This window comes from Lynx rufus, unplaced genomic scaffold, assembly GCF_022079265.1.
Source record: "Lynx rufus isolate CCGP_SWC_20201006 ecotype Redwood Valley unplaced genomic scaffold, mLynRuf1.p SCAF_1, whole genome shotgun sequence".
Classification (NCBI taxonomy): Eukaryota; Metazoa; Chordata; class Mammalia; order Carnivora; family Felidae; genus Lynx; species Lynx rufus.
This window is the reverse complement of record NW_025814823.1, coordinates 125393683-125537861: the sequence shown is the minus strand read 5'-3', so window position 1 is coordinate 125537861 and position 144179 is coordinate 125393683. Positions and strand designations below refer to the sequence as shown.

Below are 144179 nucleotides of genomic sequence, written 5' to 3'. Positions count from 1 at the left end.
CAAAAAGAATGAAATCTTGCCATTTGCAACTACGTGGATGGAACTAGAAGGTATTATGCTAAGCGAAATTAGACTAATTTTAAAAAGAAAATTTAAGGAAAAATTTAAAAAAAGAGGCTAACTGTAAGCCAGGAAGAGTGTTCTCAACAGAACCCACCCATGCTGGTACCCTGACCTTGGACATCTGGCCTCCAGAACTGTGAGACATAAATGCCTGTGATTTAAGCCACCTTGTCTGTGGTATTTTGTTATTGCAACTCTAGCTGACAAAGGCACCACCAAACCTCCTGGGAGAACAAAACCCAGGACACCTGGGTAGCTCAGTTGGCTCAGTCTGATGCTTGTTTCCAGCACAGGTCATGATCTCACAGTTCATGGGTTTGAGCTCCACGTCAGGCTCTGTGCTGACAGTGTGGAGTTTGCCTCGGATCTTCTGTCTCCCTCTCTCTCTGCCCCACCCTTGATCATATGCTCTCTCTCTCAAAATTAAATAAACATTAAAAAAAAAAAGGAACAAAACCCTTAACTCCAAAACAGGAAATGGAGATGAATATGCCTTTGATGACATTCTCCTAGGTGACAAAGATTAGTAAAATGTCTCCCCTTTAATAAACTAAGCTACATTATTTTTTTAATTTATTTTTTAATTTACATCCAAGTTAGCATATAATGCAACAATGATTTCAGGAGTAGATTCCTTAATGCCTTTTACCCATTTAGCCCATCCCCCCTCCCACAATCCCTCCAGTAACCCTCTATTTGTTCTCCATATTTAAGAATCTCTTATGTTTTGTCCCCCTCCCTGTTTTTTATATTATTTTTGCTTCCCTTCCCTTGTGTTCATCTGCTTTGTGTCTTAAAGTCCTCATATGAGTGAAGTCGTATGATTTTTGTCTTTCTCTAATTTCACTAAGCATGATACCTTCTAGTTCCATCCACATAGTTGCAAATGGCAAGATTTCATTCTTTTTGATTGCCAAGTAATACTCCATTGTATATATATATATACCACATCTTCTTTATCCATTCATCCATCCATGGACATTTGGGCTCTTTCCATACTTTGGCTATTGTTGATGGTGCTGTTATAAACATTGGGGTGCATGTGCCCCTTCGAAACAGCATACCTGCATCCCTTGGAAAAATACCTAGCAGTGCAACTGCTGGGTCATAGGGTAGTTCTAATTTTAATTTTTTGTGGAACCTCCATACTGTTTTCCAGAGTGGCTGCACCAGTTTGCATTCCCACCAGCAGTGCAAAAGAGATCCTCTTTCTCTGCATCCTCACCAACATCTGTTTTTGCCTGAGTTGTTAATAGCCATTCTGACAGGTGTGAGGTAGTATCTCATGTATTTCCCTGATGATGAGTAATGTTGAGCATTTTTTCATGTGTCGGTTGGCCATCTGCATGTCTTCCTTGGAGAAGTATCTATTCATGTCTTTCGCCCATTTCTTCACTGGATTATTTGGTTTTTGGGTGTTGAGTCTGATAACTTCTTTATAGATTTTGGATACTAACCCTTTATCTGATATGTCATTTGCAAATATTTTATCCCATACTCTCAGTTGCCTTTTAGTTTTCCTGATTGTTTCCTTCACTGTGCAGAAGCTTTTTATGTTGATGAGGTCCCAAGAGTTCATTTTTGCTTTTGTTTCCCTTGCCTCTGGAGACATGTTGAGTAAGAAGTTGCTGTAAGCTACGTTATTTAAAGAAATCTCAGAATGCCAGGATCTTACAGGCTTTTGACCCAGACAGTTGCCTTCAGAGATACCTGGTGCCAATATTACTCACAATGCAGCTCCTAGAACACCTTAATCAGAAATTAGCCAGAGTGCCTGTTATAAAACTCAAATGTCTGCCACCTGTTACATGAGACATGCTAGCTGGGATCTAGAAGTCTATATTTTAACAAGCTCTGCAAGGCATTCTTATGAACAGCAGCATGTAAGAACCACTGACAGATACACTCTGACCACCACCACATCATCTCTACCTAAAAACTCTACTACAGATTGAGACTTGGACGGCCATAGAGAACCTTCTTTAAATCCTCACACTGAAACCATGGTCTAGGCACCAGCAGCATGGCAGCACGTGGGAGCTTGTTGGACCTGCAGAATCCCAGGCCCCAGCCAGTCCTATTGCCTCTGCATTTTTCTATTAGAGCTTAGAAACGGTACTGTGCTCCAGGAAACCCAGGCTGACCCTAAGACCTTGTAAATGCCTTCAGGATTTGCCTTTTAAGTTCCTGCTGTCAAGATTTCAAAATCAAATTCAGCTACTCAGAAAAACCCAGAGAAGAATGAAGGGGAGTGTTGAGGGATTCCCATTTGAGAGTAGCCTACCATTGGTGGGAATCTAAGTGTGGACAATTAGAGGAAAAGATAATGTTTTGATGGCTGAGGTGACAAGCTTTGCATTAAACGTCCCTGATGCCCATTTTACCCCTATAGCAGAGACTACAAGTTGTCCCCTATTAACCATTCTCCTCTGGTTTCATTGAATAGAACCCCAGATATTTAGTTGGTATTTTAATGCCCAAGAACGAAACCACACTGGGGCGCCTGGGTGGCTCAGTGGGTTAAGCAATGGACTTTGGTTCAGGTCATGATCTCACAGTTCGTAGGTTTGAGCCTCGCGTTGGGCTCTGTGCTGACAGCTCAGAGCCTGGAGCCTGCTCAGTTTCTGTGTCTCTCTATCTACCCCCCCGCCCCCCACTTGCAGCCTGCCTCTCTCTCTCTCTCTCAAAAATAAATAAACATTAAAAAATTTAAAAAAAAGAAAGAAAGAAAGAAACCACATTACTCAGCCATTCTAAAGTTAGGGTATGTGCATGAAAGTTCCGACCAGTGAGATGTAAGCAAAAGTGTCTTTTGCAACTTCTGGGAAGTGTCCTCGTAGTGTCCTTCTGGGAAGTGAAAGGATCACGCCCTTATTCATCCTTCCTTTCCTCCTGGGTAGAATGTAGACATGATGGCAGAATAGTGGTTCCTGATGATGTCATGAACTGAAATTCTTAAATGTCTATTCTGTTTCTGCCATTTTATTCAGAGTTCTCTTTTACTCTCAGATGAACCAATTCTTAAGTGATATGAACCCCTTTTATACTATAACATGGTTCCAGCAATATGAGCTGAGTCACTCTTGTGTCCTCAAAAAAGACAGAGTATCTTGACTATAAGAAAAAAATCCCATCACTCAGGGGGATTTAGTACTTTTCTGGGCATGGCTGGGTCTCCTAGCAGAGAATAAATTGAGGGAGAAAGGGAAGTAAGGAACAGAGCATCAAGGTCCTACCCTTTCTTCTATAGGGGACTATGCTTGGCCTTTATGTTGCCATAAATACTTCCAGAAAGAACTTCATTAACCCCGCTAAGCTCTTACCAGTACTCTTTCTGCTTGCAGCTGGGAATTCTAAACTGTATTTCTCTTATTGCAATTCAGACAAGTCTCTCCTCTTCATTTGTAGTGAAAAAATACATACAGATACCGCCTGCTACAAACAACCCTTCAGTATAAAATCTTATATGCATCCATTAGACAAAAATCTTATTTGAGGGCATACTATGTGCAAGTAGCTGTGGTAGGCTTGGGACAGAATAAAATCTTCCTGAAAGCTGTTTTTAATTCATGTACTTGTCTTCAAAAGCCAAACCACTGACTCCAGGCAACAGGCCAATTATTTCAAAGAACAGCTTGGGCCTTGACCTTGAAAACATTATTCAAGGAATTCACCCTACCGAAAATCAGAAACATGGTTTGGTTTGGTTACTACATGATTACCTCCCTTATGCTTCCCCTCAGACTCTTTTTTTTTTTAATTTTTTTTAATGTTTATTCATTTTTAAGAGACAGAGAGAAGGAGAGCAAGAGCATGTGAGCATGAGTGGGGGAAGGCCAGAAAGAGGGAGACAGAATCTGAAGGAGGCTCCAGGCTCTGAGCTGTCAGCACAGAGCTTGACGCAGGGCTCAAACTCACAGACCTCGAGATCATGACTTAAACCTAAGTCAGACACTTAATGGACTGAGCCACTTAGGCACCCCTCCCCTCAGACTCTTAAATGACTTTTCACGACACTCATATAAATAACCCTTTCGATGATATGGGAGAAGTTCTCTAACTGCACCTAAGTTTTCTTTCTCCTTGCCTCTCTCTCTTTCCCTCCCTTCCTGCACCTCAGTCTCTTTTTTCTGTAAGGAGATGTGATAAAGAACCACATGCATTTCCTAGCACAAAACAAGTCTTCCCTAAATCTGACTTCTTCAGTTTTATGCTCTATATCCATTCTATAGTCTACCTCTCGCACCATACCATTTAGCAAATATTTGTATGAGCAGGAATCATGACTATTTTGTTACTTCTACATTTCTAATATTACTACCAATTACCAATTATACACATTGGTCTTCAGGAGGTTTGTCTAGAAGGCACCATAGTCAAAATACGAAGCAATCAGATAATGTATATTTATCATTACAATGTGTTCCTGTGGCTACATTTGAATGTGGAAGTGCCTCTTCTGAAACTGTTGTAAGAAACTGCTTGACTAAGTTGGGCCAAGAAGCCATGAGAATCTGCACCAGAAGCTACTGGAAGGCTGGCTGGCTTTCCCAAGGCTGTGGTTTGGGTTGAAAGGAAGAAATCAGACTGACACCCTGTTAATGGGGTGTGAAAATGGGATGCTTGGACTAACCAGAAGGCAACCTCCTTCCCAGACACAAGCAAATGCAACTGCCTTTTTCACAGCTCACCTCACTACTTCCCTGGCAGCTAATGAAATCGTGTAATTTAAAAGGGCTTTTCCAGAACCACTAGGTAAAGCTGCTTTGGAGCATTCACATGATGATAAGAAATAACACTCACTAAGTGGGGCATCATGCATTCAGGGAACAAGGAGTCCAAATCGTCCCAGGGCCAAGCCTTTTTTGGAGTGCCAGGGCTGGAGCAGAGCAACTTCTGTACCTTAAACTTGACCCACTCACCACACTATACAACCTGGGGCAGACACAAGCCAGTAGTATAAGAAGTCTCTGTGTGAAGCCTGAAGGCAGAACTTGAGGACACATCCCAGTATCTAAAAGGAAACAACCGGGGTTAATTTCTAAAGGCTGGCCTTTGTATAAATGCTTTAGACACACTTAATGGCATGTTCACTGAGAAGAAATTTTCTTACTCGTTTTTCACAATTCTGCAGTTACAGGCATAGAAAGAAACAGGGCTTTTTCCATTCATCTGGTTTGATGTACTATTTTTTCTTATCCATTTCTCTCAACATCCTGCTGGGCCTACGCTGCTAAGAAAGCCTCTTACATACTTGGGGTTTGTGGGGAAAGCAGGACACCGGGAAAGGAGGATGTAGGGAAGCTCTTGATGAATTTGAACAGGAAATGTCTTTAACAAATGAAGCCTCTCTTCCCTTGCCTAATTCTGAAATGCCTCTGGCTTGAAAGCTCCCCATATGCTCGTTATTTATGTATACCACGCAAATTCTAAACAAAGAGCTCCATTCTTGGTCCCCCCCCCCCCACACCCTCAAGCAGCAAGGAAATTTTCCACCAGAGAGATATAGGGGTATCCAGAACATAACGAAACCAAGAGTCACTGCACAAAACGTTATTGGCAAAAGCCACATCTAGGGTTGTGTGGACAACGCGGAGTCGATTATCCCTGCAGTGATGAATTTGTGTGTTTGCTTCTGGGAAGTCCAAACCTTCAAGTGGTCCCTGTATTAATTTTCCAGAGCTGCTGCAACAAAGTATCACAGACTGGGTGGCTTTAACAACCGGAATGTACTGTCTCACGGTTGTGGAGGCTGGAAATCTGAGATTAAGGTGCCAGCAGGTCTGGTTCCTTCTAAGGACCACAAGGGATTTCTATGCCCTCATCTAGTTCCTGGTGATTTGCTGGCAATCTTCTGTACTCCCTGCTTATAGAAACATCACACTGATCTCTGCCTTCTTTGTTCACAAAGCATTCTCCCTGTTGTCTTTGTTTGTCTCCAAATATCCCCTTTTTATAAGGACATGAGTCATACTGATGGGGCACCTGGGTGGCTCAGTCATTTAAGCTCAGGTCATCATCTCACAGTTCATGAATTCAAACCCCACATCGGGCTTTGTGCTGACAGCTCAGAGCCTGGAGCCTGCTTTGGATTCTGTGTCTTCCTCTCTCTCTGTCCCTCCCCCTGCTTGCACTCTCTCTCTCTCTCTCTCTCTCTTTCTCAAAAATAAATAAATATTTTTAAAACATTTTTTTAAATAATAAATAAGGACATGAGTCATACTGAATTAGGACTCACCCTAATGACCTTCTCCTAACTAATTATATTTACAAAGACCATTGTCCAAATAGGGTCATAGTCACAGGTACTGGGGACTTCAAGACACAAATTTGGGGGGACACAATTCAATCCATAACAAGGCCCAATATGAAGCATCCTGACAACGAAAGTGAAAAATCAGCCCTGGGAACAGTTAGTGGGATGATTATGTTGTTAACCTTTCGGAAAAACCATGGCCTTCCTGGGGCTTGGAGAGCACATTTATGGGCTCCAAAAGTCCTTCAGGGAGAGCTAACCTCTGAAAGGTTCTCTTTAAGAATAAGGAAGTGGACAATTCAAGAGGAGCAGTTAGGTCTGAGCCCTCTGCTCTCAGAGGGCCAGTCCTTTCTCTCCTCAAGGAGATGGATAAAAATCAAGCTAAATCTGAGGGAGCAGTGGATGTGCCAGGCACTAGGCTTCCCCTACTCAAAACCAGCCTATCTTCCCCCAAATTCAAGGCAGATGGGGAATAGTCACCCTTTGGTTACCAGTCTTAATTCCATTCTGCTCTCCTCCAAATAATTAATTCCTTCCTGCCTCCTTCCCTACTCTCTTCAACCTCAAATACCAAGAATATTGTCCATAGGAAATTCAAAGGAAAAACATAAAGTGGGAAGTAACAATTTTACAGGCAGCAACGTGTATGATATTTACCAATCTCTCTCTATAGAGCCCTGTCCATGCTAGCCCGCACACAGGCACTTGAGACTTGCAAATTTTTTCATGCTGTTTTGGCTGAACTTTCTCAGGATTCAAGAGAGTAGGCAAGCTATTTGTATACAATTGTTTTCCAAGTCATTTTGTTTGTTTGTTTCCTTCAAAGCCATCTGTGCCCTCCCTGTTACACAGGGGAATAGGAGGGCTCTAGAGAAAGAAGGTGTCAGAGAACCAGGCTGGGATGGAAGTGCCAACCTGCTCCTTGCTATGCTCAGCTGGCCTTGGTTCAAGCAGTCCCTGACCCGCCTTCACAACTAAGGAGAGAGCATTAAATCAGAAGCTCCAGTGCAACCGCACAGCCTACACTTGATGGGCTTCACTGTAGGGTAATCAAGCAGAACTTTACTGTTTCATTGAGAGACCCCCAAATGTCCATAATTGTAGACCACTGGTCTTCACCCCTCCTCCTAGGGGAAGTGAGCCCGAGATGAAGAACTCCAGGGGCCCAGAGGAGGAAGAAGCTAAAGCCCTCACTGTTTAGCAGGTTGTGATAGGAGAAGTGGGCATTAACACTCTTCCACGGGGGTGCCTGGGTGGCTCAGTTGGTTAAGCATCTGACTCTTGACTTCGCCTCAGGTCATGATCTTGCTGTTCTCGGAGTTTGAGCCCCACATCAGTGCGGACCCTGCTTGGGATTCTCTCTCTCTCCCTCTCTCTCTGCCCCTCCTCCACTCGCTCATATGCTTGCTCACTCTCTTCTCTCAAAGTAAATAAAGAAACTTTAGGGGGGGAGAAAAACTCTTCCATACAGGCTGCAAATACCCCTTCCCAATTCCCTTTTCTCCGCTGAATAAGTCACCTGTTGTAGTCTCTCTCATCACAGTTGACTGTGAGGACAGCCACATCCCACAGCTGGTGTGAGTTGCTGGTTCTGCCCCCTTGACCCAGGTCTTGTCACCTCCTGCCTGAATTGCCATAAACAGCTCCATGCCAGAGGTCCTACAGAGTTTGTCCTCTGATATTCAGCTCCCAGCTTCACCCAATTTGCAGTTAGTTCAACATCACACCTACCCGGTGGATGGAAAGGCAGATAACTGTCCCTTGCTGGTCTGATAAAAACCACCTCACACTTTTTCCAGGATGTCTGGCACTCTTAGCAGGGCAGGCCTAAGAGGGTGGAGGCTTCTACAATCAGTTAAAATCAGACCTGCAGAAGTGGGCTATGTGGTAAATTCAGGTTAACTTTTAGGATACCTGCACCCCATAACGATTTAACTCCAGACTCCAAGTCTGCTTATAGTCTAATGCCTGAATTTAGAGCTTCCAGTTTAAGACGTCAAATGTCATTTTATTTACTTAGTAAGTACAGTATTCACCATTCGTCTGGAGCTGTTCTGGGTGCTTTACAAATACTGTCATTTAAACCAGCATAACCACATGAAGTAGGTACAGGTATTTTCATACTTATTTTGCAAGGGAGGAAAATGATATGCAAAAGCACACTCAGCTAGTAGTAGCAGAGCCAAGATTCAAACCTGCAGATTCTAATCTACAGCCTGGACTCCTAACCACTGCACTGAGGACCAACTATAACTCTAGTATGTCAAATGGAGCAAAAGACAGGAGGAAATAATAGAAAAGGCGTAAGTGAAATGAGCCCCCGGAAGTGAACTCACTAGTGTTTCCCTGTGAGGCATTTACCTACCACACTTGAACTTGAGCTTTCTCTAGTTCAACCAGATTGGCCAGATTTAGACCAAAGCCTGTCCATTTTGGCATGGAAATATACTTACAACAAAAAGGGATGCCTCTGCTCTTAAGTAGGGTGGCACTGGACCTCTAAGGGATGCTGAGCTACATGGCTTTTCTTTTCAGTATTGAGAGTTTTTTCCCTGCTCTCCTCTAGGTGGGAATTCTAATGTGGCAAAGATGAAAAAGTCTTGTACGATTTTTATTACATGGTATTTTCTCCACCTATGGGGAGAAAAATAATATACAAAACTTTCCTATTTCATTTTCAACTCAATCACTGACTCACTGATTCCCAGCTGTAATGGGAAACACCAGGAGTCATTTCCATTCCCACCCCCAATCAGAGCAAAGCCATGAGACTTGATTCTTCCACTTTTAAATTGGCTCTTTGCTGTCAGGGAAGGAGGCTATTATCGATAAGTTCATCATTTGCTTGGGAAAAAAGCCCTCCAAAGTGCTGCTCAGAATTTGGCAAATCCAGATTACAGCATCTGTCAGATGTGCCCACACATTTGTTGCTTCTCAACAAATGGAAGAACCCCGGTGTTTACTGCTGCTGACTAAATTAAAGTTAACAACCTAGTTTATTCTAGCAGGTTCCGGGTAAACAGCACTGCAGCTGAAAAGACTTATCCTGTTTACGTTAGCATGAAATATTCTGGGTTGGGGCTCCCAGAGCAGGGCAGAGGCTGTGTTCCCTGAATGTCAGCTGTTTGAAGGGCTTTGTGTTTAGATAAATGGTGTTTAGGTAAGAAAGCCTCTGTTGATGTGATCTTTTGTATCAACTTTGAGCATTTGACGTAGATGGACGTTGTTCTATTTCAGTATATGCCAGATCTCAGAGAGGAGAATCATCAGTATGTGTAATGATTGGAAGTTCTCTGTTGACTGAACTTACATACACAGTGTGACCTTCTTGAATTTCTGCCTCTGTGGTAGGGTTTCTCAACCTCAGCCCTATTAACCTATGGACTAGATATTCTTTTTGGGAGGTGGTGGGGGGCTGTCCCGTGAATTGTAGGATGTTTAACAGCATCCCTGGCCTCTACCCGCTAGATGCTAACAGCACACCACCACACCCCAAGTTGTGACCATCAAAAATGCCTACAGGGGCACCTGGGTGGCTCAGTCAGTTGAGCGTCCGACTTCGGCTCAGATCATGATCTTGCAGTCCGTAAATTGGAGCCCCGGGTCGCACTCTGTGCTGGCAGCTCGGAGCCTGGAGCCTGCTTCAGATGCTGTGTCTCCCTCTCTCTGCCCCTTCCCAGCTCATGCTCTGCCTCTCTCTCTCAAAAACAAACATTTTAAAAAGTTTTTTTAATAAAAAAATTTTTTAATTAAAAAAAAAATGCCTACAGACGATGCCAAATATCCCATGGAGGAGGGCAGAATCATGACCCACCTAACTTGAGACCACCACTCAAAGTGAAAAAGGAAGGTCTTTTTTTTTTTGTTTTGTTTTGTTTTTGTTTTTGTTTTTGTTTTTTTTACAAAAGCAAGCAAGGGCAGAGACCATTTGTAGAACATTCAGCGACTCTCAGAGCATCCTCAGATAGGTCTCCTCCATCCATCATCCACACCCACAAGGCATTCTTACTGGTTCTGCTTATTGAAACTTGGAAACACAAATACTTATATCACTTTAAGAAACATGACCTGAAAAACAAAAATTATCCTATGGCTATTAAGTGCCCTCTATGTGCCTGGCCAATGTGGTCAACTCTCTAGATTCTTTAAAATTGTCTGTCCATTCAGCCTGAAAAAGGAAGGACATTCTGACACCTATGATAACATGGATGACCCTTGAGGACATTATGCTAAATGAAATAAGCCAGGAACAAAAGGACAAATACTGTATGAGTCCACTCATATAAAATATCTAAAATAGTCAAATTAACAGAGACAGAAAATAGAATGGTGGCTGCCAGGGGCTGAGGGAAGGGAGATGTGGGAGATTGTTGTTTAATTGGTACAGTGTTTCAATTTTGCAAGATGAACGTTTCTGGAGCTTGGCTGTATGACAGTGTGAATGTACTTAGTTCTACTAAAATATACATTTAGAAATGGTTAAGATGATAAATTTTGTATTATATGGATTTTACGACAATAAAAATTAAAATAATAATAATGAAAAGCAACAATAAACAAGGGGTGAAAAAACTTCTGTTGCTAACTATCAATTGTCTTCTAACAGGGCCAGAACAGCTGCACTAGAATTCTGTAGACACTCAGGCATGGCATCCTTCACACTCCTAAGTCTGAACCTGATAACTGGCTCAGGTCAGCCAACATCCTAACACAGGATCTGAAAACTTCTCTTTATCAATTTTAACCTACTTCTCCATTGAATCTTTTTGGGATACTTTAAAATATGTACCTTTGAAACCATGTCCTTTCTGTATTTTGGCCAAATTCTGGGGGAAGCGCTAATGAATGGAACAACTAAAAGCCTGGAGGTTGAGGGAGCCGGAATCGATAGTTGCAAATTCCTAATCTGGCCCCAAAGAATCAGCAGTTGAAGAAATGTGAAGCTATATTGACACACACACACACACACACACACACACACACACACACACACACCCTCCAGGCATATTCCATCCTGCACAGTAACAGGGCAGGATTGATATCTTGGGTTGGGAGGAATGGGGCTACAGAAAGAGAGAGAAAGGGCAATGACTGAATTCAAGGCCACGGGAGTCTGGCCCCTCCCAAAACTATCCGTAATGGCCAAGAAATCACTCTCAGCCTCAAAATTCATGACTGATGGCCATCTGCAGCTTTCTGTTCTCAGCTAAGCAAGAACAAATGTGGAAAACAACACAACATTCAGATGCTCTTTTGTGGTTTGCAAAACAATTGCCCAAATTTTACACTAATTTCTTTTTGTGGGGACATTCCCTGGGAACAGAGCGCAGTTTGCTGGCAATCTGTTTATGGGGTCCTGATTGCTGTCAGTGAATATTATTTATTTTATTGAGTCCTGAAATATTTCAGTGAATATCTGCTGCCTTTAGCTTGCCTTCCTTACCATTTCAGCTTCCTTTGGCTAGTACCACTTTTATGACAGTTTTCTTTTTTTTCTGTTCAATGACATTCTGTATCCCCTCTCAATTTACAGTAATATTTACAAACCATGCTCCAATAAATTATATGTATGATAGAGATATGTAGGAGGCAATATTTTTCTTCTAAATATACAAAAATTAGAAAAATGCTAGGCACATGTGTGTAGCTTTATTATTTCTCTGATTCTAAAATGAAAATTTTTTTCACATTTTAAAGTTTCTAGAATCAACGCAATCAGTAATTCATGTGGCACATTTTTTTCCTAAAAAGCAATTATTTTTCTTTAATGTTTATTTATTTATTTTGAGAGAGAGAGAATGCAAGCATGCAAGTGTGTGCGAGTGGGGAAGGGGCAGAGAGAGAAGGGGGTGGAGAGAGAGAATCCCAAGAAGTCTATGTAAGCATAGAGCCAGACTCAGGACTTGATGAGGGCTCGAACTCACCAACAGTGAGATCATGACCTGAGGCAAAATCAAGAGTCAGACACTAAACTGACTGAGCCACCCAGGTGCCCCCTAAAAAGCTATTATTAAATCAATGGTGCAACCACTGGTGTCTCAAAGCAATGAAATACTATATGAGAGATCACCTCACCTAACCCACAGACAGCTGGGACACTAGGTACCAGGCATTTTTCTAAATGGTGAGCTCACAGAGCACTTCTTGGTGATGTGAGCAGGGCAAACCATATCTCCAAGGCAGGTTGTCTACCAACAGTCATCTCATAAATGATGGCTGGTCTAGGATATGGATTGATATTTTTTATTTTATTGGGTACTGAACATCTATACCTCACACACATTCTCCCCACAATGTTATTTCTAAAAGAAAGATACTTTGCATAAAAAGTAGACAGGTTTGTAGCTCTCAAAGTATGTCCAAATAAAACATGCAAAAGTTTGGAATTCTCCAAAGTAAAAATGAAAAATTTCTGTCTTGAGTTTCTAAGAAATGGAGAAAGAGGTTGTCCAGTACAAAGCAATTAATGAGCACAGGTCATGAGCTCATAGTTCATGGGATCTAGCCCTGCATCAGGCTCTGCACTCAATGCACAGCCCGCTTGGGATTCTCTCTCTCCCTCTCTCTCTGCCCCTCCCCTGCTCACACTGTCGCTCTCTGTCTCTCAAAACAAATAAATAAATACACATTACAAATATAAATATATATATACACCCATATAAAATATATATCCATATATATATACACATATATATATACATAATATATATACATATATATGGATATATATTATATTATATATGGATATATGGATATATATATATATATATATATATATATATATATATATATATGGATGGGTTCTAAACTGCTTTTGATGTGGTCGTCTGACTCAGGAATATCATTGTAAAATTTAGCAGACATAGACAAATTATTTAAAACACTGCTTTCAGAGCACCTGGGTGGCTCAGTCGGTTAGTCGTCTGACTTTGGCTCAGGTCATGATCTCACAGCTGGTGAGTTCAAGCCCCACATCAGGCTCTGAGCTGTCAGCCTGCTTCGGATTCTGTGTCTCCCTCTCTCTCTGCCTTTCCCCCACTTGCATTCTGTCTCACTCTATCTCTCTCTCTTTCTCAAATATAATTAAACATTTTTTTAAAAAATTTTAAAACACTGCTTTCATATATATTCAGTGCAATCCCTATCAAAATTCCAATGGCATTTTTCATAGAAATAGAACAAATAATCCTAAAATTTGTATGGAACCACAAAGGATCCCAAATAGCCAAATCAATATTGAGAAACAAGAACTAAGCTAAAGGCATCACACTCCTTGATTTTCAACTATACTACAAAGCTATAGTCATTAAAACTGTATGGTATAGGTACAGACACGTAGATCAATAGAACAGAATAGAGACCCCAAAAATAAACTCACACTTACATGATCAATTGATTTACAACAAACGGCCAAGAATATACAATGGGGAAAGGACAGTCTTTTCAATAATTGGGAAAACTAGACTACCACATGAAAAAGAATGAAACTAGACCACTTTCTTACACCATACACAAAAATCAATTCAAATGGGTTAAAGACTTGAATGTAAGACCTAAAACCATAAAATTCCTAGAAGAAAATCCAGGATGTAAGCTCCTTAACATAGGTTTGGGCCAAGATTATTTTTTGGATTTGGTACCAAAAACAAAGGAACAAAATCAAAAGTAAACAAGGAACTACATCAAACTAAAAAGTTTCTGCCAGAAAAAGTAATCATTAACAAAATGAAAAATTCAACCTACTTTTATTTAGAGAGAGTGGGAATGAGAGAGCATGCCTATGGAGGGGGAGGGGCAGAGGGAGAGAGAGAATCCCAAGCAGGCTCCACGCTCAGCACGGCTCAATCTTATGAACCATGAGATCATGGCCAGAGCTGAAATCAAGAGTCAGATGCTTACCCAGATGCCCCTATTTTTTATTCTTAACAAAATTTTCACTTATCTAATTTTGTCCCATTAATATTATTTTAAAAATTTAATAAAATTTATTTCTTGCAGCAATTAATTCATAGTGATTCCATATTTGCTATATACTGTAATTTAAATGCAAATTTCATTTAATAAGTTCTTTTAGTGCTTTTTCAATTCACTATAATTTGTAGAGTATCATTTGTTCAAATGAGTTCAGACACCCTGCCCTAATGTGAATTCAAGAGTCTCCTACTGATAGTACCAACAACCTCAAAATTTACATTTATTTCCTAATACCAAGCATAGGAAAGGGTCATCCTGGTAGCAAGATGTTGGGAGCACCCAAATATACTTGAGGACTTCACTGTTGTAAACAGGTAGAAGCTATATGATACCAGATACCAAAATCCTGAAAAGGTAAGGTAAGTTAAAACCTTAACAAGAACATTTTTTAATAGAAGAGGAATATCGTATTAATATTCTGCCTTTAATCTATCATGGCAGGTCAGTGGTTTATGATAGGACATGAGGTGTTCTGATGATGTTGAGTAGTAGATTGAGGAGCATAATTGGAAAGGGGTTTGAGAAAGGTGTTATAATTCAGAAAGTAGATTCTCCCACATAAATTCTGGTCAAGCTTTAATCCTTTGAGCTGGTCCTATTGCCAGAATGTCAATAGCCACTGTGAATTCCACAGATTACGAGACTTTGAGTTATGTACATCATCTTCTTCAATATTTTCACCAGGACCTGAGAGAGGGATGTGTATGTGTACCTGAGTGCATGCACGTATGTGAAGGAAGTATTTGTGGTATAATAGCATCAACTTATGACATGTCAAAATCTCTTTTTAAGGAAAGGAAGCCAGATGGAGAAACCCAAGCTCAATGACTTTAAGAAAACATGTTTAAGAGCCTGACTCTTGATCTTGGATCAGGTCATGATCTCATCATTTGTGAGTTTGATCCCTGGGCCAAGCTCTACGCTGACAGCTTGGAGTTTGGAGCCTGCTTCAGATTCTGTGTCTCTCTGTGCCCCTCCCCTGCTTGTGCTCTATCTCTCCCTCTCTCAAAAATAAAAATTAAAATTAAAATTTAAAAAAAAAAAAAAGAAAACATGGTTACCAAACAGTGATCCACAAAACCCTAAAAGTTCCACAGAGGTCACCTTGTGGGGCAGGAGGGTCAGAGAAAAGGATGGGCAGGCAGTATCCTGGGTGAACCACAGGATACTTTCAACCTAAGATTTCACTTGAAGAAAGGATTCAGCTTCTAGAATTTGAAAACCATTACAGTACGAAAAACTCTAGATTCCTTTACTGCTTTAACATTTTGTGATCCCATTAGAGCTAGTTCATTACTCATTTGATCATGTAGCCAGTCAAGCTCCCTAAAAATGGGGGTCACAGATATAATCCAGGCACAGCACTAAGAAATAAAAATGAATAAGATGAAGCCTCTGTTCTCAAGAAACTCATGGTCTGTTGGGATCCAGCAACATACAAACCAAAAAAAAAAAAAAATTATTGACTGATACTCTAAGAGGATTTATAAGGTGTAATGGAAGTAAAAGAAAATAATTCTTTACCTGGAAAGAGGGAGAGGAAGAGGATTCAGGAAAGATTTGCAGGTGGGGCTGGATTGTTATAAATGACAAGAAGGAATTCTAACTAGTGCAAGTAGAAATGGAATGTAGTGGATCTTGTAGTTAGGAAGAATCTGACAGTAGGTCACAAAATGGAGGTCAGAAAGGCAAGATTGGCAGCCTGGAGATGAGACCAGGGAACTCAAAAACTCAGGACTTCTCAGTGGTTCACTCACTGCATACAGGCCTTCTCTACCTCAGGAAAAAAAAATACATATGGCTTCCTGTAGTCCCAGTTAGCATTCCAATGGGAAGGAAGCACTTACTTTCAATGCTTCTCTATCCACTACGGGGAAGGACATTATACCTTTTCTGGCTCTGAATTATGTGCCACTGTTGCCAAGGAATACATCATAATGATTGGTCTTGTCAGGACCATGAGCATCCTACCCATCATCCTACCCATTATCAAAGGGGCTGAAACCAAGAAGGAAGGAAATGGAAAAGCCACTGAGCAGAATAGGAGGCTTAAAACAATCCACACAAAGGAACCCCACAGTGTGAAGGATGGCTGTCCCACTTTCTGGAGTTCAAGCCCCACGTCGGACACTGCACTGACAGAGCAGAACCTGCTTGGGATTCTCTGTCTCACTCTCTCTCTGCCCCACTCACATTCTCTCTCTCAAAAATAAATAAATAAACTTTAAAAAAAATATTATGTGAATGCGGCCTCTGTCTCTCAAAATATCCGATTGTACTACATTCCCTTTCTTGTGATGATGTGAGATGATAAAAGACCTCTGTGATGAGAAGAAGCGAGGTGAATGACGCAGGCATTGTGACAAAATGTTAGGCTACTACCAACCTGACAATTTGTCAGAAGAATGACCACCTGCTTCTGACCACAGTTAACCACAGGTAAATGAAACCTCGTAAAGCAAAACTGTAGATAAGGGGGTATTAGCTGCTTACCACAAACTGGGCAGCTTAAAACAATGGAAATGTGTTGTCTCCGCATTGGAGGCCAAAAGTCCAAGATCAAGGTGTCCACAGGGCCATTTTCTGTTTCAATGTGGCATTCTCCATGAATGTCTGTGTCTTCAAATAGCCATCTTCTTATAAGGACACTTGTCATTTTGGATATGGAGCCCACCCTATTCTAGCATGACTTCATCTTAAGTAATTACATCTGTGATAACCCTATTTTCAAATAAGGTCACATTCTGGAGACTACAAGCCAAGACTTCAATGCATCTTTTTCAGGGAACACAATTCAACCCTTAACAACCATCTACCTAACCAGATGCTGGGCTCTTAGTTTTTTTCTGAAAGAAAAACGTTAAGCTTTTCATACTGTTAGCATATCCAGAAAAATCTCAAGGAAAGACAGTGGATTGAAGTATAATCCAACAAGGGAAATAAACAGAACTCAATCCTCATCGGAATAAAAAATGTTAAAAATACATAATGCAAAAGCCTCTATAAACATGAAACTCCAAGTTAGAATTCATGGTCTATGCCTATGAAATGCACAGATTTGACTGCTCCATAAACATCAGCATTCTGCAATTTTCCTTGTTATATAAAACCATACAGTACTATATGGAAACATAAAATTGGTACTCAGTCCTTAAACCATATGTTTTAATACGTAGCAGCTAATCAGGCAGAGCATTTGCATGTCTGCCATTTTGGGACTGTTTCAACATCTCCCAGGGATTGTAAATGTCCTTACTTGCAGCAAACTGTACCCAAAGTAGTAGCAAAATATAAGCCACAGCTATGCAATTATACTACTGTGAGAATGTGCTCTCAGCAGGTGAGAAAGCAAGCCCAGTCCAGGTGATTAGAAAAGAAACCTGGCAATGAAGGGAAGACATGGGGCAGAGGCCAGGTGAGGGAGTGACAAGCCCAGTAGATGCCATTTAGCTGTAATGCAAAGAACTTAGCTTTGTCTAAATGTTTAGAGCTATATGATGAGATATCTCCTAGCCTGGGACTGACCTTGTTACTTACCTTGGCTTACCTTGTTACTGACCTTGGCTTTACTTACTTTCGACTGAGTGGGAGAGAGACAGAGGTAAGTATGGGAAAGGTGGGGTAAGGGCTTCTCCCTGTTTTCAAGAGCTCTGAGTTAATCAGTTGGTCTCTTATTTTTCTGAAATGAGGAACAAGGAACTATCAAGTGACTTTTGCTGCCCCTACAAATGATAAATACTTGTTAAGTAAAGAAGGTCCTATCAGTGGTCACCTAGAGTAGTTTCATTTGAAAGCTTTCCTCCTGTGTACCCCCAGGAGTCAGGGCACCCTAAATTCCACCAGAAGAGTTATTTGAAGGAAAGAGCTGCTCCTCTTCCTCAGGGTCCTGCTTTAAAATGCAAAAGCTCAGGTGCCTGGCGGGGGGCGGGGGCTCAGTCAGATAAGTGGGCAACTTCTGCTCAGGTCATGATCTCACTGTTCAGAGATTCTAACCCCACATCAGGCTCTGAGCTGACAGCTCAGAACCTGGAGCCTGCTTCAGATCCTGTGTCTCCCACTCTCTCTTCCCTTCCCCTGCTCATGCTCTGTCTTCCTCTGCCTCTCGAAAATGAATAAACGTTTCAAAAACCTTTTTTTTTTTTCAACTTAGTATCTCCTTTCAGTTTCTAAAGTGCTCCAGTCAACTGAGCCCATTCTTGCCTACTGCCCACCCCTGCCACAAGGCCTTGGGTCTCCCACTAGAATGAAAGAAGAGGCTGGGCAACATTTCCTTCTTTACTTCCAGTAGCTAGAGATACCTGACATCTGGAAGGTAATCAATAATTTGTGGAACTTAACTAAACAACATGAAAATGCTCTTCAGTCATTAATACTCTAATGTATGGCCACCTACCAGTTCATCAGACAGGAGGGACCCCTAACATCAGGAAAACACTGGGCCACAGACGGTAGAAAGAGCCCTCAGAGAAGACCAGCAAGTGCCTGAGAAAAGGTGAGCTTCTCTCACTACCTACCTACTGGGCTGGCCTTCCCTACCCACCAGCTGGGGACAGTAAACACCAAGGCCAAACTGCCAAGGGCCAAACTGCCAGGATCCTTCTCCAGACACACTCAGACAGTGGTCAAACGCTGTATGTGAGCCACCTGTTTCAGACTGAAGGTTCTTTCTTCCTTTCTTTCTTGACTGTTTATCTTCATATTTATTTTGCTTCTCTTTCTGGGTACATGTTCTTTTGTCCTTGTGATTAGATTAAATTTAACCAGCCCTGATTTCTAGAAATTAGGGCCTGTCACTAGCAGCATTTGTTCATGAAACAGAGTATGCTCATTTCTCAAAGCAACAAGTGAAGAAATGCCCTTAAAAGGGAAAGTGCTTTAACAGCAGTTATTGGCCCAGAACACTTTTGTCTCTACAACCCAAGCAGGGGAAACATATAGATCAAGTGTCCGAGTGACTGTTACCACAGACAGCAGAGCTACCATGAAACCCAACACACACAACAACCCTTGAAGGTATTTGGTCAGTGAGTATTACATAAGCAGGTTCTGTGTGGGTCCTACTACTGAGCTAGGTGGAGAGAGACCAAGGAGGAGTTAAAGTCCCCATCGTTAAGAGATGTATAATCTAGTTAAAGGATAGAGTAAACTGGGGATTCTCAAAATGGGGTGCCAAAACCAGCAGCACCAGATGGAAACTTGTGAGAAATGCAAATTCTCAGGCTCTAGCCCTACTGAATCAGAAACTCTAGGACGGCGGGTGATGGCAACAACTTGTGTGTTATAAAAAGCTCTCCAATAATTCTCATGCATGCTGAAGTTCGAAAGCCAGTGAAGTAGACACATACAAGAAGTTACAGATGATCATATAAGCGCACTGTCCACGGTAGAAGGTGGTGTGGGAGTAGGTTCTTGCTTGGCCGCCCACTCCAGCTTGCGTCTGGAGACGCGGTTTTGTTGCCTTCTCTCAGACACCACGCCCTTTCCTCACATTTCACAGACTCAGGATTTTGCCACTACACTGAGAGCCTAAGAATATACTCTGTACTACTACTTGTGTTCTGAATTTGCCACCTGCTACATCCTCAAGCCAGCCCTGGGTATATGATACAGAATGACAAGACCGGAGGTCCCCAGGTGAGGTGCTTCCTTTGTTGCTGTAGGGGGCGCTGGTGAGCATACACCTGACTTCTGATGGCATAGAAGCCGAGAACAAGCAGCTGGGAGTTTCTCTCCTTGAAGCCACACACCAGCCAGCCTTTACAGAACTGTTCCCAAATTCTATTTCCATTAAAGACAAACCAGATCATTCAAATGAACTCTCCTGCTGAAGACAACTTTTAAAAGCTAGATGAATTATACAAAAATATTTTCATAAAGGCTAACAAGAGAGGGAAGAATTACATGGCCATAGTCTAGTTAAAAAATGTAAATTCAGAGAGATAGGCCCCACTTCTGGGGCTGCCTTTGCCCTAAAGAGGTAGTTAAAAAGCAAAGAAGTACTTTCAGTAGCTCATGAGAATAGAAGAGCAAAAGACAGAACCTGCCATAAAGGGGCTCCAGGGAGCTGCTCACTGGTTGGTACCCTGAGAGCAGTACTCTAGAAAAAAGTGTGAACCACGATTGAACCTGCTCTCAGTTGCAGCCAGATTGAAAGTTGTTTGAGTAGGGGTGCCTGGGTGGCTCAGTCAGTTGAGTGTCTGACTCTTGATTTCAGCTCAGGTTGTAATGTTGTGGTCATGAGATCGAGCCCTGCGACAGACTCCATGCTGAGTGTGGAACCTGCTTGAGATTCTCTCTCTGCCTCTCTCTCCCTCTCTCTCTCTCAAAATAAATTAATAAGAATTTTTTAAAAAAGTTTTTTGAGTGTCCCACAAAGTCTGAAACCCTGCAATTATATTACCTTAACCCTGGACTGCACCTCTAGTTACCTCCAGGCACCTAGCAGAAGCAAAAGAAAATTCTCTCTGGTGAGAGATACCATTGTAGGCCTCAAATTATTTCTACAAGTAATGTTTTCAAAGGTGGAGCCCAACACACAATCAAACATAACCAGGCCTCAAAGGGAGGACAATATGAACAATAACAGCACAATAACAATAGGAATGAACACACAGGTAATCCAAATAATAAAATCCTAGATAAAGACAATAAAACTACTATAATCAATGTGATCAAAAAGACAAAAAAGAAACCTGAGCAATTTTGGCATGAAATTGGAAAAGAGAGAAAGTAATGTTGTAGATTTGGAAAAGAAATCCATTGAAATTCAAAACTTAAGAATAAAATAACCAAACTTTAAAATAATGTACCAATTTACCAGCAGGTTAGAGAAAGCTGAATAAAAAATTAGTGAACTGGAAGTTATGTCACAAGAAACAATGAAACACAGAATAAAGGGAATGGAATATAGAAGGGAGTGGGGGAAAGATATAAAGGCCACAGTGAGAAAATCAAATATGTTCAATTAGAGACCCAGAGAAGAGGAGAGAGAATGGGCCAGAGCAGATAGGCTTCAGGTGACTATCCTATTCTATCAGGCAGAGAGGTCCCTCTCATGGGGCCCCTAGAAGTGATCTTACACTCTACCACTTAGTGACACTATGCCTTGGGGGTGGGGAGTGGGAATGGAGGGGCAGAGTGTTAACAGAGGGGTCATGATATTTATCCATTTCAAACAAATACTTTCTGTTTTTAATATTTGAGAGAGAGAGTACAAGCGTGAGTGTAAGCAGGGGAGGCCCACAAAGGCCGACAGAGAGAGAGAGAGAGAGAGAGAGAGAGAATCCCAAGAAGGCTCCACGCTGTCAGCACAGAGCCCGACGTAGGGCTCAGTCTCAGGAACCATGAGATCATGACCTAAGCCGAAATCAAGAGTCAGACGCTTAACCAACTGAGTCACCCAGGTGCCCCACAAATAAATACTTTTTCAACGAATACAGTGGAAACACCTCAAATATTTCTATCACTCCCTTGAGCAGGCTTACTTCAAAGAACAAATTCACCAGGGGACTGTTACATTCTCCAAAAAGAAATACTCTGATTTTAGAGAAAGGTTCTAAAGGTGTTAATGAAAATGGAGGGTGGCAGCTGAATAGGTACCGTCTAAGGCATTTAGGTAGTTGTGCCTCTACGGCAAGAGGCCAACAACACAGTCTGTCCACCAGTCCCAGAGGGAGATGCCCAGGACTCAGGGATAGACCCAGTCAGAGAGAGTCCTTCAGCTGGAGGTGCTCTGGTACACACAGGATGGCAGAGAGGTCAGAACTCCCAGTGTGACAGTCTCGAGCTCATCAAGGAACATAACTTGGCATTTGCTCAGTCAGGACTGCGGGGAATAGAGCAGCCAGTAGCTCAGGAACAGCAAAGAGCCCTTCTAGGGGTAGCAGGGTGGTGGCCATTGTAAATCAGGTGTCCTCCTGCATCTCATGCAACCCTGAGAACTGTGAATTGGTGCCATTTGCTTGGCTCCTTTATCACTTGTGAGCAGGCGAGGCTAGCAACACACAGGTGAAGTCCTCCAGAATCACCATCAAAAAAAAGATTAAAAAAGGAGCACCCTGTCAATTATCTTGGTGTAGTTTATTCACTGTGGTTTATTCCTCTGTAGGTGTACAGAGAGCCACACATCGATTGCTCATCTGACCAATTCTCCCCCTCAGATTGAATGGGACCTTTCAACACAGAAATACCATGCAGCCTTTATTTTGTGTGTTGCTCAAGTCACAAGACCTGCTGTGAAAAGGCAACTTCTAAACAAAACAGAAGCCAGTGGAGAAATAAGATTCACACTGTAAACAGAAATTTCTCACCCAGTTTTCTGTTGTATTTTAGGAAAACTACAGTGTAAACATGAGGTCAAGTTCTGATGGAATATAGTGAAATGGTCATTTTTAAAGTGTTTATGCTATAGGCATCAGCTTTAAGCTGATGACTTGGTAAGAATGATTCAGTTGGTTTAAAACATCTTACTGATATTTTCTGCTTTTAGAACATGTCAGAATGTAAAATGCCAACCAGAAATAAGATGATCTATACTAATTAAAAGGAATGGTGCTGTTCACCTAAGAGAAAAGTTGAAGATCTCTAAAGGAAAAGGTGAATGTATTAAATGAGTCCTTCCTCCTTGTTTCTTAGTCTTGACCAAAAAGTTTATTTTAGATCTAAACATCCCCCTGACGTACTGTGAGCTTAGAATTTTCTGTATATTTTAATTAGAAAGAGAAACTAACCAGAAATAAAGAAGATAAACACAATGACTCAATAGATTCTTATTTCCCAAGCAAAACTACAGACAAACTGTAAAAAAAAAAAGCAGAAAAAGCAAAAGGCATGAAATGTTTGCAGTTCCACCTCACCTGAATGAGTATGGGTGAGAAAGGAGGTCTTGCCATCTACTGTGATGAGCAGGGGCGGCTGGCTCAAAGTTCTGCCCTTATTACCAGCTTGGCTACCATCCCAGGGACACAAACACCTTCAACATCAACAGCTGATTGTCGATTGAGACTGACTGGCCTTTGGCTCACACTTTAATAATAGCAAAGTTGTGTTCAAAGAGGTCGGTGTGGATTAACGCACTTCATTTTCACAACAATTCCAGGAGGCAGGCCCTGTCATTCCCCTATTCTATCTGCAGGTGAAGGGCCTGAGGCATGGAAGTTGCACCCTGCCCAGCCCAGCAGTGGTGAGCCCTGGACTGGAGAGTGTGGCCTTTCACAGTCTTCCAGAGCAGTGCTTCCCAAAACACGGCCCATACAGCTGTCCCAGGATGAGAACTGTTACAGAATGGCTTCAGGTAGCAATTGAAAGCAAGTCTTCTGAAACATTTATAGAAATTTGACAGTTGTGTTATATCTGTCAAAATTGTGATGGACTAGGACCGTTTTTAAGCTGATCCTCCCCTACAGAGGGTATGAGAAGCACTGATCTGAAACTCAGAAACCATCCCAAGTTCAGCGCTGATAAAAAGGACCCTGACTCCCCATCTGTCTTCATCTGGGGATCACTGTTAAGTGGCAGAGCATGTGTCCTGGGAAGGAGCCAGCTGCCCACTGAGAGTGACTGAGAAGACATAGGGCCAGGGGAGTTGGGAGGGCAGAGGTACAGGGCTGGCCATCTCCTCAGTTCTCTTCGTGAGGCCAGAACTTTCCCCCAGTGATTTGTAAAATTAGAAAGAAAGTGCACAGCTTCTGCGCCTTGCAGAGACTTCATTACAAATTTAGCATTGCGAGTGATCTTGAATCAGGTCATCCAATGCCTCCTTTCCCTTCCTTCCTTTAGGAAGAAACTGTAAGGGGCCAGGGTACCATGTTCCCTAGGAACAACAGCAGTTGCTATGGCATCTCCACACCTGTTTCTTTGGTCCATTTGATCCCAGAATGCCTCTCCTGCTAAATACTATGTTCCTTCCCTCTTGTAAAATGAATGCACCAACCCCTCTCCTCACTCTAGAAATGAAGAAGCATAAAAAAAGACCCTCAATATCTGAAGCAAGAAAGGCTTACCTTGAAGCCCAAGACAAAGATATGAAAGTCCCCTGCCCCTCAAGGGAGAGATGAGGAGGACAATGCAGGACACATTGGTCAGCTTTTCTCAGGCTCACTCAGCTTTGTTTTCTCAGGAATCTTAACCCAAATAAACCAAAATGGAGCTATTGTATCTCCAAGGCCCCAGTTCACCACAAGCCTAACATTTACAGGGAAACTAAACAATAAAATGGAAAAGGCTTCAGCTGAGGTACTTTGGACCACAGGGCACAATTTTTGGTGGAGGAGATGGATGTTGTATGAAGGGAACTTCAGAGAGGAGTTGGCTGAGGCCGAGCACATGGAAATGTGCACTGCTGTGGTTCATGGAAAGTAAAAGAGAGAAAACACAGAGTGGCCACTCACCATGTGCATACTAAAAACCCACTCAGGGTTGATGGGGGGGTGGGAGGAAGGGGAGGGTGGGTGATGGATATTGAAGAGGGCATCTTTTGGGATGAGCACTGGCTGTTGTATGGAAACCAATTTGACAAATAAATTTCATATATTTAAAGAAAAAAAAAAACACTCAGTCTACTGCTGTCTTTAAGAGATGCAGGATGAGGGGAAAATTCTCACCACTCCTGCTTGATAGAAGACCAGATGGCAGGGAAGGCAATATTATTATTAAGGCCTGTGGCTTTTATAGTTTACAAAGTGTGTTTGCACACGTGATCTCACTTAATCCTAGTCTTCATCCCAGGCAATAAACAGAAGTTTTTATAATCCCCATTGGAAAGGAGTAATTAAGAAAGATGAAGAAATCCAAGACAATTTGCCTAGATCACACCATCGCTGTGCGGCATAGGGGTATCTGGCACAGAACTTCAGATTCTCTTTCCAAAACCTTCCATGGAGCAGCTACTTCATTCAGTGTCACTCACTTCTTGGTTCATATGTCCCAGGGGGTTTCGTTTCATCAGCTACTATCAGGTCACTGAGACTTAAAAAATAAATAATGATATTAATGTTACCTGACCAAGTACCCATTACTATATTTATTGGAACAGTTCATGTGTGTATTTGGCATGCTCTGTATAATCTTTGTGGCAACTTTTTAGTGGATCTGAATTCCAAATGGAATTATAAATACCTTTACATCGGCATATTTTTGCTGAATTTTTGGTCAATTAATGAATGAGTGAATGAATGTCTGTTAGAAGGAATATTTGCAATATCCTAACCTGAGTGTTCATCCCCTGGGGAGCTATCCAGAATCACTTGGAGTAGGCTAAGTTCCCAGTCTCCCTGCCCCCACCAGCCACTTACACATGCCAGGGGCCCACCTGTGGACACTGTGACTTTGTGGGAGAGTATGTAGCTTGGGGACCTACATGCTTCGAACCAGACCCACTGGTCTTCACTTCTGATTAAGAGCCACTTTCTAGGCTAACTCCCTCCTTCTACAAATGAGGAAATAGAGGTTCTGTGACATGTTCAAGGTCACACAGCTCATGGAAGAGAATACCATAACCCAACAAACACCCCACACTCTGGTGGAGTCTCCCCTAGGAGTACTTACCAGAAAACATCATATGGTACCAAGGCCCTATGAATACCAACTGAAAAACTCCTTCCTCTCAGCAAAAACAACCATATCAGTCCACTTAAACAGTAAAAATGCAGGACATCATTTTTGTTTTTGTTTTTGTTTTCCATGTTTGGATGGACTATGGGAAAGTTCTAGTTAAGAAGATAACCTGGTAATAACTTCCAGAGTTAGCAGAGGAAACAGACATAGGTGATGTAGAATAAAATACCTAGCCATACACCCCTTAGCCTTTGGCTATCCAGAATGTCCCTCAGTATATCGCAGGGCCTCGGGGTCATCCCTCAGCACACATACACACCTGATCGGGTCTGCCTGAGTGCTATCACCTGTGTGAGGGCTTTGGTCAACTCCATACTCAAAGACCTCCACTTCCTCATCCCTCAAGATACAGTCAGTGAACGACCCAAGCTGCTTCTTTCCAGAAGAGATGGAGTGTCCTTGGAGGATCAGTGTGAGGAGTCTCTGGGAAAGGAACGAGGAGGGTTCCCTATGAGGGCCCCAGTGTGTGGAAACACTCAAGTGTCAAGTATCACATTCAAATGTGCTTCATGAGAAGATATGGGATATCAGGATAATGTGGAAGGGAACATTGAAAAGACTGAAACTATCATTCAGGGAAGAGTGGTTCTGATATCAGGGCCACCTTTTTTAGAAGATATTTAACAAACACATGAAATTTTTAAGAAAACAATTTTTGCCCTACTGAATTTTGTGCAGACCCTCCTCTGAGCAGTGGTTTGCTGCCCCCTCGTGTTCATTTTATTTTATCAAAAAATTTTAACAAATCCTTATAATAATCCTTATTAACTTTTCATTTTCTTTTCCCTCCCAGTCTTTCTAAGGATAACTATCCCCCGAGTGTCACTGAAACAGCCAAATTAAAAGACAACTCGGTTAAATTAAAGACAAGCGTCTTCTGGGGAGCCTGGGTGGTTCAGTCAGTTAAGCATCCGACTTTGGCTCAGGTCATGATCTTGTGATTCATGGCTTCAAGCCCCACATCGGGCTCTGTGCTGACAGCTCAAAGCCTGGAGCCTGCTTCAGATTCTGTTTCCCTCTCTCTCTCCCCTGCTCATTCTCTCTCTCTCTCTCTCTCTCTCTCTCTCTCTCTCTCTCAAAACTAAACATTAAAAAAATTTTAAAAAAAGACAAGGGTCTTTTTACCACATACATGACAGTTGCTTACAGTAGAAACACAATTTCTGCTTCTCCTCCTAGTTGTCAGTCACCAATCAGTGCCATCAACATGGGAGCAGGAAGGACTCCAAAGGACCACATGACAAAGCCATAACCACAAAAGTCACCATCATGTCACTTCAACATGGTCTCTTTAAGGAGAGGGTAATTGTCTACCTAAGAAAAGCCATAAGTTACTCCAGCACTTCCCTATCAGGCCAAGCATCTGTGGAGCAGTGTCTAGACTACTGGGCCTCACCGCCAGACCTTGTGAATAAGTAGAGATGGGACAGTTGTATTTTTTAAAACTCCCCAACTAACTCCACTAAACATTCAGATTTGAGAACCACTGAACTACTACAGGAGCAAGGATTGATGTGTATACAACATCTAAAAGACAGAATTTTTAAAATACTTTTAATGTTTATTTATTTTTGAGTGACAGAGAGACAGAGCACAAGCAGGGGAGGGGCAGAGAGAGAGGGAAACACAGAATCCAAAGCAGGCTCCAGGCTCTGAGCTGTCAGCACAGAGCCCTACGCGGGGCTCAAACTCAAGGACCGCAAGATCATGACCTGAGCCGAAGTTGGACACTTAACCGACTGAGCCATCCAGGTACCCCAAGACATAATTTTAAAAAAAGAAATAAAAAGTCAATTTTTGATAGCAGAGAAGAGCAGGGAAGCACAATGGAGTCAAGGATTTTGTCTGGGGCCAAGAAGGGGCCCATCAGGGTGATACAGGGATCTGGGATCTGGCACCCAAGGTGAAAGAGCCCCATTATGGGAGGGGTGGAGGCAGTGGAGAAAGAAAGAAGCTTCTGTTGCTCATCTGCCCTAAGCAGGGCCAGGTGCAAAGCTCACACCATCACTGGTAGTCTATTGGATCCTCTTCTGCGTAGCCAGGCAGCCACCACATCCTGTTTATGTTTCCCTGTCAATTTCTCTAAAATGCAGCCTTTCCATGTCTACAGTGTCCACTTTAATTCTGGCATTGAGGATGGGACAAGGTCAAAAGAGAAGGGGGCCTTTTCTATAACGTTCCCCTTACAAAACCATTTACTTAAAGATATTCTGCTGGTTCTGCGTTTCGTGTTTTGAAGATGTTTTCCAAAGATTCCCAGGGGGCCCCTCTTTCAGGAATCCTCCGACAAATAAAGGGACACAAACACTTGGTTTGCTGTGGCCAACTGAGCACCCATGTTATGTCCTCAATCTTTCCAGGACTTTCACAGGGAAAAGATTACCAACCTAGACATATACACATCAGGCCAAAGTATGTATCAAGAAATGAGACATGTTCAGACTTGAAAGGAATTCAAAATATTAAATAGGCACTCTCTCTTAGGAAGGTCCTTGGGAAGTTCCCTCCAGCAAATAAGGGAATAAACACAGAAAATGAAATGTGTTAAAAGATAAACTGAACATTAAACATTAAAACTGTTAAGAGTTAAAGCCAAAATTGATTCAGGCAGTGTCAAACCAGAGGTGGGCAGGAGGGCTTCCCCAACAGGAGCAGGGGAAAAACTTATATGGAGAAGGTGTGGAGGCAAAGAAAGGAAATCATCTAACTGGTTATAACTTAAAGGCGAGTTGGCGGTCTGTGACTGGTTGTCTTTAGCATTTCAATTTTGTAACTTTGAGGTATTTATGGGCTTAGATTTTGGTTTGTTTGCATAGGCCATAATGCATTAGAACCTCTTCAGTCTAGTGGCCTCCTTGTTTAATTAATTTAACACATGGGACCCAGGCAAAAGGAGCTCCAACAGGGTTAAGGGATGAAGGCAAGTTGGAGGACAGGAGCTCTGTCCAGGCTCAGAGCACAAGCAGTTCAGCCTAAAGCAAGAAGACAGAGAAGGGGAAAAAAATACATTTGCTAATTTGGAAAATATCATTGGCATTTGGCAAATCGGATGATATGCATGCAAAATCAAGGCCAAGTGCATAAAAAAGTGAAGCCAATGAAAAAGTGAAGCAATTAACACCGGGTTAACTAAATATTATATAAGAAAAGAAAAATTATGGGGGCGCCTGGGTGGCTCAGTTGGTTAAGAGTCCGACTTCAGCTCAAGTCATGATCTCACAGTTCATGGGTTCAAGCGCTGCGTCGGGCTCTGTGCTGACAGCTCAGAGCCTGGAGCCTGCTTTGGATTCTGTGTCTCCCTCTCTCTCTGCCCCTCCCTGGCTTGCACTCTGTCTCTCTTTCTCTCTCAAAAATAAATAAACATTAAAATTTTTTTTTAAAAACGAAAGGAAAAATCACTCCCAATATTAAGCTCAGCAGTGAAAAAGTATGGTCTACAAAATGATGCCATCGTTATGTTTACATCAGGACATTGGAGAAGGGAATGAGGATGGGAACACCAGAGGCCAACCATCTACCTTAATATAAAGCCAGTAGCTAAAGTCTCAGATTGATAAATTCAGAAATATGAGTTAATATGTTACCTCTGAGAGGCAGAGGTGAGAGTGAGACTGTTCTCTGAATTCCTAATGGAAGCTTTTGAATTTTGAACCATATGCATGTATTGCATTTCTGCAATTATTTTGTCAAAGATGCATCAAATGGATTCCCTCTGGCAGGATAGTCAATGAACTGCTCACAATGGCTGCCACTAGCGAAGGGAAAAAGGAGGTTGGGGAAACAAGTGGGAGAGAAAAAATATTTTTCACCGAGCTTCCTTCTGTATTTTTTAAATCTGTGCTTTGATGTTGTATTATGAAAAAGATACATGATTTTTTTTTCCAAGGCTAAAGAAACAGGAGTTGAAAATGGTTGCCCCTGGACAGTAGAATTGAAGAGAATGAAGGAGTGGAGAGTGTAGGTATATCTTGTATCATTTTCTATTTTTATATACAAAAAGATTTTTTGCATTACTTTTTTAGCATTATATTTTAGTATTACATTTTTAAAAATAAGCATATGTTATTCTATGTATAAATTTTTAATAATGTTAATGAAAGCTATGACATTGTTTCTTGGACACCAAAGTTTTAAACACTGTATAGGCTGCACCATTAGGCTGGCAAAGGTGATCCTGACCCGAATTCTGTAGTCAGGGATTTTCCCAATCATGGAAAGCTCTTTGGCCCCCTCTGCTGGTAAGTGATGCACTTGTCAACAAGTATGAAAGTACTGCTTGGATGTCTTCCCTAAGAACATCCTGTAAGCTAACAAATTCATTAGCTGAGTAGTTTTATTTCTATTAAAACCGCCACTAAATTATCTGAGTATGTTCTACAACAACTGGTGGTGTCATAGAAGGAAACATTTCCATTTGACACTTTTCTATGAATTCTAAAGAACTTTTTTCCCTCAGCCATTATTTTCACATACTCAAAATCTTGGGGCAGCTGGCTGGCTCAGTTGGCAGAGCATGTGACTCTTGAGCACTCTTGATTGTGAGTTCCAGCCCCATGTTAGGGGTAGAATTAACTTTAAAAGAAAAATAAACAAAGTAAATAAATCAATAAAATCATCTGGTGCTCAAAGATGCTTTTCTCTCATGCCAAAACTGTGAAAGAATACCAAATGGTAAATTTAAAGATTTTTTTCATCCTTGCAGTTAAGTTCCAGATGCCATATGGTCAGAAATAAGTTCTCTGAAGATTCATTAGTCTTTGCTGTCTGAGGGGACTTTCTCTACCTCCTGCCTCAGATGGGAAGAATCCCTAGAGAAAGACTAGACAGGCAAAAATCCACCTAATCTCATTCACACGTCTAGAGAGAGTTAGCAAAGACTTTTAAGGATTTTCTTTTTTTTTTTTTTTTTCATTACCTGGAATACATGCTGGCTTTAAAACTTAGACTCATTTTTAAATTGTCATAGCATCCTTTCCACAAAATCCTTTTTGAAACTTTTTTTTTTTAGTATATTTATTTTGAGAGAGAGAATGAGAGAGAGAACAAATGGGGTAGAGGCAGAGAGAGAGGGAGACAGAGAATCCCAAGCAGGCTCCACACTGCACTGTCCCTGTGGAGCCCAGTTCAGGGCTCAAACCCACCAACAGTGAGATCATGACCTGAGCCACAATCAAGAGTTGGGCATTCACCCGACTGAGCCACCCAGGTGCCCTAAAACTGTGTTGTTGTTTTTTTTAATTGCATACCCTATGACCCAGCAATTTCACCACTTAGTGACTCTCCCAGAAAAACAGGAACACGTATACAAGGCTACAAGGGTGGGGACTGCAACATTGTTTGTAATATCTAAAAAATGAGAACAATCTAACTACCCATCAGCAAGGGAAGAGCCAAAAAGATGGTTGATTATCTATGCTATGATTGATTACTTAAGCTATTCAGCATTTCATAAGAATAAGGTAGTTTACATGTGCTAACATGGATATATATCCAAAAAAAACAGTAAAGGGAAAAAAGTATATTGTAGAAAGATCCATATGGCATGGTGTCATGTACTTTTTTTAATACTACAAATTCTCTCCATGTGCATAAATAACCATGTAAATATGCAGAAAATATCAGGAAGGCCACATACTAAACAGATAACAAGGGAGAGAGAAGGGAAGAGGGCCAGGAGTGGTATGCAAAGGCTCCAGGTTACAAATATATGGATTCATTAATTACATCAGTAATTAAAAATTAATGTAAAGATAATCTTGTCTCCATCCCCATCCAATCCCTACTCCACAGAAGTAATCAACCTTAGGAATCCTTCCCTAACTTCTGCATCTGCAATGTCCACCTCTCGGTGCAGTAGGATAGGGGAAGTAGGACTGGAGTCAGCCAAAGAGTTCTGCCCTTCTAATCCCAAACTAGTTTAGGAAATGGTAGAGAATGGCCTCTGGTTAATATATATATATACACATATATATATATGTATGTGTATATATATATATATTATATGTATAATATATATGTATATATGTGTATATACTATATATAACGTATATATATGTGTGTTATATATAATACACACATACAAAATGCATAGTTTTAAAAAATTTTTTTAAGAATCCTTCCATAACTTTCTCTATGTTCAAAGATACACAAATATAGATGCACATAGACTTCTTTCTCCTCTTTATTTCTCTAAAATAGGATTAAACTACACATAATATTCTACAATTTTCTTTTTTCACTTAATAATATTTCAAAGATACTTCCTCAGGTAACATATAGATATACTTCATTCTTTCTAATAGGTTCACAATAATCCATAGAATGGATGTATCATAATTTATTCAAAATTCCCTTATTTATGAACATTTCGGTTGTTTCTACTGACTTTTTGCTACTATATTATATAGGTATATGATACATACACATATCATTTATGTGTAATATGGTGGCAAAAATATAGGTATATGTGAGGAAATATACACTCATATGAAATAGCAAAAAGAAAGAACCAGAACTTTACATCCTGCCATTTTTTTCTGAGGAGTGCTGGATCAAAGGGCATACAGATTTATGGTTTTGTTATATAATGAAGGCTATTTGTTTGTTTCACATGAGGGATGGAATATATCCAAATAATTTGTTTGAATTATGCAAGATAATTTGGGGTGGAAGAAAAGATTTATTAACACATAGAAGTAGCAACCTAAACTCAAACTGGGTTTAAGGATTAAAAAATAATACGTGCAGTATTTTTCTAAATTGCCTTGCAATATTATGCCACCTGAGGGCACCGAAGACTTAAAAATATTTTCACCACGTTTTCTGAAATAAAAAGTTCCTCAAATTTCTTCAATGAACATTTATTAAGCATTGTTCATTTTTTATGAACAAGGAGGTGTAACAAGGATATAAGTAAAAATGAAGTATGATCAGTACCCTCAGTGAGTGAGTTCAAGGTCTGGTGGGAGTGGTCTTAGTGCTGCAGAGGAAAATGTCATGTTTTGAATTACTTACTGGCATTTGGTGTAAGTATATTCCATCTATCCTCGACACTGGTTCTCTAACTAGGGCCCAGGTTCCTGAGAATCTCTGAGACTCTTTGAGGGTTGGTTCAGTTCACACTATTTTTGTTATAATACCAACATGTTTTCACTTTTGTCACTTTCCTTTTCTCATGCATGTACAGTGTTTTCCAGAGACTTCAAGGCATACTAATGTTATTGCTCTGCTAATGAAATGCGTTTATATACTGTTTCTTAAGAAATTTATAAGGTACAAGGGAGCTTGGGTGGCTCAGTCAATTAAGCATCTGACTTCAGCTCAGGTCACGACCTTATGATTCATGGGTTCGAGCCCCACATCGAGCTCTGTGTTGACAGCTCAGAGCCTGGAGCCTGCTTCAGATTCTGTGTCTCCCTCTCTCTCTGCCCCTCCTCCGCCTCATGCTCTCTTTCTCTCTCAAAAATAAATAAACATTAAAACATTTAAAAAACAAGAAAAGAAATTTCTAAGGTAGCAAGGTGATTCAGTCCCTCCTTTGCCACAGGAGCCCCCTTTCTGGCCAGACAGCAAGCAAGATGACAGGGTGTGCAAGCATCTCTGACTACACAAGCAAGCAAGATCTGTGCCCCAAGGGACTCCGGCCCACCCCGTGCCAGATTCCAAGCCCCTGTCAGCCTCCAGCTGGTGGGCATCCTGTACCAACTTTTCATGAACGTGAAAGGGAATTCTCCTCTTTGCTGAGATTATATGGTACCTGGTGATTCTGATCTGCTTCAGTGCCTCCACACCAGGACACTCCTCCCTGGCAGTAATGGAGATGATCCTTGCTGCTATCTTCTTTGTCATCTACATGTGTGACCTGCACACCAAGATACAAATCATCACTGGCCTAGAAGTGACTTCTTCTGAACCCTCATAGCAGCCATCCTCTACCTGATCACCTCTATTTTTGTCCTTGTTGAAGAACCACTCCAAAATCATTGCAGGGGTACGGGCCTAATCAGTACGTGCCTCTGTGGCTATCATGCCCTTACATCACCTTCCAGTTGACGTAGCACAAACATAGAGCAGCCCCTACTGAACCTGAAGATGGTGCCATGTAGGTGAACTCCCTTCATTTCTCTCTGCAACCTGCAAATAACACTTCCATTTAAATAACTCCTCCCCAGCCCCACAACACTCCCAGCCAACTCCCAGCCCTTTAATTGAAGTAAAAGTGCCATCCTGGGTATGGCCGTCGTTATGCGTGTGCCTATGCCTCCCTTCCTTCTACAGTATCCAAAAGGAGGCCTTAACATTCAGGTAAGGGTGCATAGTCCAGGCAGAAAATAAACGGGTAAACTGCTGGTACTTCACTATGAATCAAGGTGGTAACACCAAACAGTATTAGTAATAATTCTATTTTTTAATTCTCAGACACTAATAGGAAGGTGAGGGGGGAAAATAGTCATTTAAGAATGTTCTGCTTGGGGCGCCTGGGTGGCTCAGTCAGTTAAGTGTCCAACTTTGGCTCAGGTCATGATCTCAAAGTTGATGAGTTGGAGCCCTGAGCCTGGAGCCTGATTTGGATTTTCTGTCTCCTCTCCCTCTCCCCTTCCCTGCTCACTCTCTCTCTCTCTCTCTCTCTCTCTCTCTCTCTCTCTCTCTCCCTTAAAAATAAACATTTAAACATTTTTATTTTTAATTGTTTTTATGTTTTACTTATTTTTGAGAGCAAGAGAGACAGAGCACAAGCAAGGGAGGGGCAGAGAGAGAAGGAGACACAGAATCCAAAACAGGCTCCAGGCTCTGAGCTGTCAGCACAGAGCCTGACATGGGGCTCGAACTCACAGTCCTTGAGATCATGACCTGAGCCAAAGTCGGACGCTTAACCAATTGAGCCACCCAGGAGCCCCCAAAAATTTTTTTTTAAGAATGTCTGCTAAAAGGGCACCTGGGTGGCTCAGTCGGTTAGGCGTCCAACTCTTGATTTTGTCTCAGGTCATGCATGATCTCACAGTTTGTGGGTTTGAGCCCCACATTTGACTCCACGCTGGCAGCACAGAGCCTGCTTGGGATTCTCTGTCTCCCTCTCATCTCTCTTTCACAAAACAAATAAATAAAGATTTAAAAAAGAGGAATGTTCTGCTAAAACAGTAAAAGTTATTAATTTTGCTAGATTTCAACACCTGAGTGCATGCCTTTTTAATATTCTGTGTGATGCACTGGGACAGACACATAAGGCTAAATATTCCAGGTCATGTTACTCACATTTTGCTATCAGAAAACATAAGGCAAATAAATTACATGAAACATCTAAGTGAAAGCAGCTTACATTTCTTACAACTTTGAAATGAATCACAATGAAAAATAATGTAAACTTTAAAAGTATGAGCTAACACATTTAATTTCCTTAAGACCAAACAATCTAAGTCAAAAGGACCATGACAGTGATCAGCACCAAGATTTTCCCAAATGCAAGAGGTCCTTCACAGTATCTATGAAAACCAGTCACCAAATTCTTGCTTGAATACCGCCACTGCTCACTCTCTCCTCACAAGCAAACCATTTTGCAAGAACTCTAGTAAAAGATTTTTCATTCAGTGACAGAACTCTGCAGCCATCCAATATCTTTGAATTGGCCCTAACTGCTTCATTAAGGTTGCCTGATATAGTAAAAAGCACAATGATTTAGGAAATTAGAAGCCCTCATTCAAGTTCCAGTGCACTCATATACTAGCAGGAAGACTTTGGGCAGTTTGCTAACCTCCTTGAGTTTCAGATTGTATGAATGGGGAGTACTAAGGCTATTCACTACACTCCAGCAATTGGTCTAAGGTTCAAAGAAGAACATGTTTAAGATGGCGGAACAGCATGGAAGGGGTTTTTTTTTCACGTCTTGCATCCATGAAATACAGCCAGGTCAACACTAAACCATCCTGCACATCTAGAAAACTCATTTGAGGATCAACACAACAATCTGCACAGGCTGAACCACAGAATTCAGCAGATATGTGGCACAGAGAGGTGAACTGGGGGAGAGAGAAGCCGTGGAGTGCAGGGAACTGCACTGTGCAGGGAACTGTTTTTACTTGTGGAGAGAGGACAAAGATGGGGGGAGAGTATGAGAGAAGCACCCCCCCCCAAAAGCAGCTGGAGAGAAAGTGGAAAAGTGGAAACTGTTGCTGAGACTGAACAAAAAAGGGAGAAAGGAGAAAGGAGAGTGTTTAAATTCCATTAAGAGTCTATAAACGGGGAGGGCAGAGTCTGAAACTCCACAGCTGGATACCTGGTGGTGCTGTGATGGGAAGGGCGAATCCCCAGGATCAGAGAGGGAGGTCCACTGGGTCCGTGGACCACATGAGGAGAGTTGGGTCCCCTCCTGGGAGGACATTTGGTAGAGGCTATGCGGCCTCCCCACAGGCAAACGTCCCAGCGGACCCCAGAGAACAGCCGCATTTGCTGGTGCCGGCACAAGGACGTTAAGGGTGAAGTCCAGTACCAAATGTGTGTTGTGATTTTCCATAATCCCTGAAGTACTGCTGCTACACAATCGTGTTAACTTTTTCTGGGGCTGGCTGGCACCCAGCTGCAGTCTCTGGGAATCGGCAGCAGCACAGTCACGCCTGGCCGGCACCTGGCCATTGCTCGGTGAGACCCTCCCCCAGAAGGTCTGAGCAGGTGAAAGCCGCAGTCCCTCAGAAGTGAGGGATTGGGAAATACAGCCGTATCTGTGATAAAACTCAGAAGAAAGATGCTGCCTGGCAATCTGGCGGCTTGGTCACAGTGTAAAAGTGGAGTGTAGATGGAAGCCAGAAACAGACGACGGGTGCCCGATTGCTGATCGAGAACAGACCTCTGCTACTAGAGACTGGTAGCTGAGAGACGCCATTTTCACCCCTCCAGCACATGTGCGCACACACCTACAAGCGCCACAATCTACCCGAGTAAGCTAAGCAGCGCCATCTAGTGGAGAATGGAGCCATTACACTAAGCCATGCCCAACGGGGCCAACCTCACTGTTGATGAACAGAAGTCTCTCTGCCTGCTTAGTTTACGGACTATATAAAGTGCTTCATAGTCCGATTTCTAGGGGAAAACGATGTCATTTCAATCGTATTTCAATCTGTTTGCTGGTCCATCTATTCAATTTTTTTTCTCTTTTTCATTGCTTTTTCTTGAATACAGAAAGAAAAAATTTTTTATTTTCAATTTTTATTAAAAATATTTTTAACTTTTTTCTACTATACTTTTTACTTTTTTATAAACTTCTTAAATTCTATTTTACTTCCCTCATTTCATTATATTTCATTACATTTTTTCAAATTTCCAAACATTTGTTTTTTCTTCTCTTATCTTTCCCTTTTTTCTCTAATATATCAAGCATCTTTCAACAACCAGGCCAAATGCACCTAGGATCTAGCATCATTTATTTGATTTTTTGTGTGTGTTGTTTTTAATTTTTTACCTGTAATCTTTTTTTTCTTATTACTTTTCTTCCTTCAAAATGATGAAATGAATTCACCCCAAAACAAAGAGCAGGAAGAAATGACAGCCAGGACTTAATCAACACAGATACAAGCAAGATGTCTGAAGCAGAATTTACAATCATGATAATATGAATACTAGCTGGGGTTGAAAATAGATTAGAATTCCTCTCAGCGGAGATAAAGAAGTAAAAACTAGTCAGGATGAAATTAAAAAATGCTGTAACTAAGCTGCAAATGTGCGAGCACCTCAGTATATAAATCAATCACAAACATAAAGAAACTCATTGATAATAATACCATAATAGTAGGGGACTTCAACACCCCATTTATAGCAATAGACAGATCATCTAAACAGAAGATCAATAAGGAAACAATGGCTTTGAATGACACATTGGACCAGATGGACTTAACAGATATATTCAGAACATTACATCCTAAAGCAGAATATACATTCTTCTTGAGTGCACATGGAACATTCTCCAGAAAAGATCGCATACTAGGACATAAATCAGCCCTCAACAAGCACAAAAAGATCAAGATCATACCAGGCATATTTTCAGAGCACAACACTATGAAACTCAAAATCAACCACAAGAAAAAATTTGGAAAGATAAATACTTGGGAGACCAAAGAACATCCTACTAAAGAATGAATGGGCTAACCAAGAAATTAAAGAGGAAATTAAAAAGTACATGGAAACCAATGAAAATGAAAACACCACAGCCCAAAACCTCTGGGACACAGCAAAGTCAGTCATAAGAGGGAAGTATATAGCAATCCAGGCCTTCCTGAAGAAGAAAGAAAGGTCTCAGATACACAACCTAACCTTACACCTTAAAGAGCTGGAAAAAGAACTGCACATAAAACCCCAAACCAGCAGAAACAGGAAATAATAAAGATTAGAGCAGAAATCAATGCTATCGAAACCAACCAACCAAACAGTAGAACAGATCAAGGAAACCAGAAGCAACTTGTTCCCTATTCTATGGACCTAGAGCCCATGTGTGGTACCTCTGGTGTGGCTTAATCCCATCACTAGCTGAGGAAGGTGTTCCCGACGTCCAGTTCCTGGGCTCAGATTCAATACACTGATAATACTTTTTTTTTTTTTTAACCCTACTTTTCCCCTATCAGACACGAGATCTTTCTGTCACCTCCACTCCAGGAAGAATTTCAGTACTGCCCTCTTCTACATGCCCAGTTGTTAGCCTGAAGCATGCACCACTGAGACTTAACTTCATCACCTCAATTACCGGAGTTATTATCTGGGTCTTGTCTAACCAGCATCCACCAGACTTCAATGCAGGCACCAAAATTCTAAGGGGAACCTGAGGCCTTGGAATAGCAACTTCCGATACCAAACTTTGTACCCTCACTTATTTGAGAGCTCTTGTCCCATTTTATGCCCTGTTACTGATAAAGGGATGCTTCTGTTTCTCAACTCATGTTCAGAACAGAGCTGACATTCTCCTTACCAAATACTTCCCTCACTTTAGAGAAAAGCTCTTATTTCCACCAAAGGAAGGAAGACAGTCTCTTTCTTTAAAATAAATGGTCTATATTATTAGTGGCACAATACCAATGACAAAAAGACAAAAATTTTTATCTTTATAAAAATGCTAAGTAGAGAATACTGGCAGAGTAACAGAAGTCAGGAAATAAATCAGATTTTTCTCCTTTAAAACTGTACCTGTGTTTTACTAAGGTTTTCCCACTTTCTCACTAAAACACTCGTTTGTATTGCACTGATAAACATGCATTTCTTTCCATGTGATTCAGTATGCAATATATTTTATCCTGTGTGGCCACAATACTACAACCATGTTTACTAAAAAGGACAAAATTAATTTCTTAAAAGTTAGGCAATTTCTAGGGCACCTGGGTTGCTCAGTCAGCTGAGCATCCAACTTCAGCTCAGGTCATGATCTTACAGTTCATGAGTTTGAGAACTACATCCGGCTCCCTGCTATCAGGGCAATGCCTACTTCAGATCCTCTGTCCCCATTTGCTCCTCTCCGCTCACACTCTCAAAAATGAACATTTGGGGGACCTGGGTGGCTCAGCTGGTTAAGCATCCCAGTCTTGGTTTCAGCTCAGGTCATGATCTCATGGTTCATGGGTTCAAGCCCTGCCATCAGGATCCCCACTGACCACATGGAGCCTACTTAGTATTCTCCCTCCCTCTTTGCCCCTCCCCCATTGGTTCTGTCGCTCTCTCAAAACAAACTTTAATATAAATAAACACGTTTAAGTTAAGCAATTCCTAAGACTGAGAAATCATCCTGGTAATGGTATAATGATCCAATACCACATCTCTTTCACTTTAAAGTTTATAGATACTTGATCCTTAATATTTAGAAGAGGGATCACCAAACTACTGCCCCGAGCTGGCCATTTTCATTGCAAAAGACACATTCATTTAGGTATTATGTTTGTGCCAAGATGCAGAGCAGTTGCAAGATATTATATGGGCAAAAATATTTGTCTACCCTTTATAGACTTTACAGAAAGTTTGCCAACACCCAACTGAGAAACTATCTTTCAAAATTAAACTGCATACATCTTAACAGGTGACATGAAACCTCTATGCCTCTTTTTAGGCACAAGAGATGGTCTCTATTCTTACTTTGCAACACTTAAGTTTTATCTATTTTGCAATATGACTACAATTCATGCCAGTTTGCCCTTTTCTCGGTCATTAAACATTAAAACATAATTAAGGCTTTGATGACAAAAGTATATTCCCTATTGAAAAAGCATGCTTACATCTAAATAAAAATGCCATTACAGAATCATAAACCTCTTATGCTAAGGCTGGCACCTATGATCTATTTTCAGATCAACAACGTCACCTAGTCTCACTGAGCTTGTTCTATTAATATAATGTCCATTTAAGAACGGTAAGCCAAGGGGCATCTGGGGGCCTCAGTCAGTTAAGCATCCAACTTTGGCTCAGGTCACAATCTCATGGTTCGTGAGTTTGAGCCCTGCATTGGGTGCTCTGCTCTCAGAGCCTTCTTCAGACCCTCTGTCCCCCTCTCTTTGCTCCTCCCCTACGCGAAAGCACACTCTTAAAACAAAAGAAGGTAAGCCAAAAGAAAGGTTCTCTTTCATCCCAACTCACCAGCCCATTATCTGTTCATTTTAGCATCCCAGAAAAAGGAAAAAGAGAGAAATGTAGTGGAGGTAGCTGGTCAAACTCCAGCTTACAACTGTTATTTCCACAAAAAGCATGATGTGTAGAATGCAATTCTTAAAGATTTGAAAGCACTGAACTCCATCTTTGTAATTAGTTCACAAGGACGTGATTTGCCATTAAAAGTACAACGATTACATTTCAGGAAACTGGTGAACCTGACTTCAAATATTAAATCAGACCAAGCTTAATTTATAGCTGAAGATAATGCCAAAAAATGAAGCAAAGACTCAAATAGCTAAATTTTAGTTCAGAGAACTCAACCGGATGTTTCTTGTCATATACAACCAATTAGAATAGGATCTGCCTGTGTAATCTAACATGTACTTTTAAAACGATACACTCTATGTTCCTTGGACTTCATGTTGAATAACATGGTGTTAAGGAGTGAAGAAAATTAATTAAGCAGTGAAGCTAAAATTTACACAACAGCTACTGTGTGCCTAGGATTTACATCAGGTGGTCTACATGATTTTTGTCCTCATAGTAACTCTTCAGGATATTAACATCTAAAAGCATTAGGTATCTGGATTAAAATCACAGATCCTAAGGTGCAAAGTCAGTTTTCAAACCTAAGTGTGACTATTTCCACCATACTACTACCTGTCAATACGTTAGATTCACCATTTTTTCAAAGCTTCCTAGTGACACCAATGTACAGACAAGTTTGGGAATCATTACTCCTTGGGCTCTTATGCATACCAATAGGATACTATTGCATTGAACATGCCACAGAAGTGTCCTTCCAAAAGATCTTAGCATTCGACATGCTATAAACTTCAATCATTGTGCCAGATTGTTTCTACAAATACCAAGGGTTAAGTGGAGCAAACCTACAGGCTAAATTAAACATCATCAAATGACTAACTGCACAATTTATGGCTCTTAACAAGGAAAACCCAATTACAAAACCTTTTAAAGTAGGTACTGACTTACACTTTTCCAAGCTCTTAACTAAAAACTTTTCAGGTCCACGTGTCCCAAAGTGCCATATTTTGTAACAATCGTATGTCTTTTGGATCATCATTTTTTTAAGTTCTAGCATGCAGTCCTAAAGCAAGGAAGTATCATCAAATAGCAAAATAGAATAAAGATTTGTTTGATATGCTCCACCCATCCCCTATGGCTAGGTGGCCACTATAACCTCCAGAAACAGAACTATTAAAGAGCCGTGAGGCACCTGGGTGACTCAGTAGGTTAAGCGTCTGCCTTCAGCTCAGGTCATGATCTCACAGTTCATGAGTTCCAGCCCCACATAGGGCTCTCTGCTGTGTACACACAGCCTGGTTCAGATCCTCTGTCCCCCTCTCTCAAAAATAAACCTCAAAAAAAAAAAAAACCTTTAAAAAAAAATATCCAGCTCTCAAATAGTGATATCCTATTATTTAAATAGCCCAAGCAATATAGCCTGAAGTTTATCATGTAATAAGCCAAAATAAAATTAAAATCTCATTTAAAAAAAAAAAAACTTCTAAAGGGTGTGTCTTTCCTAATCCAGGTACCTAGATTCTAATAAGAGTACTTCTTAATCAAACATCTTTTATAAAACTTGTGAGTAGATTACGGAGCAATGAGAATGTGGTATCAGGTTAATTATAGGTTTTGGGGGGGGGGGTCAAAAACAAGTCATTTCTGACATGTTACTAAGTTTAAAATATGTTCATATAACCATATTTTAACAACAGTATATAATAAACACTAGTAAAAGGAACTTAAAAGTATTTGTATATAGGAATCAGGCCCTTCAAGACAGTGAATTTTAATAGTTAATACAAATCTGATGTTATCAAATCAATATTATTTTTAGGTTAACACTTCTACATTTATTTCAACTTCAATAGAAATATTTATGGAAATATAAATTATTCTAATCCTTATCTTAATATAAAGCAAATAAGATACAATTTTTGAAATGCTATTTTAAACCCATTACCATAAGATTTTTGTTCATTAATTACATTTCATACCAAAAAACAGGGGTAGCTGAGAGCAGGGAGGTAGTAGTAAGAGGGAAGGATTACAAAGGAGGGAACACCAAAAACCTTCTGGGGGTGACATATATTGTTCACTACCTTGATTGCAGTGATGGTTTCACAAGTCAAAGGTTATCCAATTATATGCTTTAAATGTGTAGTTTATGTCAAGTTATACTTTAATAAAGTGGTTTGTAAAAAAATAACTTGCTACAGAGAAACTGAGTATGAAGCGGCCCAAAGTACTTTTTTTTCATACCTCCCTGGTCGATTTCAGAGTTCAACAATTCCACATCAGATGTACACTTGAACTAGTTTCTGTGCTGGTGAGCTCCATTTCAATTATGGTCCAAACTGTTTACTAGCTACCCATTATTCAGACAGCAAGTTAAAATTATGCTAAGTTTTAATGGTTCTATTGAAATACATGTGTATGGATCCACCAGCTCAGTAACCAAACTTGTTGCAGCTATCATTTAATAAGTAGAATAACCACACGACCGTATCTTACCATGCTTATAAAAGGTAAACTACTAAACACATTCTTTATCAATGTGTGAATGCACGATAAACATTACTTAACTACTGATAAATGAGAATTAAGGCCAAAAAAAATTTTATCTGAATATAAAGCAGAAAATGCCAGAACATTTTTAAGAAATCTTTCCTGAAAGCTATTCCGTGGACACAGGTAGATTTTAATGTAAACCAAATTTCTCAGGTCCCTTCTAGCTTATGTTGTTACCAAATACATTTTCCATGTGATAGATTTCATTAATCTGTTAACCAAATGGTGCAATCTAAGAGTCCCAAACATTCAATATGTGATACTGACAGAGCTTTGTCAAAACATACTTCTAGTTCTTCTGTGGCCATAACACTACATTTAACTTTTGATGACTAGATTGCATTGTGGCATATTATATAGTAATTTAAAAGAGAACTTTAAGCTAGATATAACACTTTGTTACCACTCTAACTCATCCTCTGGGTTTTGTGGGGTAAAACTGTGGTTTTTCTTTTTTTGTTTTTTGTTTTTTTTTAATTTCCCCATCACTACCAGTCTCAGTGTGAACAAAAAATCTGGCTTCTGTTGAAAGCTGGGGGGGGGGGGGGGGTCTGGGCAGGATCCTGAGGTAGAAACAGCAAAAAACACTGCAGCCTTCTGAGAAAATACAATTTAAAACATGAAAAAACTCTGAGAATTAGCTTAACCTGACCTAAAACCTACATTTTTGCTCTGAGATTACACTCTTTACAATCAACATATATTTAAACATGGATGGAAATGGGATGAGGGAAGCTAAAAGCAAATGCAGGTAAACAAAACCAGAAAAATCAAAATACAAATATACAGAGCCAAATTACTCTTCCAGTCAGCAATGAAACAAATGATTCTAAAATTAATATGCAAGTGAAAAATAAAGTGACTGTTTAACATTCATTTAATAAACTTGTTAAGCATTTGATAATAAAAAGGCTATTTTCCATTAACTTTCTTTTTCTAAACTAAGAAAGTAATCACTATCTTTAATAAAGAAAGTATAACTTTGTTTTAATAAGCAAATAAAGCACATTGTGTTTAGACACCAATACCTTGAACACTACAGAGAACGACAATCTTCTGAAAATCCAGTTTATTTTCCATGTGTGGACAGATCCAGTCAGTGTGATCAGTTTTTCTGCATGTGTAATAATTTATCAAAATAAGTTTTCCCACAAGACTCTTCCATCAAGTCTGAAAGTCCTGGTCTGACAACATACCCAAATAAAATTCTTGAAAATCGTCTCTTAAAATTTGGAAGAAAGTGTGTCAAGTCTTTCCTGTAAAGTTTACTGAACTACAAATGGCTAAAGAGCAATTTATGTTTTAAAAGGTGACTAGTACAACACTTGAGTTCAGGAAATTAATGTTTTAGTGCACTTTGCTCCAGTTTTAGCCAACATGCTACATTGTCCTTTGGGGGTGGGGGGGGGGGGCACAAAGTGGACTTGAGGATTTCCATTGTACGAAAAGATATGACTCTGCAAGCAAACAGTGTAAGCTGCCTTTTTTCTTAAGACCTGGACATTTTAAGACAGAAGCTTTGCAAAACATTACACAATTTTTTATTATTAAATGAGAAAATCTCATTTGTTACATCGTCACATTGCTAGTCAGAGAAATGCTGCAGTGATGAAGATAGTCAATGTTGGATCAACCAAAGTCCTCATTTCTACAACATTCATTTACAAAGAAATAATGTTCAACACAGCCCAACACAACATTCTTGGTTTTCTTCATAGTGAAGTCCCTCAAAAAAATCATCTTCTAATGGGGTATTTTACTACATAAATTATAGTTCTTCATTTTTACAATTCACCCCAAACTGCATGAGAGATGTATCACACTAAAATTTCTAAAGCTGTTAGGAAATCCTTCACACATCGTCATCATCTGATGTGTCACTGCTACTTGTCTCTGTGTCATCATTCTCAATAGTGGGTTTGAAAGTGCTGTTTTTCCAGGGTCCAAACTTGAAGTCACAGATCAGGCCATTTTTCAAAATACCATTTTTCCTCAGACCATTCTTCTGTAACTAAAAGATCAAAAATAAGTAAATTAAATAAACAATCTATCCTCCAGGGGTAACTTCTAAATTAAAAATACTGTAATAATTCAAAGTAAACATGAATATATTAATAAAATTGTATTCTACCCTGAAAATCCCAGATGGTATCATTTCTGAAAAACTAGTTAAATATAGGTAATTGATCCAACTGTACTAAAAAATATTTCCCAGGAATAAACCTTTACCTTTGAGAGAACCACAATTAACATCTATCAAACCAAAAAATAAGTAAAATTAGTGTGTATTAGCATAGTAGAAAGAACATGGATTGTAGATACAGACAGGGTGAGTGCCACTATCACTTGTTAAGGTACTAATAAGCATTCCCAAATTTTCATTTCCTTAAGTGAAAGCTGTAATAAATACCTTCAGATGTTAACCAGAAAATAATCAGCAGCCATTAAAGCTTTAGCTGTTTTTATTATTCTGACCAAACTAGGCTATTAACACACCCTATAAACCGCTTTATTCACACTTTGCAGAATTAGAAGAATACTAACTATTCCAGTACTAAGTATTCAAGTTAAGGTGCACAAAATAACAAAATCAAATAGAACCCTTTGCTTAACCGAAGACATTCTGATACTGGGGGGAAAAAACTAGTCTTTTCTTTCTGAAAATGAGAAATCAGAAATAAAAGGGTTAGTATGGTAATAAATAACAACAGGGTCCAAAGATCACATATGGGGGGGGGGGATCCAAATTGGAAGCAATTGAAAGACACAAAATTAATAGTGCTAACATATACTCTATTAACTCTGGTCTTCCATTTCTTTAATGGAAAAAGAGACTCTGGAAATTTACACCAAAATCCCTAAATACAACCTTCTATAAGACCAAATCCAGCTACATAATATTATTGGAAACTGCCTTTAAGTTTGACACTCTAGAGGGCTTCTTTTTTTTAATTGTATTAGGTTAGGGTCCAAATGACAAGGGCTGCTTACATCATAGCTACTTTTGTTACAGACCCGACAAACAAGAGATAACAAGTCTAGAGTCTTAGCCCTGAATTTTCCTTTTACCCTATTTAATTCTCTATTTTCCATAGCAGATTTTCTTTCCCACCTAAATTCTACAATTTGAACTTATCTTAAAATTACCTTCCCCTTCACTTTGAACAAATAACCTCCTACCATCTTTACTGAGAAAAGCCAAGGCCTATGTATGTATCCTCTGGTATTCTCAGCCACTGTGATGATTACAAATTTACAAATACACTCTGTCCCTTTTTTAAAGGTACACCTTTCCCATCCCCCAAAGTTCTACCCTTGCTTTTCAGGTAGTTATCATCAACGCTGCCTAATCTTACCACACCTTGCAATCAGCTGCAGAATACTGATGATAAAAAAAACAAAAATACATGTATTTTCTCTAAATGTCTGCACTGGCCCCAAGAACATCTTAGTGTGTTCTTTTTAAAAATCTCCTTTATTTCTGTTGATAATCAAACAATAGTCGGCTCATAGGTTGAAATTTCAAATCCTGCTGATTCTATTTCAGATCTTAGTCTCATCAAGACCATTTCTTACTATCATTCCTCTACTTTAGGAATTTATCCCTCATTTATCCCTCCTCTAATTACTACAATATATTCCCAACTGATCATCCTGATTCTAGTTTTCCAAGGTACACTTCACACTACACCTGTACTTCCTCATGTACAAATGACTGTTTCACATCCCTAAAAAACCTTCAGAACTTTCTAATCATAGAACACAATCTATACGTCTGGCATGGCATACAAGCACCTTTATAACAGGACCCCAATGTATTTTCCAACCTTGTATCTTGATTAAACTCCCAGAATACGATATCAGCCAGATTTGGGCTCAACTTCCAACTCTACTACTAATAAACTGTTACCACCAAGAGAAAATTACACAACCTCTGTGCACCTTAGTTTCATCATCTATACAGGACTACTATCAGTGCCTACTTCATACAAATGCTATAAAAATACACTTAGCACAATAGCTAGAAGGCATTAAAAGTTCATATAATTTTGGGGCGCCTAGGTGGCTCAGGCAGTTAAGTATCCAACTTCAGCTCAGGTCATGATCTCACAGTTCGTGGTTGAAGCCCCGCATCAGGCTCTGTGCTGACAGCTCAGAGCCTGGAGCCTGCTTCAGATTCTGTGTCTCCCTCTCTCTCTGCCCCTTCCCTGCTCATGCTCTGTCTCTGTCTCAAAAATTTAAAAAAAAAAAAATTTTTTTTTAATTTTAAAAAGAGTTCATATAATTTTACTTAAATTAGAAGGCCATGTAACTTATCATTCAAATAAGAGCACTTTTGAGAATGAAAGTGAGCACTTGCTATTACTAACCACAGCAGAATAACAAACTGGGATTCCCTAGAATAAACCAGGACTTAACACTTACCCTATTACTGTTACCATAATCTTTCATTAATAACTTTTCTGCCCCATGCTCCAAGAACTGTGAATCCCAACATACATTCTACTCTTTTTGCCTTTGTTCACGCCTTGCAGAAGGAATGTCATTCCCTCATCTTACCTGTCAAAGGCCAATTCAAATCCAACTCCTCAGATACACTCTCCCAAAATACAACTGGAATTAATGCCTAGATTAATCCTAGGAATAGAAGTTCTATGTGGGCAAAAATCTTGTGGTTTTCCATTCTAGGTCAGGGCCTGGCATGCAGTAAGCACTCGAAACATCTGATGGATTTACATGACACGTATGCATGCATGCTGGCTCTCCCTCTCTCTCTTGCCCTCACCTTAAATATTTTGAAAACTATCACATTCTGCTTTATGTGGGAACACTTCTTACCCTCATTTAATTGTCACTCTATGAAGAAGCTCATCTATGTAAAGTCCATAACATCTCAGGCATAGTGATTATTTGGTGTTTGTGAAATTTAAAAACAGGAGCTTGAAATCAGATGCTCCTATGTTATCAAATAAAATATAAATCCTTTTATTAACAGTATCAAGCCCTAATGATTTTTCAGGCATCTACATGTCAAATGAGAGGTAATCGTTAATATCGTATTAACAGACGTATCCACGTCCTTATCATCGGTTCAGAAAAATTTATACTTACATGCCACTGCTCTCCAACATACAGTATGCACAAAATTCTTATGTCATATTTTATTACCACATTTTTAGTAAGATTTTCTCTACCTGCCCCAGTTATGACAATGTTTAAAGCCAACTATCTCAGTCAGACAGTATTTGTATTCTTTGAAACTACTACCTTGTACTTATCACGAGGTTACAAGCACCTGGTAGATTTCTCTTGATGGCCTTTTCCTAGTTCAGAACAAATTGTTTAGAGAGATTCACAAACTGGTAAATCCATACAATGGACTAGTAACTCACCAAACATGGGTGAGTTTCAAAAGCATGAAAGTGGCCAAATCTAAGCCTATATAATTAATGCTTGGTTCAATTACTAAAAACATTCTAGAAGCAAGCTATGGTGACATAAAACAAATCAACGTCCGCCAGGGACTGGAACTGGAAGTAAAAGAAATGAATGAAAAAAGAGATGATGGTTTACACAACTATATACACCTGTAAAAACTCAGCCAACCATACACTTAAAGTCAAACTTCTATATGTAAAATATATAGTACAATAAACTTGACCAAAAACCCTTCACAACTATCACCCATCATTAACTTCACAACGATGTTGTGAACACATGGCTCAGTAAGAACTTCTGAATAAAAAATTTAAATTCTGAAGAAATATAAAAATGGAAAATAAGTAAAATTATCCGTTCACAGATGACATGACCTTTTATGGAGAACACCCTCAAGATTCCACACAAAAACTGTGAACAAAAATAGCAAAGCTGTATACTGATCCATACACAAAAGTCAGTTGTGTTTCTGTAACAATAAATAATCTGAAAAGGAAATTAACAATTCTATTTACCATAGTATTAAAAAGATAATACTTAGGAATAAGTGTAAAGAATAAACTTAACCCAAGAAAGCAAAAAATTTCCACAAGACAAATATAAATCATTGCTGAAAAATTTTTAAAAAGACCAATAAATGTAAGGGCATCCTATACTCCTGGGTTAGAAGACTATTACTAAGATGTGAATATTACATCCAAAGCCATCTACAGGTTCAATGCAATCCCTAGCAAAATCCCAAAGGTATTTTCTGCAGAAACAGTAAAACTCATCCAAAATTCATATGGAATCTCAAGGGATTCCAAATCACCAAAACAATCTTTAAAAACAACAAAGTTGGAGGTTTCATGCTTTCTGATTTCTAAACTTATTACAGACTTGCAATCATCAAAACAACGTGATACTGGCATAAAAACAAAGGCCAATGGGGCACCTGGGTGGCTCAGTTGGTTAAGCGTCTGACTTCGGCTCAGATCATGATCTCACAGTTTGTGGGTTCAAGCCCCGCATCAGGCTCTGTGCTGACAGCTCGGAGCCTGGAGCCTGCTTCAGATTCTGTGTCTCCCTCTCCTCTGGCCCTTCCCCTCTTGAGCTCTGTCTCTCTCTCTCTCTCTCTCTCAAAAATAAACATTAAAAAAAAATTTTTTTTTTTTTAAAACAAAGACCAATGGAACAGAAAGCCCAGAAATAAATCCCTTCATATACAGTCGATCCTTGAACAATGCAGGAGGGGTTAGGAGCAACAACTCCCCTCCTAAACACAGCTGAAAATCCATGTATGACTTTTGACTCCCCATACTTAATTACTAATAGCCTATTGTTGACTGGAAGCCTTACAGATAACAAAAAGTCAATTAACATATTTTGTATGGTATATATTAGACACAGTACTCTTATAATAAAGCTAAAGAAAACATTAAGATAATCATAACAGAAAATACATGTATATTACTGTGAAGAATGTGCATATAAAATGGGACACAGGCAGTTGAAACCTGTGTTGTTCAAGAGACAATGCATACTCAAATGATTTTTGACAAAGTTTTGAGATATCCACATGCAAAAGAATTAAGGTAGTCCTTGCAACACAAACAAAAAACTAACTAAATGGATCCAAGATCTAAATGTAAGAACCAAAACTACAAAACAATAAGAAGAAAACACTCATGACATTAAGTTTGGCAATAATTTCTGGAATATGACAATAACAGTACAGGAAACTAATGGAAAACAAGAGATAAACTGGACTACATCAAATTTAAAGCTTCTTTGCATCAAAGAATACAATCCAAAGAGTAACAAAGGCAAACTACAGAGTATGAGAAAATTATTTGTAAATCATAGAAGACTGAAAATCCACAACACATACAGAAATGCCACAACTCAGCAACAACCTGATTTAAAAATGGGCAAAGTACTTGAATAAACATTTCTCCCAAGAGGATACACAAATGACCAGTAAGTACATGAAGAGTCAACATCAACTAACCAATACAGAAGTGCAAATCAAAACCACAAAGAGATACCCACTTAACAACCATTAGGATAGCTACTAACCATAAACAAACAAATTCTTGAGCACCAATGGTGGGAATGTAAAATGGTATAGCTACAGTGGAAAAATAGTATGGTAGTTCCTCAAGTTAAACACAGATGACCATATGATCAAGCAATTCCAATTCTATCAAACATTTCCTAATACTCTTTCAAAAAGGAAACTATGGAGACAAAAAAAAAAAAAAAAAAACCAGGATGTGTTAGAGCATTAAATATTCTTATGTAAGGAAAAGGTAAAAGGTGAAGCCATCTGGGAAGCTACTGATGTTTTCTATTTTTTATCCCTATACTATTTTTTTAAAAAAGTCTGGAACATGACAAATCATAGACATATTATTTACACTAATTCCCAAGCACTGCAGACCTGTTTAAAACAAAGGCAATTCCGGGGTGCCTGGGGAGCCTCTGTCTCTTGGTTTTGGCTCAGGTCATGATCTCGCAGTCTGTGACTGAGTCTCACAAAGAGCTCCACACTGTCAGTGCAGTCTGACCTATGCTGTGATGGCTAATAAATTCCTAAGTAGGAAATTCCTTAAAAAATGCTCAATGTAATATGTTGTTCTCATTAAGAAAAGGCAATTTAAAATGAACCTGAATGATTCAGGTCCTCTTACCTGTTCACTAATAACTTGGAATTCTCTCATTTCATCCTCAGTTAAGGGAGCACACGTTTCATCATTTTCACTGTCTTCTTGCCAGCCCATCTCCTTTAATAATCTGAAAAGAGGACAGGAAATAAGTAAATGAGAGCTTCTCCCAAGTAAGATAATTCCACTTATATTATGTGCAAGAAAACACCATCCAGATCCATTACACACAGTCCTCAAAATACATAAAGAGCCTTTTTACTCTGTTTTTGAATCTTTCTGAAAATGAACCAGTAAGGTTAAACCCCAATAAGCTTCAGAATAAATTGCACAATTGCTTTACCTTGTTGTCAGAGGTTCTCTAGGCTGGAAATTTGCAAAAGGGTCTCTAGACACTGAAAAAATTTTGCTAAATTCTTACACTAAAAGTAAAAGCAATACTCCTCATTTTCCTTAACACCACAACAATCCATCACATTCTTAGCTACTCATTAAGTTTTTTACTTTGAAGACAAAAGACTGAGTTATGTAACCCCCTACTTTGCATTTTATACTGTATTTTTCTGTTGATACCACCTGTAATCAACCTTAACACATAATTCAATTTGAAACTGGCATTATGCTCTACAATAACAGAAAGACAACTTTTTTAAACACTCTTAACTAGGATCCAAATAAGTAAAATCATAAGGTTATTCTCTTTTCCTTCCATGTTTTAAAGAAAATACCTCCATCTTAGGCAAAGAGAATCCCAAAGGGGAGAGAGGGGGAACCAACCACTTTCTCCACTCAGGTAAACACCACCACCATAGTCATAGCTGATGCATCTGACTCAACAATTTCAAAGTTTCAGCCTCTTATATATCTATATATCTATATATATATATATATATAGATATAGATATATATATATATGAGGCTGAAACTTATATATATATAGCATGTATTGGTCTGTTAATAATTTGTTTTCTAATAATTATGTCTCTTAAATATTTGTTACTCTATGACTACCCATCTTTCAACTTGAGCCTGCCACAAGAGTCCTGTACCTTTTCAAATAATCTCAGAATATCAATGTTCAGAGAATCTGAATAAAATTTAACACTACACTCATATTCTACATGTAAAAAGATCAAGATCACTGAAGTAAAATAATGTGCCTACCTGACAGTAAAGAAGGAAACAGAATTCTGGTTTCCAGCTTCCCAAGTTAGTATATATTGTACCAAACCCTCTAGACCAAAATGTCATAATCATCGTTAATTACTATCCTTTTAATCACTTAACACTTCTTTTCCAACACAGTCTTCACTCTTTAACCTAGATGGCTTCCCTGTGGAATGGTATTTTCATTCCCAATGCTATCCAGTCCAGAGTCTACATATTTAGATTGGTAAAGCAATCTAACTACTTTTGCTAGATACTCACTTGTTTCACTATTAAAAACTGCATGTTAACCAAACAATAATGCAAACAAAACAAGTTATTTCAAATTGTATAAAAGACAAGTATTCCTAAATGTCCATTCTCACATCTTTCCGCTTCCAGAGGGCGTAACTGTTAACTGTTCCTGAAATAGCTTTCAAAACAAATAATTTTCCCCACAGTTAGGAATATACTGTGACTGTTATTTGTACCTTTACTTCTCATTAGCGTTTCTCCTTGGGCTCTTTCAAACTACTACCAAATCACCCTTACACCACTTTCACAATAACTACATACTAAGTGTTTCTAATGGCTTTCCACTTCCTCAAGAACAAACTCCTTAACTTTAACACCATGACCACAAATTCAAATTCCTTACATTAGAAAAAGCATAGGTTTAGAAGCAGAAGACTTGGGCCACAAACAGGTAAAGAACAAAGATAAATTCCTTCACTTCCCTGAGCTATTTCTTCATCTGAAGCAATGACAGTGCTTGACTAATCTGGAAGGCCCTGCCTCTTCAACATCATCTCTAATTCCATTAAGGACTATACTCTCCTGTCAAGATACTCCACTCCTTGCTCCTAAAACAAATGAGGTTATGTAGTCAATCCTAAACATCCCTTCACACCCTCTTCTTCCAAAATGACTATCCAGTTATCCACATTAATAAGATAATGTTTCACCTTTAAAGATTTAATTTAGCTCTGAATTACAACTTTCTGACTGGTACTCAAGCTATGAGATTTACCCCAAACTCCCCCTGAATTTCTCTGGCACTCATTTGTGCTAATTCATTTGATGCTTTTAACAACAATTACCCCCTCTAACATTCAAGCTATCTTCACTATCTGGATAATATATTGAAACTTGACAACTGGGGCACCTGGGTGGCTCAGTTGGTTGAGCATCCAACTCTTGGTTTTGTCTCAGGTCATGATCTCACAGTTTCTGAGTTCAAGCGCCACATGTGGCCCTGTTCTAACAGCACAGACCCTGCTTGGGATTCTCTCTCTCCCTCTCCCCTTCCCCCATTCACACTGTCTGTCTGTCTCTCTCTCTCTCATAATAAATAAACTTAAAAAAGTAATTAAGAAACTTGACACCAAATTAAAAATACCGTATTTTTCCTATTTTACATTTTCTATAACTTATCATTTTATATTTTAGTTTACACATGTGAGCAACACAATGTTCATCCTTGTGATCTGTATCGCTGACACCTGGTTTGTTAAATTCAATTAATGTAAGTACTTAATATGCACACAACTTAAGAACTAAAGTTTACAGGAAATCTAAAGCCATGGAAAAGAAATACCACCTCCTTTTCAAAGAAATAAAACCCCACATCTAGAAGAAGCCATTAACTTTGTTACCTAAAAAATGTATTAATATATTATCTGTGGAACACATACACAACGTATACTATATTAAGCAGAAAGAAAACTCAAGCTAAAAAATTCTGGCTTCCACTCAGGTCATGATCTCAAGGTTCAGGAGATCAATCCCTGGATTGGGCTTCACTGCACCAAGCCCACATGGGATCCTCTGACCCTCCCCCACTCACCCTCTCAAAAATGAATAAACATTTTAAAAAGTTAAAATGTTTCCAAAGTAGTAGTAGGTTTACTTCTTTTTACTGACTTGGAATTCTTTTTAGAACACACAACATTTCCACAAAATAATATTAGATCTTAAAAAAAAGACATATATATAATGAAATATTCATTTAAGTAGTCATCATTGATAATCTCCTTATGCAGCATGGGTTCCCACCCATCCCCGCTACAGCTTATTCCAATTTAGAATGTTCTCTTCTTGCTCTATTTAGCTTGGTTCCTAAACCCTATTCTCTCCATTTTCTCCTGTTAATCACCACCAGAGGACCAAACTGTATTGAGGTGTGGAACTTCAAATCTCTCTTCCCGGAGTCTTCATGAATCAAAGAAACCACCAAAATACTTCCTACACTAAATAGGTCTGCAAATGAAGAAATAATAATGAAGTGTTAAAATTAAAACACTCATTATAGGTATCGGGGTTATCAAGAATATTTTCAAACAAGTATGGCTCAACTTTCTTTTGCTACAAAATACTGAAGGCATATATAAAAACCAAAAGGCATTAAGTTTCAACTTTTTTTTACCACAGTCTTAAGAGATTTTATAGGTAAATAATTTACCTTTATTTTATCGCCTATACTGTATCTCCCCTAAAAGAAAACTTATCTTTTACTATCATTAGAACGTCTGGTTTGTATACTTTCCTTTCTATGGACAAGACTTCTTTTCTATCAACTGAGTAGAAATATTTAAAGGACTACTGGTAAAAATGGAAAGTGGAAAAAACATCTTTGGGTACTAACAAAGCAGAGTCTAATTAGGTGTGCCCATGTGACCAATCAACTTCATTCCTAGTAATGTTTTATACACACTTATACAAATGTTTACGGATATAAATACAAGGATGATCGCACCAGCACTACTTATAAAAGAGAAACAGAGAGAGGGATCCCTGATAGAGAAATTGTGTCACAAATTATACCTATACTACAGAACAGTAGCTTCAAAGGGGGTATATAAGATATACTAGAATAATGGGAAAAAATACTGGAATGTCTACTTATGCCTATCTTCTAAAAAAGGAATTAATGCTTACTATTATTTTCTGCATCACAGGACATTGCAGACATTACTCAGCCTAATCTCAGTCACAATCTATATAGTATGAGGTAAACGGGAATTCTACAACTGGGGTGGGAATAAAAAGTGTAGTTACTGATCCATTCATACTAAATGTACAGTAATAAAATATAGTTTGCCCAAACAAGGAAATTTATAGATTACATAGTTAAGTCAGCTCGAAATTCATCTAGCTAAATTAACTCTCATCAAAAGTGCATTTGCATTGATCATCAGCCAATTAAATTATTCTAAGGAAAAATGAAGTCCAAGTTAGTATGGGATTATAAAAATCAAAACAAATGCCTGTATTCTAATATACAATAGTTACAGCTGCATCTAAAAAGAGCAAAACATACTTTGGTAAAAGGGAACCAAAATCATCAGGACAATAAATAATAATGAACTGGGCCAAAAAGACCAAAGACTTAAAGGAGTCTTTAATATAAATTTTTAAGTTATTCCACAGTAGGTATAGCCCACTTCCCCTTGTCTTAGAATTAAATGAAATTCTCTGAGAAATGGCATTAAACCAAACACAAAGTCAAGTTGATCACTAAGGCAGTTAACAAGTATCACTTGACACTTAGCCTGGTCCCAGAAGGTGTTAAGAATTTTTAGTCAACAACAATTCAAGGGCACCTGGGTGGCTCAGCTGGTTAGATGTCCGGCTCCTGACTTCTGCTCAAGTCATGATACCACAAATCTATCAGTTGGAGCCATTCAACTGATAGCCATTCAAACTATCTTGATGATATAATGAAACCTGACAAGTGGGGCACCTGGGTGGCTCAGTCAGTTGAGCATCAGACTCTTGGTTTTGTTTGGGTCAGGTAATGATCTGCAGGTTCCTGAGTTCGAGCCCCTCGTGGGACTTTCTGCTGACAGCACAGAGTCTGCTTGGGAATTTCTCACTCTCTCTCTCTGCCCCTTCCGGCCCAACTGTCTCTCCCCCTCAAAATAAAATAAACAAAATTTTTTAAATTTCATCTTACACAAAGCAGTTGCAGACTAATACATGATGATATAACTGCATATATTAGCATTTTCTTGCTTTAGAAGTTGTATTGGCAAACTGCATAAATATGTATGGAATCAAGCTTATAAAAATGAAAACTGTAGACTGAACAATAATCTAAAATAATCCTAGTATCTATGGCAGAAGAGCTTAAGTTTTGGTGCCATAATTTCTCCCTTCATGGAGGAGTTAAATCAGTTGAAGTATATTTCTGTAACACAATTAAAGTCTTCTTTTAAAATTAAAACAAACAAAACAATCAAAAGCAATTAAGCAGAAGTCCACAAATTTTTCATTTACTAATGCTAAACCATGTGGTTTATTTCAAGACCACATGAAGGGTAAGGCATTTCTACAAAAAATACCTGTTCTTAACTATAGAGTTATGGGAAGGCCGGGAGAGTAAGGGGGGAGGCAGGACAAACATTCACTCACTCACTCTCACAAACACACACAAACTGGTAACAGGGCTTCATCAAAAGTTTTTTATTTCAAACAGTACCACTGAGACAGTGAAAAGACAACTCACAATGGGAAAAGATACCTGCAAATTATGCCTATGATTCAGGACTTATATTCAAAATATATAAAGAATGTTTACAATTAGACAAATACTTTAAACATGGACAAAGAATTTCAACAGAAGTTTCTTCAAAAAAGACATACAAATGGCTAATAAGTACTTGAAAAGATGTTCATCACTGTCAGTTTTAAGGGAAATGCGTATTAAAGATACCTCTTATTATCCACATATTAAAGATACCACAAAAAGATAGCACTTCATTTCATTTCCATTGCAATGGCTAAATTAGGGATACCTAGATGGCTTGGTTGGTTAAGTATCTGACTCTAGGGGCCAGCTCAGGTCATGATCTCACGGCTACCCACTTGTGCTCTCTCAAATAAAACTTAAAAAAAAAATTAGAAAAAAAAAGAATGGCTAAATTACAGGCAGATGGTAACAAATGTTGGTGAGAATATGGAGAAACTGGAACCTTCATATAATGCTGATGAGAATGTAAAACAGTACAGTCATTTTGGAAAATAGTTTGGCAGTCTCAAAATGTTAAACATATCAATTCCACTCCCAATATCTACCACCAAAAGGACTAAAAACATGTCAGTACAAAACACTTGTACATGAATGTTCAGAGCAGCATCATCAATAAGTACAAACAACTCAATTCTCATTAAAATTAATGAACAAAATGTGATAGAACCATATAGTGCACTGTGAATAAAGATAGTGACACATGCTACAATATGAATCTTGAAAGCATATGCTAACTTAAAGAAACCAGACATAAAACACCAAAGTATGATTTTACTTCTATAAAATATCCAGCAAAGGCAAATCTATAGATACAGAAAGGAGACTGGTGGTTACCTCAGACACAGAAAAAAGAGAGGAATAAATGCAAGTGAGCACAGATTTCTCTTAGTGGAGATAAGATTGTGTTGACAGTTGCACAACTTTGAATATACCAAAAATCATACAATTGTACACTTAAAATGGGGGAAATTTGTGGTAAATAACTCAATGAAACTGTTAAATAGATCACAACGTTTCCATACTAATATCAAAATCCTGTAAAGAACACAAAGAAAAGAATAAAAATGAATACTAACCTGTGTTCTGCCTCAAGCGAACTTGAAAGAACATCAGTTTGTGGGAAGGTTGAAGACCGAATGATCTGCTGGGAGATTACTGAGGCATTGCCATTCTCTTGTGGAATTTCATTTTCATCGAAGTTTCGGTTTATATCCCTTTCTTGGTGAGTACTATTGCTGTTATGCAAATTAAATGAGTCGTCATCCTGGTTTAGGGGGAGTTAAAAAAAAAAGAATGAGATAGAGAATACAATTGCTAAAAATTTTAATAGACTCTTGTTACATTTCCAGACAATACATAAATGTTATAATCATTAAATTTAGGAGACATTCTCAGACCATGTAAACTTAAGCTGTGAAGGATACCCCAAAGCTTTCCAACTATTTCTTCATGACTATTCAACAAAGGCAAATCAAAAGGATGAAGCTAGGCAATGTGGAAAACAGAAGAAAACATTTTTGCACAGGAACACCAGAATGAGCAAAAACTGCTTCAGAAAGGAAGTCATTCTTTATGCAAATAAACAAACTAGCGTTGCTTTCAGGAAGATGATTATTTTGATAAAGTTTATTCAAAGGTCTTAAATGATTATTTGTCTAAATAGTTCAATGACATGTTAATGTCAAACCAAGAGTTACTACAAGTTCAATTACCTTCTCTGAGCCTGCATGACTTTCATCTTCGTGTTCCTCTTCTACTCTATCCCTTTTCAATGCTTTCAAAAATTCACTCTTCTTATCAGTGCGCATACGTGTCAGTTTGGTTAGACGAGGTTGCTGATTAAGTTTGTCAACAGGTGAAGAGGAATTTGAGCGATTACACTAGAAAAAATTCAGGAATATTAATAAACATGTAGACAAAGCGTATCAATATAAAGTTCACAACTACCACAACTTCCTATTTCATCTTTATTCACAATACAAAACTGATTTTAAGTCTATTTTCTTCTATACCTGTATGTTTTATCTACCCCAGTGAATGAGCAGATTTTCTTTCTTCTTTTATAAATTTTTTTTTAACATTTATTCATTTTTGAGAGACAGGGAGACAGCGTGAGCAGGGGAGCGGCAAAGAGAAAGGGAGACACAGAATCCGAAGCAGGCTCCAGGCCCTGAGTTGTTGGCAGAGCCCAATGTGAGGCCTGAACTCACGAACCGCGAGATCATGACCTGAGCTGAAGTGGGACACTCAACCGACTTGGCCCCCCAGGTGCCCCAAAAGACTTTTCTTTAAAAAAAAAAAAAAAAAACAAAAACAAAACGATTTTGTTATAGCATAAAACAATTAAGGTCTGGCAATACTAAAAACTACTGTTTTAAATTAAGAGGGTTTTTTTTAATTACTTTTTTTTGAGAGACACAGAGAAGGCATGTGTGCAAGCAGGGTGTGGGGAGAGGGAGAGAAAGAATCTAAAGCAGTCTCCACACCCAACACAGAGCCCGACCATGACATCATGATGTGAGCCAAAATCAAGAGCCAGATGCTTAACTGAATGAGCTGCCCAGGTGCCCCCTAAATTAAGAGTTTAAATACAATTTTATAAAATATTCTAAAGCTATTTAAATATGCCTAAAATACATATAAGAGTGGTTTTTAAAACTGTGTTCCTCAGTTTTAGGGTCCTAAAAATAGTTCCAATAAAACCTATTTTATAATTATTTACACACAGATACACAGAGGGTTTATCAGGTAGGATTTCACCAAGGAAAATATTTGTGGTTGGGCAGGAGGGAGGTAAGGAGAGACCTGTACTAGAGTCCTTTTGTTTTGGGGGTTCTGACAGTGGAATACATTAGAAAATAGAATGTTACAACTCCGTGTCACAAAAATTTGTAGCCATGGAAAACTACCGTAATGCTTAACTATTGGCAACACTATCTACAAACTATAAGGAATCTAAGCCACAATTACCAGCTATGAATGCTGGTCCCTTCATTCCAGTTCTAACTTTCTATGATTATGACAGGCTATGATGTTCCAACAAAGTACTGAGAGCAATTTCAAATGTAGCAACATAGTCACAAGTGTCTTTTGACCCTAAACTAATCAGAGAACTCGATGGTCTAGAAGTTTCAGAAACCTGGCCAAATGACAAAAAAATACTTAAGCTACCAGGCATATTAAGTCCATAAAGTAACAATATGCACCTCCCCTCCCTCTTCTCCTCTCTTGCCCCTTAAGTGTTAACACTAATAAAACATGTTAATAAAATAATGAAATGTCCATCATACCCAATGGAAGATTATATAATACAAATCCTCATTTTCAGTCAAAGTTCAATCCTACAGCATAGCCTAACTCTTAACATAAGTGTCAAAACTGCAACTGTCATAATCCTTTCCTTAAAAATTATTTGTGGCACTGGGAAGCCTAGGTGGCTCAATGGGTTGGGTGTCCAACTCTTGATTTCCACTCAGGTCATGACCTCATGGTTCATGGGTTCGAGCCTCGCATCGGGCTCTGTGCTAACAACTCAGAGCCTGGATCCTGCTTTGGATTCTGTGTCTCCCCCTCTCTCTGACCCTTCCCTGCTTGTGCTCTCTCAAAAATACATTAAGAGGGGTGCCTGGGTGGCTGTCAGTTAAGCATCCCACTTCAGCTCAGGTCATCATCTCAGTTTGTGAGTTCAAGCCCCACATCAGGCTCTGTTCTGACAGCTCAGAGCCTGGAGCCAGCTTCACATTCTGTCTCCCCGTCTCTCGGCCCCTCCCATGCTCATGCTCTGTCTCTGAATAATAAATAAACATTAAAAAAATTTTTAATAAACTTTTAAATATATACTTAAATTATCCATACTTAAAGTGCAAAACTGATTAGCAAAGAGCAAAGTACTTGAATCAAGTTTTAGGGAAGAACTAAAATATCTCATTTTAATGTATTCATTTAATGAATCTATGCCTTTTGTTCACTATTACATTGTATGATTAAGATATGTTGCATTCCTCAGGAATAATTTTAAGTAACATACCTCTTTCACTGAAGTTGTTGATGGGCTAAAATTCTTGGCAGTTGATTTAAAAGCATTGAAGTTGCCAACACCATATGTAGACTCATGAGGGAAAGAAGTCCCAACTTTATTTTCTTTAGTTTGGCTTTTCCACTGAGTAGGCTAGAGGAAAACATCAAACATGAATGTCTATCAAAACCAGATTATTCAGAGGAGAAAAACAAAGTGAACACAATACAGATGACTGTGTGTGACTCATAAAAATAATTATTGTATTACATCTTAATCATTCCTACATATTTCTCTTCTTTTTCTACAACTAAAATCAAAGCCTGGTATTTAGACAAAAAACATCTGACTACATTACTATTTTTACAAGGTCTTACAAACCTAAAGTCAGGTTTGTTTTGCCTAATATCAAGAAAACACAAGTACGAGTTCCAAAAACCTAACACTGAACACCAAGGAAACAGCACTATGTACTATATTTAGCAAAACAAAATTTTATAGATTTACTACCAATAATATAAGAAAACACATACATGAGCAAACACACACATCATTTAAAAGATAATTAAAAGTAATGATACACAATGGGTGAACTCTTTCCACTTTAAAGTCAGTATCCCACCAACAACCCCTCCCACTTTGGTATAAAATTTTTTAACATTCTATTCTCAAAGTAACCCAATTGGTACCAACTTAAAACTTGCATTTTAAACAATTTAGAACTTACTTTTGTAGGTGGAGCAGCAGGTTTAGGGACTAAGCCTTTATAAACACTTGGACCAGTCCCGTTCTTAACTGGTTGTGACTGAAGATTTCCTACTACTGGGAATCCAGATAGCTGTAAGTCTTTTGTATTACCTTTCTTAATGACCAGCATCCTTGGAGCTCTAGATTTAGGATTCGGAGGATATTCTGCATAAATAAAGCACGAGCAAGAGTTACATACAGTTTAAATTTTAGCATAAAATTAAACCACACACACACACACACACACACACACACACACACACACACACACACACAAAAACAGCATAATCCAATCCTTGATTATATTTAAAAATAATTGCTGCTTCCTGGGCAAAATAATTAAGCTAAATAAGTATAAGCTATATTCCTGCTTCATAAATAAAGCTAAAACATAAACAGAATATAGCAAGGATTGCACAATGTCAAGTAATACAAATGAATTCAGCTGAACACTGGCCTAAAACGTTAATTAAATTTTTTAATTGCAAATTTCATTCTAGTCTCCTAAGGCTTAGAATATAAAGTACATTATATTTTCCTCTTCTCCATTTTCAAAAAATAGTTTTTCTAACTCCTTCTCATTCTTATCTCACTTACAAAGTTACTATCAATAAACAAAGAACTATAGTCCCTCAATTTCTAAATTGCTACTCAAGTTGTGACTAATAAAAAACAGAATTCTATTTTCACAATACCAAGTCATTCAAATATTTACTGGCCATCTAACTATAATGAAGGCATTATGTAAGTTATAGGGTAACAAACTCAATTCTTCTGAAGATAGTACTAGGAATAATTGCTAACAGAGCTGTTTTCTCAAGAGAAATTCAATTGCTAAAATATGAAAACCTGCCCATAGAGTTTAATTTTAATCCCAGAATTTAGTTAGTGTAGGTATTACACGTGAGCATGTTCACAATTACTGTGGTGAAGTATGTCTTTCTTCCTTTACAAAAATTCTCTAAGTGTCAGTTTCATAGTTGAAGAGTTTAGAATAAAAGAATTAAGGGGAGAAAGCTTAGGAAATCTAAATCAAGATTAGCATTGTTTATTAAAGAAGTTCCTGTGACATGTTGAGTTGCCTAAATGTTTGTGATGATGCCCCACCTCAAACAAACCAAACCAAAATTCCTACTGGATCATCTCAAAAACTAAACAAGGACTTATAGGGGCATGAAGAGACTCTCAAACTTCATCTGAGGCTTCAAAATCTTCAAAATATAGAGCTGGTATGCTACTTCATTTTACTGCTGATGTATAAAAGAACAAGAACCTAGAGCAAACTGAGCAAATCCTCTTAAAAGTTAAACACATGGCTAATCTACTAAGGCAAATATTCCAACTTCTTGGATGCCTTACAAGGCCCAAGGAATAAAGGCTAAGAAAGAAATCTTTGGTCACACAAAAACAGAAATTAAATCAGCAATATACAGCTTTTCTAAAGAACTTACACAATTAAGTCAACAAAACAAAAATTAAGTATAAAGATGTTTCAGGGTGCCCGGGTGTCTCCGTTGATTAAGTGTCTGACTCTTGATTTTGGCTCACGTTATGATCTCACAGTTCATGGGATCGAGCCCCCCACAGAGTCACTGTGCTAACAGCATGGAGCCTGCTTAGGATTCTCTCTCCCTGTCTTTCTGCCCCTCCCCTGCTCAGACGCATGCGTGCTCTCTCTGTCAAAATAAGTGAAGAAGAAAAAAGGAGAAGAGGAAGAAGAAGAGGAAGAAGAAGAGGAAGAAGAAGAAGGGAAAGAAAGATCTCACAGATGAAAAAAGAACCCTAGAAATAGCACTAAACCATTTAAGCTTTGCAATTATTCTGGTAAACAGATGATGACGGTGAGAATAAAACTGGGGAAAAAAAAGATTGCTAAAAGGAATCTCAAGAATCAGTAATGACTGATACTGGGAAATGCAAAAGGCAGTAAGAGTTTGCAAGGTCTCAGAAAGTCAAGTGCTGAAACAGAGGACATTTCTATCAGTACACCACAATTAAAGAAGTTCAAACATGGCTGATAAGCACACTTCCAGTTCAAAATGGTCCATTAAGCACACAAGTTTACCTTCTTTACCTTAAAGTAGGTCCTATGTTAAAATTACTATAATGGAGGAAAACAAATACAACAGGAAAAGAGTCACCATCATCAGCAAGGGGTGATGTCAACCCACATTTATGAAGAAGTAAAGAAAAAAACTTTTATTGAGTGTGCACAAAGGAACCTAACAGTTGAGGATGGGACTGATCCACCCCTGAATCTTGGATTACAGACCTGTACTTGAAAAAGCCACACATGGCAGAGGGCAGAAGTGAAACTTTTCAAAGATCAATTGCTATGAAAAGAAAGTTACTAAAGGAAATCCTAAACGATGTACTATAGGCAGGCGAAAAATGATCCCACATGGAAAGCTGAAGGTTCAAGAAAAAAATAAAGAAAACTTCTGTGTATAAGCAATCATTAATCAAAATTAGAAGGCAGAAGAGAAAGAGCAGACAAGCAAACAAGTATGTTATCTTTAAACCTCAACATACTTCCTGACTACTAAGTTCACTTTCCTAAAACTGGATTCCTGGACATCTAGAGCAAAAAATAATGTGGCTTTTTCCTCAAAGAAGCCTTCAGGGCAAAGACAGAATATTCTATAAAGAAGGAAGGTGAAGGGACATGTGGCTGGCTCAGTCGGTAGAGGATGCAACTCTATCTCAAGGTCTTGAGTTAAAGCCCCACATTAGGTGTGAAACCTATTTAAAAAAAAAAAAGAAATGTGAAGCCTAAGAAATAAATCATAGAAGACTAAGTAGCAAAGTAAGTACAGTACAGAGGTTAAGAACATGGACATTTACACCAGATTTATAGAATCTTGCTCCAACTCTATTAATTCTCTCATCTATAAAATGAAAAATAGCTCCTGTCAGAGAATTACTGTAAAATATTTTAAAATACTAGAAAAAAAATCTAGAAAAGTCAGACTATCTCCATTATAGTATGCTTCCAATTATATTTCAATATTGTATTAAACTTTAAGTTGATTTACCAAATTACAGAAGATGAGAAAAATTCTAACAGAAATAAACACAGACTAACCTATATCCTATGTAACTATGCTGAATATACTACATAAACCTGCCCATTTAATAACAAGAGCTCTTAATAGCAACCATTACAATAAAAGTAATGGAAAGGATGATGGCAGCACTAACTGTCCAAACTTTGAGTCATTTATATTACAGTTGACCCTTGAATAACAAGGTCTGAAATGCACCAGTCCACTTACATGCAAGTACTTTTCCAATAAATACATAAAAGTATTATATTTTTCTTATGATTTTCTTAATAAGGTTTTCTTCTCATAGCTTACTCTGTCACAATATACATGTAATACACAACATATGTTTTAATCAATTATGTTATCGGTAAGGCTTTCAATCAACAGTACACTATCAGTAGTACTTAAGTCTGGGGGGCGGGGGGATCAAAAGTTATACAGGGATTTTCGACCAAAGGGGTGGGGTAAGAGGCATTAAGGCCCCCAACTCCTGCACTGTTCAAGAGTCAAATGTACTTATAAACATGTTCATCTGTTCAGATTCTCCCTACAAATTCTGACATTAATCTTTCAAGTGCTGAAGCAGTTAGATTCAAACAGTATCCAATGTCTCCTTCTATTCTTTCTCCATTTACTTTGTCAACTGGTTAACAATATGCAAACACTTGTATTAAAAAAAAAACTAGAAAGTAAGTGATCTCAGTGACTTCCCTCTGTAAATTACACGTCCATATTATTTCCAACTCAGATAAGCAGGCATTGTCATTGAAATTTAAGTTAAAACACCTGAAGGCAAAGGAGTTTTAGATTTTCATATACCTGTTTTCTGCTACCCTCACAAACTATTATCTGACAATAACTGACTTTAAATATCCCTTTATTTCCTTGTTATTTATACTCTCCCAATATCTATGGATACAAGAGATTTTTTTTTTCTTAAATACAAAGTCAATGGTGGGAGGAGGACTGGCTCAATTCTTTCTAGAAAAAAACAATTAAAATACTGCCACCTATAATACAAACTAATTTGGCAACATGTGTAGTTAAGAGCAAACATTTCAATTCTTCATCCTCTTGTCTTTCACTACATTCCCTCCAAGTGTCTTCTATACGTTTTCTGATTCAATCACTTATTACTTTATTCTTTGATCTCTACCCTAAAAATTCCTCTTTTTTTGCCTTTTAATGAATCTGCAAGAATATCCATCACTTAACTAGATTTGAACATAACTTAGCTAACGTTCAGGTTCATTAAACAACTCTAACATGATCAAGTGTTTTACATAGATTGATTTACACAATAATTTTAATATTTTATGCAATTTAATATTTATACTGCTTTTCTCATTAAAATTGTGATCACCCTCATCTCTGAGATGAGAAAATTCACTCAGATTAAGTAATCTACCCAAAAGTCTAACCACCAGGTAAAACACCTAATGTTAGGGGCCCTGATCTATCTCATTCCATAACAAATGTCCTTTACTATATTATACACTAGTGGGGAAAATGGGAATTCAAGTATTTACTGCTATGCCAAATACTTCAAATTGTTACCATCCCCAACTAAAAATAAGCATATGAGGCCTGTAACTAAATGGTCAGAAAAAAAGTCTGCGTACTACCAAGTGAGATCAAAGTCCACCCTTTTCTGATGCCAAGTTACTGACTTGCTTTCATGATCTTGACAAAACAGTTAACTTTAATGGGTGAACAAAAGCATATGGCCAAATGAAGGGTGAATCACATGTGAATTAAGTTTTCACACTAATTTGAAAAAGAAACCTAGTCACATAAAATACAGTAATACACAAGTATCAAACCCAAACCTCAGCAATAAAAACAAATTCCTATTGTGAACACTAATTTTAATGCAGAAAACTAAATGTTTCCGATTTAAAGAAACTGACGTGGTTTGAATCTTTTTGGTTTTCAATTTTTTAATGTACAAATCTGTTTTGTTTCACAATAGAAGTTTGAAACAAATGAGTTTCATTAACTTATAACGTAAGCCAACAATAGGGGTATGGTGTTTTTTCTTTAATAAGGCCCCCTACATCACTCATACTTCTAAAAGAACTTACACGATGAACAAATAATACTTCTAGCTCTGACCAAGTAAAATTGACTTCTGTCAAGTTGTCTAATCAAACTCTATTAATTTTCCCTTATCAACCTTTAACGTATGTTGCATTACCTTTTTCTTCTTGTTCTAAGTTTAAAAACTATTTTCGTAAGACATTCAACGAAAGTGGAATCATTTCCACGTATAAACTACCAACAGATACTTTTACAAAGAAATTTGGTAAGGATTATTCCTTTCTCCTAATTCTACTTACAGAGTTCCTTTAAAAAACAAAATTCACTGGCTTTCATCATAATCGAATTCACTTAATGCAAACATGCATGTCACTCAATGTGTATGCTTTCGGCTACTATAATTGGAATTCTTTAGAAAATAACCCATCTTTAAGAAATAGTCACCAATTTGCTTTTAGAAAGCCAAACAAATAAAATTCTTAAAAATGAATATTGATGCTCTTAAGTAGTATATCAAATATAAGCAAAAAACAGGAAAGCTCATCAAGTTATCAAGGAATAGACACAAAAATAAATGCTAAGTTTAAACAACATTATGCTTAAATTAATTACTATAAGTGAAATTTTTCATTATTTAGTATCTTTAGAACTAAATGTCAGACTCTGCCAATAATATATTGCTGACATAATTCATCAACACAAAAATAGCCAGTAGTACTTCTGAAAACACACAAATCAACAATTACTAATTATGTATCAAATTGTATACAAACATATACACATCATTTTTTCTCTTTCTCACCTCCCAAATATATCAGTCACACAACTGAGTATTTTCAAATGGTCACAGGCACACTCAAGTACCTTTTAGTTTTCAAGTATTAAAGATATAGATTAATTTAGTAAGCCTTAATCTTGGACACCCAACAGTGCTCCTGATTAAGATCAAAACAATAAAAAAGTCACAGATATAAGCTGCAGGAAGGTGTTTTTTAAGAAGCTAAATAAGTTCTAAGTAGAATTACACTTATGTAATTATATTTTAAACAGTTTAGTTACTTTCCCTCAAGGTATTTTTTTTTAATTGGGATATTTTGTTTAGATTCTTGCAATTTCTGATCTACAAAAGGACAGTTTCAGGGACAAACTGGTTTGTTTAATACATATTACATTTCGGTTATTAAATTTTTACTTACCTGGAAGGAAGTAGCACTAGAAAAGTTCTATTGAAGTCTTTCCTAAAATTCTCTCATGTCTTCCTCAGGAACATTGCTATTTTAAATGTTGCAATGGGGAAAACGATATTTGGGAACCCAGGGGGGAAAGTGAGAAAGGAATAGTGAAGTGTAATACAATGAAAACTTCATTGTATTCCTATGGGAAGTACTGGGAGTTTAACAGTTAATCAAGCCACAATTAACCATTTTCTTTTTTCTAATGCAAACACACTTCTTAGTTTACCTAAGGCACAGAACATCTTCCTTTTAAACATCTTTTCAACTAGTGCTCAAAATCCTTAGACCAACCCTGAAACAGTAGAACCAAAATCTTTATATTAATACATTTTATTCTCAATATTTTCAAAGATGTACTTGCCTTTAAATCATTTCTAAAATTATTAAATTAACCAAGGATCAGTACCAATAGTATCTATAGGTAGTTTTATATGACAAAAGCTCACTGACATTAATTTTTTATTTACTTTCATTCTAATCAAATCCAAATTATTCCTAATTTCTTAAGAGACTCTATTTAACACCTTCCAGGTGGTTCTATATTCTTATGCAATCAGCTGTTCCCAGAAAAACTGAATAATAAGGAAACATACCTAAGAGAGGAGCTTGGGAGATTTTTTTGGTTGGGTATGTGTGTGTCTGGGCGTGTAGGCCTGGGGAGAGTGGTAGAAATACTAATTTGCAATACAGAAAAAACAATGCCATTCACATGGTTCTAACAAAAGTGTCTGACCACCCCCACCCCCACCCTCAAAAAGCCCTTAAATAAATCGGGAGATCAAAAGAAAACAAAGTAATGCCCCAGAGTTATCACCCATAAATACATTAAAGAACAGCATAGGAAGTGGCAAAGTTTAAAATAATGCCTTTATCATTAGCACTAGTATGCTGTCACAAGCCACAATCCTTTTATTTTGGTAAGTTGATAATTTTCAATAGGAAAATACAAATGAACATGTGTATAAGTTCCAAAGTGGATTCGTCACCTTTGAATTTGGCATCAAATAATTAAATTTATTTTTCAGATATCAAATCTTCATATTTAAAATTTTTTCCATTATTTTAAACTTCACTTGAATCTTTAAAAAGCTGTCTGATTTGTACTATATGAGTGCGCTTTAATCTTCTGTAAGATGCTATCAAATTAAACTCAGCAGTTTTAAAGAAAAGGGGTTATTACCAAAAAAAAAAAAAGTCATTAAGCTCTGACAATCAAAAAGACAAATAATTCCAAACAGATTAGTTCCATAGGCAAATTTATACAAGTATTTAATACTCTCTATGTATAACCATTTTCATAAGTAAAAAGATTGATTTTATGTCACACTATGATTAGAAGTACTTATCTTTTCAGTTTAAGTTTTCAACTGTGAAAAACTAAAAATTAATTTAAACTAAGTTTTTTGTTTCCTTAAGATTATCAGGCTGCGTTTGAAACAACATTGATTCATTACATTAACTTACAACCATTAAAAAAACTCGTGAGTATACTTAATGGTACTAATCTGTGCAAGTCAAGTATTTCAAATCAAACTCCTTCTATCCCCAGTATCTTTTTAAAAGGTAAGTGCTACCGTTTTGTGTAGCTGAGCACTCAAAAACATATTTATAAGAGTAAGTTTAATTCTAGACTACTCTTTATTTTTAAAAACACAAAAAAGTAAAACATACAAATAACATTTTATACCCCTCAAAGTTAAATTAAAAATTACTTACCCCATACACCTGCAGCTAATGATTTATTCTGATTTGGTTCTCTTTCATATTCAGGATTTAAAGATGGCTGAAAAAATTGGAATGAAAATAAATGTTCACGCTGCTCACATTTTTTAAAAATAAACCTTTTAAAAGTAATCTCAAAACCATACTGATAAAAACCCTGATATGATACGATGAACTCTTAACTATTAAAGACCATTCAGGAACCTCACTAACTTATTCTGCTAACCAGCAAAATGGTTACTATCTATACTCACTTCTACTAAAGAGAAAACAAGGAAATGGTCTTTAAATATTCTTATCCCCAACTACTTGAGAATGCGTGGATTTAAAAAAAAAAAAAAAAAAGAGCAAACAAGACAATGTGGTTTTTTCATCAACTGGAAAAAATCACCCTTTCGTAGCCTAAGGTCAAAAGCAAGGAAGAGAAAAATCAGACTACTCCCAACAGGTGTTAGGTTTTCGTTGCTGGATGCATTCGTTGTAACACACTCATTCTCAAAACAAAGTACAAATTTTTATTTCAACAAGTGATTCACAAGATATTAAAAAGTGATTTCAGCATTGAATGTGTACTCAAAACCAATTTTAGAATCCTAAATTTCCAGGTATTTTCTGTTACCTAGCAACAATGCCTGCCTTAAAGAAGGTACTTAACACATGTTGAATAAAATGAATCTTGATATATTTTACTTACCAACAAAAGTAAACTATTTACACTCTAATGACATTACTGTAAATAAAGTCCCAAAAGACTATACACGCATACCAGTATGATTCCTTGATACAAACTTAACAGGACTGAGAAGACTTTCGTGGAAGCAATAGGTGCTTTCTAAAAAATACAGTATTAGAAATTACACTATAGGTCTATCTATCTTCAGGGCTAGGATCATGACCTCGGAAGCGATCAGCAACAGCGACAACAAGGCTGTTTTAACAAAGTAACAAAAACACTATCTTTGCTAGTCACAGCTACCCAGTTCAAGACAAGCCATCATTTTCTTCTGAACTAATACCACTATTTCCTAACTAGTCTCCCTGCTCTCACTCACTGTTATTCATTCAAGATTGAACAACTAAAATACTCTTCTAAAAAATTAAAATCAGATCAAATGATCCAAAGTTTTCCTTTGATCCAAAGGAGCTTCGTCCTACTGCACCTGTAATTAAACTGAAAGTCTTTCCCTTTACCTGCCCAGGTCCTACTCAATCAAAACCTTCTGCTACCTCTCTAATCTGGTTGAATAGTCACTTTACCCATACTGACCTTTTCCCCCTCAAACATTACAAGCTTGCTCCCCCACCTTAGGCCCTCTTCCCAGGATTAATAGAGCTGACTCCTTACCAACCAGGCCCTAGATTAAATGTCACTTCCCTAGAGAAATGTCTCCTGATCTCCAAAAAGTAGCCGTCCTGTCACTTTTTACCTAAATTTTCTACAAAATACTAATTACTTTCTTTTTATGTTGTGAATACATCTAATAGAACAGAAACTCAGTGAGAGTAGGACCTTGCTATCTTGTTTCACCTTTCAAAACAGCTAGACTCAGAGCCAGTCAAATATATACTGAATGAAGAACGAACATATACAAATAATAAATTACCAGAGATGAACCACAAGAAAAAATGCCAAGATCAGTAAGATTTTACCCGAGACCAATTTTTCATGCAACTAGAGAAGCAGTGTGTTTAGACAGTCACATAGTGAGATTTAAAAATAAAGAAGAATTAAGAAAATTCTGAATTTTTGTAGGGCACCTGAGTGGCTCAGTCGGTTAAGCATCTGACTTCAGCTCAGGTCATGACCTCACAGTTAGTGAACTCGAGTCCTGCAGCAGGTGAGCACGAGCCCCAATTCAGATGAGCCCCACTTCTCTCTACCTCTGCCCCTTATGGGATTCTCTATCTCCCCCCTGCCCCGCATCATTCACTTGCACGTGTTCTCTCAAAAAAAGGAGGGGAAGGGAGGGGAGGAAAGGGAGACAGACATATAGAAAGAAAGAAAAAATTCTGTTTGTAACTAGTTCATAATTTGTTTTTAAGAGTGGAGTTAACTCTTCTAATTGTATCTGACCTAAGCCAACAAGTGGTTTACCTTCCCTCACCACTCAGAAACTTTTGAATAAAGTAGCTGAAAGACAAGGAGAACTATCCTGGAAGTAACTTAAGAGTAATATACGAATGGGGGCACCTGGGTGGCTCAGTCAGTTAAGCGTCTGACTTCACCTTGGGTCTGATCTCACCATTAGTTGAGTTCAAGCCCTGCATCAGGCTGTGTGATGACAGCTCAGAGCCTGGAGCCCACTTCAGCTTCTGTGTCTCCCTCTCTCTCTGCACCACCTCCCACTCACATTCTGTGTGCGTGCATGTGTGTGTGTGTGTGTGTGTCTCAAAAATAAACGTTAAAATAATTTTATAAAAAAAAGGTAATAAATGAATAAAACATTACTTAAAAGAGACAGTCTAAATAAAATGTACTAGTAAAATATTCTTTCCAAAAGCTTAAAAGCTTTTCAGAGATGTTATGATGCACTTACAAAAAAGCTAGCAAGCTCAGCCATTGTTTCTAAGGGAAACTGTTCAAATTTAAGGAATAAAATGACACAGATTTATCGAAAGTTTTTAAATGATTATATGGTTAAGACACAGGAGTAAGTAGGAGGAGGGAGAGGAATTGAGGAAAGAGAATTATATAAACAAAGAGCCTCACAAAATGTTGAAGATTAAACATAACTGAACCTACCAACTGTGATTTCTATAGATATGAACCATAGTGATAAAATCTCGTAAGAAAGCCTTGATGTTAAAATGGCGCTTGCAGAAACCTCATTTGTATTAAAGTTACAAGAAACTTACAAAATCCTCAGCCTCAAACTGTTTGCGTTCTCTCTTGTCTTCTTTCCTCCCTGCTTCATTGTCAGGTATGCTGTTTTCATGTAGTCCTTGGCTTTTCCCAGAATGGAAAATACTGCTACGAGAACGAGAACTTCCACCATGGTATCCCCCTCGATGATTTATGTTTTCAGTACCATTTCTTCCATGCATCCGCCATCCATTTTTTTCTTTCCTTCCAAAGTTACCTTATTTAAGAATGGTAAAGTAACATAAATTCAAAGATGGCTCTGGTTAACTACTGAATCACAAAACATTCTTAAAACAACATGAAGAAAATCATCCTACACTCTCACTTCTTAGCAAATTTTACCTCCATTAGGACGTCCAATACCAGAATCAAAGCCATCTGAAGAGTTGTGTCGTCGACGATTCACATCGTAACGATTTTCTGTCCATGAAAAATTTTCAGAATGCTTCTCAAAATTCAGTGACGACTGAAACAAATCATAAACACATACATGAACATACACATAAAACCTAAATATAACTTTAAAAACTAGTAATAATCCGGCCTACATTATTTCCAAGAATTCTAAATGGTTAAGAACATTCTGTATTTACTGTCCATGTATTTGGTTAACTGGTAACTTATTAAAAGATGGATTCCACTGCTGGTCTATTTTCCTTGTCTAATGGAAGCTATTTTCAAAGAGCTTAACAACCACATCTACTTACCCAAAAACTTTAAAAGTAAAACACCACTGTAAGGGAAACAAGGCAAAACGTAGTACACTTCTCTTAAGTAACAGAATTTGACATTCTGTATCATACATTACTTAATTTAAATATAAATGGCTCAAGATTTTCTTGAACAACAGAAAGTTATGGCAAATGAAGCTTAAGTTCTATTTTAAGTTCTCCAGATTGATTTCCAAATTCCTCTTCCCCACAACAAGTGTTTTGTGAAAATTATCTAAAGAACGTATAGAGGCACCTGGCTGGCTCAGTCAGTGGATGATGTGACTATGGACCTCGGGGTTTGAGTTCAAGCCCCACAATGGGTGTAAAGATTACTTATAACTAAAATCTAAAAAAATAATAATTATTTATAAAAACTATTTTTAAAAATTAGGGATTTACAAAGAACATAAAAAGCCACAACTGTTTTTAAAGGTTGCTCTTCTTCCCCAGTATTAACCCATGAATCTGATAAAATCACAATCAAAACTTCCAACTTTTTAAATGCCCTGACCATTTCTCTGGGTTGGACTTATGTTACAACCATCTCCAGGACAATGAGCAGAGTACATCAGTTGAAATGTAAACCACTGCACATACTGGGTCATCCCCTGGGCCTTTCCACATTGCCACTGTAGGACCTTGTGGTATCATTCCCCTATTGCCCCAGCCTTATCTTGATGCTGTTTATTGTGCCATGAAAGATAGTCCTTGACCATCTCAGGTCTTCACCAGCATCCATGAAACAACAACAGGCTACCATGCTAGGCCTGCAAGTATGATAAAAACACAAACCCTTCACAGACCCTAACAGTTTTGGTGATGAGGATGCAACACTAACAGAGCTAAAATTCTCTAGAAAAAAATTAAAACAAGGGTCTGCAGGCCAGATTAGGGTAAGAGAAGACTCTCATGATCCTGGCAGCAACTGCTATCATCCAAGTGATAGGTGGAAGTAAGCATCCCTCAATGTTTAACAGCCAAGTGGCAAGGAGTAGAATTGAAACAAGGCACCCAAACAGTGCCTTAGTTGTTCTAATTCTCCCATGAATGGTAGAACAAAGGGATTTTTTATTATGACTGGGGCCCCAAGTGAAAGGCAATACTGCTGTGGCTGCTGAGCCAAAGCAACTCCACACTGAAATAAATGGTGTCAGCAATGAGGATAAACGGAGTTTTAGGAAGATTAAAAACTCATGAGAAGGAATTATGTTAACACTACTGACTTCTTGGAAACAAAGTAAATGCAGAGCCTAGCATGCTGGAGTGGAAGTGTTCTGTGCCTTCTGTACTCCCTGATCCCCCCCCCCACTTCCCACTACATCAACCTTAGCAACTTTAATGAGAATGTCAAGTACACTGATAGTTAAGGAAACTGACAAACTTCTATAGCTCTGCTAGACATACATGCTCAAGTCACCATCTCACTCCCATGAGGAGCAACAAAGTACTAAGCGAAGGGTGGCTGAAAATACTGAGGAATGTGGGGCAAAGCCAAGTCAATGTGGTGTATGGGGGGAGGAAAGGCCCCATCCTGGGTGTTTGATGAAGCCAAAAGGTACACAAGAGAAGAGGCAACATCAACTCTGAGTTGAGGAATCAGAAAACAAAAAGCCTACAAGCCACCCATGCAATGCCCAAAGGAGTGGTTTTCTCCTCCACCCTGTACTTTCCCTCATTCACAGATGAAGAAATCATTTCCTGAAAGCTTAGAGTGTAACCTTAAAGCGCATGGACGAAACTTCTCCGTCAGTGTCACTATAGTGAGAAAAGATGCCACTAAAACCCAATTTGACTGATTTTGGAGTTTGGAGAAAATTCAGCAGTAGGAAAGGGAAATTAAAGTGATCTTGCAGGTGGGGCCTTTAGGCCAATTCAATTTACCATTGTTTGTTGTGTTTTAACTTGGTACTAATGTTACATGCTTGTAATGAAAATGCTCAAGATTCTTCCATTCAGGGATATGACAGGATGACAGGTGATTTCTGTCCCCCTTCCAGGTCGTCTAGCAGAAACACCAAAGCCTCTCAAAAGAAAGAAAAAATATCAGAGACAGAATTGAAGATTTGATGTGTAATGGGATATTCAGAGACGCTACTTCCCAGTACAGAAGTGCCATGTGCCTGACACATACATCCCCTTTCTAAAGGGAATATGGCTCTTGCCCTACTGCTGAGCTCTTAAAGTGAACTTGAACTAAGAACAAAAAAAGGGGCCCATTAGGGCTCTCAACCTAATGAAAAGTATTTGAGCATGCAGCTGACCTTACTGGGACATTTGTTTTGCACAAAGAAGTGGCAACTACCCTTTACAGTAAACCTTATTCCTCTGCCTGCCACCTTAACAAGCTCCTGGTTCAATAAGGCTCTCAAATCATAGTTCCCTTAATTCCCCGGGGTCTGGTTCAACTAGGTTAAGAGAGGACAGTGTCCACTGGGTGGCAGCAGCCATCCAGCCTCAACAACTCTGGAAGACCAAATGGATTGTCAGTCAGCACAAAGGGCTAAAATGAAAAGCAGGACCCTGACCTTAGATAAGCTTTAAGGACTAGACATTTTCTATTATTTTTCTGCCTCTTCGACTGTTGCCAACGTCCAGTCATCTGGCCAGTCACCTGAGAAACTAGAGACTGGCAGATTAAAGGTAATTCTTTGGAGGCACAAACTGAAACTATAGCTGATGAGACAATCTGAGTCACTCAGATGCTCACAGTAAGATGCGCTAGCATAAAGAACTAAAATCAGAATACTGCTGAAGTCTGTAGCATGCTACCTAGATCCACCACACCAGACCTGTAACAATCCACTACCATAGACTGGTCACAAAATAAACGACTTTTCCCTTCTGATGCAGAAGCCACCTCTGCATGCCAGCCTGAGACTCCTGCCAACAGCTCATCTACTTGTCGTGCTGCAAAGGAGGCTGCAAAGGAGGCCACGTTACACAAGAGGAACTGCATCAAATCATTGATCACTTCTTGGAGCTATCTATAGTGTTTCTTCACTGTTGAAATTTTTTCAGGTTACAGTGTTGTTGCTGCAATCTGACTGGCTAACTCTAACTCTGGTCACACTACTGTGACCCTTGAAATAAATCCATGTCATGTTTTTGGTATTCCAAGCACTAACATTCCAGTAATAGTACATCTTTTGTCATAAAGTTCAACCTGCAATGGGTCGATATTCAAATACTAAATGGACACTCTATACCCTCTACTATCCGCAGGCATCCAGTATTGTCAAGCAATACTCAACATTCAACTCTGGACAATCTACAACTCTACATTCCTCATTTCACACACCTTAATGAGACACTTTGGTCAATGAATGCAACAAACCCATAAAGAAATCATCTTTTCTTAGCCATTTCCTAGGTAGTATTTAGGATTTTAAAAAATGAGGAGATAATACAGACCTATTTTTAAAATATCAGGATCCTGGGGGCACCTGGGTGGCTCAGTCAGTTGAGCATCTGACTCTTGCTTTTGGCTCTGGTCTTAATATCACAGGTTCATGGGATCAAGCCCTGTGTCAGGCTCTGCACTGACAACGTGGAGCCTACTTGGAATTCTCTCTCTCAAAAATAAACAACATAAACTTTAAAAAACAAAATACCAGGATTTGCCCTGATTATCCCTTGACATGTTGTTTCTTTCTCCTAAGAGAAACTGCAGGCCAATGTACCTCTCAGGGTGATGCACTGGCCAAAAAAGAAATCTAAGGAATTCAAATAATCTGGTTTGGCCACCTGGATTCTCTTTTTGGAGGGAGATGGTCCTGTATCTGAAGACAGTGACCATTTGTGTGACTATCTCTCACCCAGTCCTCAGTAAGGTCCAATGTGGACTAGGGTGAGCAATATGATACATCACTGCAATTACGTAAAAATGTCCTTGGTTCCACTCACATCCAATTCTTCCAAACCAAAAAATCTGGGTACATGTAGGGAATTTTCTTTTAAGTGAAGTCAGCTATCCAAATGAGACACATAAGGGGTGCCTGGGTGGCTCAGTCAGTTAAGTGTCTGACTTCGGCTCAGGTCATGTTCTCACAGTTCATGGTTCGACCCCCACATCAGGCTCTATCCTGACAGCTCAGAGCCTGGGGCCTGCTTGAGATTCTGTGTCTCCCTCTCTCTCTGCCCCTCCCCTGCTCACACTCTGTCTCACTCTCTCTCTCAAAAGTAAATAAACATTAAAAAAACAACAACAACAAATGAGACACACCAATTTCATGGGTGTAAAAGAAAAAACGCTAGGGGCGCCTGGGTGGCTCTGTTGGTTGAGGCATCCGACTTCAGCTCAGGTCATGATCTCACAGCTTGTGGGTTCGGGCCCCGTGTCGTCGGGCTCTATGCTGACAGCTCGGAGCCTGGAGCTGCTTTGGAGTCTATGTCTCCCCGTCTGCCTGTCCCCCACTCACACTGTCTCTCTCTCTCAAAAATAATAAAATAATATTAAAAAAGAAAAAACCCTAACATCTGCAGAGGGAACATCTTTGACCCCAGAAAGTACTGGAAGAAAGGAAAACAATTAATGCTCTAACCCCTAGAAACAGCACCAAGGCCTGAGTCAAACAGAAATGGAGAAGAAAACACTCATCTACTGCTAGAAGGATCATCCCTACTCATACTTCAAAATCAGAAAAACTCATGTGGCCATAAACAATCCTTAAATATTCGCCTGTGCCTGATATCAACAGCAGCTCCTGAAAGTCAATGTGTAAAAAACGCTTAAAAAAAATGGTTTCATTCTGATAAAAATTCATGATTCTCCCAACACCGGAGCAGTATTCTGTTATGCCACATGTGGCAAATGATGCTGCAAGTAATGGTGACACCGTCTATGCTTCTTAACCGAACTAATGTAAAAGTTATCCAAAACAAGCTTAATAACAAATCCCTAAATAAACTGATGTGTACCCCTTCAATGTTTCTATGTGAGGGAAAATAAGTCACAGATTGTCTTCTATTAAGGATGAGAGTTGATTTTTGGACCACCTATTATCCTTATAAATGTAGGTTAATGACACCAAAATTCAGATCAGTTTAAATTCTCGAGTGCATTTTAATGGATAATACAGCAGGCATAGACCATATACTGTCTGGCTGAAAAATTACCTATTGATCCACTCTAGGACTTGTTCACACCCAGCTGAATCCTGGCCTCACCTGGCTGTTAGGGATGTTAACAGTAGCCTTAATTAAATGCTGTTTAAGACAATTAAATGAATTTTGTTCTAGCCTCTATCAAAATAATCAGAGTGGCTGGCTGAATGGTAGTCATATGAAAATACAAGTTTGGCCAAGAACACACAGAGCTGATTGTAGAGCTGTTGGGACAGGCAATCCACCATGGACGGTGAGCATTTCCTTCTGTTCTAATATGACAAAAATGCAAGACCTTCACTGCTCTTTCTATGGCCCATTTCTCAAGGTGACGTTTGCAGTAAGCACCATTTGAGGGATGATAGGTAACATCCTTCTCTGGGACAAAGAGCAGGCTTATTATAAATTCCCCACTCAGCACCAAGGGTAGCATCCATGTGGGCCCTTCCACGTCAACTACCCAAAGTTTTAGGGGGCATAATCATACCCCTAAGTATGCCAATATCATACTTGTCATGCTAATAAGTAATAAAGCTCTTGGTCACTGACTCAGCAGTCTTCTCCCTGCATCTATATTACCTTGCAAGTAGGATAAAACCCAGATCCTTCACAGATTGACATATAGTCAGCAAAGTAACGTAAGAATAAGACCTATAACTAACGGGGGAAAAAAAGAGAAATACAATAGGACTAAAAAGGTAGCTAGGAAACTTATTATTTGTGAATAAATGATTGCCCAGGGTTAAAAATCCAAAATATAACACAGGGTAAGAATTAAAGTTGCTAGATACAATACTAGCACAAGATACAATATATCTGCAACGAACAGTAATAATAAAGTCTTTTATTTTTTTTTAATGTTTATTTATTTTTGAGAGAGAGAGTGAATGAGCAAACCCATGGGAGGTAGGTAGAGAAAGGGACACAGAGGATCCAAAGCAGATTCTCTGATGCACAGCTCAAACTCACCAACTGTGAGATCATGACCTTAGTCAAAGTCGGACTGGACACTTAACCTAATGAGCCACCCAGGCACCACTTACTATTTTTTAAGTAAGCTCTACACCCATTGTGGGTCTTGAACTCACAACCCCAAGATCAAGAGTCACATGCTCTTCTGACTGAGCCAGCTATGCGCCCCAGTGATAAATCTTTTTAAAATACTGTTTAAAATAGCAACAAGTACTGTGAAATACTTGAATATACCTAATTCATGAAAAACTGGAAAAAACTGTAATTTTAAAGACATTAAAGATGACCTATACACATATATACATATAATATATACATACATGTGTGTAATGATGTGTATAATTTTGTCCTAAACTAATAAGAGAAAAAAAAGCAACCCAAAAGAAATTAACAAATGACGTGAAGAGGCATTTCACAGAAATGTTAACTCCTTGTCCAAGAAACAAGGATTTGCAGAGAAGTTAACTGTGATAAAATTTTGGCAAGAATTAAAGTAAAGACAATAGTTCTACACAGCATACAAGAGTATACATCACTACACCACACAAAAATGAATTTGGCAATATCTAACCAAGTCCCAACAATTTTTCTTCTAACTGTAAGTTGGAGCCTTCTATTGAAACTGGTCCACAGAGAAGCAGAAATCAGCATCACTTTGAAGAATGTTGGAATTAGGGTCTCATCCAAGAACTACTGAAATCAGAATCTGCATTTTAATAAAATCCCCACGTTATTTTCTTATCCATTCAAAGTGTGAGGAGGGGCGCTTGGGTGGCTCAGTCAGTTAAGTGTCTGACTTCGGCTCAGGTCATGATCTCGCAATTGGTGAGTTCAAGCCCCACACTGGGCTCTGTGCTGACAGCTCAGAGCCTGGAGCCTGTTTCAGAATCTGTGTCTCCCTCTCTCTCTGTCCCTCCCATGCTCATGTTCTGTCTCTGTCTCTCAATAATAAATAAATGTTTAAAAAAAAAAAAAGTGTGAGGAGCAGTGCAGTGACCTAAAAAATTCTTAATTCAGGTGTATGTACAAGGACATATTACGAGAACATTCCAACGGAGTGACATTTTAAACAATCTAAACTTAAATGGACAAATTAAATCTAATACAGAGACAAAAAATAGGATACCATATAGAGTTTTAAGATAATTACACTAATTCTGCAGATATCAACATGGGAGAAAATTTTTCAAAAATATAATGAATGTAAAAGTAAAAGATGCAGACCTTATATAAACGATAATTACTAATAAAAAACATATATAACAATACTATTTGACATTTGCATATGTAGTTATAAGAACATGCACTGAGAACACCTGGGGAAAATAAAAACAAAGGACTGTGACGAAATAACAACAGTGGACTTCACTGCATACATAATGCCTTACTTCCCAAAGAAATAAAAGCTGACATAGCAAAATGTTAAGAAAGGACTGTCTTGTGTTTTTAATAAGTATTCATTTAATTATTATCTGTACTCCTTTGTATGCTCGAGTATTTCATTAAAGTATTTTACATGGTGGGGCACCTGGGTGGCTCAGTCAGTTAAGCATCGGACTTCAGCTCAGGTCATGACCTCACGGTTTGTGGGTTTGAGCCCCGCAACAGGCTCTATGCTGAACGCTTGCTCAGAGCCTGGAGCCTGCTTCAGGTTCTGGGTCACCTCTCTCTGCCCCTCCTCTGCTCGTGCTCTCACTGTGTCTCTCAAAAATAAATAAATGTAAAAAAAAAAAATTTGACATGGTTTTTTAAAGTCACTTTTTTTTAATTTTTAAAAATTTTTTTAATACTTATTTTTGAAAGAGAGAGACAGAGCGCGAGTGGGTTAAGAGGCATAGACAGAAGGAGACAGAATCTGAAGCAGGCTCAAGGCTATGAGCTGTCAGCACAGAGCCTGACGTGGGGGGCTTGAACTCATGAAGCAGGGCTTGAACTCACGAACCCCAAGATCATGACCTGAGCCAAAGTTAGACGCTTAACTGACTCAGCCACCCAGGCACCCCTCTACATGATTTTTTAAAGAATTATCAAAACATGTACTGAATTCTTCAAACACTACATTGGTACACTTGAAACTAATATAACACTGCATGTTAACTATACAGGAATTAAAATAAATGTAAGAAGAATTATCAAAATAAATATTTACTACATACAGCAAATTCTCCAATATGAAAAAAGATGTTGCAAATCACTAAGAAATAGATTACATGAATAAGCAGTTCTTTTTTTATTTATTTGAGAGAGAAAAAAAAGAGAGTACATGGATAAGAGTGGGGAAGGGGCAGAAAGAGAGACAGAGAATGAATCCCAAGCATGATATGTGCTGTCAGCAGAGCCAAAGCCAAGACTCAATCCCACAACTGAGAGATTATGACCTGAGCCAAAATCAAGAGTTGGACGTTCAACAGACTGAGCCACCTAGGTGTCCCTGAACAAGCAGTTAAGAAACTCTTCGTAACACCAAAATACACTCAACCATAATTAAACAATGCAAATCAAAACAATGAAGTACTATTTTACATCTAATTTCACAGAATGTGAAAACATCCAGTTTTGCCAAAACTGAGAACACTAGCCCCCCTCATAAAATTTGAAAGCAATTACACATTACCAACCAAAATGTACAAACCCTCTGATCCACTGATTATACTGCTAAATTTCACCCTACAAATATATCTGAGAGATGCCTAAACCTACAGCTGAGTCCATTAAAATGTAAACTAATTAAATAACCCATGTAGAAATATTCAATAAAAGATTACACAGGCACTGAATAGTTCAATCTGTATGTACTCATGATCATAGAAAGATATTGGAGAGGCCATCTCTGAAGAAAATTTCATTTATCCAAACCAGAATAAAGATATTCTGGTGTAAGGGTGCCTGGCTGGCTCAGTCGGTTAAGCGTAGGACTGCTGGTTTCAGTTGAGGCCACAATACTACAGTTCAGTGCATGGGATTGAGCCCTGCATCGGGCTCTGCACTGACAGCATGGAACCTGCTTGAGATTCACTCCCCCCACTCCCATCCCCTGTCTCTCTCTCTCTCTCAACCCCTCCCTCTCTTCCTCTCTCAAAATAAACTTTGAAAATACATATATTCTGATGTTTACACAAAAGCATTCTAGTATTTAACAAAAGCATTTATATAAAAGCACTTTTGAAAATTAGGCTACTACCTGGACTCCTATCCTAGCTTTAGCACTTTGGGGCACATATTCCTCTCTCTCAACCTCAGTTCCCTCCTTTGTAAATGGGAGGGAAAAAAAGAGAATTTACTGCCTATGATTTTTATTAGCATTCACATCAAGTGTTATATACAGTCACTGGCATATAATGAGGACTCAAAAAAAAACCTATTACAACATCTGTAATAAGGAAGAAACCATCTCTATCGCCCTCTTTACCTTTTACATACTTTAAATATTATCCTGGATTCCTTTTAAAAAATTAATTTAGCAATGTTTTCTCAGATACTCACAATATGAGTCCCTAGTTAATAAAAACTTTACATAGTAAACAAGAAGTTTCAATGAACTCCACTACCAGTCTGACTGAACTTTCTGATCCTCTCTTTAGCCTGAACTTTAAATTCTTGATTTCAGCTCAGGTCATGATCTCACGGTTCCTGGCTTTGAACCGGAGTCAGGCTCTGCACTGACAGCACAGAGCCTGGATGGGATTCTGTCTCCTCTCTGCCCCTCCGCCCCCTCACGCTCACTCACTCTCTCACAAAAATAAACTTGGAAAATAAAAAAGTTTTGGTAAATATTAAACCACTATTTTTTAGATGCTGCCAAAAAAGAATCCATAATGCACTAATGCTAGTGACAGAAGTAACTACAGAATACTGAATATGAATATGTATTAACTGCAGTGGAAGGTCACAAGTTTAATGTCACTTTTTATTTAAGAAGAATAAAAATTCCCATATTTTCTTATTTCCTACCACCCATTTGCTCTTTTAGTATCACACCCCTGGAATCTTCCTTCTTTTTTAATTTGTTTTTTAAGTGTATTTATTTTGAGAAAGAGAGGGAGGGTCAGGGGGAGAGAGAATCCCAAGCAAGTTCTGCACCATCTGAACAATGAGATCATGACCTGGGCCGAAATCAAGAGTCAGACGCTTAACAGCTTAAGTGACTGAGCCACCCAGGCACCTTCCCCCCTACTTTTTTTTTTAAGTAGGTTTCACACCCATTGTGGGGCTGCAACTGAGGACCCCAAGATCAAGAGTTACGTACTCTTCTGAATGAGCCAGCCAGGTGCCCCTGGAGTCTTCCTCCTTCTAACAATACTATGAAAGGATACTTCAGAGCAGCCTATTACAGGGATCATTTTATCATCCTTCCTCGAGTAAGACAACTAGAAGGAGAAGATTCTAAACCAAAGAGTTATTTAAAATTTTCCAGGATCTACAACCATTTCAGTTCAGTAATGCTTCAATAATAAAATTGTTACTTTTTTTTTTAATTTTTTTTTAATGTTTTTTATTTTATTTTTGAGACAGAGAGAGACAGAGCATGAACGGGGGAGGGGCAGAGAGAGAGGGAGACACAGAATCGGAAGCAGGCTCCAGGCTCTGAGCCATCAGCCCAGAGCCCGACGCGGGGCTCGAACTCACGGACCGCAAGATCGTGACCTGAGCCGAAGTCGGAGGCTTAACCGACTGAGCCACCCAGGCGCCCCAAATTGTTACTTTTTAAATGTTCTTTAAAATGCAACTCAGGACCTATTAAAGGATGATAGTATCAGTAACAATTTACATTTTTTTAATGGAATAAAAGAGAACAGAAAACCACAAGAGAATATATTAGTGCACCACAGGTATCCTGACTTTTGTTTTAGTTACACCTGTGTGTATACAAAAACATTATGTAAAATTTACTTTTTACTGGGTCCCAATCAACAGCTCAAGTAAAGAAGGTTATGCCAGACATATAATCAACCACATGCAGTTTATAATTTCACCACATGATGGGGCTAAAACTCTACACACCTCAGAAAACTGCTAAAATGCTCTTCTAAAAACATTCTTTTTATTTCAAGTCCTCTTATCATCCCTTCAAACAACAAATAAATGAAATAATTCTGTTATGTTGAAATAGAGAAACCCACAGTCAATTAATGTCTGTTCCACTTATTTCATAGAAGATTAAAAGGGCTCTGGCAGAAAACAAGAGGTTAATTATAAATGAGACTCGATGAATAGTGAGACTTTGAGACATGAAAGGATAAGATGGAAAGTTTACGAAGTCATTACTAAAAGTTTTGTGTTTGTCACAAAAGGTCTGGGTAAGGTCTAAACAAATAATTTCAACCACTGCTAGTTAAGAGTTCAAATACTATTTTCTGTAGGTAATTCAGAACAAATTAGAATTGAGATTCAGAATAGGCAATCCCAATTTTGAAAATCATCATTCATGTAGACCTATATCCAGAAAGAGTCAGGTTCAGGAAAGCAGTAAGGATTTCACCACATATAAATCTCAGATTAACATCTGAACAAAGACAAAAATTAATCTCAATTTTTTGAGCACTGTAAGGGATAAATCAATGAATTCTACTCCTAAAACCAATATTGTACTTTAAATAACTATAATTCAAATAAAAACTAAATCAAAGTTTAAAACAAATAAATACATACATAAAAAAGAATTACAGATTAAAATGGCAGACCACAGGGGCACCTGGGTGGCTCGGTCAGTTAAGCATCTAACTCTTGACTTCAGCTCAGGTCAGTGAGTTGGAGCCTAACACTGGACTCTGCGCTGACAGTGCAGAGCCTGCTTGGGATTCTCTCTCCCCCAGTGTCTCTGCCCTGCCTGTCTTCCTCCCTCTCTCAAAATAAATGGATATACTTAAAAAATTTTTTTAGGGGCACCTGGCTGGCACAGTTGAATGTCCAACTTCGGTTCAGGTCGTATCTCGCAGTTCATGAGTTCGAGCCTCACATCAGGCTCTGTGCTGACAGTGAGATGCCTACTTGGGATTCTCTCTCCCTCTCTTTCTGTCCCTTCCCCGGCTCACACTGTCTCTCTCAAAGTAAATAAAGCTAAAAAATTTTAATAAATAAAATGGCAGACGATAACATTTATACATTAATCACTTTTGATTAAAAAAGATGTATTCCCATACTTTTTAATATGTTGTAACTAACTTTCCAGGTACTGATAATTTTTATCAATTGGCTTGCAAATGAAAACAAGTCTTATACCTATTTCAGAAAAGGAAACAAAAAAAGAAAAAAGGAAGGTGGGGAGCATGAAACTCTTACGTATCCAGGCTGTGAAGTGGGCACAAATTAAGAATGACCCCTAAATGGCTAGATTAGAGCAGCTGGGTTTAACAGGGTGAGGAGCAAACTGCAGAGACCCATACCTAAGAGGAAAGGAGGAAAATCTGTAAGAAGTGATCTCAGGGGCGCCTGGTAGCTCAATTGGTTAAGCATCCCAACTGTGGCTCAGGTCATGATCTTGGGGTTTGTGAGTTCTAGCCCCCGGTAGGGCTCTGTGCTGACAGGTCAGAGCCTGGAGCCTGATTCTGGTTCTGTGTCTCCCTCTTTCTGCCCCTCCCCCACTCATGCTCACTTGCACTCTCTCAAAAATAAACAAACATTAAAAATTGATCTCAGGGGTGCCTGGGTAGCTTAGTCGGTTAAGCATCCAACTTCGGTTCAGGTCATGATCTTGCTGTTAGAGGGTTTGAGCCCATGTCAGGCTCTGTGCTGACAGCTCAGAGCCTGGAGCCTGCTTCGGATTCTGTGTCCCCCTTCTCTCCCCTCCTCTTCTCATGCTCTCTCAAAAATAAATAAACGTTAAAAAAAAAAAATTTTTTTTAAGTGATCTCAGTAGCTTAATCAACAGAAGTCTCCAATCTCAAATCCCATTTTATAGGCTATGAAATGAGATGTTTAATCATTTGACAGCATTCCAAAATAAGTCCTATGTCAAGAAATGGAATAGGAAATGCACCCTGGATTCTAGTCTAGGCTCACAGTAATTGTATGAACAACAAGGAACTCAATTAACCTTCCAGAGAATCCATCTGTACAAAATTATGAGCCAAAACTATGGACCAATTATTATGATCTGACATGTCCTGAGGAACGACTTTCCAAAGTACAAAAATTGTTCCCATAAGAGCTACTTTTAACAAACTGTTTTTGTAAGAACTGTCTGTACCTCAAAAGGTCCTAGGTGAACACCTTAGCATGGTAGAGTATGATTAACAGGCAAACAGATGATTAAGACTCTCTCAATTCCTTTGCGTTATGGAAAAAACAAAGTCAAAGACAACTATTAAGCCAGACAGATGGATTCTAACAAATTCCAAGGTCCCTCTCTTACTTAGCAAGCTTTTTAAGTGTTTATTTTTGAGACGGAGAAGGGCAGAGAAAGAGGGAGACAGAGGATCAGAAGCGGGTTCAGGGCTGACAGCAGACACCTGATGTAGGGCTCAAACTCAGGAACCATGAGATCATGACCTGGGCCAAAGTCGGACAAAACGGACTGAGCCATCCAGGCACCACACCTAAAAGTCTTTAAGTGGAAGACAACTGCAGTGCCTCACAAGTCTTATTCCAACTATTATGTTTGGGTTTTTAAGTAAAAGGAACATTTCTTAGATTACTGAGGCCTCATCTATAACACTGCAAAGTTTTCATTACTCCTGAAATTTTAGAGCTGTGCCAAAGTCTTATGTATCCGAAAAAGTCTTCTGGTTGCATGGAAAGACTTCAAAGTCCTCAAATTTTTCTTAAGAATAGTACAGATAGGGGCGCCTGGGTGGCGCAGTCGGTTGGGCGTCCGACTTCAGCCAGGTCACGATCTCGCGGTCCGTGAGTTCGAGCCCCGCGTCAGGCTCTGGGCTGATGGCCCGGAGCCTGGAGCCTGTTTCCGATTCTGTGTCTCCCTCTCTCTCTGCCCCTCTCCCGTTCATGCTCTGTCTCTCTCTGTCCCAAAAATAAATAAACGTTGAAAAAAAATTTAAAAAAAAAAAAAAAAAAAGAATAGTACAGATAGGGGGCCTTGGGTGGCTTAGCAGGTTATGCGTTCAACTTTGCCTCAGGTCATAATCTCACAGCTGGGGAATTTGAGCCCTCGTTGGGCCCTGTGCTGACAACTCAGAACCTGGAGCCTCTCCCTTTCTCTCTGCCCCTTCCCTGCTCACGTGCTGTCTCTCCCTCTCTCAAAATAAATATTAAAAAAATTTTTCTTTGAAAAATAGTATAGGCAAAGGTAAGATGCAAAAGTAAAGTTCAATGTATCCAACAGGTCTGAATAAAAATGTGTGGGGGATGCCTGGGGGGCTCAGTCAGTTAAGCTTCTGTCTCCGGATTTCAATTTACAATCATCTTGATAACAGGGTTTATGGGACAGAGCCCTGAGCGGGCTCTGTGCTGACAGCATGCAGTCTGCTTGGGATTCTCTCTCTCACTCCCTTGCACATGCATGGGCTCAAATAAATAAATAAACTTTAAAAGAAAAAACAAAATGTGTACAAATTTGATTAGCACAAAAGACAACCAAAGTAAATGAAACAAGTATGGTGATGGTATACTAAAACTGACAAATTCAACATGAAATAATTTTGGGGCGCCTGGGTGGCTCAGTCGATTGAGCGTCCGACTTGGGCTCAGGTCGTGATCTCATGGTTCGTGAGTTCAAGCCCCGTGTCGGTCTCTGTGCTGACAGCTCGGAGGCTGGAGCCTGCTTCACATTCTGTGCCCCCCGCCTCTCTCTGATCCTCCCCCACTTGCATTCTGTCTCTCTCAAAAATAAACATTAAAAAAAAAGAAAGAATTTAGATGGTAACACAAATTTTCTCCTCAAAAATACTAAGGCTTCACATTTAAGCTACCTTTGTGTAGAACATGAACTGAGAGGCACACAAAAAGACAAAGAGAAATGCAAGAAAGAGTACCTTTGTTGATGATGGTGGAGTAGGAAAATTAAGCCAGGCTGGAGCAAAGTCATGCTGCGCCATTTAGGTCCAGTCTCTCCAACTCAGTGAAACAAGGCTTCAACACCTCATGGCAAGTCCCTGTCACATAAAAATGGAAGGAAATTAGACCTGGAGCTCCTTGCCCAATTTATCTTCTTATGCTCTCTTCTGAGTGACAATGATCTTACTACTGTAAGATTCCAATTATAATGAAATTCTGAAATAGGCAAAAATATAGTAACAAAAACTAGATCAGAAGAGTGGGGCCTGAGGCATACGGGTATGACTGCAAAGGGAAGGAGGAAGTTTTTGAGCTAACAGGGTTTTTATCTTGATTGTAGTTATACAAATGTACCCATCTGTCAAAAATCAAATTGTACACTTAATACTGGCCAACTTCAGTGTAAGTAAACTATACCTCAGTAAACCTTATTTTTTAAAATTACAATGGTCTAATCACAAATAGACTAGACATCAAGTGTCTCTAGATGTGACACATGAAGATGCACAACAATGTTACCTATAATACATTCTTGCTCCCACCCCAGATGTAACCTGAAATCTGATCTAACTACCAACTTTCAGGAAGCTCAACAAAGAGGAACAAATTAAGGACATCTGAGGGAAATAACCCAGCAAATCCAGATCACAGGATACTGGACAGGTCAAATGATCCGCGTTTTTTTTTTTTCCCCCAACAAATAAATGGCTGTCAATATGCAAATAATCAAACACAACAGGTGGGCCTTATACAGATCCTTACTCAAACCAACCAACCTTTAAAGAATGAATATTATGAATCAAAAATTTAAACATGAAGTGAACATTAAATGACATTAAGAAATTATTAGTCAATTTAGATATAATAATGGTGTGATGGTGGTATTTAAAAGAAATACTGAAGTCTATTAAACTGATCCACCTGGGATCTGCTTTAAAATTAGCTTTAGGGGTACCTGGGGTGGCTCAGTCAGTTAAGAGTCCCGATTCTTGATATAGACTCAGGTCATGATTTCAGTTTCTCAGATTGAGCCCCAGTGGGGCTCTAAGTGGACAAAGAAGAAGAGCCTGCTTGGGATTCTCTCTCTGCCCCTCCCCTGCTCAGACATGAGTACGGTCTCCCTCTCAAAATAAATAAGCATTTTTTTTTAATTTGCTTTAAAAATCATATAATGTTCAACAGGGGTACAGGCTGGGACACCTGGGTGGCTCAGTCGGTTGAGCGTCTGGCTTTAGCTCAGGTCATGATCTCACAGTTCATGAGTTTGGGCCCCGCGTCAGTCTCTGTGCTATCAGCTCAGAGCCTGGAGCCTGCTTCGGATTCTGTTTCGCTCTCGCTCTCTGCCCCTCCCCCACTCCTGTTGTCTCTCTGTCCCTCAAAAATGAGTAAATGTTAAAAAAAATTTTTTTTTCCTAAAAAAAGGCTGCACATGTTTATAAATGGTAGTACAAGGAGGTGTATAAATACTTCTTCCCTAGTCACATGTGTATTTGAAAATGCCCATAATTAAAATGGCTGTTTAAAATTATAATCATCACAACAGTCATCTTAAATATTTCAGGAGCTACAGCTTTTCTGCACTCTAAATTTAACTTTTTGGGTGCCTCTATCAACTCCATCAAAGTTTCAAGTTGCCAGCCCAATCTAAACAGGAAATTCATAGTTTTTGTTTATTTTTTTTTTAACGTTTATTTTTATTTTTGAGGCAGAGACAGAGCATGAACAGGGGAGGGGCAGAGAAAGAGGGAGACACAGAATCTGAAACAGGCTCCAGGCTCTGAGCTGTCAGCACAGAGCCCGACGCGGGGCTCGAACTCACGGACTGCGAGATCATGACCTGAGCCGAAGTCAGATGCTTAACTGACCAAGCCACCCAGGCGCCTCTGTTTGTTTTAAATAATGCAGAAGCCAACTGGACAACTGTACTCCTTTCATTATAAAGCTTAGACTACCAGTTGATGAAGGAATCAAATTTTCTATGCATTACCAAGGTCTGAGTTTACTAATGACTAATGTATTTACAAATGCATAATCTCAACAGTGAAATTAAAAAAAAAAAATAATCGATACCATTGTTAATCTTCCTTTTTCCAAATTCTTTCAAATATAATTTCTATGGCAGAATCCTTCAGTCACACCAACTTGCTAAAATACTTTTTAAAAAACACTCTCAAATATTACGGAAGTAGTCTTTTTTTTACTATTCCGAACAGTAGGGACCTATTTAAAAATTTAAAGGTTAAGGTTAAGAGTGGCCAGATACAGAAATAGATACAAATGGTTAACTCACTATGGTAATGAAAATGTTCAAATACTAAATGCTCGTATGAGCCATGAGCCCAACGTGGAAAAACCTTGATAAAATCTGAAAAATATGAGACAAATTCCAGTAATACATTTATGAAACAAATGGAAGAGTATACTTAACTACATAAAAATTCAAACAATCCAGTAAACTCTAATTCTGTCATCTTACACTACATTTTCAAGTTTTCTGAAATTAAAAGTAAAACTTAAGTGTCTTTGGATATGTAAAGGATTTTCATTATCTATTCTGAAATGAAGCTACAAACTAAGCTGCTCTGTGATGTTTGTGACAAGATGTTACTTTTCCAACAACTTTTTGTTGGAAACTCTTTAAAATTACAGTTTCAGTAACTGAATGGGAATAAAAAGTTTTTATACTTTATATCAAAAATTCACAGGGAAATGCAGATAACCTAAAATAACCAATAATTTAAAGCTTATTTTAAACAATCTTCGCTAACTTATATGCTAAAAACAATCCCTAGGTGGCAAATCACTGTTATTACATATTCATTTCTGCAATATCTTTAAATGTGATTTGAACCTAGTTTTTAAAGAACAAAGTAGGAATAGCTAATGGTAGAAATTTTCACGTTCTGAAAAAAAAAGGTAAAAAACGCTTAATTATTAAGACATTTACACAGTGTGTGAAGGAATTATGCCACCCCAAAATATGCCATTTTAACCTAACAGTTTTGAGCTAAAGGCATTTTAGTTCCTGAAATCCCTTATCTATCTAAAAGCAGAGCCTCCCAAAGGATTTATGATTCCGCTCCCCTGGAGCAACTCTTCTCTACAAAGGAAAAAAAAAAAAAAAAAAAAAAAATTCAGTCCCAAACGGAGATATTGCCACAAACTATCATTTCTCCCATCAATTTTCCTAAGGGTCCATTTACCTATCTTTCCCAAGCCATCTTGTTTTTCCATTACTGCCCTTTCTCCCCTCCCTCTCTCTCCCCAATGGAATTAGGTAAAGAGTTATTTAGCAAATTCTAACCATCCCTAAATTACTCCCCTATGAGAGAATATTCTAATAAACTTTTATTTGTTTTCTCTTGTTAATCTGTCTTTTGTCAGTCTAATTTACAGTGCCCCAAACCAGGGAACTTAGGAGGCTACAAGAAATTTTACCCCCTTACCTGTATAAAGGCAAATTAAATTTTCAAAAGTGCCACCCTATCATTTTCTTTTCAGCCACACTTAGTGCCATCAGAATTCATTCTTACTTTCCCTGCATAATATTAGGAGACAAATTGTGCCCCCTTGCCCCCACAAACTCCCATATCCAAGTTTTAACTGCCCAACCTCAGAATGTAACCATATTTGGAGATAAAGGCTTTAATCAGATGATTAACTTAAATGAGGGTGTTAGGGTGGGTCCCATTCCAATTCTCTGTGCCCTAATAAGAGGAGAAAATTTGGACACAATGAAAGACACCAGGGTTGCACAGAAAAGAGACCATGTGAAGAGGCAACAAGAGGGTGGTCATCTGCAAACCAAGGAGAGAAGTCTCAGAGGAAACCAACTCTGTTGGCATCTTGATCTTGGACTTTAAACTTCCAAAACTGTGAGAAAATAAATTTATTTAAGACACTCAGTTTGTTTTTGTTATGGCTTCCCTAGTAAACGTTAAAAAGAAACACAAAGACCCAAACTGAGTCACTTATTCTAAGCCCCACATCAACAAACCAAGACTTGGGGCGCCTGGGTGGCGCAGTCGGTTAAGCGTCCGACTTCAGCCAGGTCACGATCTCGCGGTCCGTGAGTTCGAGCCCCGCGTCAGGCTCTGGGCTGATGGCTCGGAGCCTGGAGCCTGTTTCCGATTCTGTGTCTCCCTCTCTCTCTGCCCCTCCCCCGTTCATGCTCTGTCTCTCTCTGTCCCCCAAAAATAAATAAACGTTGAAAAAAAAAAACAAAACAAAACAAACCAAGACTTATTACTATGTAACCTGACTGTGCTTTCAGACCTTCCCAAAAATCAAATCTTAGCTGGTCAGTCTGGAATTTCTTGGTCAGCACTAGTGAGGTAATCACCTGATAGACCCCTTCCATTCCCTAATGGAAGATATAGTAGTCCACTTTTTCCCTGTCCCTAGCCTCTTCTGCCTATAAAAGCCTGCCATTTTGTACAGCTCCTAGGAGCTCTTATCTATTTGATAGATAGAATGCTACCCCATTCATGAAACTGAATAAAACCAATTTGATCTTTAAATTTACTATGATGAATTGTTTCTTAACACAAATGAATACAAACAGTATCAGAAATACGCTCATCAAAAATGTTTGTATATAAAAACTAGTACTTACAGGAAACTGCTGGGGTGGGAGGATGTAAATAACCAGTAATTCCAGGTTATTAGGAAACTTCCACCAGATCCATTAGGTCTGATGGGCCCATGTAGACATAAATAATTAAGAGTTTTAAAAGCTGATGGTATGGGGGCGCTTCGGTAGTTCAGTCAGTTGAGCGTCCGACTTCGGGTCATAATCTCACAGCTTGTGGGTTCGATCCCCGCATCTGGCTCTGTGCTGACAGCTCAGAGGCTGGAGCCTGCTTCAGATTCTGTGTCTCAGTCTCTCTCTGCACCCCCGCCCCCACTCACACTCTGTCTCTCTCAAAAATAAATAAACATTAAAAAAATTTTTTTTAATAAAATTACAAAAAAAGCTGATGGTATGAAAATACTAATTTCTTTTTTTTTTTTTTTATTTATTTATTTTTGGGACAGAGAGACAGAGCATGAACGGGGGAGGGGCAGAGAGAGAGGGAGACACAGAATCGGAAACAGGCTCCAGGCTCCGAGCCATCAGCCCAGAGCCCGACGCGGGGCTCGAACTCACGGACCGCGAGATCGTGACCTGGCTGAAGTCGGACGCTTAACCGACTGCGCCACCCAGGCGCCCCGAAAATACTAATTTCTAATCTCAACCAACTTACAACCTGTTCATGAATAAATGCCTTCAGTCTAAAACATCAACTATTAAAAAAATTCTCCAGGGGAAAACTGGTTCTGAAAAAACCCTAATTGAAATACTGTATATTTATAAGTGTACGCACCAGACTTAAATATCCAAAATGGAGTTCTTCTGATTGAAAAATGCACTGTGGCAAAAAGTACACAAGTAATATGATTTTTCCTAATTCCTATAATGCTTTTACTTCTGGACCCACCAAAAGTTTGTGCCAAATATTTTCAATGAAAACCTCAAATTTAAATGAACAGTAAATTTACTATCTTTATAATGGTTTACATTTCAGACACCATAAATAAACTTTCAGTCACAAAGCACGTCAAAAACATGCAAAACCAACTAACAGCTAAGGCATTTTAACTTTTTAACTAAGAAAGATTTTTAAGAAAGAACACAGGCTTCAGACTCTGACCTAGATTCAAATCAACTCAGTTACTAGGTTGGTTGACTTTGGTAAGTTAACACCAAAATGTTTCTTCTCTTTATCAAAATTTAAGACAACTACCAATTACCTTTCAAGATTCAACTTGATAACTATTAAAGTTCTAAAAACACAACTACCCTTTATTATCAGACTATCTACATAGAACCCTTTAACAAGGTTAACTTTTTCATTTAGCCAAACTATTCACAATCCTTCATTAATAAGGTAAGAACCAAAAAACAACTATTCAAATTCACCTGTGAAATACTTTTTTAGTATAAGCTCAGTTTAATATATTAGATTTTATTTAAAAAGTGGGTCTTCCTCTTCCCACTTACTATCGCAGTTATTATATGGGAGAAAAGCAGAGGAGCCAGGGGATCCAGATCTTAACAGGCAGAGTCAGTAAGAGGGTATCAACACCTGGGAGTGGCCCAGCACAGGATGTCGATATCAAAACAAAGTGAGGAAGGGTATCCACGGAGAGGGACAGTCAGGGATGGGACACTGAGCCCAAAAGAGTAGTAAGGAAGGCATCCATGTGCGGGGGAAGAAAGGAGTGATCACAGTCAAGAGGCTAAGCTGGGAGAGGTAGGTATCCACATGGGGCAGGTGACAATGGCTACAACAGAAAACTGATTATATACAGGGGAAATAATCAAGTAAGTATTCAGAATAATTAAAGGTAAGTTTCATACTATTCAAAGAACACAGCAACTAGTAAAAGAAAGGGTGAAAACTGAAGAGAATGCTATGGTGTTGTAATGTATCACTATCATGAACAATTAATTCAGTCATATTAACAATGTTAAGATACTAAAAAATAATATTAAGATACTAATGTTCACATATAACCATAAAGGTAAATATTCCTGTTTATGTATATATACCTCCCCCAACTCTGCAATGAGAGAGCCTGAGCATAGTGACTCCAATAGCAATGAGCATACTTAACACTGGGCCTCGGCTTCTAAAAATGGTTTTCCACTAAACAAAACCAGGGCTTTGAAAAATAGCTGATTCCAGGGCTGGGGAAAGAAGATGACAAAATAAGCCCAGAATATTTTATTTTAGCAAAAAGCAAAGAAATGTCTAAATAATGATTACAAAATATCAAAAGGACATAGAAACCAGCATGAATGGGTTCCCAGTGGCCAAATCAGGGACAAGACGGACATTAAAATAAGAAAACACATGTGAAGGACATCAACACAAAAATGACCAAAAAAGGAACTCCAAGAGCCTACCCCTTCACAGAAACACCAAAAAGTCAAGCAAAATCTGTCAAAATCAGCTTTGTCAGTACTCTGAAACAATCAAAAGGCTTACAGCAATCAAGCAAACAATGAATCCAGAAAACGCAAACTTAAAAACAGTAGAAAAGGTTTATAGCGTTTTTATTTGTCATGGACTCCCATCTCTCCCTAGCATAGTGGAGGTCCTGAAGCCAGTGTGAAACCCAGGTTTGCTTCTGGAGTCAAGTAGACCTTATTCTCAAAGGATTATGTTTGTCTGTATAAACCTGTCTGGGAGCTAAGGAATGACCTGAGGTAGCTGCCTTTGTTTTACCTACCATGCAAGGAAAAACCGCTAAGCTAGAGGCATTCCTCCAAAACATTATACAGCAAATCAACAACCTCCTCCCTGGGACCAAGGTTTATAATTGAGTAAACAACAGCACACCCAAAGGCTGTAAATAAAGGCCAATAGAGAATTTCTCTGGGAAATTATGACATTGCAGAGAACTCCCTTATACCAGGAGACTTAGAAAACCACACATATATGCCCAGATCAAGACACCTGCTCAGAAAAAAACCCTGAGAAAACCCTCAACTTTCACTTCAGATTGATCTTTAGTTTCAACAAGAGCAGGAAATGAAATCTAAGTTGTAAACCGTGTGGCTAACCATTCAAGAAATTCCCCAACAAAGACCCAACAGGCAAAGACTGGGAGAGTTAAATTACTTTTTAATTTTCCTTTATTTTTATTCCTTTTTGTCTTCAGACATGCATCTCCAACAAAACACTAGCTGAACATGGTTAAAGGTGTCTCTACTTAGGTAAAAGTGGCTCTTGTTTGAAAAGCTCTCAAAGTAGCAGTATGTGCAGACAGCAGAAATAAAACTCCTATTGTATTGCACTGAAATTAGTTTCTGTAACCCATAAATCTTTCGTCAAGTCTTATTAAAAGCTGCAACCTGTGAGCACTAAAAGTTGGTTCCTTGTTTGACCCATGTGTGAAAAGATCTGCTATCTTTAGAAAAGATAACTTACTGATCTTGATATTCATTTACACTTTTACATTGTGTTCACCATGGATTTTTCCATTAATTCTTTTAATTTTATTAAAATTTTAATTATCTCACATTCTCCTTGGCATACATTCTCCTTATGCAAAACCCGGAAGTATTTTTGGTTATTTTACAAATCATCTTTGAGATGATAGTCCACAGTCTTCCTGGTGTTGGCCTCAATGAAATAAATTCCTTTCTTGTTTCACCCCCAGTCACTTTTCTACCTTTGGATTTGTCAGCCTTGAGGGGCTGAGCCTGGTGTATTGAGGACTCTCAGAGCCAGGTGCTTTAGCACCTATCTCTGCACCCCAGCTACAAAAGACATGTAGGATACCATCAAACATACCAACGCCCACCACAGTGTAAGTATATAACATATGCATACTATCTATTAAAATTCCAACATCCTTTTTCATAGAAACAGAAAAGGCATTCTCAAATTCGCTTGGAACTGCAAGGGATCCCAAACATCTAAAACATTAACTGTGAAGGAGAGTACATTTACAGAACTCACATTTCTGTGTTTCAAAACTTATTACAAAGCTACAAAAATAAAATCACAGTAGCATAAGGATATATAAACCAATGGGATAGAACAAAGAGTCCAGAAATGAGGTCATACATGTATGGCCAGTTAATTTTTGAGCAAAACACTAAGAACATTTAATGGGGGAAAGACCAGTCTTTTCAACAAATGATGCTGAGACTGGTGGATATTCAATGGACTACACTATTCACACCACATACAAAAATAAACTCAAAATGGATCATCAAACAACTATAAAAGCTATCAGAAAAATAAATAAATAAAATAAAATAAAATAAAATAAAATAAAATAAAATAAAATAAAATAAAAGCTACCAGAAGAAGATAGGCGATAAAGCTCCGTGACTTTGGATTTGTCAATGGATTTTTACATGACACTAAGAGCATAAATAGCAATAGGGGGGAAAATGGCCTTCATAAAAATACAAAACTTCTATGGCAAAGGGTATTATCTAGAAAGTGGAAATACAACTCACAGGATGGGAAAAAATATTTGCAAATCCTATATGATAAGTATCTAATATAAAAAATATAAAGGGGCGCTTGGGTGGCTCAGTCGGTTGAGCGTCCGACTTCGGCTCAGGTCATGATCTCACAGTTCGTGTGTTTGAGCCCCACATTGGGCTCTGTGCTACCAGCTCAGAGCCTGGAGCCTGCTTTCGATTCTGTGTCTCTCTCTCTGCCTCTTCCCTGCTCATACTCTCTCTCTCTCAAAAATAAATAATAAAGATTTAAAAAAAATTTTTTTAATAAATAAATAAATAAAAAAGATATGAGAGAAATTGGTACCCTTTGACATTGTTAATAAAAAGGTAAATTGATGCAAGCACTGCGGAAAATTTCCGTAACTCCTCAAAAAGTTACATATATGTCTTGACACACACACACACACACACACACACACACACACCCCATATGACCCAGAAATACTACATATATTTATGTATATATCTCTAAAAGAACTGAAAATGGGTATTCAAATACCTGCACACCAGTGTTCAACACCAGCTCTACTCACAATAACAAGTGGGATGTCCAAATGTCCATCACACATCAGTGTATAAACATGTGGTATTATATACAGTGTAAGAAGGAATGAAGTACTGACACATGCTAAAAGAGTTAACTCAAAAACACGCTAAGGGGCGCCTGGGTGGCGCAGTCGGTTAAGCGTCCGACTTCGGCCAGGTCACGATCTCGCGGTCCGTGAGTTCGAGCCCCACGTCGGGCTCCGGGCTGATGGCTTGGAGCCTGGAGCCTGTTTCCGATTCTGTGTCTCCCTCTCTCTCTGCCCCTCCCCCGTTCATGCTCTGTCTCTCTCTGTCCCAAAAATAAATAAACGTTGAAAAAAAAAAAAAAAACACGCTAAGTGGTGAAAAGAAGCCAAACAAAAGATCACATATTGCATAATTCTAGTTATATGAAATATCAACAATAAGTAAATCCATAGAGATGATAGGCCAACTGCTAGTTGCCAAAAATTGCTGGGACAGAGGAATAGGGAGTGACTGCTAAATGGATACATATTTTTCTTTTACGATGACAAAAATGTTCTGGAACTTGATAAAAGTGGTTTTACACCATTGTGAATGTACTAAATGCCACTGAATTGTGTTTTAAAATGGTTAACTTCAGGGGTGCCTTGATAGCTCAGTCAGTTGAGCATCCCACTCTTGATTTTGGCCCAGGTCATGACCCCAGGGTCATGGATCAAGCCCAGTCTAGGGCTCTGGGCTGAACATGGAGCCTGCTTGAGATTCTCTCTTCCTCTCCCTGTGCCCCTCTCCCCAGCTTGCATGCACACTCTCCCTCTAAAAAATAACATGATTTTTAAAATAAAATAAAATGGCTGGGACACCTCGGTGGCTCAGTCGGTTAAGCATCCGATTTCAGCTCAAGTCACGATTCTCACAGTTCATGAGTTCGAGCCCCGTGTCAAGCTCTGTGCTGACAGCTCAGAGCTTGGAGGCTGCTTTGGATTCTGTGTCTCCCTCTCTTTCTGCTCCTTCCCCTGCTCATGCTGTGTGTGTGTGTGTGTGTGTGTGTGTGTGTGTGTGTGTGTCAAGAATAAACATTAAAAATGTAAAAAAAAAAAAAAAGGTGAAGGCTGAAATAAAATTGATGCATTATTTATAAAAAAAATAAAATAAAATGGTTAACATCATGTAATGTGAGTTTCAGTTCAATAAAAATAAGAGTGCTGTACTACAACCCCTTGAATAAAACACCATGAATCTGGATATAAAGGCACACAATGAAAAATTAAAGGAAGAAGAGGTTATCTACACAATTTCTAAGTACCTCCCACCCTCCAAAACAAAAACTACTTACTACAGCTCTGCAGTCAAATAGCCAAGCAAATAGCCTGGGAAATCCTTAATCAACATCATCAGTCACAGAACAAACTGAAATAGTGTGCCAAATGATAGAATGCAATGAGCAGAAGAAAGCACTACTTTACTTTGTAATATTCTAGCCAAAGATGCATAACCCAAAGAAGCAGAGCCTGTCTGAATGTGAAATGCCATCTCCAAAGGGTTATACTACAATAAATGGCCGATAACCTTCATGTATCAGGTTATAAAAGGAAAATCATTCTTAAAAAATGATCAGTCTGTGACATTTATTCTATAGTTTTGTGAGTCACATTTCTAATTTTTGAGAATACTAGGACATCCTGTTCCACTTAAATTTTTTTTCAATGTTGTAAAATTCTTACTAATATTTAAGTAGGCACATACTAAGTGCTAAGTGATTTTAAGACTTCCTTAATACGAAGTAAAAGAGACACCCCCCCCCAATAGATTGATTCCACAGGTCTTAAGCAGAGCCTACAAATGTTTTTAAATCAACATTTAAAGTGATTATCATAGGGGAACCTGGACAGCTCAAGTCGGTAAGTGTCTGACTTCAGCTCAAGTCATGATCTCTCGGTTTGTGGGTTTGGGCCAGGTGTCGAGCTCTGTGCTGACATCCCAGAGCCTGGAGCCTGCTTCAGATTCTGTGTCTCCATCTCTCTGCCTCTCCCCCTACTCATGCTTTGTCCCTCTCTCAAAAATACACAAACATTAAAATAAATAAATAAATAAAATAAGTAACTAAGTAAATAAGTAAAGTGATGATCATCAAGAAAGGATGGTAAATGCTGCAATAAACATCAAGAAGAAAAAAAAAAATACTTGCCTAAGGACCATGGCCACACTAAAGAAAAATATTCTATAGTTTGTTATTTTACAGTTTGGACCATGAAACAATGCCCAGTATTTTCAGTTATCGAACTCTACTTAAAATTATAGATTAGACGTTCAAATATAAGAAAACATTAAAAAACTTCACAAGAAATCTAGAGTATTACAGGGGCGTCTGGGTGGCTCAGTCGGTTAAGCAACCAACTTCAGCTCAGGTCATGATCTCGTGGTGCGAGTTCGAGCCCAACATGGAGCTCTGTGCTGACCACTCAGAGCCTGGGGCCTGCTTCAGATTCTGGGTCTCCTATCTCTGCCTCTTCCCTGCTCACACACCTTCTCTCTCTCTCAAATAAGTAAACATTAAAAAAAAAAAAAAAAAGAAATCTAGAGCATTACAAATTTCCATCCATTAAAAAGGTTCATTTTAATGCTTCCTTTTACCCTGGAATTTTGTTAGACCCTTATGCTCCTCAGTTTCCTTCTTTAATTGTTCAGTACCTTCCCATGCTTTGCTTACACGACCCACCCAACCCCCAAAAAAACCAAATAGAGTATTAAAAAACTCTTATTATTAAATTGTCACATATAGAAATTGCTACATTCACTCTTCAAAAAGAATTTTAAAGGACAAAATATCATTACTGGAAACATGATGCTTCTATTTCTCAAGTTTCTAGACTACTAAAAGGTACAATACACAGAATTCAAGATCTTTGAAACATAAAATGAAATGATTTAATTTTCATGTAAAATTCACTACAAAAAAACAAGCCTTACTCTATAAACAAGTTTTTGCTCACTGAGCTTCTCTTTCTTCATAAAACTGAAGTAGGTTAAGTCATCCTTGATTTTTTTTTTCTAATTCAGCCTTATTTTTCTAATTCAACCCTTTTCCTTTAAGGATTGGTAATGGTATATTGTAATTTAGAGTAATACCACAAACAAATTGGACTCAACTGGAACAAAACTTAATTTGAAGTTAATTGACTTCAAAACAAAGTGAAGTCAAAACAGTGAAGATCCTTAAAGACTCAAGAAGGCCGTCCCTCGGGGCGCCTGGGTGGCTCAGTTGGTTAAGTGGCCGACTTCGGCTCAGGTCATGATCTCACGGTCCGTGAGTTCGAGCCCCGCGTCAGGCTCTGTGCTGACAGCTCAGAGCCTGGAGCCTGCTTCGGATTCTGTGTCTCCCTCTCTCTCTGACCCTCCCCCGTTCATGCTCTGTCTCTCTCTGTCTCAAAAATAAATAAACATTAAAAAAAAAAAAAAAGAAGGCCGTCCCTCTAGATCTAACATTATAACAGGGTTAACAAATAATTATAAAAAAAAAAGAGAGAGAGGAAAGAAGGAACAAAAAAAAAGAAAGGTAGGTTGTGACCTCAAATCCTTCTATCAGAAAGGTTGAGATGTAAAAGCAAATTAGTTTTTTACCTGAAGTATTTACCATGAGGAAAATACCCAAGTTATGAGGGTTCAAATGAAGTAAACTGATACACTTTAAAAAAAAGAAAACATACACTGCGATCAGCTTAAACATGTGCTCTGAAAAAGGGACTGATTTACCAAGAGACAAACAACCCCTAAGATACACAGCCAGTATTGACAGAACCTGGACAAACAAGAAGAACTCAAGCCCCTCCAGTCTCAAAAGGCCTTGTTTGATTAACATTTATTTTTGAGAGGGAGAGACGCAGAGTGTGAGTGAGGGAGGAGCAGAGAGAGAGGGAGAAACACAACGTGAAGCAGGCTCCAGGCTCTGAGCTGTCAACACAGAGCCCGACGCGGGGCTCAAACCCACGAACTGCGAGACCATGACCCAAGCTGAAGTCAGACACTCAACACACCCAGGCACCCAGGCGCCCCTTGCTTGCTCTTTTAATACCAGGATCTCTCAAGTTCTCCAACATAAATTACTCAAAGTTAACTCATTCTCTTGCCCTGCGAAATATGTTTTCAGAAAGTAACCAAAATAACTTCAAATTTCTTTTCATTTTACAAACAGGAAAATTCTGCTTTCCCTAAAGAAACATTTGATATATCTGCTTGTTGAATAACAAAATTGATTCACAAACATTTATGGAGCAGCTACTCTACATAAACACTTTAAACAATATTCTCCGTCACAAGAATGCATACTACTATGGAATGAAGGAAGGGGGATAGAGGGGAAGAAAGTGAAAAAGGTAGGGGGATTACTGCATTCTTTCCGGTACCAGGAGTAGCAATTACAGGTAAAAAAGAAAAAGGTGCAATTAATGGTAAGGATTATCTTCCAACTACCAAAATGGGAAACGCAGCAGACTAAATTACTATGATATCAAAGTAATTCCATAATTGGTTATACTGTGCTGAAAACTCCACATCAGATTTATTTGTGAAGAATAAAAATCCTGAATATGAGGACTGAAAGGGGTAGAGACAAAAAAATTACTGACACAATTGTGGAAAAAACATGAGAAAAATTTTTATAATCTCCAAAGGGGGAAGGTAAGCCTTTTCTAAGTATGACATACAAAACACAAGTAATAAAAATATATTTATATATTCAAATATAAGCATAAACACAAAGAGCACTCTCCATGACAAAATTCACATCCAAGGTCAAAGCAAACAACATGGGGGGAATACTCCTTACAAAGAGTACATATAAATGGTTGACTTCCCTTCATATATTAAATGCTCCTACAAATCAACAGAAAAAAGAACTTCAAAATGAAGAAAGCATATAAACAGAACTGACAGAAAAGGGTCGTATGTATGAAAAATTTTCATTTTAATTCAAAAGATAAAACACCTAAGAAAAAAATCTGATACCACATAGTGTTAGAACTTTAAGTTGTTATACCTCTATGAAGAGCAATTTAGCATAGCACTCAAAATTGCACTCAGAAATTCCACTTGTAAGAATGTACCCCACGGGACACCTAGGTGGCTCAGTCAGTTAAGTGTCAGACTCTTATTTCAGCTCAGGTCATGATCCAAGGGTTGTGCTGGGGTCTGCACTAACAGTATGGAGCCTGCTTGGGATTCTTCTCTGTCTCCTCTTTCTGTCCCTCCCCTGCTCACTCTCACTCCTGTAAGTAAATAAACTTAAAAAATAAAAAAGAATGTATCCCACATTTACAAGGGTACTACCATTATTTCTAGTAGAAAAAAAAAAGAAACAATGCACATGAAAAGATCTGGTTAAACAGACATTAAGCCATCAATATAAAAAGAATGGAATAGCTATAGCTTTACATACATTATGAAATAACTATCCAAAATATTTCCTTAAGAAAAAAAAATAGGCTGTAGAGCAAGGTGAACCTCATGGTGCTACTACTACTTACGTTAAAAATAATATAAAGCGCTTACACACATTACAGCTCTCCAGAGAAGTGCATAAAACAGTGGTTTCTTCAGATAAGAACAAGTGCTGGGAAACAGGCATGAGGGGGTGATCTCTAAAAATCTTTGTACTTTTTGTAATTTGTAATGGGTGCATGTGTTCAAAATAATTTTAAATTGTTTACTCTGACTTAACTTTATCATTTCTTGAATCCTCAAACTAACATTACCTCTTTCTCAAGCCAAATAAGGCTGAAAAGCAGCAAACAAGTTTCAACCAATGAATTTATAAAATGAACCTAACACTATGAGCTAGTCATTTCACAAAGAGTTCAGAGATTGGATCCTTCACATGAAATCAAAGATTTGGAAACTCAAGTACCTTGATTTATTGATTATAAAGACAACAGCTAAAAATACATAATATACATATTATGTATTTATAATACAAATATATAATATACATAATATATACACACATATACACACACACACTATTAACTAGGCAATTTGCATAGGACTTTACAAGTATCTCATTTAGTGCTCAGTACACCCTGAGGATACTGATAAAATCTTTTCTTCAAAAAAAGATAAATAGGTTTTTGTATAGATGTGAAACCCATTTTAAAGTTCCCAAGGTCAAAAATAAATAAGTAAATAAAGTTCCCAAGGTCTGGGGCACACGGGTGGCTCAGTCAGTTAAGTGTCCGACTCGATCTCTGCTCATGTCATGATCTCATGGTTCATGAATTCAAGCCCCACATCAGGCTCTATGCTGATGGCACAGAGCCTGGATGGGATTCTGTCTATACATCTCTCTGCCCCTCACCTGCTTGTCTTCTCTCTCAAAATAAATAAGCTTTACAATGGAAAAAAAAAAAAAAAGTTTCCAAGGTCCCACCAATCAGTGATAAGTGAAATTATTTTTTAAAGCTTTTTAAAAAAATGTTTATTAATTTATTTTGATAGAGCAAGCACAGGGAAGGAAGAGAGAGGGAGAGAGAGAATCCCAAGCAGGCTCTGCACTGTCAGCACAGAGCCTGACACAGGCCTTGATCTCATGAACACTGGGATCATCATGACCTGAGCCCAAGTTAGATGCTTAACATACCAAGCCACCCAGGTGCCCCTGAAGTTCATATTTACATATTTACCTATTTACATACTGTAACTGAGAATACATTAAGTACAGATCTTACCTTATACAAAATATTAATCTTAGTAAGAGCTGTATTAGTAATTCCCTAAATTCTGTGTGTTAGTTTTAGTCTCACCTGTCAGGCACTGCCTTGAGGTACAACTACAACCATATAAAATACAATCGTAATCTCCCAAACACGTAGAAGAGCAACAGTTTAAGCTACCACTGCAGTCCTAACTTGCTTTCCACTAACCTAAGCCAACTTTGTCTCCAACCGACGCTCCTTTCATCAAATTGCCTTCAAAGTCCTACTTTAAAGAACTTGAAAACATTTTCACTCACTTGTCCCCATTTCTACAATGTTCTTATTACAAGGATTCATTTTAATGAAAAAGACCAAGGTGTAATTCATGTGAAAAATCTGAAAACTACCAGTTGTCTGTCTTAAATGGAAAAACTGAGGTAACTAAGTTACAACGAAAAGTCCTTAAAACATCATGATTATCAGGTGAATGCATTTTTCAAGCAGTTTTCAACCTAGCTACTGTTCCTTGAAACAATTATTTCATCACCCACTGTAACAGCCTCAAGTTTAGCATCCTTCTAGAGCTTTGGTAAGTATAGCCCCTTGTAAGCAACCTTTAACATGCTCTTAGAAAGAACCAAAGCAAGAACACTGAGAAAATTTTTAATACCAAAAATAATTGAACTCTATGGGCACACAGCTCCTTCTGTATCATGGAGGAGGAAACATAAAAAGATTATGTCTCCTTCTCAAAACAAGACATTAGTTAATATAAATGAACTGTCGGGGCCTTTCTCATTTCTGAAAATGAGGAGCCAAAAATTCTGTTCACTCACTTATTTCAAAGTTACTCCTTGAAATTTAAAGTGTGTTTTATCTTTTTAAACTGGAGAGAACAATTTTACTACCTTTTAATCCCTCCAACTCAACAGTTCCAACTAAGGAACATTTCTAAAGGCAAGGGTCATAACGTGTAAGTCCTTAAAAGGCAGTTCCTACAATAAGCTAATAGCAAATTCAAAGCCAGTCTTAAATCTAGCAAACAGACTAAAAGCTCATAAAACAAATTATTTAAGTCTAGGCAGAAAAAAAAGCTTCTAAATGATCTGACAACAAATCAACTGGGCTATAAATAATCCCTAACAAATTTCTCCTAGTCCCCCAACAGTTAAACAGCAGTGCTATAATAAAAATACCAAGTGCACATACTCAAAGGTGGGGAAAAAAATAAGTTAACCTAAATTATCTAAATTGTTAATTCTTTTACTCTGCAAGTAACTGCACTAAGAATATAACAAATAAATGAGACAAGGTCCCTGCCCTCAGAATAGTTAAGTGATAAATATGGGTGAAAGTAAACAAGACAGAGACTGGGCTTTGAATGAAATAAATAGGATAAACAGATAAGAGAAACCAAAGGATTAGGAAGGGGGGTTGCCAATTTCACAAAGAATGGTTAGGGTCACTTAGAATATAACATAAACACTAAAAATGAGCTAACAAGGGGAAAACAGAAGAACGAGTAAGCATAAAGGCCCTAAGACAGGAAGGAAAATGCCTCCTGTATTCAAAGAGAAAGAGGGCCAAAGGCCAATGGTATCAGACCTTAAGGAAGCTTGCAAAGAAATGGAAGGGACAAACAATGCATAAATGCTTACAGCCTAGAGTCTACATATTATGTGTATGTACAGTGAGCTCTGTGAATAATAAACTACAAGTGTATAAGAATGGCAGAGGAACAAAGTTACAAGGCTATAGCAGTAGTTCTGGTTAGAGAAGATGGTGGCTTGGACAAGTCCAGTGGCAGTGGAATAAAAATGGACATATTTCAAATAGATTTGCTAGCTAATTAGATGGGAAAAAAGAAACCAAAGGTGATGGCCACATTTTTTTTAGCTTGAGTAGATGGACTGTGTAGCCATCTATTGAGCTAGGAAAGAATGGAGAAAGAATAGAGCTAAGTTAAGACTCCAAAGAGTGCAGTTTTGGATATATTAAATTTGTAAACTAAATGGAGACGTCAAAAAGACAGTTAAAAAATACAAGAGTATAATATGGGGAAGAGAGATGGACTGCAGATTTAACGTGAGATCATTTGTTGTACCATAAACTATGGTACCATAACCCAGATTACACAAATATTGCTTCAAAAGAAGGCAATGCATTATATTTTCATCAATTTTAAACATTCTAAAATACAATCTAAATATACCTGGTTTCTGTTTAGTTCTGTCCTTTCAATTTCCATTTACCTATGCTCCCAATCTACAAGCTCTCTCTCTCCTAGTTGATCATAATGCTCCTCAATCACGACTATCTATGTGATGAAGCCAGAACAATACTGCTAATAACGTCTGCATCATTTTACAATTTCAAAGCATTCAGCACTCATTATTTCACTGGATTGTAAGGATAATCTTGTGAGGCAGGAAAAAAAAAACAGTTTTATCAGAGCAAAAGTAAGAGTCTTTTACAAAGGCTACCCTGGTCATCATTAGATAGCTATTATTTACCAGAAGCAAAGAAACCACAATTCCAATTTAAGGACTCTATTTACTCTGCATTCACAGAACTTCAGAGCAGACCGACTAGATGAGTTCAGAAATTGTACATTTTTGCCTTGCTACTAAATATTCAGTACAGAAGTGCCTGGGTGGCTCAGTTGGTTAAGTGTCCCAACTCTTGATTTCAGCTCAGGTCATGATATCATGGTTCCTGAGTTCAAGCCCCTCATCAGGATCTGTGCTGACAGTGCAGAGCCTGCATGGGATTCTCTCTCTCCCAGCCCACTGTGCTCACTCTCTCTCTCTCAAAATAAACTTAAAAAAATAAACTGAGCCACTCCAGTGCCTCCACCATATCCTTTTAAAATAAATTAGTAAATTGTAAAAATAATAATAATAAAAGTAAAATAAATGTTCAGTACATGAAAGATAAGGCACACAGTAGGCACTAAAACATCTGCTAAGGCAATGAACATCTCTAGAACGCTAGCACTCAAGAATCCCAGAACCACTGGTGAGTCAGTGTTTTACAGTAAGTTGATAGTTTGTTCCCTCCTTTCACTTCCAATGAAGAAATATTTTCACTTATGTTCAAGTATAAATTAGATAATATCTAACATTTCAAGCCACTCAAAAGAAGATTGCTCTATCAATTCAAGATGGCATTATTTTGCAACAGGTCTTACTCACATGCCCGTAAAAACAATTTCTCCTTTTAAGTCCACATTTCCTATAAAAGATTTTAGAAAGCAAGAGATATCCGGATTTTAAAAATAAGGCAGAAAAGATCTATGCTAGCATCTGTATTTATCAACTACTGACTTAACATATACGGCAACAATAAATAAATCAGCAGTTTCGCAGAACTGCATTTTAAGAGGTATTTCAAACTGATTCAACGGGAAACAAAATCTTCTCAATAAATGGTACTGGAAAAAGACCAAACAAAACAAACAAAAAAGGTTTTGTTTTTTTGGGGGGCAATTGGACATCTACAGTATTTAAAAAAAAAAAAAAGAACCTCAACCCACTGCTCACACCACATGCAAAAAAAAAAAAAAAGGTTACAAGCTAACCTACAAAACTTCTAGAAGAAAGCAAGACAAAATCCTGCAATTATGGATTAAAGAAAGATTTCTAGGAGACTAGGAGAAATTATGTGCAAAACATGTATTGCACACACTTGTATCCAAAAATATATAAATGATTCTTACAATTCAACAAGACAATCTCACCTTTTCTAAACAGGCAAAAGATCTGAACGGACACCACCAAAAACATAAAAAGATGTTCAACATCATTATTAGGGAAATACAAATTAAAACCACAATGCAAGGGGCATCTACGTGGCTCAGTCAGTTGAGTATCCAACTCGATTTCCGCTGACATCGATTTCATGGTTCGTGACATGAAATCTTGAGTGCTGTCAGCACAGAACCTGCCTGGAATTCTCCCTCTCACTCTCTGCCCCTCGCCAGCTCACACTTGTGCTCTCTCAAAATAAATAAACTTAAAAAAAAAAAAAAACCCACAATGCTAATTCAAACAATGCACCAACTCCATGGATAAAATTAAAAGACTGACATCAAATACTGGCAAGAATGCAGAACTATGCACCATACTGCTGGTACAAATGCAAACGGTTTAGTGTCTGTAAAACACTTTGGTAGGTTTTCAGCAGAGTTAAATACACAAATTCATATGACCCTGCAATCACAGTGCTAGGTAATTTTCCCAAGAGAAATGAAAATAATTCTCCACAAAACAAAACAAAACTGGTATGCAAATGTTCACAGAAACTTTATTCACAAAAGCCAAATATGGGAAACAACCCAAATGCCTAGTAACCAGAGAATGAATAAACATTTGTGGTGTACACAATACCACTTAGCAATAAAAAAAAAAATGAATTATAATATATGCAATAACATGCATGAAAAAAGCTAGAAACAAAAGTATACACAATGTCTGATTCCTTTATATGACATTCCAGAATACACAAAAGACAAGAAAAACAGATTGGTGGTTTCCAGAGAACAGAGGTGAGGGAAGAGGACTGTCCATAAAGGACAATAAAGTAACTGAGGTGATGTAAATGCTCTACATTCTCACGTGGTAAGATTACACAAGTGATTTGAAAAAATATCCTCAAACTGTACGCTTAAAGAGTGAATTTACTGTATGTAAACTACACTTCAAAACACCTAGTTTAAAAATGCATTCACACTTCCATTAAAAAAAACTAACAGGCACACACACTTCTGTAAAGACAAACTATTAAAATGTTAATTTTTATTGTTAATAGTGCTTCCCCTATACTACTTTGACCCTATATTTATATTCTTTGCTCTGAGGAATTATAAATTAATCTCACAATTTCCCCTCTACATCAACAACCAAGGCCACCAATCCAAATTGGATACTGATTTTTACCTTCAATTTATGAGAGGAAAGCTGATAATTACTTTTCTTTTGATCATATCTACACATACCATGCCACTACACCATAAGACAGATTTAATGTTAGCTAACTGCCTACTCAACTGAAATGGCAGTAAATATTAGAAAAATAAATGAAACGTACCTTAATCACTGTATTATTAATCTACCCGACATACTTTTCTTCCCAAAAAGACACAAGTACTTAAGAAAACACTAATCCTAGGGCACCTGGGTGGCTCAGACCATTAAGGGTCTGTGAGATCAAGCCCTGTTTAGAGATCTGCACCGGTAGTATAGAGACTGCTTGCTTGGGAGTCTCTTTCCGTATCTCTCTGCCCCTTCCCCACTCTCTCATGTGCACACACGCTCTCTCTCAAAATAAATAAGTAAATTAAAAAAAAATTATTAAAAAAAAAACACTAGTCACTTTGTTTAAGAAGGGCAAATAGTGTTTGGAAATTTGTGAGAATGTTTTGGAAACATTTGTCTTCTAGAATTCTCACATCTGTACTACTACATATTAAAATTATTATAAACGTCTTTCTTCAGGTGTGTATTAATATGATATTATGTGAATAAAATTTTATTTCAGGATAGTAAAGGGGACTTTGATAAGTACTTGTTATAAAACATACATGGATCTGGGGCACCTGGGTGGCTCAATCGGTTAACTGTCTGACTCCTGATTTCTGCTCACATCAACATCTCACAGTTCATGAGTTTGAGCCCCACATCAGGCTCTCTGCTGTCAGCATGGAGCCCACTTCAGATCCTGTCTCCCTCTCTTTGCCCCTCCCCCACTCATGGGCACAAGCACTTGTGTTCTCGCTCTCTCAAAAATAAACATTAAAAAAAAAAAGATACACGGATCTTACTGGATCCTACACCGCTGGCTCTAGAACTGCGCTAACATGGCAGCTAACAGCCACATGCGATTGTTTAAACGTACATTAAAATTAAATAAAACTCAAAATTCAGTTCCTCATCTGCACTAGCCACACCTCAAATAATGACCTAGGTCTAGAGATTATCCTAACAAACAGCAAAGACATAGACTGCTTCCCTCATTTCACAAAGTTCTATTGGACAGCACTGCTCTAGAATAAGATCTACTTAGAACCCTAAGGAAATACAGATAAACGAAACTGAAATTCTGGCTGTCACTTAATGACAACCTTGGGTAAATTAACCTCAGAGTGGAAAGAGCAGTTATTTCACATTGTAACTGGGAAAAGCACTTTCTAATCTAAAATACTGTGAATACTAGTTACGAAGTGATCCAAAAGTAAAATACTCCCGAATGAGAATAGAGAATATACCCATGTGAAAGGTAGATTATAAACAAGTCACAACTGTATCTCATTAAGGAAAATAAAATTTAGTCACTGGCTTACGATAAAGTATCTTCCCAGTCCTGAAACAGTAGTATTTTTACTTTGCTCATTATTAACACCTTAAAAACTTAAACTATAAGCCCTCATAGTTGGAAGTCTCAGCTCTGGATATACAGAATGTGTAGGTTCAGAAATATCACTTACTGGCTATGTGACCTTGTGACTTCTATCTCTGTGCTTTCATTTTCTCATTTGTAAAATGAAAATAGGACCTTCCCACACACACCGTCCATGAGGATTACAGTTAATTCACTTCCAAGGCTTAGAACACTGCCTGGAACATGGTAAGCACTGATAAATAGTAGCTATCAAAATCTAGTCATCATGACCGGTGTGGATATCCAGAATATATGCCGAACTCCAACAATTCAAATTTGAAAACGGGTGAAGGACTTGAATACACATTTCTTCAAAGAAGAGATAAAATGGCCAATAAGCAAGGGCGCTTGGGTGGCTCAATGGGTTAAGCATCCAATCTTGGTTTCAGCACAGGTCATGATCTCACAGTTTGTGAGAATGAGCCCTGCCTCTGGCTACACACTACCACCATGGAGCCTCTTTGGGACTGTCCAACTCTCTCTGTCCCTCCCCACACACATGCTCTCTCTCAAAATAAACTTTTTAAAACACGGCCAACAAGTGGGGCGCCTGGGTGGCTCAGTCGGTTAAGCAGCCGACTTCGGCTCAGGTCATTATCTCATGGTCCGTGAGTTCGAGCCCCACGTCGGGCTCTGTGCTGACAGCTCAGAGCCTGGAGCCTGTTTCAGATTCTGTGTCTCCCTCTCTCTGACCCTCCCCCGTTCATGCTCTGTCTCTCTCTGTCTCAAAAATAAATAAACATTAAAAAAGAAAAAAAAACAAGAAAAAAAACGGCCAATAAGCAAATGAGAAGACATCAGTAATTATTAGGGAAATGCACATCAAAACCACAGATACATCACAACCACTAAGATGGCTATTATCAAAAACACAGAAAACAACAAATGTTGCAAAGAATATGGATAAACTGGAACCCATGTGCACGGCTGGTAGGAATAAAAAATGGTGCAATCACTATGGAAAACACTATGGGGGCTCCTCAAAGAATTAAAAATATAATTACCATACGAACCAGCAATTCCACTTCTGGGTATATATCCAAAAGGATTAAAATCAAAGATTTAAAAAAAAAAAATAGGGATTCAAACAATTATTTGTACACTCTCTTTCACAGCAGCATTATTCATGATTTCAGAAAGGCAGAAACAACTAAAGTGTCGATTTACAGATGATGGGTAAACAAAATTTGATACATACATACAATGGATTATTCTTTCGTCTTAAAAAGGAAGGAAATTGATTCTACCACATGCTACAATATGGATGAACCTCGAAGACATTACACAAAGTACAATAAAGCAATGACAAAACAACAAATATGCACAATTCCACAATTCATAGAAATACAAAGTAGAATGGTGATTGCCAGGGGCTACAGACAAGGAAAAATGCAAAGTTAATGTTTAATGGGTACAAAGAATATCAGTTTGGGAAGATGAAAAAAGTTCTGGAGATGAAGAATCCACAACAATGTGAAGGTACTCAATGCCACTTATACACTCAAAAATGGCTAAATTGGTAAACCTTATGTTTTTTTTTGCCAGGATTTAAAAAAAAAAAAAAAAGTTATCCCTCATTACAATGACTGGAAGATTAGTATGAAGGCGAGGGAAAAAAAAACCCCTTACTTCCAAATCTCATATCACGGCTAAAAAGTAGAAAGATTTAAGTCTCCTAAATTTAGAATATATTTTCTCTAAACTTGTAATAGCCCAACCTACCTATACTTAGCTAAGACTTTAGCTCCGACTTTGCCTAATTCCAATTAAGCCTACAACTAGTGGTTGTGAAATATTACCTCCTATTGTGGTTTTTAAGTATGCCCAGAAATTCTTTTGAAAAAAGATGAAGCCTAACTACCCTCCCTTGATTGAGGGCTAGACTTAATAACTTGCTTTTAACGAAAAGAATGTGGCAGAAGTGACTTCTGGAATGGGTCCTAAAAGGTACTGTGCTTTCTACCTATCTCTCTTCTCAGATGACTTGCTCTACAAACTGCAGCTGCCACATTTAAAGAAACTTAAGGAGGAAGGGCACTTGGCTGGCTCAGCTGGTGGAACACTGGACTTCTGATCTTGGGGTTGTGAGTTCGAGCCCCAAGTTGAGTGTAGAGATTATTATTTTTTTTAATTTTTTTTAACGTTTATTCATTTTTGAGACAGAGCATGAGTGGGGGAAGGTCATAGAGAGAGCGAGACAAAGAATCTGAAGCAGGCTGCAGGCTCTGAGCTGTCAGCACAGAGCCCGACACGGGGCTCGAACTCACGGACCGCGAGATCATGACCTGAGCCGAAGTTGGATGTCCAACCGACTGAGCCACCCAGGCACCCCTAGAGATTACTTTAAAAAAAAAAAAAAGAAAAAAGAAAAAAAGAAACCGTAGAAGACACTCAAAAGAGCTCCATGGAGATCCATGTACGGTAAGGAACTGAGTCCTCCAGGTAAGAGCCAGCATCAACCCGCCAGGCCAATGAGTACACCATCTTGGAAGAAGATCATTGAGCCCCAGTCAAGCCTTCAAATAACTGCAGCCCTGGTTACCATATTGATGTAAATTTTAGATTCGGACCTAGAGGGAGTCAGAATCACTCAGCTCAACTGTTGCCAAATTTCTCACCCAGAGAAATCATGTGAGATAGTAACAATTTTTATTTTTTAAAGCTCCTTCATTAAAATATTTACATTCACTGAAAAACCAACTAATTTCTTTTACTAATATGTATATGTATAGATAACTTTCTGACAATTTTCAGTTTAAGAATTTCTTAAAGGGTATTTGCAAGTTCTGAGTTTCAAAGGAAACACAACGTATTTAACTACAATTTTAAAACTTTCTTGCTAAAAAATAAGCCTGAAAAAAACTTTTATTTTTTTTTAATTTTTTTTTTTTAACGTTTATTTATTTTTGAGACAGAGAGACAGAGCGTGAACAGGGGAGGGGCAGAGAGAGAGGGAGACACAGAATCTGAAACAGGCTCCAGGCTCTGAGCGTTCAGCACAGAGCCCAACGCGAGGCTCGAACTCACGGACCCTGAGCCGAAGTCGGATGCTTAACCGACCGAGCCACCCAAGCGCCCCTGAAAAACACTTTCAAATACGGTTTCAAAAAATATAATCTGTAAAGTGAATTAAAGGGCAGAAAATAAAACACCAAAACACTACACTCACCAAAGCTGTGAACACAAAGATGACTCAAGAACAAGAAAAAGAATGGGATACCTTGTATAAAAAGATGCAGAAACTAGTAATTACTTGAAAAGACATAGAGCAAAAGCCTCTAACTATTCTGCTGGGTGTAGCAGCTAACAAAAAGGAGAAAAGCAAGCAGGTAAAACTGAAAATCAAACCACAAAAGGTTTATCAGTAATTCTAACATTCCATTTCTAATGAGAGTCCTGCTCAAAGCAATGGACCCGCTCCTGAGAAAAAATATTTAAGCACCCCCAAAATAATCAATTTTAGACAGTTCTCAAACCACAGTCTCCCACACCCACTTATGTAGCTGCCCCCCCCAAAAAAAAACTTTTTAGGAAATCCTGATATATAAAACATTTATAAAAGGGGAGAAGGGGACAATGAACAAATCTCTTTCCAACCTGCTCTTCCTAAATATGTCAAATCCATCACCTTAAAGGCTAGTGAGATAACAAAACAAAGAGCCCTACTTTAGGTAGACTTTTCTGGCCACGGAGAGACTATGGGAAAAAAGAGAATGGAACTAAAAGGCAAAGAGATGAGATACTACGGTTACCTTCTTATTCAAAGGCCAATCTAGGATAAAAAATGAAACTGCAGGGGCACCTGAGTGGCTCAGTGGGTTAAGCACCCAACTCTTGATGTCAGCTCAGCTCCTGGGTTGTAGGATAGAGAGAGACCCTCTACGTATGGAACTGGCTTGGGATTCTCTCCCGCTCTCTCTTGGCCCTCCCCTGCTGGCACTCTCTCCCTCTCTCAAAATAAACAAATAAACTTGAAAGAAGAAATAACTTCAGACTATGACAAATACTGATTTGACATGTAACACTCAGAATCTTAAAATATTGGAATTAGAATAAAACTTTATAGATTATGCTTCTCCATTAACAAAAAGCCTTCATATATTATTGTCATCAGTTTTATGAAAACACTAACACCAAAGAGATTAGGTAAATATACAAGGTCACATAGGCTCTTTTCTAAATTTTCCAATCCCTAAACCAAAAATCTCTTTTAACTCCCAGCCATTTCTCTTTTTCTACATCACTACCCTTACCTAGATCTAAATGGTTACCTTAACGTTTTTGTAAAAAATTAAACAGAAAAGGTGGTTAGGTCAAAGACAATTAGATGATCCTGCTTGGGTTTATGTTACTGGTTTTGTTTTTTCTTTTAAAGAGAGCGTGAGGGAGAGCGGCAGAAGGGGACAGAGAGAGAATCCCAAGCCCACTCCAACACTCAGCACTGAGCCCAACACAGGGCTCAATCCCATGACCCACCCTGGGATCATAACCTGAGGAGAAATCAAGAGTGGAACCCTCAACCAACTAAGTCACCCAGGGGCCCCTGGCCTGGAGTTTAGGTTCTATCCTCAATTGCTAATTTCACTTTCAGACTAGAGGTTCCCATCTTTATTCCTCTGTAACTCTCTAAATTTCATTTTTTTCTTTCTTCTGCTCACTCTTGTTCTTTCCCTATTATTTTCCATTCCTTTTATTTCCCTACTATTCTTCCCTTCATCAATTCTCAAGCGTCAGGAACTTTAAGCACAAAAATTCATGGACTAATCTCAGTTCAAAACCAGAGAAAAAGTACAACAAAGCTAAAATGAATTTAGCTTCATACCTGTACAAAGAGGCTATGGGTGTGTAAGACATGAACAAAACCTGAAACCACATTTTAATTTTTGGCTAACCAAAATTTTACCAGTTACTAACAAACAGCAATACGAACAATATTTTCTCTTCTACCTTTTAGCTTAATTCCAAATGCCACTAGTAGTCAATATTAACCAAAGAGAAGCAGTATAAGAAACAAAAATATCATGGATAATGCTCAAATTAGCATTTATAGTGTAGCACGGTGACTGAAAGTGTGGAGCCCTCCAGTCAGACCTGAGAGATTTGGCCCAGACTCCTACGTAACTTTGGTCCTAACCAAGTAATTTTCTCCAAGTTTCAGTATTTCTAAATCTTAATTTTCTTATCTATACCACTGTAACAGCACTTTCTTCACAGAATTATTCTAAGGTTAAGATATACTAGGTAAATATGTTTATTATACAGAATATGTGACACTATTATCATCTATAAGTATTACTAGATCATTTCTTATGTCTATAGTCTAGGCACAGATTTAAAAAAAACAAACAAACAATAGAGTAGGGGAGAAAAAGAGGCTCAAAAGAGGTACTAAGAGGGTAGGGGGAGCAGCCCAGCAATTGTTCCAATTAGTATTGCTATCTACTCAATGCCAAGAATATAATAAAATATTTATCAAGACGTTCAAGTAAGTAAATATGTCCTTGAACAACTGCTGTAAGCAAAGTTCACCAACGTCAGACCATTCAAAGATTAAAGTTAATTGTTAAAAACCCTGACTCTGGAGTTAGTTTTACCCTGACACCAAGGCTTTCAGGTTAACATCCATAGGAATAATTTAAAGGAAGATAATCACAAATAATGTTGTTCTTTTCCACGAAAAAAAAAATAATTACCAGTTCAGCTTTTTTTTTTTTTTAAGGTTTATTTTATTTTGAAAGAGAGAAAGCCCGCGTGCAAGCAGGAGAGGGGCAGAGAGACAGAAGAGAATCCCAAGCAGGCTCTGTGCTGTCAGCACGGAACCACCCTGGGGCTCAATCCCACAAACCCGAAGATCATGACCTGAGCCAAAATCAAGAGTGAGGTGCTAACCGACTGAGCATCCCAAGTGCCCTTCCAGTTCAACATTTTTTTTTTAATGTTTATGTAATTTTGAGAGGGAGACAGAGAGAGAGGTACAGAATCCAAAGCAGGCTCCAGGCTCTGAGCCGTCAGCACAGAGCCCGATGGAGGCCTGAACCCCAGAACTATGAGATCTCAACCTGTGCCGAAGTCAGCCACTTACCCAACTGAGCCATCCAGGCGCCCCGCAGTTCAACTTTTTAATCCCATTTAAGATATATATTCTTAGAAAAATTACTTGAAAAGTCATTAAATTGAGAAATGAATAAAATAGCAGGCAATCTGAAGTGAAAAGGTGTGGAGAATGGTCTTGCCACTTTTTTTACATAAATCAAGGTGGAAGCTCAATTAAAAGTACTACATAGCACTGACGGAGAAAACACAACTAACCCAGTCTATTTTAACAAAATTAATGAACTCTAATCTCAATTTTAGATCAGAAAATAAATGCTATATTTGGATACTTACATTCTTTTGGACTCTACTACCTCTTCTGCTCTAAGTGAGATAAAAGGATTCAAGAGCAAAGCAAAAAAGTTTTGAAATAACTGAAGTACTGACAAGTTGTAAGGCCATCTTGGCAAAATGTTCAAAATTACAATCTTTTATCTCAGAAAAGTAATTAAATGAAATAAACTCTAGTTTTATTATATTCACTAGTAGTAACTATCTAAAAAATGTATTTTAATAAATTTTTAAAGACACTCCTATGCCTAGAATAGACTGAGAAATTATACGGTAACAAAGTACTATTATTCAATTCTGAAAAATATAACAATTATTAAATCAGAATTCTCATTTGTCAGAAGATCTCTATTACAGCAATATTTCCAATTTTTTAAAAAAGCTTTGTTTATAAACATAAGCCAGCATAAACTTCCAAAAAGGAAATCAGTTATTTAAAAGAATTATGAACGATTATGAAATATCAGGTTTAAAAACCAAGCCCTATGTTATAATTTAAACTACCTAACTAAACTGTAACACAAAATTGCCTTTAGAAAGCAGTCTAAACTCACACTAAGAAAGTAAACTGGGGGTGCCTGGGTGGCTCAGTTGGTTAAGCATCCGACTTCAGCTCAGGTCATGATCTCATGGTTCACTGGTTTGAGCCCCAAGTCGGGCTCTGTGGTGACAGCTCAGAGCCTGGAACCTGCTTCAGATTCTGTCTCCCTCTCTCTCTCTCTCTCTCAAAAATAAATAAAGATTAAAAAAAATTAAAAAAAATAAACTGGCTGGAAAGACTCATGAAACATTTTTCCCGCCTTTTTAACAATCTATGAATCCATAAAAATTAAGATGAATACTGATCATAAGGATTTTTTTTTTTTTTTTTTTTTTTTTTTTTTACTTTTGGAGCACAAAAATGTAAAATGTGGACTGTTTGATCCGAAATATTCTTAAATCTTAACTCTTTCTTCATTTCAATTTACTTAACAGTACTTTACAAACTGTCCAGGAAACTAAGCCAAGCAGTATTATTCCAAGAAACAGAAAGTCTTCCAACATAGGATAAACTTGACGCATTAATTTACAAATGAACTCTTGATTTGCTCACCATTTAATACTTACAAATTCCAACAGGACTGCACAGGAAGGTGTTGGGTTTTTCTCTGTAATCTTTATGTTTTCCAGTTTGTTTTTTTATTTTGTATCCTCTGAAATAATATCCAAGTTCTTTGAAGATACTTAACCTATGACTATTTGACATAGAGTTACTTCAAGTCAGCTACCCATACTTCTGTCTTAAAGTTTTCATACGGCTATCTCCAGAATTAGCCAAGTTCCTTGGATTTAAGATTTTAAAGTCTTCTTTATTATTCCATGTACTTGTCACTGTTGTACTTATCCACTCCAGATGAAATATCCAATTTATGAGCCAAAAAGCAAAAACAAAAAGAAAATTTCACATCTGAAGAACATTCCTAAACATCAACACAAAGAGAGACACATAGCTATCTCAATACTACCATGCTGCTGGAAAACTGCAACATCTTAAATTTCCACGTAAATAAAAGATAAAAGGAAAAAAACTCTGTATTCTTTCAACGTCTTCATTTAGAAAAGCTGTCCCATTGTGACATGAAAATAGCTGAGGTCAAAAATTCCTAAAACTTTTAATAAAGGTAAAAATAAAATGCCATGAAACTTCAGCAGTACTTAAACAGTAATTTGAAACTGCCGAAACTACTTAGTACACAAATCAAACATATCTTACAGTTTTGGCTGAAGAACACTAACTACAGGAGAAGGGTGGGGGTGGGGGGAAGGGGCAAAAAAAAAAAAAATACCACCAGCTGAAATAATTTAACCAGTTATATAATCCGTTTGAACCAAAATACTGAAGAAATGACTGGGTCTCTTTAAGTAGCTTGCAGAACTGTTCACTACTATAAATTCACTTCAGAGATGATTCTTGCCACTTTTAATAAACTTCTGGGGCAAAATTATCCAAAGATATTGTAATCCCAAAATGGCCACTTCAAATATCCGGGGCCTTTTAACACAAAACCTAGAAGATGATCTTCACAAATGGGTAATTCAATCACCTGTAAAAGTTACAAAAAAAAAAAAAAATTACACACTGAATTTTAATTTTGAGCAAAAAATTAACCCCCATCTTGAAGAAGCCTACTTCTAGAGAGAAATTCACCTCTATCCAATTCTACTGGGATCTAAAAAAAGGCTCTGCCCAAGCAAGCGCCCAAAAACACTTTAATGTATTAAAAAGACTTTAGAATAAGAGAGGAAAAGGTGGGAGATGATGTTACAGAACACAAGGAGTGATTTCAACTGGGAAGGGGGTGCGGATATAATACAGGGGGATTATATAAACAAACCTTCCCCACACTTTGGGAGTAAAAATTAAAACTATGAAACTGCCACACAATCTTATAAAAGATCTTCCATATTTTCAATTCACGCTACCGAAGAAAAACGAACAGGCAGGTGTGGTGCCATGGGGCATTAGTAAATACAACTTAAGAGAATAAGGAATGTAAAAGGAAAGACGCGCCCTCCAAATTAGAATGTCTAAAAGAAAAGACACATTTCCCCATTAAGGGTAGAAAGTAGGTGGGTGAGAAACGGGATATGAACATTCCTTAAACTCGCCTGAGGGTGAGACTTCCCTGGCTTCTGAGGGCAACTGTGGGAGAAACGTGTCGGTCCCCATTTCCTTGAATTAAGAAAACAGGTTTCTCCCAACACTGAGGGGGTGGTAGGTACCCAACCCTTCTCGTAAATCACGTTAAGAGTGGTTCTCTCCAAAAACAGAATAGGTCCCTTCAGGCCCCACAGGACTCGGGGGGACATGGTAGCACTGGACTCAGTACATAGCTAGTGCCACAGACCCGGGAGAGGCGGAAAGCGGGCGCGCTACTGAAGAAAACAACCGAAGGCCACAACTCGGCCTCGACTCCCTCAGCTAAGAGGAGCAGTAGTGCCAAAGGAGGCGGGCGTGTGCGAGAGGCCGGAGGAAGGAAGACCGAGCACGGAGGGCGTCGGACCCGTTCTGAGCCTCCGCCAAACATCCCCCCAGCCACCAAGCCTCAACCACCCACCCCCTCGCCACAACCACCACCCCCGCCTCACAGGGGCCCAGTAAATATACAGAGGCCTCTCGGCGCCGTCTTTCCGTCTCCCTCCTTGCTCTCCTCCACCCCCCACACGGCGTCCGAGGGCAGCCTCACACCTCGCGCCGCCAACGCCGCTCCCGACCCCTCAAACCCCAACGCCGACACGGGCACCCCCTTCCTCCCCCAGACTCCAGCACGGAGCACGGAAGACGGTGTTACCTTCTGCCACACCAGAGGTGCCCCTGGCCTGGGGGTGCCGCTGCGTTCGATCCCGGGAGAAGGTTTTCGGTACTTTGAATAATCCCCTTTTGCCGCTTTTCCCTCCCCCACAACCAGTCTCAGTCCCAAAATGGCGCCGACCCGATCCGCAATGTTCTGGGTCAAGTCTCGCGAGATCGTGGAAGGTGGCGAGGCGGGGAAGGAACTAGACGGGTTGAAGAGAAGGGAGGGAAAAGGCGGGGCGAGGAGAAGGAGGAGGGAGAAAGGGTGTGGAAGAAGCGCTGCGAACGAACCTACTGGGCGGGGCAGCAGGAGGAGCGCCTCCACCAGAGAACCTTCTGGCCCAAGCAACCGCTCACGCCCCGGCCGAAGAAGCTCCGCCCTCTACGTGGGGCGGCTGGGGGGAGGGGAATGGGGCGTGGCTACGTCTGGGGGCGGGGCGTCGAGGAAGCCCCGGAGGTAGGGGCGCGTGGGGGGCGGTGGCTCCGCGCAGTGACGTCAAGAGCAGCTGGAGTCGGGGATTACCCCCTGCTGCTGACGTGAGGACGGTGAACAATCGGGAACGTTCGGTGGAAGGGGGAATTCCCCGCCGCTCCCAGAGGAGCCCCTCCTCCCGCCCCTCCCCCACCCGGGGCCGACCCGGAGGCTGTGATGGTGGGGCCACCGAGCGGGTGAGGGGAGAAGGCTGAGCGGGGAAGCGGCCGCACTAGCTGTAGTGGCGCGCGCAACGGCGTCTTCCCAGGCTGGACGCTCGGAGGAGCCGCGGCGCGCGCCCCTCGCCTGGTACCGCGCTCGGGCCTGGGCGGAAGGGAGATCACATGCTTGCCTGTACACAGCCCTGCGCGGGCGGAACGCTGGTGGTGCAGGCACAGGGCTAATTGGGCGCCCTGAAGCAATGGATCCATCATCGAATGCAAATATGAGTGTGTCAGACATAAACAATTTGTACCGGAGTCCAGTGGCTGAAGAAAGGGGACTAACTCGGTGGGTACTAAGCTCAGATTCTTAAAGGGTAAAAATGGCTACTAGATGTAATCGTGCTAATCATTTTTCCTTCTGCTAAATCTACATGAGGTGAGAATTATTTCAACACTGTCTCTGGCCGGCACACCCCACACAATTTTTTTTTAATGAATTTAATGGTATTCACAGTTATCTAATTGCGATACTTTCCCCCTTTGTAACAGGAGGCTTACTTTGAAACCTGTGAAGTTAGCTTTCTAAGAGGAATGAAAGTAATCACATGTGTTTAAGGGAAAATGTTAAGGGAGGTGTCTCAACCAGAGAAATTCCAGTAATTAAGTCCTTGGCTCTCCGCACTCCCCCAAGCCACAAAGCCTTCATACACAGTAACTTTATAGTCCTTTTATATGCATTATGGGATTTGTAGTTTAATGGACGGCTTCTAAAAGCTCCCTGAAAGAATGTTTGAATGTAAATTCAACAAAAATTTCACCTCCCAACCTTCTAGTTTAGTTTGCATCGGGGAAATAGACACTTTGGGCAATTAATACCTTAACGAGAGCAAAGAAAAGACAATTAACACATGCTGTATATCTTATCTGTGCCAGGCACTTTGTCTTTATACCAGCTTATGAAATGGGTGTTATTTGCCACGTTTTGCAGTTGAGGAAAACTGGTTCAGGTTAAGTAACGTTTAAGCTTGCGGTACATGGAAGCTGAGCGCCACCAGCTTGGCTGTACCTCTAAAATTTGCTAAAGTCTTAATCCATATTCTTTACACTACACCGCTTCAGTATAAGTAAAAACAACAGAAAAAATTGATAATAGAACACCCACAAATTGCCTGTCCTAGGGCAAAAGACATAAAGTTGAAAAATAAAATGGAGAAACAATTGTAATCTATGACAAACTGCTTAACATTTAATTGTACATACATAGTCACTACCTTAATATCTGATAATATTATATTTACCTATCAAGAGCTTTTACAAATCATGAAAGATAACTATACTAACTCTTAGAAAGTCAAAGGACAAAAACAAGTTGGTAATGTGTGTGTCAGAAATTATAAGAAAATATGTTCTGGGACGCCTGGGGGGTTCAGTCGGTTAAGCGTCTGACTTTGGCTCAGGTCATGATGTCACGGTTCATGGGATTGAGCGCCGTGTCTGGGTCTGTACTGACAGCTCAGAGCCTGGAGCCTACTTAGGATTCTGTGTCTCCCCCTCTCTTTGCATCTCCCCCACCTGCACTCTGTGTCTCTCCCTCTGTCTCTCTCAAAAATAAATAAATGTTAAGAAAAAAAATTTTTAAAGGAAAGATACTCTACCTCACTAGAAATCATTAAAATGAAAATAAAGCTAACAATGAGATACTACTTTTCACCTATTAGATTGGCAATGACATTAAAAGAGTAAAACCTAGATGATATAAGGAATAGATAACCATAATTGCATTAAACATATCAAGAATCAAAATCTATACAGCATTTCTGGAAGATAGTTTGGCTTTCATTTAAAAAAAAAAATCTTGGGGCGCCTGGGTGGCGCAGTCGGCTAAGCGTCCGACTTCAGCCAGGTCACGATCTCGCGGTCCGTGAGTTCGAGCCCCGCGTCAGGCTCTGGTCTGATGGCTCAGAGCCTGGAGCCTGTTTCCGATTCTGTGTCTCCCTCTCTCTCTCTGCCCCTCCCCCGTTCATGCTCTGTCTCTCTCTGTCCCAAAAATAAATAAACGTTGAAAAAAAAAAATTAAAAAAAAAATAAAATAAAAATAAAAAAAAAAATCTTTAAGATACACTTTGCGCTGGGGTGCCTGGGTGGCTCAGTCAGTTAAGCTTCTGACTTTGGCTCTGGTCATGATCTCAAGGTTCATGGGTTCCAGCCTCACATCCAGGCTTTGGATTCTATGTCTGCCTCTCTCTCTGCCGCTCCCCAGCTCTCTTTCTCTCAAAAATGAATAAACATTTAAAAAAAAAATTTTTAAAGATACACTTTGCCCAGCTATTCTACATCTTAGAATCAATTTTAATAAAATAATGGGAAAGGTTTCCAACAATTTATAAAGATACTCTGTGATAAATTGCTTATAACTACAAAAAAAATTGGAAACGACCTAAGTTCCTATAAATAAAGAAACTGAGTAAATAAATTATGGACAACCATGTATAGAATACAAAGCCATTAAAAAGGATGGTGTAGGGCCACCTGAATGGCTCAGTCAGTAGAGGATGCAACTCTTGATCTTTGGATGAGTTCAAACCCCACATTGGGTATAGAGATTACTTAAAAATAAACAAACATGATGATGTGCTTTTTTGTGGAAGGAAAAGGGGGTTGGGGATAGGGGCCGCTTGGGTGGCTCAGTAACTTAGGCATCTGACTCTTGATATCAGCTCAGGTCATGATCTCATGGTCATAAGATCAAGCCCCGAGTTGGACTGGGGCTCAGAGTTGAGGGTGGACCCTGCTTGGGATTCTCTCTCTCTCACTCTGCCCTCCCCCCCACCAAAATAAATAAACATTTTTTAATGGTCATATGAAATAAATTTCACAGCCTACCATCCAAAAAACGTTTTTATTCACAGCATACCAATAACAAAAATAAAAGGTAGTAATACAGAAAGAAAGAAAGAAAGAAAGAAAGAAAGAAAGAAAGAAAGAAAGAAAGAAAGAGAAAAGGTAGATTATAAAACTAATGTCCCATTTTTGGCAAAATGAAGTATGTACCAAATGAGAAAATCTGACTGAATATTACAAAAATGTTGACTGTGCTTAGTTCTAGGTGGCAGAATAATAGAGGATCTTTATTTTTATTATTTAGACTTGATAAGAGGTTATGTTACTTTTCTAATCAGTTTTTAAAAAGCAAATTGAGGGGCGCCTGGGTGGCTCAGTCGGTTAAGCATCCAACTTCGGCTCAGGTCATGATCTCACGGTCCGTGAGTTCGAGCCCCGCATCAGGCTCTGTTCTGACAGCTCAGAGCCTGGAGCCTGCTTCACATTCTGTGTCTCCCTCTCTCTCTGACCCTCCCCCATTCATGCTGTCTCTCCCTGTCTCAAAAATAAAATAAAACGTTAAAAAAAAAATTTAAAAAAAAATAAAAAGCAAATTGAACAATTAAATACAAGAACCTGTCTCCAACCAGCATGTTTTCCATTATTTTATTTTATTCATTTACTGAAAACTAAAAGGATTTATCATATAATTAATTAATAAATATAACATAGTAGTTCAGGAGAACATTTCTTTAGCTCTGTGCAAGAGAGTTTAATTAAATTAGTTTGATAATTCTCTCAATGATGTTATAGATATCAGCCACAAAGAGATTAAATAACTTGCTCCAAATTAATGTTAGCCCAAATATACAGTGATATATAAACATTTCCAACTTATTTGTAACAGAGAAAACTAAGAAACCTAATATCTGCCGACAGAATACTGGTGAAAAAACTAAGGTAAAAGGGTTTCTGGGTAGCTCAGTTGGTTAAGTATCCAATTCGTGATTTCAGCTCAGGTCATGATCTCCTGGTCACTCGTGAGATCAAGCCCCACATCAGGCATGGAGCCTGGTTAAGATTCTCTCATTGGGGTACCTGGGTGGCTTAGTTGGTTAAGCATCTGACTTCAGATCAGGTCATGATCTTACAGTTCATGGGTTCGAGCCCCACGTTGGGCTCTGTGCTGACAGCTCAGAGCCTGGAGCCTGCTTGGGATTCTGTGTCTCCCTCTCCCTGCCCCTCCCCCACTCATTCTCTGTCTCTCAAAAATGAATAAATATTAAAAAAAAAAAAAGATTCTCTTGCTGTCTCTTAAAACCAAAAGTAAAGCACTTTGATGTAACAGAATACAGCTCTTAAAAAAAAATAAGGTAGACCTATAATACACTGTCAGAGATGTTCAATATGTTTTGTTAAGAGATAAAAGTGTAGCTTCATCATCATCATGATGCCTAAAAAATAATTCTTTAATGTTCATTAAATCAGGATTCTTTATTTTATTCATTGCTGTGCTATTTGAATATACTATTTTTTAGTAATTTAATGTTTAAAACTTAATTACCTGGGGCACCAGGGTGGCTTATTTAGTTGAGTGTCTGACTCTTGATTTTGGCTCGGGTCAAGATCCCAGGGTAGTGGGATGGAGCCCTGATTGGGCTGAGTGTGGAACCTGCTTAAAATTCTTTCTCTCCCTCTGCCCCTCTTCCCAGCTCACTCTCTCTCTCTCTCACTCTCTAAAATAAAGTTTATTTTTAGTATATGTGCTGCCGAAGCGAGCACTGAAATAAAGTTTATTTTTAAAAAATTTGGGGCACCTGGGTGGCTCAGTAGTTTGGTTGGGTGGCCAACTACAGCTCAGGTCATGATTTCGTGGTCTGTGTGTTCGAGCCCTGCATTGGGCTCTGTCCTGAGTGCTCAGAACCTGGAGCCTGCTTCTGATTCTGTGTCTCCCTCTCTCTCTGCCCCTTCCCTGCTTGCTCTCTGTCTGTCTCTTTCTCTCTCAAAAATAATAAATAAAAAAATTTTTTAAATAAATGAAAAAATAAATACATAAAATTTAATTATGCAGTGATCTGCAACAATTGAAGAATATAATGAAATATTTGTGTAGGAAACCTTGAATCATTCAAAATTATATCCAAAGTCCCTTTTCTGTGTTCCCATTGTACAATCCTATGCGTACCCCTTTGATTAATTATCTATCCATTCCTACTTCTACCTTGAGCCTTAAAGGGTGTGCAGGAACTTCCTTAGCATTTTTCCTACACTTATTACCCTAGATTCTTATTGCCAATTTTCTTACTTATTTCTACCACTGAATTCAAAATATCCTTGAAAGCAGAAATTATATCTTTTCCTTCTTTATTCATAGCAATTAGCAAAGTTTCAGCCGCGATGTAAAGTCTCCAATATTTGTTCAATGTACCACCTCCCTACCTTTAGTCTTTGTTTTAGCCTCATACTAACTGCAGTTCTCAGAATTTCTCTTGTTCTTGAACATTCTATGCAAATATTATTCCCTTTAACTAGATTGCCTTTCTCCTCCCCACTCTCTGCTTTGTAAATTCTTATTTCTAATACCTGGAAACCTTGTTCAAATAACTCTCAAGTAAACCACAATCAGGTAAAGCTCAGAACTTCCTTCTCTGGACTCTCATATGGATTTACACTCACTTGTATCACTATTTATTCTCCTGTGTGTCCCTCTTTCTAGATGGTGAGACCCTTATTCCATTCATTACCTGTCCCTAAAACAATGCTCAATCCATAGAAGGTCCTCAATAAATATAACTGGCAGACAGATGACTGAAGCATCCATACCCCACTCATCTCCTGTTCCCATGCACCCACACAGCCTGACCTGTTTGAGGTCACTGCCTAGGTGCAGAGGTCCTCGCTTGTTCTCTGTTGACTACAGATTATGGTCCTACTATTACACTCTGGTGATTGACAGTCTGAGTTGAGGCTCAACCACCTAACTTGGAAAAAATGGGAAACTCACAAAGGTTTTCTCTTTGGTATCATAAAAAAAAATACATTTGCATGCTACTCTTTCTGCCTAGCATGTTTCACAGTTTTGTACTGATCCATTTAATGGGTCCCTCTCCTCACTGGATTTCGTAAGGCAAGAGCCCATACCTGTTTTGTTCCCTGTTGTGTCCCCAAAACCTGGTACAAAACAAAACTGGGCACAGGGTAAGTACTCCATAAATACTACCTGGTTGGAGGAAAGACTGGTTAATGAAAATAAAAACATTTAAAAAATAATTTTCTTGATTTTATTTATTTATTTATTTATTTATTTATTTATTTATTTATGTAATCTCTATATCCAGCATGGGGCTTGAGCTCATGACCCTAAGATCAAGAGTTGCATGGTCTTTGTTTATTTATTTGTTTGAGAGAAAGCATGAGCAGGGGAGGGGCAAAGCAGAGAGAGAACGAGAGACAGAGAGAGAGAATATCCCAAGCAGGCTCCATGCTCTGCAAAGAGCCTAAAGCACGGGGTTCCATCTCACCACCATGAGATCACGACCTGAGTCAATATCAAGAGCCATAAACTTAACCAACTGAGGCACCCCGGCACCCCATATATATGGTTTTGTGTCCATTTTTAATTTTGTATGTTCTAAAATTCCCCATAGTTTAAAGTCTTCATTTTGTCTATATTCCATTTTAAAGACTAATGTAAGATTTGATTTCCTAATTTAAAACAGTTTATGCTAGTTGTATGATCTCTTTATTTTTAACACAATAAGGATGATTATATTTTTGATCAACTTTTCTGACCTTCTTACCATCAGAAAATAGTCCTGATTCTATTAGGGTTTCCTCTGTGATTATAAATTTAAATTATCAAGATTTTCTCCCTTTTGATGAGAAAATTGACACTTCTTTGATTTTTCTTAATGTTTTACTTATTTAAAAAAATTTTTTTTTATGTTTATTTATTTTTGACACAGAGAGAGAGAGACAGCATGAGCGGGGGAGGGGCAGAGAGAGAAGGAGACACAGAATCCGAAATAGGCTCCAGGCTCTGAGCTGTCAGGACAGAGCCGGATGCGGGGCTCGAACTCACAGACCGCGAGATCATGATCTGAGCCGAAGTCGGACGCTCAACTGACTGAGCCACCCAGGTGCCCCTGTTTTACTTATTTTTGAGAGAGAGAGACAGAGACAGAGCGTGATCAGGGGAGGGGCAGAGAGAGAGACACAGAATCGAAGCAGGCTCCAGGCTCTGAGCTGTTAGCACAGAGCCTGATGCAGGGCTTGAACTCAAGTACCAGAGGTCATGACCTGGACTGAAGTCAGAAGCTTAACCAACTGAGCCACCCAGGTGCCCCGACACTTACTTCTTTTTTTTTTTTATTTATTTATTTTTTAATTTACATCGAAATTAGTTAGCATATAGTGCAACAATGATTTCAGGAGTAGATTCCTTAATGCCCCTTACCCATTTAGCCCATACCCCCTCCCACAACCCGTCCAGTAACCCTCTGTTTGTTCTCCATATTTAAGAGTCTCTTATGTTTTGTCCCTGTCCCTGTTTTTATATCATATGAGGACTCTAAGAGTCAAAACAGATGAACATAAGGGAAAGGAAACAAAAATAATATAAAAACAGGGAGACAAAAATACAAACAAAATAATATAAAATAAAATAAGTCATATAAAATAATAAATAATAAAATAAATAATATATAATATATTATTTATAAAAATACATAATATATATTACATAAATAACATGTTATTTATAAAATATAATAATAAATATAAAATTAAATAAAACAAAAATAATATAAAAACAGGGAGCCCAACAGTTACTTCTTAAACAAAGCAGATACATACGTTGACAAATATTCCTCCAGGCTTCAGTTATGGGTGGCCCAGTTTCCCTTATTGGCATGTCCACTTCTGTGCTCCCCACTCTGTACCAGGAGGTGTGGAGGAACACCATTAGCATGAGAACAGATTACCAGCAAAAGTTTTAAAATGTTCTCTCTCAATATGTGACTTCCAAAACACAGCCTTCTCTTACACAGCTTTAACAGTTTTACACCTACAGCAGGAATATAAGCATGTAAATGGTTGTAGATGAGGTAAAAAAACACATTTTACAGTTTTTAAAAAAGATTTGTGGTCGATTTCAATATGTTGTATCCTTTATCATTTCCGGAATGGAGTACAAGAAACCCTGGAGGTGTAATTGCCCCTGTTGCCTCACCTTGTCATGAATTGTGTAATCTGAGGAGAAGCTGAATCCAGACTGGTTTACTTTGCTACCTTTTTATTCTAGGTACAATAAACATGTGGGACACTGCTTTGGAATATTCTCCATGGCCAGATTTCCTTCATATTTATTCTCTGAGGTTTCCAAGTTCATTTTTAGATGGCATCCTCCACTTTTGACTCTGAACACCCATTTTATGAAAGGAAATGCATCACATACATCAGAAACTTTATTGAATCAGTCAGTAGCTTCCCAAGTGCAACTGAGTGGCAGCCCTTCCAAACCATTCTACTTAAATGCATTAATGCCTCCCATAACACTAAGTCTAATTACCTAATTGGCATATAGAGATATAGACAGAAGCTAAATGACACAAAAGCCAATCAAACGATATCAGAGATGGAAGTAAAACCTGAAAATTTCTAGTTTTGATACTTTAAGAAGCCTTTAAGTTTTAGGAGTAGAGATTATAGATCACTCCAACTTTACTGAGACTAGAAACTGTGTTCACACTAACTGGCTTTTATTAAAATTCATAGGAATTAAAGTGGTGGGGCTCCTAGGTGGCTCAGTCGGTTGAGCATTGAGCATCTGACTTCAGCGCAGCTTGTAATCTCATGGTTCATGGATTTGAGCTCCACGTCAGGCTCACTGCTGTCAGCGCGGAGCCCACTTTGGATCCACTGTCCCCTCTCCTGCCCCTCCCCGGCTCATGTTCTGTCTCTCAAAAATAAATAAATATTAAAAATAATAGGGCAGCAGAGGTGGCTCAGTAGGTTAAGCATGCTACTTCAATTCAGGTCATGATCTCGTGGTCCGTGAGTTTGAGCCCCGAGTTGGGCTCTGTGTTGACAGCTCAGAGCCTGGAACCTACTTAGAATTCTGTCTTCCTCTCTTTCTCTGCCCCTCCCCTGCTCACACTCTGTCTGTCTCTCTCTCTCTCCCCCCATCTCTCGCAAAAAACTAAACGTTAAAAAAATTTTTTTAATAATATTAATAAATAAAATAATGGTTTATATCATGAGAGCATATTTGATTATACTTTAACCTTTTTCTTCCTTTTAATTATGAAAATAATATACACTTAAAAATATTTGAATACTACAAAAGTATATAAATTAGAAGTAAAGTCCAATTATACTTCTAGAGTGAAACTTTTGTGAAGTTTGTTGTGATCCTTCTAGATTTTTTCTTTTTTTAAAAATTTTTTAAATGTTTATTCATTTTTGAGAGAGATTGTGAGTGGGGGAGGGACAGAGAGAAAGGGACACACAGAACTCAAAGCAGGCTCCAGGCTTGGCGCTGTCCGCACAGAGCTCCACGCAGGGTTTGAACTCACAAACCGCGAGAGTTTGACCTGAGCTGAAGTCAGATGCTTAACTGACTGAACTACCCAGGCGCCCCATCCTTGTAGATTTTTTCTATACATAGAAACATATATTTAATAAAATTGATTTATATATACTATTCTGTAATTAGTTTTTCAACTTAATAATATATGGACATCTTTCCATGTCAGTATACTTGATACTTATTATTTTTAAGAATTATGTAATAATCCATTGAAAGAATTCACCTTATTTAACCAGTGTCTTCTGGAAAGACATTTAAATTGCATCTACTTTTTCCTCCTATAAACCATATAGTAATGTTTCTGAATTTAGAGTGAGTTTGGAAAGGAAAAAGAAGTAAGTGGTAGAAAAATTATGATAAATGCCAGTGGGTAAGTCATTAAGCCAACGATGGTAGTTTTAAGGAAGATTTGGCAAAATAACATCATTTACTAGTATTTATGATGAACCAGGTCCCAGTTAGTTGTGATCCATGCTGCCATTTTCTTAATACTGCTACTATTTTTACTTTAATAGACTCAGATTAATCATGATTCCACATAGTACTGGAAACATCCTGAGCTTTAGAGGCCTGGGCTTGAATCCTAGCGCAGGTCAGATCAGATTTATTATACTAGGTGCTGTTGCTATGCTATTTATTGAGGGTATAGGAATGATTAGGACACAATCTGTCCGGGGTGCCTGGGAGGCTCAGTCTGTTAATCATCCAACTCTATTTTGGGTCAGGTCATGATCTCAGAGTTTGTGAGTTCATGCCCTAAGTCGGGTGCCCTGCCCACTAGGGATTCCCTCTCTCCCTGTCTCTCTGCCCCTCTCACCCACCAAAAATAAATAAATAAACTTAAAATACACACACACACACACACACACACACACACACACACACACACCATCTGTCCTCCAGATTCTTACAGCCTGAGAGATGAAGCTGACATAATATCTATTTTGTTTGCTGCCTGTTCCTCCAGTGTCTAGAGCAGGGCCTAGTAATAGTAACCACTCAATGTTATTTGTTGAGTGAATGAACTTTAAGACTGTGCCAAGTGCTGTTAGAGGCATGCATAGAGTGCTATGACATGTCTTTCCAAGAAGAAGCCTTAAAAACTGAGTCTGATGGGGGTGCCTAGTTGGCTTAGTCAGTAGTGCATATGATCTTTGGTATCAAGGTCTTAGGATCATGAGTTTGAGCCCCACATTGGGTGTGGAGAGTACTTTAAAAGAAAAAGAAAAAGAAAAAACTAAGTCTGATGAGTCAAACAGAATTTCAGGAGAAAAGGATGAAAATAAGCCAGAACACGGCATTTACAAAGATGCAAAGAGAAGCGACTGCCACCATACAGGGTGCTGGGAACCATGAGAGAGGGCTAGAAAACAACACAGAGACCACAATAAAAGGGCTTTGACCCTCTGCTAGGAAGATCACATGTTTATTCTGAAGGGTTTGGAGAGTCTTTTACATTTTGTCCCCCTTTATCTGCAGTTCTGCTTTCCAAGGTTTCAGTTACTCACAGTAAACCAGGATCCGGAAGTAGAGGATCCTCTGATGTATCATCAGAAGGTCAGTAGTAGTCTAACTCCACGTCACAATGCCTGTGTCCTTCACCTCATTTCATCTCCTCACAGAGGCATTTTATCATCTCACATCACCACAAGAAGGGTAAGTACAGTACAATAAGATATTTTGAGAGAGATCACTTTCAAATAACTTTTTTTATATATACAGTTGACCCTTGAAAAACATTGGTTTGAACTGTGTAGGTCCACTTATATGTGAGGTTTTTTTTTTTTTATATAAGTACAGTACAGTAAATGTATTTTCTTTTCCTTATGATTCTCTTAACACTTTCTTTTCTCTAGCTTGCTTTATTGTAAGAATACAGTATGTAATACATACACAAAATATACATTAATTGACTTTTCTCGGTAAGGTTCTGGTCAACGCTAAGCTATTAGCTAAATATTGGGGGAGTCAAAAGTTATAGGCGAATTTTTGACTACGTGGTCAGCACCCCTAATCCTGTTGTTCAAGGACTAAGTATATTGTTATAAGTGCTCTATTTTATTATGATTTATTGTTGTTAATCTACTGTCACTAATTTATAAATTAAACTTAAAAAAAATTAAACTTTATCATAGGTATGTATGTATAGGAAAAAAACATAAAGTGTGGTACTATCTGTGGTTTCAGGCATCCACGGAGTTGTTAGAACTTACTCCCTCTAGATAAGGAGAGACTAATATATTTTAAGTAAGAGAGAGTTATGATAAGATTCATACTTTACAAGGAGGCTGCTTGTGATCCTCTGAAAACATTAAGGAAATGAAACTCCAGGAAGAGAAAGAAGGTAAGAGGCTATTGCAGTAATCCAAATGAAAGGTGATGGTGGCTGAGACCAGCCTAACCATCTTTCAGTTTCTCCTACACATCATAATTATCCTCCATTTTGTTTCTAACACATACAATTGTGAGAAGAGTTATCATACAGACTGTTCCTTCTGGCTGGAACACATATGCTCCCCCATTTTCAACCACCAGTTCTTACAAGCTTTAAAGTCTTAGCCTAAATGTCACTTCCTTAGGTAGCCTTCTTTGATACCCTGATCCCTCCTTAGCACTGAACATAATTATAAATGATAAATTATTTAATTACAAATTAAGCGGTTATTTATATGGTTATTGTTTGGATATATGCCTCACCCACTGGACTCTAGATTTCATGAGAAATGTGTGAGTGAGTGGGGAGGGAGAGATGTGAAGAGATTCAAGAGTGGATACATAGAATGTTATGTTTAAATGTTTGTGAAGATAGGGCAAGAAAACAAATCCAAGATTAAATGGAGTTTCCAATTTAAACCCTTGAGTTGATGCTGGTGGCATTCCTTGAGCTAGGAGACAGAGGCAGAGAAATAGGTTAAGTGGAAGACGTAATCATGAGTTCAGTTTGGGATATGTAGTGGGTACAAATCTTAAACCACAAAATCCAATGGGAAAGAAATACAACTTGGCAAAGTTTCCATAATAAGCTCTATATCCCATTGTGGGTTTTTTTTTTTTAAGTTTATTTATTTATTTTTGAGAGAGACAGACAGTGTAAGCAGGGTGGGGTGTGGGGCAGAGAGAAGAAGAGAGAGAATCCCAAGCAAGCTTCATGCTGTCAGCACAAACCTTGAAGCAATGCTCGAATTCATGAAACCGTGAGATCATGACCTGAGCTGAGATTAAGAGTAAACCACTTAGGGGCGCCTGGGTGGCGCAGTCGGTTAAGCGTCCGACTTCAGCCAGGTCACGATCTCGCGGTCCGTGAGTTCGAGCCCCGCGTCGGGCTCTGGGCTGATGGCTCAGAGCCTGGAGCCTGTTTCCGATTCTGTGTCTCTCTCTCTCTGCCCCTCCCCCGTTCATGCTCTGTCTCTCTCTGTCCCAAAAATAAATAAACGTTGAAAAAAAAAAAATTTAAAAAAAAAAAAAAAAAAAAGAGTAAACCACTTAATCAACTGAGCCATCCAGGCACCCCTATTAATTCCAGGCACCATTGTTAACTTCAGTCATCTCCAGCACTCACTCATGACAACTAAGGCTACTGTTATCTTAGAACTATTTTCTTTACTCTTGGAGTTACTTTGCATGTATTTTATTTGTGTCTTTTCCTCCTTGATTTTCTTTCCTTTTTCTTTCTAATTTTCTCTTTTTCCAAGCTGTAATGTTATTAAAGCAATGTTTGTTACTGCTGTTTGACATCACTATCAAGATTACAACAAAATAAATGTGTTTATAAATTAAAATATGAATGATTTTCACTAGAAATAAGGAGATGATTTTGAAGGGGAAAAATTTATTAAATATTGGAATGGATAACCAAGGAGTGTAAGGGATTGCCATCTGGTAAATCCTCAAACTTGGAAGGAGTTTAAAGAGGACTGTTTTTGTAAACAAAACAAAACATATATGTGTGTGTGTGTGTGTGTGTATGTATTCGTATATATATTCATATATAAGCAAATGTAAGCAAATAAATCCCTTTATTGTTTATTAGTTTGTGTTGGGTTTCTGTCCCTTTCCGTCCAAGGAGTACCTACAAATTCAGGGTCTTTGTCCTGTAAGGTGATTGATACTATGCAATGTTTTCTTTCATCCATGGTATTCAAAGTCATTTGTGACAGATTTTCAGTTTCTGGTAAAGAAACTGGCTATCTGAAACAACCAATGGGGTAAGCGTAACACTTCTGGTGTTTTTCTGTCCTTTGTATCGACACTATGGCTAGCCCAAAGAAAAATCAAATCCACTTATTCTATCTATAAATAAGTTTCCGTTTAAAGCAGGATCCCTTTTGTGGAAAATAAATTGAAGAGGAAACAATTTATCCTATCCAATTTTCCTCTATCATCCAGGGCAGAAGCTCTTTTCACTTCAACAGAATGAAAAGGGAATCTGAGAAAGATTCTGGGAAGTCTCCTTACAGTTAGTATTCTTTCCTACTGCGAAGGATGAATTCACCCAAACTTTTAGAAGTGCAGAATGAATAGGTAGTGAAGGAAGGTAATTTCCCACTTTGAGGGAAAGATGCTGGTGACTCAAAGAGTAAGAGAAAGTAGAATTGCAATGAGAAAATAAAATTGGATAAGAAAGAAAACTAAAACAGGAAAATAACCTTACTCAGCATTTTCTTTGTGGTTCTTTTCTTTAACTTACATAAAGTGTACTTTCCAATGGCGTGGTCATTCAGCCATTAAACAAATAGATATAAAGCTCACTGTGACCTAGGCACCAGGTAAATGCTGAGGATGCAACAAAGAGTAAGATACCGATGAGTCCATCTATATTTGTATGAGTCAGAATTAGATTCTAGGAAGGAAAGAAAATGAATATCAAACACCCACTGTATTATTGTACTGAGGTTCTCCAAGCACCCCAAACACCCTAGGCAATGGGCAAAAGGAGGAGGATGCTTAGTCTATTCCTAAGGTAATGAAGAGGGAAGTTTGGAAGACAGGACACCTGACTCTGGTCTGAAAGTCTCAAGACTGTGATGGCCTGCTTTTCTGACAAAAGAGCTAAGCAAGCAGGCTGTGTTGGGAAAGGCCCGCATCCAAAGTTTGGTGCTATAGAGGATGCATGAGCCATATATGGACTCAGATAAACAGGCTGGACTTACCCAAGAGGAACACTTGAAGGTTGTGGTTATGTCAGCAGAGAAGTAGATTATTGGAAACCCCTGGAAACTATCAAAGACAGACAAAGCTAGACACGATAAAAATGGTAAGGACAAATTTTAATCAGTTATATAGTATCGCAACAGGGGAAAGAGTCCTGTGTGAACTGAACTCAACTTCAATTTGTACAGAAGTGACTGGCATTTTAAAGGGAGGATAAAGGAAAAGGGAGAGGGGAGAGCAGGGGCTCCATACAATCAGGGAAATGAAAACTCCCAAAAAGTTTGGGAAGGGGGTGGGTTTCCTGTGTGTAACACATTTGAGCTTGTTAATTTGCCCTTATCAAAGTTAAGAGTTCTGCCTTTCCACAGAGAGTGGGAGACAGGGGTTCCATCTTTAAGTGTTGGCTAGAACACACAGTAAGTTCTTTTAGCAACATTGAGTTTTCTCTGGTAGGCACTTTAAGTGCTATTGTCATCCTAGGGATGAAGCTTTGGAATGTTAGCAACTGTCAGTGTTTGTTTAAGTTTTTATAGATCAAGATTGAAGCCTACTTTCTCCAGCTCAGAGGCTCAGAGGATCCTGGCTGGAGTTTGGTCAAGGAGAAACTCTTTGTGAAAACCAGGAGCTAAGGAAGGCTGGTCAGCTAGAGGAACCAGGGGGAGCCCACAAATACAGTTCTTAAGGTCAGAAATTCTCAAAGTGTTGGGCATCCTGGTGGCTCGGCCAGTTGAGAGTCTGATTTTATTTCAGCTCAGGTCATGATCTCACAGTTGCAAGATGGAGCCCCACATCCAGCTCTGCACTGACAGCACGTGCACACACTCTCTCAAAATAAATAAACTTAAAAAAAGAAAAAGAAATTCTCAAAGTGGTAAGGGTTTACTAAATCCCTGGAAAAGAGCTGTGTGGGAGAGAATCAACATTTGGAATGCATGCAATCTAGAGGGCATCAGTACCAGATTAAACAAAGAATGAAACAATGAAACAAGAGAAGGCAATGAAATTCAGGGCAGGAAAGTAGTAGGTAAGACACTGACCACACCCCTTTCCCCACCAAAGGTTTAAAACCTATAAAGATTAAAGTTTGAGGGAAGGGAGAATTTGAATTGGTGACAGTTTGGAATATACATGATCTGAAAGTGATGGTGAAAATACTATGGAATATGCCTGAGATTTTGTCCTAAGAAAGACAAGAACCATCCTAGAGAGAGGGTTTAAATGCCCAAGACTGAGCAGGAATAGAGTTGTTTTCTGTTTGCACCCTACCAAGTCTAGCTTATTTATTACACTATATGCACATTCTCCTCCGTTACTTCACCTTCAAAATATCCCCCGAATAGTGACTCTATTTGCATATACGAAAGCACAGGGTGGTTATGCATGGATGGGAAGTTTTCTGGTCTCCATCATATTCTGAAAGGAGTCTATTGATCCCCAACTGAAAAGCTTATACTAGGCCACTGGGTCTCAACTCCACTTATCTATGTCCTTCTCCTTTTGTTAATCACAAATATTTTGTGTTGCCCCCTAAACGGTAATTTCTAGTAAAACACAATTCAATGTGTAAATGCTTAGTTCCAGTTTCAGTGAAATGCATAATGGGATAGTCATATGTTTGTACTGTTAAAAAACAACAACAAAAAAAAACCCTCAAAAACAAACAAAACAAAAAACAGGAAAAAACAACAATAAGAACACAGGCCCAAAATGGTATCACTTATCCTAAGACCCACCTCACCAAGCAAACTTAACTTGATTAAATTTGACCCTCCCAGAAATGAAATCTTAAAGGAATGGGGAGTCACCTGATCAGCACTAGTTAGGTAATCTGCCAGATAGATCCCTGCCATCCTGTAAGAGTAAGTAACCTTGCAATAACCAACCCCCTTTATTGTTTAACTTCCTGGTTCCTGCTCCCTTCTGCCCGTAAAAGTCTTCCATTTTCTACAGCTCCTTGGAGTGCCTACAGTTCGGAATGTTTCCTGATAAAAAGTTTCTCATGAAAGTATGATTTTCTTCCAGTTTACTCAGTAGTTGTACTTCTACAAAATTGACTGTACATTAGAGTGGCATAGGAAATGGTTAATGTCAATCTTTTAGAAGTTAGATTGACAAAATTTGGATTTACTAAATGCTATCTTTGTAACAATCAAAAGCACCCTCCCAGATTTCGGGGCACCCTCAGGGGATAGGCCTGCCATATTCAGTGTTGATGAACTGGGCAGGTCTGTGAAGGTCACCAACCCCACTTCTCCCTCAGGCCTCAGTTCTCACCCACCACTCCCTCCTGTCTTTCCTGGGGGGGGGGGGCGAATTCATGGACAAAACAAATCTCTTTACAGTATTTTTCTTTTAGAAATGCTAAGGACTTAAGGAAATCACTAGATCTGATTACTTAATAAAGGGAAATCTTTTTTTTTTTTTTTTACCTCCCTGTGTTGCAGGATTTTTTTACCTCAATACCCAAGGTTTATTGTCTCACTGCTTCAAAGAATGAAGAGGTGGACACAAAATGAGCAGCAGGCAAAAGTTTATTTAAGTATAAGATAAAATCAGAAAGTAAGAATAGTATGAAAGTTCTCTTTACAGAGAGGGGGCATTCGAAAGTGAATGCCAGTGACAATAGGCAAGGATTTTGTTTTATAAGGTTTTGATTTCACCCCCACCTCCTTCTCCCTTGTTTCTTCTCAGGTCGTACGTCCTCAGGTCTTACCCTTATTGGCCAGGTAACTCTAAATGCCTAGTCATTCCTTTTTGATTGGTTCCTTTCTATTATATGAGGGGTGGTCTATGGATGGGCCATATGTCTTATGGTCTAGTATTTATTTATTTATTTATTTATTTATTTATTTATTTAAACCACACAAACTTTTATTAACAATTTGAACAACTATTGAGAAAACCAGAAATTCATCAATTACTGAAACTGATAATTTCTAAACTTAAATTGGGACAAATGGCTAGAGTGGAGTACTACTTATTTTTAGTCAGATCTTTTGTCAAATTCCTGAGAGGAGCCTGAGGGGTAGTAGGTGGTATCTGTTACAATCTTAAGAGGAACCTTATGCCTAAGGGGCTTTGCTGTGGTCAGAAGCTCCCAGCATTGTTCCAAAATACTGTTTTTCCCCACCCAGGGACCTCATGTCCTAATCTTTCCCCTCTGCCTATTGAATCGTATCTTTTCCTATCATACCTGGGTGGACACAACTAAAAAGAAATCTTAATTGGACTTTGGATGCTCTACCACTCCCTTTTCACTTATATACTCATCGTTATAAATGAATGTTCTCTACCATTCCTTTATATGAATTTTGTTTTCAGAAGATTATCTCTCTACACTTGAGGACTCTCTTGTAGAACGTTACTAAATCCCTTTTGAAAGTTCACAAGTGTCCATTTTCAGTTCTCATGGATCTGTGTATTTTCCTGCGACCAGTTTCTCCTAATTCCCTAAGCAGTGGTCCCTTAAGTCTTTCTTCAGGTCTTCTAACCAATCCATCACTCCCCTGAAAAACTCAGTTTCTACCTTACTGAGGTAATTGAAAGTTATGTAAAGTCCTTGCCTCTCTCACTTCCCAAAACAACTTTCTGTATGAGCCTACATCTTTAAGGAGAAAAAATAAGAGACCCAAGATAGAGTGCTAAATCAAAGAGTTTTTACCAATGAGCAGAGGAACCCCAATCCAGCTGAGTCTAGTCTCTAGGGGATGCAGTTTGGGGAAAGGGAAAATGGTGTCATATTTTAAAGCAAAAAACCACAAACTGTGTCCTTCCTGTATTAGGACAGTCTCTGTGAGCAAACACTGGGCGGGGCTGGAAGGGAGCCTCTGCATTTGTGGGGTTCCTGCCTCACTTTCAGCAGCCTCAAACCATGGTCTGAGACCCCCTTCCTTCAGGTGAAATCTCCATGCCATTGGATCTATGTAGAAAGAGCCAGGAGCAAAATTTTAATCACCTAAGAAGTCTACCTGTGTCAGTAGAAATAAACAAACTGGCAGAAATTCTACTGTATCTACAACTGATACAGCAGAGATAACTTTATTACTTAAAAGTTGGGTGAAGAAATAAATTTACAAAAAGAATTCTGCTGCCTGTAGACCCAAAGGAAAAGTAAAATTGTTTTATGAGAATCCACTCTCAGTATATAATGTGAATGGTCCTGCTAATTAGAATAGCAAAGTTATGAAACATGTTCATATGGAATTAAAAATTTTATTTACATAAATTACTACCATTGTGTTGTAATATTCTGATTGTCTTAAGATGTTACCCTTCTGTCTGCCTCTGTGTCAAGTACCTCTTTATGCCCCCCAGCTTATTTTGAAGGGCCTGATAACACGTGTTCTCAAGAGCAATACTTCCTCTGCTTTCAGATGCCACCTCCTTAACCTTTATGAAATCTCTAGAAGATTGGTTAATTTTCCCTTTGCTAAGACATAGTAGTGACATTTTCAGAGAAATTACTTCCAGGCTGTTAAATTATGGGTGATTGTCTTACCATTTTGTATTTTCCATACTTTGAATAATAAACATCTGGGTTTTTTCTTTTTTAACTTCAAGAGATGTTAAAAGTACAGACAAGTGCTGAGAAAAACATAATACCTGTGTTCCTATAACCTAGACCTCATCTATAATGTTTATAACTAACAAAGTAATACAAAATTATTATATGTTGTAAGACGGATGCATGAGATTAAATACCTACATGACAGCTTCAAATTCAATTTGTGGGTTTTCAGCATGAGCTTCATCTCTTTGCACTGCTGATTTTTTTTTCATTTATTCTGATTATGAATAAAGTAAAACATTCTCTTATAGAATGTAAAGAGGCAGACTGGTGGTGGAATCCCAAAAGAGAGGTCATTACTAAATGTGTAAAACGTGAGATAGTTTTTTCTCAAGCTCTAGAGAGAGTAAAAATCACAGGTGAGGAATAATTTAAAAGGATGAAGATGCACTTGCTCTGGAAATAATGATGGAGCTTCTCTGTGTCAAATACTCAAGTACTCATTTAACCTTGACAACAATGTCACAGGATATCATTTCATTATTGTTCTGTTATGGAAAAGGAAACTGATACAGCAAGTATAAGTGGCTTGCTTACAGTTACACAACTGTTAGGTGGTGGCACTGGGAATATTAACCAAGACAGCCTACCTCCAGGGTCAATGTGTTTAACCTCTATCTTCTCTGGACCTCCCACAGGTAAAAATGCTAGAACCTCAAGTTCTAAATCAGGTCCACCTTTCTCACAGTAGAACCTAAGAAGTATATCAGTTATATATTGCGTCTTAAAAAAAATGCCAAAACTCGGTTTTCAACAACAATAATCTATTTAGCTCCCAGGTCTGTAATATTGAATGGGGTTCAGCAAGGGAGCTCATCTCTGATCCATCAGTGTCAAGTGAAGCAGCAAGATCCACTTCCCATTTAGCTCACCTTCATTGCTGGTTAGTTGGTGGTGACTGATACTGAGAACTCAGCCAGGTATGAAAACGGGGGAGAGGGACATGATTCCTTTGTGTGTAGGTATTTTCACAATCTGCTTCAAGTTTCTCGGGGCATAATGGATGGGTTTCAAGGGCCAGCAACCAAAAGGGACAGGAAGTGGAGTCTGCCAGTGTTTTAAGGCCTGGAGCTAGAACCTGTCATGGCATCACTTCTGCTATATTCTATTGGTCAAACACAGAGCCCAGATTCGGGGGAGGGGACATATACTCTGCCTCTCAATGGGAGAAGCACCAAAGCATTTGGGACCATGTTTTAAAAACTTCTGTGCCTATTAGATTTCATCTCCAAGTCTGGATAGCTGGGTCCCCTCAGCTTTTGATGACCCTGAGGCTCTCAGTGAAATGAGCTGACTTCAGGCCCTGTTGTAGACTGCATACTGAAGTTACCCTTCTCACCAACACCCTGGAAGACCTAGCAAGTAACACCCCACTCTAGGACGGAAAAAGATCCACCCAACCCCACACTCCACCTGTGGTGTCAGTGGTATCAGACCTCAAATCTTAGATCAGGCCTCCCACCATTTACAACAGTCCTTGTGTTGTGAGACTTTTCTGAACTGCTGTTTTAATTTCTGTGAGTGTCCCACTTGGAGATATCTTGGTAAGCCTGGGTCAGATGGTACTGAAAGAAACAGCATACAGGACAACCCTCAAAATCAAACTGCTCTGCTGACCCTTCCTACCTCAAATCTGACTATGCTCTCTGACTCTCCTACGTAGAATGAGCTTTTTTGGCAGTAGGGACCCTCAGTCTAGGAGGTTAAGAGGGACTCTTAGGTGCCCACCCCATCTCCTTATTTTTCTCATTTCTCTGTTCTTCCCACAGTACATCTATTTTTGAAAGCTTCAGTTCTAGGCGACAAAGGCCACATGATTTTTTAGACCTGGTATAAAATGAAAAGTCAGTTCCCTTGTTCAAATACCAGGGAAAAAGCTCCCTTAAAGGCTCTAAAATATAATGTTTATTTATATTTATTTATTTATTTATTTTGAGAGAGAGAGAGAGAGAGAGAGCAAGCATGATCAGGGGAAGGGCAGAAAGAGAGGGAGACACAGAATCCAAAACAGGCTCCAGGCCCTGAGCTGTCAGCACAGAGCCCGACATGGGGCTTGAACTCACAAGCCATGAGATCATGACCTGAGCTGAAGTCAGACGCTTAACTGACTGAGCCACCCAGACACCCCTAAAAGGCACCAAAATATGAAGTTTTCATTATCTCCTATAGTCTCTCCCCTGCCTTGTCATGGTATTTTGTTGTTCTAAGTAAGAAAAAGTAAGCATGAATTTTACCATTATTTATATAGTATGCAATGTCAGTTTTAAATGCAAATGTTAGAGCATTTAACTTGCATGCATAGTTACCAAAATTGCACAATTTATATTTCATAGTTTGTATTTGTGTATATATACTTTGTTCTTACCAGAACCGTGAAACACTGTTTAAAACTAACTCATCTGTTTTTATTTCACTTCCTTTTTATAATGCTATAATTTTATTTATTTATTTATTTATTTATTTATTTATTTAATAATGCTATAATTTAAACCCAGATTCATTTATTCTTTTCCAAAGAGAAATTAGAGCATAAATGTAAATAAGAGATCCAAATGACTACTTCCCCAGGCATAGGGTCTCTTCTGGGACGATAGAAATGTCTTGAAACTAGAAAGAGATGGTGACTGCATGACTATTTCACTTCTTGACATGCATCCGTTGTACCACTACATCTTACTTTCAGCTTTCTGATGAGCAAGGAATGACTTAAAGGGGGAAAAATGAGTTGCCCTTTATTTCCCTTTACTTTTATGGCATTATGTTCACATGGCTCATATAAGAGATTAGCAAAGGTAAGAAAGGAAATGGCAAGGTATCTAGATGGTTTGTGCTTCTTAGAACACCAGTGCTTTTTTTACTGTTTTGGAAACAAGTTCTGGTGGAAGAAGATTAACATGGCCCTGGTGACTGTCAGAACCTCCCACTTTACTCAGTCATAGATGTACTATACTATCTAGTACTTGGTTTGAGTCACAGGGAACTCCCAGACATTGTAGACAGGAGAAATTCTGTGCCCATGGGCATCACAAATGATAAGTGCAAATGGACAGACAGGAACAGCAGACACACACATTGTGTGTATCTCGTCTGTTTCTGCACTGGCTTCATTGTTCCATTGAAGCTCACTTGCAAAACAGAAGTTCCAACATAGAATTTTTAACAGTTTTAAGAGAGTGACAGCAGAACATTAACTACATACAGGACATTTCTGAACAGGGAGCCCTGCGTTACTTTCTTAAGTTGTGTATCCCTGAAGTCCACCTTGGTCCCAGGGCCAAAATTCAACCCTCTCAGTATGTTTACCAGGTCCTGAGCAAAGACAGAGCCTGGAAAATTATTGTAATATTGGGACCTAATTTGCAATTAAAATAAAAAATTTTGTTAAAGTTTATTTTGTGAAAGAGAGTGTGCATGTGTGCGTGCATGCAAGCAGGGGAGAGGTGAGAGAGAGAGAGAGAGAGAGAGAGAGAGAACCCACAACAGGCTCCATGCTCAGATCAGCACAAAGCCCAACAAGGGGCTTGATCCCATAACTGTGAGATCATGCCCAAGCTGAAATCAAGACTTAGATGTTCAACCAATTGAGCCACCCAGGTGCCCCTAAAATAAATTTTTTTAAGTTATTCTATTTTTTTTTTAGTGTATTTATTTTGAGACACAGAGAGAGTGCAAGCAGGGGAGGGGCAGAGAAAGAGGGGGACAAAGGATCTAAAGTGGGATCTGTGCTGACAGCAGAGAGCCCGATGTGGGGC

General features: G+C 38.6%; 1 protein-coding gene and 1 pseudogene across 3 annotated transcripts; one reads left to right on the top strand and one right to left on the bottom strand.

Moving 5' to 3' along the window:
• Positions 1 to 26110: 26110 nt before the first annotated feature.
• LOC124509624 (proteolipid protein 2-like) lies at positions 26111 to 34011 on the top strand (annotated as a pseudogene).
• Positions 34012 to 44168: 10157 nt separating this feature from the next.
• GPBP1 (GC-rich promoter binding protein 1) lies at positions 44169 to 120845 on the bottom strand. 3 transcript variants are annotated; one of them, XM_047086787.1, is made up of 13 exons: positions 120663 to 120845; positions 118424 to 119414; positions 88260 to 88379; positions 72887 to 73010; positions 72538 to 72761; positions 69676 to 69742; positions 68553 to 68612; positions 61618 to 61802; positions 60903 to 61043; positions 58588 to 58755; positions 57952 to 58139; positions 51226 to 51328; positions 44169 to 45125 (listed from the first exon to the last, which is right to left on the bottom strand). In XM_047086787.1, the coding sequence occupies exons 3-13, from the start codon at positions 88320 to 88322 to the stop codon at positions 44967 to 44969; spliced, it is 1482 nt and encodes a 493-aa protein (XP_046942743.1). In that variant the 5' UTR covers positions 88323 to 88379; positions 118424 to 119414; positions 120663 to 120845; the 3' UTR covers positions 44169 to 44966. The 3 variants fall into 3 exon arrangements, with proteins under 3 accessions (XP_046942743.1, XP_046942736.1, XP_046942753.1); XM_047086780.1 differs by having other exon boundaries at positions 118438 to 119414; XM_047086797.1 differs by lacking the exon at positions 68553 to 68612 and having other exon boundaries at positions 118438 to 119414; positions 120663 to 120843.
• Between the last annotated feature and the right edge of the window lie 23334 nt (positions 120846 to 144179).

Bases quoted from the DNA above. Each gene is read 5' to 3' on its own strand.
- GPBP1 (XM_047086787.1), bottom strand. From the start codon at position 88,322: ATGGCGCAGCATGACTTTGCTCCAGCCTGGCTTAATTTTCCTACTCCA. The intron at 61,044-61,617 runs GTAAGTTCTAAA...GTTTTCCTCTAG, and splicing joins CTGCTGCTCCACCTACAAAA to CCTACTCAGTGGAAAAGCCA. The intron at 58,756-60,902 runs GTATGTTACTTA...AATTTTTTCTAG, and splicing joins CAACAACTTCAGTGAAAGAG to TGTAATCGCTCAAATTCCTC.